Source organism: Callithrix jacchus, chromosome 7 (genome assembly GCF_049354715.1).
Source record: "Callithrix jacchus isolate 240 chromosome 7, calJac240_pri, whole genome shotgun sequence".
NCBI classification, from domain to species: Eukaryota; Metazoa; Chordata; class Mammalia; order Primates; family Cebidae; genus Callithrix; species Callithrix jacchus.
The window spans coordinates 45816722-45960900 of record NC_133508.1 but is presented as its reverse complement, the minus strand read 5'-3'; the positions used below and the strand labels follow the sequence as shown (position 1 = coordinate 45960900).

The 144179-nt window shown below is 44.1% G+C and overlaps 2 protein-coding genes, 2 long non-coding RNA genes and 2 pseudogenes across 11 annotated transcripts; 4 read left to right on the top strand and 2 right to left on the bottom strand.

Annotated features, from left to right (window-relative positions):
- Positions 1–7887: 7887 nt before the first annotated feature.
- On the top strand, positions 7888–8357 carry LOC103794242 (large ribosomal subunit protein eL32 pseudogene; annotated as a pseudogene).
- A 6016-nt stretch (positions 8358–14373) lies between these two features.
- On the top strand, positions 14374–18226 carry LOC118143211 (uncharacterized). The gene is made up of 2 exons (XR_004727456.3): positions 14374–14500; positions 17922–18226. It is a non-coding gene; the product is annotated as an uncharacterized LOC118143211 (long non-coding RNA).
- Positions 18227–60762: 42536 nt separating this feature from the next.
- Positions 60763–75783, top strand: ERRFI1 (ERBB receptor feedback inhibitor 1). 2 transcript variants are annotated; one of them, XM_002750243.6, is made up of 4 exons: positions 60763–60914; positions 71850–72047; positions 72156–72232; positions 73146–75783. In XM_002750243.6, the coding sequence occupies exons 2-4, from the start codon at positions 71923–71925 to the stop codon at positions 74330–74332; spliced, it is 1389 nt and encodes a 462-aa protein (XP_002750289.3). In that variant the 5' UTR covers positions 60763–60914; positions 71850–71922; the 3' UTR covers positions 74333–75783. The 2 variants fall into 2 exon arrangements, with proteins under 2 accessions (XP_002750289.3, XP_078186420.1); XM_078330294.1 differs by lacking the exons at positions 60763–60914; positions 71850–72047 and having other exon boundaries at positions 72218–72258.
- A 5073-nt stretch (positions 75784–80856) lies between these two features.
- Positions 80857–83156, bottom strand: LOC144576925 (uncharacterized). Its single transcript, XR_013519772.1, has 2 exons — positions 83094–83156; positions 80857–82940 (listed from the first exon to the last, which is right to left on the bottom strand). It is a non-coding gene; the product is annotated as an uncharacterized LOC144576925 (long non-coding RNA).
- A 13862-nt stretch (positions 83157–97018) lies between these two features.
- Positions 97019–118757, bottom strand: PARK7 (Parkinsonism associated deglycase). 7 transcript variants are annotated; one of them, XM_009000364.4, is made up of 7 exons: positions 118687–118757; positions 117561–117704; positions 115319–115420; positions 111385–111444; positions 109860–109929; positions 104344–104430; positions 97019–97410 (listed from the first exon to the last, which is right to left on the bottom strand). In XM_009000364.4, the coding sequence occupies exons 2-7, from the start codon at positions 117648–117650 to the stop codon at positions 97250–97252; spliced, it is 570 nt and encodes a 189-aa protein (XP_008998612.1). In that variant the 5' UTR covers positions 117651–117704; positions 118687–118757; the 3' UTR covers positions 97019–97249. The 7 variants fall into 7 exon arrangements, with proteins under 7 accessions (XP_008998612.1, XP_002750288.1, XP_008998611.1 ...); XM_002750242.7 differs by having other exon boundaries at positions 117561–117666; XM_009000363.4 differs by having other exon boundaries at positions 117561–117666; positions 118180–118721.
- A 13648-nt stretch (positions 118758–132405) lies between these two features.
- LOC100412851 (eukaryotic translation elongation factor 1 beta 2 pseudogene) lies at positions 132406–133164 on the top strand (annotated as a pseudogene).
- The last annotated feature ends 11015 nt before the right edge of the window (positions 133165–144179 follow it).

Genomic DNA, 144179 nt, shown 5'->3' with positions numbered 1-144179 from the left:
GAAATAAGCACGTATGTACATGACCTTTATTCTCCACCAAAGCTGCACGAGTGCTCACTTCCATGCTGACATGGACAGCCGTGGAAATAAGGCCAAATAGGACCAGATATCTGGCCAAGTTCACGGAGATTATGGCTTCGAGTGGCTGAGGCGTTGAGAAACCCCAGCTACCATTTATCAGTTACACACCTGAAGAGTTCAAGGTACCCAACTGGCAGGAGAGACCGGCTGGTCTCCGCCACGCTGGTGGTTAGAGTCTATGATGATCTGCCAGATTGAGATTGCATCTCCCAACTTCCTGTCCCATCCTCCACTTCCAGCCTCATGCTGGCCCAGCCCTTGAGGGAAGCTACCCTCTTCCTTCCCTTTGATAATTCCTGATATTTATACTGCTCTTTATGACTTTTCAGGGTTCATACTGCTCAAACCATGTTCATTCACTTCCTTTGAATGACATCTTCACCTGCCTCTCCTGATACTCTCCCATCCCTCCTGGCTCCTCACCTCTAATCTGCACTATCTCAAGAGCCTCCTCGTTTCTGGTCTCTTTTTGCCCTTTGGTTTTTCCTAGACATCCTTGCCAGATGGTTTGCCCCAAAATGCCCATTGCCCAGACATCTTCGGTACTCTTCCACCACCTGCAGACCAGACCCCACAACCTGACATTCGAATCTGCCCAAATCTACGTCGTCAGAATTCTCTCCTGCTCCGGTCCACCTGATGGCGCCTGTGGGATGCACCCATATTGCGTTCAGGGAGGCTCTTGCCCCATGACGTCTCCTCAGTCTCCTCTGTGCTACATGAGTGACCCGGCCTCCAAAGTCCAGTACAGGTGGAGCCTCTCTGTGAGGCCTCCCCATCTGCCTCCCGGCTTCTTTATCCCCTCAATGTGAACGCGCAGTTGCCTCCTGCTGAGATGCCAGCTCCTCCGCAAAGCATCTCTGATCCTCCAAGCCAGAAGGGACCCCCGCCCACTGACCTCTGCCACTTTTATGAGTGCTCATGACACATATCACAAACTGCCTGATTGTATACCTATTTCCCTGTTAGATTATAAACTCACTGGCGATAGGAGCTGTCTTACTCATCTTTATATACCTTGCAGCGCCCAACACAGTGTATTATCAAAAACTATCTGTTGGATGAATAAACAAAGCACTTAAAGCAACAGACTTTTTTTTTTTTTTTTTTGGAGACGGAGCCTTGCTCTGCCGTTCAGGCTGGAGAGCAGTGGCACGATCATAGTTCACTGCAGCCTCGATCTTCCAGGTTCAAGCAGTCCTCCTGCCTCAGCCTCCTGAGTAGCTAGGACTAGAGGTGCATGCCACCATGCCCAGTTAACTTTGTTTTCTTCCTGAAAAAAAAATTATTGTAGAGACGGGGTCTTGCCATATTGCTCAGGCTGGTCTCAAATTCCTGGCCTCAAGCAATTCTCCCACGGCCTCTGAAAGTGCTAGTATTATAGGCATGAGCCAACTCTCCTGCCTCGCAATAGACAGCTTAACCCCAATTGATAGATGACCTTGAGTGCTCTCTCCTTAGTCAATAACACACTGTCATCCTAGTCTGATCAGTCTGTGTCTTGCAAAAGATCCACCATGGTGCACCTCATTATTCATCCAAAGTTGTGACACCTCAGTTTTGTTTGACAAATTAGTGTGTAATAAGGAAAATAAACGTCACATATTTTAGTACACCTCTGATTACACATGGCAGACGTGTCAGAGGTCAGCCTCGCCGGCCTTTTGAACAGGCTGCTCAAAAATATGAAGTTTTCTTGTCAGCTGCAGCCACTGAGGATGAACAGGGTGGAAAGGTGACACGTGCAGTCACACCAGATTCCGGGGCTGGTGAGTGATTTATGTTACACACACTCCCTTTTGTCCTCACCCTCGAATATACCCATCCTTTTACAAATAGCATTACGAAATCCCTGTTCACATCCATCAAAATGTCCTGAAATTAAATGTCATCCTCCTCACCACTCATCTCTTTCCAACTCCACACCAGCATCTCCTCCCAGTCGCCCACAGTTTTCCTGTCCATGAAGCTTTTTTGGTGCTGAAATGCCATGTGTTTCTTTCAGTAGCGATGCTGGTGTTGTCACCACCACAGTTGTCTGTCATGCCTATTTCAAAGACACTCTGAGTACTTTATGGCCATATGGTCATTACCATGTTATTAATTGACATAATAATTCCATAATGTAATTAAACATATTCTCCACTGAGGAAACTAAAGCTCAGAAAGATTAAGCAACCAGCCCCAGGATATTACAAGGTCAACATCAGAACCAAGACTGGAAATAAGGTCTTTTTTTTAAGACAAGGTCTCACTCTGTCACCCAGGCTGGATTGCAGTGGTTCCATCTCGGCTCACTACAACCTCCGCCTCCTGGGTTCAAGTGATTCTCCGCCTCCCAAGTAGCTGGGAACACAGGCACGTCCCACCACGCCTGGCTAATTTTTGTATTTTTAGTAAAGACAGGGTTTCACCATGTTGGCCAGGCTGGTCTTGAACTCTTGGTCTCAAGTGATTTCCCCCCTCAATCTCCCAAAGTGCTGGGATTACAGGTGTGAGCCATCAAGCCCAGCCGGAAATAAGGTCTTCTAATTCAGTACTAGATTTGGAAGGCCACGCTCTTATCTTTCTCTGTGGCATGCTCTGAAAGTTGCAACAAGAAACCACAAACAGTGCACTAGAAAAAAATATGCTATCTTCCAAAAATAACAGACATGTAATCCCCAGCCACTCTGTTCTCTGAGCAATTGCCATGCGTCCCTGTTTTTCCTTGCGTAGGGAGAACTGACCTGTCTCTCAACATTGGGAATGGCCTCTGCCTTCTCCAGAGGAACTTGTTGCTACAGCCTCCAGTCCATGAGAGCCTCTCAACTGCTCTCTCTGCTTTAGGTGCCAAGACATAAATCAGAATATGTCATCTCTCTTTTTTTTTTGAGATGGAGTTTCGCTTTTGTCTCATAGGCTGGAGTGCAATCAGGTAATCTCAGCTCATGGCAATCTCCGCCTCCCAGGTTCAAGCAATTATCCTGCCTCAGCCTCCCAAGTACCTTGGGATTACAGGCACCTACCACCATGCCTGGCTAATTTTTGTATTTTTAGTAGAGACAAAGAGTTTCGCCATGTTGGCCAGGCTGGTCTGAAACTCCTGACCTGAGGTGATCCACTACCTCGGCCTCCCAAACTGCTGGGATTACAGGCGTGAGTCACTGCACCCGGCCTGATTATGTCGTTTATTAGCACAAAACCCTCCAATGAAGCCAGGCGTGGTGGCTCATGCTTGTAATCCCAGCACTGTGGGAGACCAAAGCAGGTGGATCCCTTGAGACCAGCCCAGGCAACATGGCCAAACCCCATCTCTGCAAAAAAATACCAAAAAAAAAAAAAAAATTAGCCAAGCTTGGTGGAGAATACCTGTAATCTGAGATACTTGGGAGGCTGAGATGGGAGGATCACCTGAGCCCAGGAGGTCAAGGCTGCAGTGAGTGGTGATCGTGCCACTGCACTCCAGCCCAGGTGATAGAGTGAGACCTGGTCTCAGACAACAAAAATCCTCTGATGGCTTCCCCTGTCACTCAAAGCAAAAGCCAAAGTCATTACAGTGCACTTTGCCCTGATGTGGCCCCTGTCCCTCTCTGTTCTGATCCCCTCCAGCGCTCCTGGTGTTCACCACATCCCAGCTGTGCATTTGTGCTTGCAGGCACACTTGGCCACAGGGCCTTAGCGCATGCTCTTCCTTTTGCCTGGAATGTTCTTCCCCAGAGGTCCACATTACTCACAGATAATTGAGATCATTATTCATATATCACCTCAGTGACACCTTCCTGGATTACCCCATTTATTATTTCTTTTCTTTTCCTTTTCTTTTCTTTTTCTTTCTTTCTTTTTCTTTTTTTTTTTTTTTTTTTTTTTAAGACAGTCTCTCTCTGTCACCCAGGCTGGAAAACAATGGCATGATCTCAGCTCACGGCCATCTCTGTCTCCCAGATTCAAGTGGTTCTCCTGCCTCAGCCTCCTGAGTAGCTGGGATTACAGGAATGGGCCACCATACCCGGCAATTTTTGTATTTTTAGTGGAGATGGGGTTTCACCATGATAACCAGGGTGGTCTCGAACTCCTGGCCTCAAGTGATCTGCCTGCCTCAGCCTCCCAAAGTGCTGGGATTATAGGCATGAGCCACTGTGCCCGGCCCCCCTTTACTATTTTAATCTCCCCGCTGCCTCTACCCCAGCTTGTTCAAGATCCTGTTTTTACCTAATTTTTTCCCCCAGTCCTTGACATTCCCAACATATTTCACTAATTTGTCTTGTTTGCTATCCCCACCCAGCACAGCAGGCCAGTGACCACGGAGGAAGAGAAACACACATCTTTGGGGCAGAGGAAGGGAGTACTGTATACGATAGTGACTAATGCTATCATAAACTGTGCTCCATTGCTTTTTCTACTACTGCTAAGAGCCATTACAAAGTCACTTGTGGTTTGAATTACTTTAAAATTCAGAATACTATTAATTTCCGGTGAATAATTCCAAGAAACATGGTACTTGGGGAAGAATTAAGATGTTTTCAGAACAGCACAAAAGGCTGCCTGATGTGGATCTGGAGGGAAAGACCACACTGCTGAAGTCATTTTCCTGTTGAGTAAACCACAGCAGGCAGGTCAGTGGATATTTTGAGATTTACTGTACTCTGATTCATTCAAAATGAGATTCCACATAATAATATGTTTCTTTAAAGTGTTCTGGAAGAAAGTCCTTTCCATTTCAGTTCGTGTTTCTTATTTTTTTAAAAGCATTTATCATTTCCAAGTTTAGAAGTTACTGGATTATACCAAAAAGTTTTCTTACAGGTTACTCAACGAGATTAAAAAGAGAGGGAGAGAGAGAGACTTAAAATGGACAAACACGTTCAACTGGATTCAGCATTCATCAAATACCAGAATATTCTGCCACCCTTTGCCTTGTTTTGTGCACATGTAAGAGGTCAAGGAAGCAGTCACCTTATACAGAGCCTGGCTGTGTGAGCCCCACTCTCCCCCATGAAGTCAAAGTGGGCCCAGAGACAGCCCTGCAGAGTCACGGGGCAGAACTCAGGTGCCAGGAGACTTGGCCCCAAATTGACTGGCATTGTTCACCGACACTGGCTTTCACTGGTGGAAGCGCTTCAGATTCATGTTAGGCTCCATTTTGTTCTCGTTCATTCCCTGCTTCTACTTACACTGTTCCCAAGTAAGTACTAACCCCAAGCCCACAGGACAACTGCAAAAGCATGGTACAGTTTCACTATCAGAAATACCAGCCTCAATGTCCCTGCACTTCATGCAAGATTCGGGATTTCACAGAAGGTGGCATCCTCACGCACGAAAACAGCCACGAAACGGGCGCTGTCCTCCGCATGCCTGGGTTCCCAGATGCCAGCCAGAGTAACAGGCATCTAAGAAATTGTTCAAGAAATGGTTACTGAATGAGAGCTTTAGTTAAACTCATTTCTTAGCGTTCAGTATTGTAAAGGACGTTCTGTCTATCTGCATAGAAAGAGTCTAATAGTGTTTAGCACTGAGCTCTTTTGAAAGAGAAGCTTGCTCTATCTATCATTTATCGATCATCTATCGATTGATTATCTATCTATATATCTATTTGCAAAAGGCAATATGAGCTCCCACCTGTAATCCTAGCACTTTGTGAGGCCAAGATGGGAGGACCACTTGAGCCCAGGAGTTCAAGCCCTGCCTGGACAACACGGTGAAACCCTGTTTCTACAGAAACAAACACGAACAAAAGGTAATACTTTGAAAACTGAATTATTTTAACTAATTCAAAATATATGTAGCATGGTCACAGGAACACCAGAATAACCTGAAGCATCAGGTGGAAAAAGAACTAACTGTACATCAATGGAAACACTTTGCTTTTCAAGCCTGCATTTCAAAAATTAACAGCAAACTGTGATATATTCAGGCGTTCATCTGAATATAAATAAATAATTGAATCAATAAATGAGGAAAAAAAGACACCTTCCTTAGTAGAATTCCAGCTAATAAATGTAGAGAGAATGAGGGACACAGAAAATTGCCATGAGACAACCACAGAAATAAAGGCAACATCTTCCAATAGGGCCGGGCGCGGTGGCTCAAGCCTGTAATCCCAGCACTTTAGGAGGCCCAGGCGGGTGGATCACGAGGTCAAGAGATCGGGACCATCCTGGTCAACATGGTGAAACCCCGTCTCTACTAAAAATACAAAAAAAAAATTAGCTGGGCATGGTGGCGCACGTCTGTAATCCCAGCTACTCGGGAGGCTGAGGCAGGAGAATTGCCTGAACCCAGGATGTTGCCGTGAGCCGAGACTGTGCCATTGCACTCCAGCCTGGGTAACAAGAGCGAAACTCCATCTCAAAAAAAAAAAAAAAAAACATCTCCCAATAGATGCTAAAATTAGCAAGTAAAAGTTTAAGGATTTTTTTTTAAAAGGGTATCTCCTTTAAAATATTTATTATTCACAAAGTGAAAAATTGTACATTGGGCCAGGTGTGGTGGCTGATGCCTATAAGCCCAACACTTTGGGAAGGCAAGGCGGGTGGATCACCTGAGGTGAGGAGTTCGAGACCACCCTGGCCAACATGGTGAAACCCCGTCTCTACTAAAAGTACAAAAATTAGCCAAGCCTGATGGTGGGTACCTGTAATCCCAGCCACTTGGCAAACTGAGGCAGGAGAATCACTTGAACCTGGGATGGATGTTAAAGTGAGTTGAAACCGTAACATTGCACTCCTGCCTGGGCAACAAAAGCAAAAATCCATCTAAAAAAAAATGTTAATTGATAGTGGAGAAACCTGGCAGAGAACCCCTCCACTGAGTGATCAAAGCCAGCATCACTGTAATTAGACAGAGCGACATTACTGTGAGAAGATCGTAACATCACTTCTGATATTCTCGTGAAATATGTATAACCTCAATCTCATTATGAGGAATCTTCAGATAAACCCAAATCGAGGGATGTTCAACAAAAGCGGCGGCCAGCACACTTCAAAAGTGTTAATGCTATGGGTGAGAAAGGCTGAGAATGATCGATCGCAGGTCAGAGTAGACTAAGGTGGTGCAATGGCTGAGTGCAGTGTGGGCTCCTGGGTGGAATCCTGCACCAGGAAAGGATTCCAGCATGAAAGTGGATGAGATTCCAGGAGGATCTGTACATGAGGGATAGTGTTGTAGTAATGTGAGTTTTCTGTCTTTCATCATCATATTTTGGTTTTGCGAGATGCTATGTGAGGGGAAACTGAGTGAAGGGTATTTGGAAACTCTGTGTTATTTTGCAACTTTTCTAAAAATCTAAAATTATTTTAAAGTAAAGAGTTTTCCAGTCTGGGCACTATGGTGAAACCGTGTCTCTACAAAATATACAAAAATTAGCCAGGCATGGTGTGTGCCTGTAGTCCCAGGCACCTGGGAGGCTGAGACAGGAGGATTGCCTGAGGCTGGGAGGTGTTCTGGCTGCAGTGAGCTCTAATCGTGCCACTGTGCTCCAGCCTAGGCAACACAGCAAGACCCTGTCTTAAAAATAAATAAATCATAATAAATTAAATGAAGAGTTTTTAGAAAGAAGATAATTAATGGATGGATAGAATGATTACATGATAAATAAATGTATTAAAATTCTAATTGTAGAATTTCAATTGTGGACCTTTGGTTGTTGGCTGATACAATTCTTTCCACTCCTCTGTATACTTGAAATGTGAAAAAAAATGTTGAAAACATCCAACTGATACACTAAGTTTAACTTTGATTCTGATAGTAATTTATTTATTTCCAATTGAACATAAAGAACTTCTCTCTTCCTCGGCTCTGCCTATGGAGGTGGCGGCCAGCTCCTCCCCAGCATCATGGCTGCTCTCAGACCCCCTGTGAAGCTCAAGTTCGTCAAAAAGAGAATCGAGAAGTTCATTGGGCATCAGTCTGACCGATATGTCAAAATTAAGCATAACTGGCAGAAACCCAGAAGTATTGACAACAGGGTTCGTAGAAGGTTCAAGGGCCAGATCTTGATGCCCAACATCGGTTATGGGAGCAATAAAAAAACAAAGCACGTGCTGCCCAGTGGCTTCCGGAAGTTCCTGGTCCGCAACGTGAAGGAGCTGGTAGTGCTGCTGATGTGCAACAAACATTAGTGTGCTGAGATCACTCATGATGTTTCCTCTGAGAACCGTGAAGCCATCATGGAAAGAGCTGCCCAGCTGGCTGTCAGTGTCACCAACGCCAGTGTCAGGCTGCACAGTGAAGAAAATGAGTAGACAGCTCATGTGCACATTCTGTGTTTAAATAAAACTGTAAAAACTGCCATCTGGCAAAAAAAAAAAAAAAAAAAAAAAGAACTAGTGCAATCAGTGATTTGCAGGACTGAAGAGGAATAGAGTGATCTTTGCTGATCTGCATGACACAGGGAAGGATATCATATTCTGCAGTTAGGAACTAAAAGAGTCAAATCCAAACAACAGAGCTTCAAGGAAACAATTGCAAGAGACAAGCACATAGAACCTTACAAGTAAACATGGAGTTCTTAAAAAGGATGGTCACCCCTATTTTAAGGTTCCTGAATACTCATGACACTGATGGAATGCTCCTGATGTCCCTTAGTAGAGACAGTGACCCTATTAAGAAGCTTATGTGACTTCTCCCAATCAATGCTTGTTCCCCTAAGTACTGATCAACCTTATCAGGCTACTGATTAGAAGAGGGAGGAGGTGCTGGAGTCAGCCAAGCCCGGGCTGGTGTAAGTTGGTGCAGTTGCCTTATTTAATATTATTTCATTGCTAAATAAACTGATCTCATGAATCAGCCCCACTGTAAAATGATGTAACAAGCCATAAATCTGTACTGGTAACCTTTGGTGTTCTGTATGAATGTTCACACTGTAACCCACATATTTATCATTGAGTGCGGGAAACCATGGGGTTGTAATGAAATACACACATGTTCCTTGGAGACTGAGAATCAGGGGATGAGGAAGGAAAAAACATGATCTCTATGCTCAAAAGATTCTCAGATCAGGAAACGTCCTATGAGATAATTCAGAAAGCTTCTGGTTCCCAGTACAGAACAGGAAACGCCAAAGGTCCGACTCTGCCCTGAGAGGATATACATTTAGGGGAAATTCCAAAACCTGGTCCTCCTGGGAACTCAGAAAGGAATCAGACCCAGAAGGTGGAGGCTTCATCGGCTGCTAAACTTATCTGGTTCTCCGAGCAAGTTGTGAGTGCTTGAACACTTGATTGTAATACAGAAATCAGTTTCAGTGCTGGAGGAGAACTAAAAAAATACTTTCACAGTGATGCATGTTCTTCTTTTAACTTGTAGAGTACAACGCTTCGATATCTTGGTCTAGTCCTGACAAACCACATGTGTCGAGATGGAGATCTGGTTCATACTCACAGTGGTTTCGAGGACTGTGCTAGGACATTTCTCTGTCATCCTTTGCAAATATGCCTGAAAATTCTGTATGCGCTTTATTTCATATGTGAAAAGAATGCTTAGGGTTTCAAATGGAATCTTCGGAAGTGTATAATTCTAAATAATAATAATTTTTTAAAAACAATATAGCTGATATTCACTGAACACTTATAATGTGCAAGTCCCGTAGCTGAGACATATTAACTCACTGAATAATACTAGCTTCTTCCCAGAGCTCACTGCCCCTTAACAGGACGTGGAGCAGACCTGCCGTTTATTGTCAATCCTAAGAGATAGGGCAATGACTGCTGAGCATAACTTTTCAGCCTCCTCCATGGCTTTTATTTATTTATTTATTTATTTTAATAAACACTGAAGGTTTGTCAAGGGTTGAACTGAAAACTATTCCAGCTGCATTTACCTCAAAACTGCCAAACAGGGCCATGGCTCCAGCCAGGTCCATACTATTCCTTTTTTTTTTTTTTTTTTTTTTTTTTTTGAGTCTTACTCTGTTGCCCAGGCTGGAGTGCAGTGGCGTGATCTCAGCTCAGTGCAAACTCTGTCTCCCAGGTTCAAGCAATTCTTCTGCCTCAGCCTCCCAAAGTGCTGAGATTACGGGCGTGAGCCACCTCGCCCGCCTCGTATTATTCCTTTATAGTTCAGCGTGACATGCTTAAGTCACTCTCCTCCCTCCCATCTTCAAAGAATAGGCATCTCAGACAAGTAATTTTGTGACAAAACTGTACTCATGCAGCCTGGAAAAGAATATGAGCCATCAGAAGCATATGAAGCCAGAGGTTCTGCAATAAGAATCTGCTGTGTTTAAAGCAAGTTTCAGAGAAAACTCCATCTAACCGATATTCCATTGTGATGTTTTAAGGAGGGGAGAGGAAGATAAACATTAATACCTTTGGGTAATTCTTGAAAAGGTCAATTCAACTCTAATTCTTTTTCTGAATTAGGAAATAAATAAGCATGCTTAGTATAATCAATCTGACATACCATTCCTCACTCTTTGTTGCTAAAGTTTTTTTTAAAAGTGTACATTTTTCAATTTTTATCTCTTTTAAATTTTGAGACAGGGTCTTGCTCTGATGCCCAGGCTGGAGTGTAGTAGCACGATCATAGCTCACTGCAGCCTCAGCTTCCTGGGCTCAAGTGATCCTCCCACCTCAGCCTCCCGAGTAGCTGGTAATACACACAACCAAATTTTTGTACTTTTGCCCAGCAAATTTTTGTACTTTTTGTAGAGACAGGGTCTTGCCATGTTGGCCAAGTGGACTCAAGCTCAAGCAGTCCACCCGCCTTGGCCCCCCAAAATGCTGGGGTGACAGGTGTGAGCCACTGCGCCCAGCCTACTGTACATTTTAGAAAACTGGTATGTTTTATAGGTGTTCCTATGGCTGGGCTACATTGTGAGTATAAAATACAAATTAAGATGCCATTTGAAATACAGACCTGTGTAGATGCCTCGTTTATGAAGAAATTCTCCAGTTTTCCTAAGTCATGAAGCCAGTCGCTGGGGAGATCTATGCAACCAGCCCTGATCCCAACAGGAGGGCGAACTGCTTCACGAATCCAGGAGAAAGATGGTTCCACGATGCTCATGCTGCCTGCTTTGACATTTGGAAATTCAAAACTCCCTGACTCTCGTTTCCGACTATCAAATTGAAATGTGGACCTTGCCAGGTACTGTGAGGGTTATGCAATGTCTGTGCATATGCACAAAAAACTTACATACAATATATACACAAAAACGTTTCATTCTAAGCCGGGCACAGTGGCTCACGCCTGTAATTCCAGCACTTTGGGGAGGCCAATGTGGGCAGATCACCTGAGGTCGGGAGTTCGAGACCAGCCTGGCCAACATGGTGAAACCCCGTCTCTACTAAAAATACAAAATTATCCAGGTGTGGTGGCGTGTACTTGTAATCCCAGCTACTTGGGAGGCTGAGGCAGGAGAATCGCTTGTACTTGGGAGGCGGAGTTTGCGGTGAGCTGAGATTGCACCATTGCACTCCAGCCTGGGCAACAAGAGCTAAATTCCATCTCAAAAAAGAAAAAAAAAGTTTCATCCTCTCCCATGTTCTAAACAACTCTATGGCCCTTTGTTAACATCTCCCAGCTTCTTGCTCTTCCTTCAGAGCCTGGTGCCGCTACGTTACTTAGGGGATCACGGCCTCACTCTAGGAACATATCTGAGCCCCCTTTTGTGGATCCACACTTCAAATCTCAAATTCCCTTCTTCCCACATATAAATATACCTACATAGTCACCGGCCCTTTCTTCTCACCTCAGAGGGTCAGCGTTTCTGATTCCAGGATATATATATATTCCTCACTAGCTCTGACTTCTTTGAGTTCTCTCTCTCCATTGCTCTCTCTCTCTCTGCCTCCGAGTGAGCTCAAGTGTTCTGCACCTGAAGGAAAACCTTTGAGTCTTACCAACCTCTCTAAACTATGCTCCCTCTCTCCTTCCCTCTTACCTTCTGGGGCTAACATTAGCTTCTGCACTGTTCTTGAATCCATCTGCTTCTTTTCACCTTCATTGCCAGGATCCTGGTCCAAGCTATCACTATCACCTGGACTATTCTACTTTATTCCAAAAGGCAAATGTTACAACCTCTAATATTACAGGTTTCCTAATTATTCTTAGACTCAAATCCTTCTGAGAGAGAAGACCCTGCTCGGCCTCCTGCCACTATCCCTTTCACTGGCTCCACATTCACGAGGCTCTGCACCTGCTATCCTGTGACCTGGACTCTTCTGATCTCTGCCCCCAACCCCCACCCTCCTGCCAACCACATCACTCCTATCCACCCCTTAGGGCTGCGCTTGCAGCCTCAGGGAGCCTTGCTTGACGCCCAGATCATGGCATGCTCCTGTGCCACACCATGTTTCTCCCCGTGAAGCACTGACCCGGTTTGTGAGGATGCCATCGCTTCCTTTGTGTCATTATTTGATCAGTGCCCCTCTCTCCCACGAGAACGTAAGATCTATGAGTGCAAAACCGATGTCATCTTTGCCCACATTTATGTCTACAACAAATGACACAGTGTCTGGCCCTTCTTAGGAACTCAGCAAACATTCACTCTGGTCAAATGTTAAGCTCCCAGAAATAAAAAGTCTAGACTAGCTGTCCCTACTCCCTACTTCCCATCCTCTGCTTATCACTAATAACCTTCTAATGGTCAACCCAGTGTGTTCTTTTAATCCCGTCCAACTTAAAGACACCATTACCTTGGCTCCCCTCTTCTTACTCTTTAAATTCTGACCCCCCAGTCTGCCCCAAGTCCTGACCTTGCTTTTATCTTCTCATTCTATGACACCAATATTTTAACCTTTGGAAACCACTAAGAATCTGATCACAAGTCAAGATGCACTCCATCATAGCACGCCAAATGGAAATGCACAGAAAATATTGCTTCTAATTGCTGCTGCTGCTGCTGCTTCTTTTTTTCAGTTTTTTGTTGTTGCTGCTGCTCTGCTGCCTGGGCAATAGTGAGCCAACATTGCATCACTGCACCAGCCTGGGCGCCACAGCAACAACAGCCTGGGCAAAAAACAGGAGGGCAGAGGCGCAATCTCAGCTCACCGCGACCTCCATCTCTCTAGTTCAAGCAATTCTCCTGCCTCAGCCTCCCAAGTAGCTGGGATTACAGGTACACACCACCACGCCCGGCTAAGTTTTGTATTTTTAGTAGAGATGGGGTTTCGCCATATTGGCCAGGCTGGTCTCAAACTCCCAACCTCAGGTGATCCACCCACCTCAGCCTCCCAAAGTGCTGGAATCACAGGCAGGAGCCACTGGGCCCGGCTGCTTCTAATTGCTGGGGGTGATGGAGCCCTGGACACCAGTCACCCAGGCCACAGCAGATTCCAGTGGAGGGCCTCATTGACTTGCACTATCACCTACACTGTTTTTTAAGACAGTCTTGCTCTGTTGCCCAGGCTGGTGCAGTGGTGCGATGTCAGCTTACTGCAGCCTGTGCCTCTCAACTGTCACCCACATTACCCTGCCACCTTTGTTGGCTAAATCTCCATGTCTGTGCTGACTTCTCTTGAGCTCAAGGCCCAATTTCCCACACAGGTTCGCTCTCTCTTCCTAGATGTTTCACAAGCCCTGTCAACAAAGAAACTTACTTATTTCCCCAAACTTGCTGTTTCTACCTGCTGCCTCTAGCTCACGCTGTTGCCCCAAGCTAGGTATCTGTTTTTCAAACCGTCGCCCAAAACTCCATATCTGTTTTTATTAAAGAGGTCATCTTATTCATCCATGACATCTCCATAAAGTCATCAGGATTCTTCCCACAATGGAAAAACTTTATTTGCTCAATCTAATTTTCTCATAGTTTTTCCAAATGCACTCAACATCTTTCCTAAGAACAAACCAATTTCGGAACAAAATAATCAATAACACTGACACACATTGAAGAAAAAAAGGAACAAAGAAATCATACACACAGCCCCCCCTCACCCCACCCCACCCTTCCCACCACCAAGAACGGGCAACATGTGCTAAGGGACCAGTGAAGAGGCTGATGGTGTCCTCAGCATGAAACAGAGAGGGGAAGAAATGCTGTTATTTTCACAAACATTCCAACCCCAGGAAGACCCTCCTCCTGCATCTAGCCACCATAATATCCCATAATATCCCAATTATTCTGCAAAACAGCATCTTGGCTCCAGGCTGGTTGGCCTCCTTTCTGACTCCATATTCTGTCAAACTAACACCCAGCTCTGTTCTAGTCATTCTACCAACCTGCCATTCTTCCCCACTCTATTTTGAGTTTTCAAATTCATCCTCTCAGCCCTATGAGAACAAATGACTCATAGGTGAGGAGTGTGTCAGCACCAACTGCCCCTCTCTATTTAAAAACAGAGCTCAAGCTCTACCTTTTCAACAACGCCTTCCCTGATTCAGTGATGTCAGCAAATGCTTACCAGGCAGTCTCCTGTGTGCCGCATCCTGTGTGGGGCCTGGATGGACTAGAATAGAGACGAGATCAAAAGATGAAAATAACACGTGCTCTGGCATCAAGGTATTTCTAGTCCAGCAGAACAATTTTCTTTTTTAAAATAATAAAATGAGGCTGGGCGCAATAGCTCACGCCTGTAATCTCAGCACTTTGGGAGGCTGAGGCGGGCAGATCACAAGGTCAGGAGATCCAGACCATCCTGGCCAACATGGTGAAACCTCCATCTCTACTAAAACTACAAAAATTAGCTGGGTGTGGTGGCAGGCACCTGTAGTCCCAGCTACTCAAGGGGCTGAGGCAGGAGAATCATTTGAACCCGGGCGGCGGAGGTTGCAGTGAGCTGTCTCACCACTGCACTACAGCCTGGTGACAGAGAGAGACTCCACCTCAAAAAATAAAATAAAATGAAGTAAAACTCTAGGCTGATAAAGACATGGACTAATACAAGCTGAGGCAAAAAGCATTGTGAACTTTCTCTGAAACTGCAGTTTATTTGTACATGTGTGATTTTATGATTCTCCTACAGTATCTGTATCCACAACTGGTTTGGAAACTTTCTGAGGGTGGGACTGTATTTTATCTGTCTCTAGTGAAGCTTTGGGAGTAAGCCTTAGAGCAAAAGAAAGCTACGGCAGAGAGCAGAGGGAGAGAGGCCAGAGGTCATCCACCATGATCCTACCATGGAACCAGTTTTTCTAAAGGCAGTTCCCCTCATCCTTATCACAGAATAGGAGCAAATAATAACGAAGCCTCAAATTAACCACAACTTCTTCTTCAAGGAATGAGCCGTTTACACACCAAACAACACGTAGTAGAATTTTCTACAATGACATATTCAATTGACTTGGTCTCCAAGAATTCTAATTTGATGTTGAGATTAATTACATCTTCCAAGATCTTTGAGTGGTGATTGAGAAATACGGTCTAAGAAAAATGGTCCAGGTGTGGTGGCTCACGCCTGTAATCCTGGCACTTTGGGAGGCAAAGGCGGGCGGATCACGAGGTCAGGCGTTCAAGACCAGCCTGGGCAACATGGGGAAACCCTGTCTCTACTAAAACTACAAAAATTAGCCAGGCACAGTGACATGTGTCCATAGTCCCAGCTACTCGGGAGGCTGAGCCAGGAGAATCACTTGAACCCGGGAGGCAAAGTTTGCAGTGAGCCGGGATTGCACCATTGCACTCCAGCTTGGGCAACAGAGTGAGACTTCGTCTCAAAAAAAAAAAAAAAAAAAAAGAAAGAAAGAAAGAAAGAAAAATGAATAAAAGTATCTATGTCTAAACCCCACATTTACTAACCCAACAAGGTGATGGTAATTTCAGGTCAAGAGCAAGGCGGGCAAGGTGAAGCTCAGAAGACGCAGCTGGGCCGCGGTGCCTAGCCAGCCGTTACAGTAGGTGGTTCACCGACAGCTGTGAGTCACACAGGACCGAAGCGGCAGCTCCTGACCAGTACTGTAGGCGCTAAGATCCGGTATTTGCTCTCAGACCGTGGGAGCAAAGACTAACAAGGAAAATACAGCAGAACAGCTGGGAAACAAATTCCCTTCTGGCCCGCACAAAAAGGGCCCCTGCAAAGTCATTTTCCATCCTGGAGCCAGGGGAGGTCTAGGAAGGATCTGTGCTTTTCTGTCCTTCAAAATCTTTCCTCTAGTCTCACTTATCACTTTCCACCCCCTCCCCCCACCCCCTGCTGAAAATGATACTACTAGGTTTTGACTCTGTTTCATAACACAAAGCTTGACAGAAATATATGACTGGAGAAGCAACCACTTTTAAAATGCCATTTTCACATATTTCTTTTCTTTATCTTTCTTTCTTTTTTTTTTGAGATGGACTCTCAATCTGTCACCCAGGCTGGAGTACAATGGCAGGATCTCGGCTCACTGCAACCTCCACCTCCAAGTTCAAGTGATTCTCCTGCATCAGCCTCTCGAGTAGCTGAGATTACAGATTTGTGCCACCACGCCTGGCTACTTCTTGTATTTTTAGTAGAGACAGGGGTTTCACCATGTTGTCCAGGCTGGTCTCAAACTCCTCACCTTAAGTGATCTGCCCGCCTCGGCCTCCCAAAGTGCTGGGATTACAGACGTGAGCCACTGAACCTGGCCATTTTCATGTATTTCTTGTCCCCTATGAATGCTGCATAGCCAGTAAGTTTGAAATTAAGGCCACAGAATGAGTCAGTGTCAGCTTGTATAGTGGCCATCTTACCTTGTCCTATCAGGACAATATCATAACTTTCATATAATCGTCTATATCCATACAGTCAATATAAAAATTCATCCCTCACCAAACACTACTGGACTGAGAGAGACCTCTATAAGCCAGAGAAAACATACACTAATCCTCAGTCCTGCAAGAAACCAAAACACACCACTCCGAAACACTTCTCTGGCATATTTCAAGTTGATTATTCAGAGAAGCTACAGACTGGAATATCTCTGAAAAGCTATCCTTTGTAAACAGAATACACAGCTGAGGCATCATTTGTCTGGGGTAACACCCAAGGTTCATTGCCTCACACCAAGGAAATCAAGGTCGTAGACACATAAGATGGGAGTTTAAGAGTGAAAGTTTAATAGGGAAAAGAGAAAAGCTCCCTCGTGCAAAGGGGAGGGATTCCGAGTGAATCTCCAGGTTCATGGTGAGATGCATTTGGTTTTATAGATGAGCTTGAGAAAGCAGTGTCTGATTTACACTGGAGCTTGAGAAATCAGTGTCTGATTTACATGGGCACAAAGGATTGGTTGGACCAGGTGAGCTATTCACATAGCATGCAAAGAAGCTAGCCACCCCAACTTAATTTTTTTTTTTTTTTTTTTTTTTTTTTTAGACAGTGTCTTGCTCTGTCACCCAGGCTGGAGTGCAATGGAACAATCTCGGCTCACTGCAACCTCTGCCTCCCAGGTTTAAGCAATTCTTCTGCCTCAGCCTCCCGAGTTGCTGAAATAACAGGCATGCACTGCCCTGCCCAGCTAATTCTGTATTTTCAGTACAGAGGGGGGTTTCACCATGTTGGCCAGGCTGGTCTCGAACTCATGACCTCAGGTGATCCACTCACCACAGCCTCCCAAAGTACTGGGATTACAGGCATGAGCCACCTTGCCTAACCCCTAATCTTTTATTATGCAGGTAGGGTCTCTATCAGGCCAGCACCATGTAGCGTGCTTCTTTACTACACATGTGGTGACAAAGAAAAGGGAAGAGAGTCTCCCTGTTGAACATACCTGGCTTCTGGGTATCCCTTTTCTATTGGCACAGCTGCCGGCATTTACCCATGCAAGCTTCCAGCTTGCTTATCTATGTTTGCAGCTGGATTTTTCAGGCTGCTTTTTGTTAGAAAAGAGATATTTAATAATAAAAAGTGGTATGTGCCTGCTTTTAATTAAAGGAAATTCTGCTGAGGACTCCCTTACCCTAAGTATCTGCCTAAATAATTTCTTCTTAACTCCTGTATCAATCTCTTTGTCTCCTTATCCAGATCCAGGAAAGGTGAACTCACAGAAGGAGAAGACTATGGTTCTAACAGAGGAAATTTTACCATAGCCTACCAGCCATTCTTTCCAGGGACAATGTGTGCAAGACACATCTGCATCACAAGACAGCCTTTGCCCACCGATGACTTTCCTCCTTGCAGCTCCCATGACCTGTCACCACCTCCCGCCTGGAGCTCCAGGCATCCAGTCCTCTCTGCAAGGTATAAAAGCTGCAGTCCTCCTGTCCTTTGAGTATCATATTTGTGTGGCTCCCATGTACATGTGCACAGAATAAATTTGTAAGTCATTGTCCTGTTAACTCATCTATTATAGGTTTATTTCATAGACTCAAATGATCAAATCTTCAAAAATGGGGAAAGGAAATTCCCTTTGCTCCTACACCCCTCTCTTGATTTCAAGAGAGCCATGAATAGCTTCACCAGGGAACCATCAGTTCTCTTGGGAAACCACCCAGGTTCCAGCTACCAGGAACAGAGTAAACCAGCCTTCAGAAGAAGGCATGCCTCAGCTGGATGTGGTGGCTCATGCCTGTAATCCTAGCACTTTGGGAGATCAGGGCAAGTGGATCACCTGAGGTCAAGAGATCAAGACCAGCCTGGCCAACATGGTGAAACCCTGTCTCTACTAAAAATGCAAAAATAAAAATAAAAATTAGCTGGACATGGTGGTACATGCCTGTAATCCCAACTACTCAGGAGGCTGAGGCAGGAGAATTGCTTGAACCTGGGAGGCGGAGATTGCAGTGAGTCGAGATCATGCCACCGCACTCCAGCCTGCCACTGCACTCCAGTCTCTCTTGACACAGATAGACTCTGTGTCAAGAAAAAAAGTAATAGTACATGGACTCAAAAAGCTTACTCATTGGCCAGGCACGGTGGCTCACGCCTGTAATCCAAGCACTGTGGAGGCCAAGGAGGGCGAATCACCTGAGGTTGGGAGTTCAAGACCAGCCTGACCAACATGGTGAAACTACAAAAAATACAGACATTAGCCAGGCATGGTGGTGCGTACCTGTAGTCCCAGCTACTCAGGAGGCTGAGGCAGGAGAATCACTTGAACCCAGGAGGCAGAGGCTGCAGTGAGCCAAGATCCTATGACTACACTCCAGCCTGGCCAACACAGACAGACTCTGTCTCAAAAACAAACAAAAAGTTTCCTGTATAATGAAGCAAGCACCAGACATGGAAAACTTAATTGGTTCTAAAGTGGAAGCTGAGTTGTTGTCTATGGCAGGAAAAATGGAATTCAGTGGACCCTGCTGTGTGGCAGCAGGAAGGGACCAACGTGGAATTCTATACGAAAGGGCAATTTGAATTTCCATTTCTTTGGGGAGATATGTGGGATTTCCTTACTACATATATAAATTGAAGAAAATTCCCTCTCACATGTCACACTACATATTTTTCTTAATTTATAATCCGTCTGCCCCTAATGGAATATAAACTCCACAAGGGCAAGAAGTTGTGGCTGTGGATATGCTGCTGTGTCCCAGCGCCCTGAGCAGAACGTTGCACAAGTAGAGGATGAATGACTGAATGAATGGAGTCATATAGGCTGGATGGCAGGACCTCTCCTACATGAGGTGCCCTGTGCTTGGCAGGTTCTGGAAGTGTCAAGGTGGGCAGGTGACGTGTGCCCCTGCCTTCACAGAGCTTACAGTCTGGTTTAGAGGAGATATTAAAATATAGCAAGAGGCTGGGTATGGCGGCTCATGCCTGTAATCCCAGCACTTTGGGAGGCCAAGGCGGGTGGATCACTTCAGGTCGGGAGTTTGAGACCAGCCTGGCCAACATGGCATAACCCCGTCTCTACTAAAAATCCAAAAATTAGTGAGCATGGTGGTGTGTGTCTGTGGTCCTAGCTACTCAGGTCTACTTTCATAAAAAGCTTTGGAGTTCACAAAGTGATCTTGCCTGCATACAGCATCTCACTGGATTCTCACAGGGATCCTAGGGAAATGGCCAGACGGGGGTGATAATGCTCATTTTACAAGTGAAGGAAACAAGGACTCAGAGAGGTTTAATTGAAACCTCTCTGAGGTTTTTCACACAACTGATCAGGAGAGCCTCACGCCTAGAACCCAGGTTTTCAGACTTGTAGTCCACTGCTCTTTCCATTAAATCACAACTTTGTTGTTTCATTTACATCCCAGGTTTACCAATCGCACTGGAACTGATCTCCTTCCCAATCAGTTCCTTCTACTTTCCCTTTTGTAAGTTGTGAATAGACTGAAGGACTTGAGAAGTCATAACCTGGCTGGTGAGAACACATGCGAATATGGAAACTGAAAATAGTCACAGAATAATACACCCATGAATGAAAGGTAAGTTTGTGCTTAGTAGATAAATTCCTAAAGGAACCAATCAATTTAATTCAAAATAAACCTAAATAGGCTGGGCGTGGTGGCTCACGCCTATAATTCCCAGCACTTTGGGAGGCCGAGGCAGGCAGATCACCTGAGGTCAGGAGTTCAAGACCAGTCTGGCGCAACCTTGTCTCTACTAAAAACACACACAAAAAATTAGGCAGGCATGGTGGTGGGTGCCCGTATTCCCAGCTACTTGGGAGGCTGAGGCGGGACAATTGCTTGAACCCAGAGGATAGAGGTTGCAGTGAGCTGAGATCTCCCCACTGCACTCCAGCCTGGGTAACAAAGCTAGACTCCGTCTCAAAAAATAAATAAAATAAAATAAACCTAAATAAACACACTTGGGATGCTATTAAGTCATTAAGAACTTTGCAATGTGAATTTTGTTTATAACTTTGAAGGAAAGGGAGGGACAAAAAAATGACAGGAATGAACAGTGCAATTTACTCCTTTTTATCTGGCCTAGAACGAAATGTACTTGTAAATACTACGAGTACATGTTGTTTTTCTTTAACCAATTAGTCACAAGTTAAATGAAGCAACTAAAAAAAAAAAAATTGCTGCAGGAAGGAATCTACAGGGTAGGTGCTGTCATTGGAGAAACATAAATAAATACGGAAAGTTGGAAAACAAAATCATGTGAAAGTAAACCTGGCAATGTCAATATCAGTATCACTGTCACTTAAGAAATGTGAAATCTCACAGTAAATAAACGGCTCTGTGTACAAAAATAGATGGACACCCAAAGGTTTGTCGAATCTATCTCCAAGTTTTGAAGCTTATTTCCAATCTGCATGGATTCTCTGTGACACTGGGCCTTCCTAGGGTCGGTTGCCACAGCTTTAATTGTGCCTATTTTAGGGAATTGGGGCAGCTTCTGTCTGGGATTCCCGGGTAAAGTCTGTTCAAGTTACTGCAAGGCCCCTGCTTCACTTTCTTGATACTAGAAAAGTCTACAATTCATTTTGTACAAGTCACATCTGAGAGCGCAGCCAGATGTAAAACATTTTTTCTCTTGAACAAAGGAGCAGCCATCTCCAAAGTCCGGTCCAACCTGAAATACCAGATTTCCTAATGAGAAGTCTGCCCCACGCTTGCCCAGTGCCTTGTTTAACCCCTTCCTTCTCTCGAGTCCTCAGGAGTCTACCTTCAAACACCATCAAGGTTTTTTTAATTTAAAATATATATGTGTGTGTGTGTGTATATATATATATATATATATCCATATATTTTAAATTCAAATAACTTATATGTGTGTACACACACACATTTTTTTCACCTGTATATATATGTTTATATATAAATATATACATAGCTTGAGCCCAGGAGTTTGAGGCTGCAGTGAGCCATGATTGCACCACTGCACTCCAGCCTGAGTGACAGAGAAAAAAAAAAGAAAAAATATATATATATACATCAAAAGACGAAAAATAACAGATGTTGGCCAGGTTGCAGAGATAAGGGAATGTTTGTATACCGTTGGTGTGAATGTAAATTAGTTCAGCCACCATGGAAAGCAGTTTGTGATTTCTCAAAGAACTTAAAACAGAACTACCATTTGATTCAGCAATCCTGCTACTGGGTATATACCCAAAGGAAATTAAATCATACTACAAAAGAGGCACATGCACTTATGTGTTCATTGCAGTACTATTCACAATAGCAAAGATACGGAATCAACTGTTGATACCCATCAACAGTGGACTGGATATAGAAAATGTGGTACATATACACTGTGGAATACTATGCAGTCATAAAAAAGAATGAAGCCCTGTCCTTTGAAGCAACATGGATGCATCTGGAGGCCATTTACTAAGCAAATCAATGAAGGAACAGAAAATCAAAGACTGCATGTTTTTGCTTCTAGGTGGGAGCTAAATATCAAGTACACATGGACATAAAAATGGGAATGATAGACCTGGGACTACTAGAAGGAGGAGGATGGGAGAGGAGCAAGAGTTAAAGAACGACCTCTCCAGTACTATGCACACTACCTTGGTGGTGGGATCATTCACACCAAGCCTCAGCAACACACAATTTATACAGGTAACAAACCTGACCATGTATCCCTTGAACCTAAAATAAAAGTTACATAATAATAATAAGTTTCACTGTCTGGAGTTTAAGGTCTTGTGATTCTTCTTAATCATGCTTGGTACATGTAATTAAAACTTATTAAATATAAACAGTTTTGGCTATTAAAAATCTTGTAATCAGGCCAGGCAGAGTGGCTCACACCTGTAATCCCAGTACTTTGGGAGGCTGAGGAGGGGGAATCCCCTGAGGTTAGGAGTTTGAGGGGATCACCTGAGGTCAGGACCAGCCTGACCAACATGGTAAAACTCCATCTCTACTAAGAATACAAAATTAGTAGGGCGCGGTGGTGGGCCCCTGTAATCCCAGCTACTGGGGAGGCTGAGACAGGAGAATCACTTGAACCCAGGAGGTGGATGTTGCACTAGACGAGATTGTGCCACTGCACTCCAGCCTGGCAACAGAGCAAGACTCCATCTCAAAAAAGAAAAAGAATATAAAATTCCTTTGTTTGAAGTTTTTTGTTTTCCTGAGGAAAAACACTATGGATAACTAGCAATTTGTTACAATTGATTTTACATTACGCAATTATTTGTTTCACAGATGAATATAGCAATTAAATAAAATATTTTTAAATAAAATTTCTCAAAATTGATGCAATTTACATAATGGCTTCTTCATGGGATGAATAAAGTGCTCAGTACTACTAATTGTCACAGCTCACAGCTTTACCTATATTGATTCCCTAAATCTCCAGCCCTATGAAGTGGGCCCTATCATTATCCCCATTTGACAGATGGCATGCTGAAGTACAGACAAGTTAAGTAATTTGCCCACATAACCCAGACAGGAAGTGCCAAAGCCGGAACTGGAATCCAGGCAGTCAGTATTCAGAGCCAGAGGCCTCCACCACTGTGCAACCCTGTTTTTAAAATGCAATAATTGGATACAAATATCATAATTAAAACTCCTTTCAGGCAAGGTGGCTCATGCCATCTTGTAATCCCAGCACTTTGGGAGGCTAAGGGAGGTGGATCACAAGGTCAGGAGTTTGAGACCAGCCTGGCCGACATGGTGAAACCCCATCTCTACTAAAGATGCAAAAAATTAGCCAGGCGTGGTGACACGCACCTGTAATCCCAGCTACTCAGGAGGCTGAGGCAGGAGAATAGCTTGAACCCAGGAGGCAGAGGTTGCAGTGAGTCGAGATTGCACCATTGCACTCTAACCTGGGCAACAGGGCGAGACTCCGTCTCAAAAAAAAAAAAAATTTCATGTAACCTAGATTAATATTTAGAATGCATTGGGATTTTTGGTTTACTAGAAGCAACAGAGGGGCCATGCGTGGTGGCTCATGCCTGTAATTCCAACACTTTGGGAGGCTGAGGCAGGCAGATCACTTGAGGTCATCAGTGCGAGACTAGCCTGACCAATGTGGTGAAACAACATCTCTACTAAAAATACAAAATTAGCTGGATGTAGTGCTGCACATCTGTAATCCCAGCTACTTGGGAGGCTGAGGCACAGGAATCACTTGAGCCTGGAAGGTGGAGGTTGCAATGAGCTGAGATCACACCGGGTGGTGAACAACATTGTAGGCCAAGAGTAAAGTTAACCAAAAAGACAGACCATGGTTTGTCCCTGAGGCTAGAACACCTGCAAATGCAGAAGGAACCATGGGCAAGGATTTAAGAGGCAAGGGCTCTGTGTCTGACCTTGTCTTTATTTTGTGCCTGAGTCTTATGTTGTCTTTTGTTTTATTCTGTGAGAAACAAAGATGAAAGGATTTTAAGTGGCAGCGTGACATGGTCAGGTATTGTTTTCAAAACAGCCATCACCCAGGTGGCGGTGCAAAAAGCGGACTGGAGAATGGAAGGTCTTGGAATCAAGAAGACTGGTTAAAAGTCCAGCTGCAGGCAGGGAAGGGATGGATGAAGAGTCGTTTAGCAGCCAGAACTCAAGGCTTTGATCCCCAGTTATCCAGCCTGGGCAATAAAAGCAGAACTCCGTCTCAAATAAATAAATAAAATATGTTTTTTTAAAATAGCCTCAAAGAACCAGAAAGCAGCATCTGAAAATGGCATCCTAGTCACGGTGCTGACAGCAGTCCAGAGAATCCTGTAGCAAATCTGCCATCCCCAAAGACAGGACACAGATCTCTCCTAAAGCTCCCGGCCGATGAGGCTGAATTAGAGCCATAGAAGAAGGCTTTGTCTCTGTCTTCTCCCAAGAGATGGAAAAAAAAAGCTGGAATTGCAACTTGCTGGATAGCCTAGACCGAGCTGTAACTCCTGCGCCATCCTAAGTATCTAAAGGAAAGGCTTTAATGGAAATAGAAGCCCCTGAAACAATGACAAGGCTGTTTTAGAAAAATGACAGAGAACACATATCCTCTAAATCCAGTAACATTCCCTTTTAGCAATAACTGATGTCACCAAGCAATAATGGGAATAAGCAACAGTACCTAGGCTTCCAAATCAGACAGCCTGCCACCATTTAGCAGCTGTGTGACCTTGGGCCAGGTACCTAACCTCTCTGACACTCTTTCTTCATCTGCAAAATGGTGATAATTATATCTACTTTTAAGAGATGGTACAAAGGTTAAATGAAATATTATATGTAAATGCGCAATGACTAGCACACAATAGCCTCCAATAAACAGTCAGTACCATCATTTGCCTGAAGGTTCTTCCTTGGCTTTGTGGTTCTAACAAATAAAGAAATGTTTTAAGACTTTTTTTCCCCCATTACCACCAAGACAGGCAAAGCTGACTCTGTTTTCTTTCCAACCCTACTTTTTTTTTTTTTTGAGTTAGGCTGGAATGCAGTGGCACCATCATGGCTCACTGCAGCCTTGACTTCCTGGGCTCAAGCAATCCTGGTGCCTCAGCCTCCCAATTAGCTGGGACCACAGGCATCTGCCATCATGCCCCGCCAACTTTTGTCTTTTTTTGTAGAGACAGTTGCCTAGGCTCCCATCTCATCTCTTGATTTGAATCATAGCAAAAACAGAAACAAAAATCCTTGCTTGCCATGGGTCCTGAATACAAACAAAGAGGTGAGACCTCCACAGATGAAGCGATTAGAGTGAGGTTTTAAGAACACATCTCTGAGCAAGGCACAGTGGTACCACACCTGTAATCCCAGCACTTTGGGAGGCTGAGACATGAGGATCAGTTGAGCCCAGGAGTTGGAGAACAACCTGGGCAACATGGTAAGACCCTGTCTCATTAAAAAAATTTTTTAGCGTCTGGGCACGGTGGCTCAAGCCTGTAATCCCAGCACTTTGGGAGGCTGAGTCAGGTGGATCACAAGGTCCGGAGTTCAAGACCAGACTGGCCAATTTGGTGAAACCCCATCTCTACTAAAAATACAAAAATTAGCTGGGCATGGTGGCTTGTGCCTATAATCCCAGCTACCTGGGAGGCTGAGGTAGGAGAACTGCTTGAACTGGGACTGGGAGGCGGAGGTTGCAGCGAGCCAAGATGGCGCCACTGCACTCCAGGCTGGGCTACAGAGCAAGACTCCATGTCAAAAAAAAACCAAAAACATTATTTAATTAGCTAGGCATAGTGGCACTCCCCTGTGGTTCCAGAACTTTAGGAGACTCAGGAGAGAGGATCACTTGAGGACAGGAATTTGAGACCAGCCTGGGCAACATAGCAAGACCCCATCTCTATGAAATAAAAACAGAATAAAATAAATAAATAATAAATAAAAACTGTATGGTCCAGTCTGGGTGCAGTGGCTCACGTCTGTAATCCCAGCACTCTGGGTGGCCCAGGTGGGTGGATCACTGGAGGCCAGGAGTTTGAGACCAGCATAGTCAACATGGTGAAACTCTGTCTCTACTAAAAATACAAAAAAGATTAGTCAGGTGCATGCCTGTAGTCCCAGCTACTCAAGAGGCTGAGGCAGGAGAATCACTCGAACCCAGGGAGGCAGGAGGCGGAGATTGCAGTGAGCCAACATGGCATCAGTGCACTCCAGCTTGGGCCATGGAGTGAGACTCTGTCTCAACAAAAATAAACCTGTATGGGCCAGTCCTAGATTATGTGATGGAGACTGAAATACTACGGTGATTCCCAAATGGAAAATTTTGATAGGGGTTGGAGCAGTGACTCTCAAACTATCTGATAAAGGGTCATTTGTATTGTTTTACTTTGTTTGGTTTGGTTTGATTTTGTTTTGTTCAAAAATCAGTCCTATTGCCCATGACTTTAACACAGCTCAAGCAGCAGGCAACTCATCGGGAGCTCAACAGCATCCAAAGGGGACCATGCCCTGTCGAGACGAATTCCCTGATCTCACACTTGGATGTCGGGGGTAATGCTAGATTGCCACAAAACCTCTATGCTCGTTTACTTTCAATTTCTGTACTCATCTTCTCACAAACCATGACAAGCAGATTCTGAACTAGTTCTAAACCAGTAGGTCGCAAACAGCTCTGTGAGTTTGTCCTGATCCGGAAGTAAAGGGTCGGATTCTGGTTCTTGGAGGAGCATCTGAGAAGGAGCAGTGGAAGATAAAGCCAGGGGCTAGAGGCTGGAAGAAACCCTACCTGTACTTGGGATCATTATTTTTAGCACAGTTCAGTATAAATAAGTAGAATTTGGGGTGGGGTATAAGATATAGCAAGAACCTCTATGTCTCATAAAATGAGGGGAAAATTAACTCAGTGAAGATCCCAAAAACAACAAGAGAACCTACATAAGGGTGTTTCCAAATGACCACCTGATTGGCTTATCAGCAGAAGCTGAGGAGTAGAACCCAGAAGTACATTCTCATGGGAGAACAGTCAACATTTCATGTTTCCACATCCATCTCAGGAATCCTCTTAGTCACTGAAGGAAAGGAGACAGGAGTGAGTCCAAAGTTTTGGTCAAACTCTGCCTGGCATGAACTCAGAGCTCAGGCTCAGGTCACACTTCCTGGGCTCAGATCCTGGCTCTTCCATTTCCTAGCTGTGCAGCCTTAGGCAAGTTGCTTGACCTCTCTTTGCTCCTGTTTCCTCAACCATAAAATGGGCGCTACCCTTCATCAAAGGGTAGCTGTGGGGACTGAAGGAGGTAACACATGTAAGTCCTTTAGAACAGTGCTTATTACATTGGGAGTGTTAGTTATCATTATTAGTTTGAGACAGGCTCTTGCTCTGTCACCCAGGTTGGAGTGCAGTGGCGCAATCATGGCTCACTGCAGCCTAGCTAGACTTCTCAGGCTCAAGTGATCCTCCCAGCTCAGCCTCCCGAGTAGCTGGGACTACAGGCACACACCACCATGCCCAGATAATTGTTTTTCATTTTTTATAGAGACAGGGTCTTGTTATGTTGCCCAGGTTGATCTTTTTTTTTTTTTTTTTTTTTTTTTCTTGAGACAGAGTCTTGCTCTGTCATCTAGGCTGGAGTGCAATGGCACAATCTTGGCTTACTGCAACCTCCACCTCCCAGGTTCAAGCAATTCTCCTGTCTCAGCCTCCCAAACAGCTGGAATTACAGGTGCCCACCACCAGGCCCAGCTACTTTTTTGAACTTTTTGTAGACAGGGTTTCGCCATCTTGGCCAAGCTGGTCTCAAACTCCTGACCTCAGATGATCTACTCACCTCGGCCTCCCTAAGTGCTGGGATTACAGGTGTGAGTCCCAACACCTGGCCCCAGGTTGGTCTTGAATTCCTGGGTTCAAGCGATTCTCCAGCCTTGACTTCCTGAAGTGCTGTTATTACAGGTGTGAGCCACCGCGCCCAGCCAGCTGTTACGAGTTCTACCGCTGCTACTACTACTATTTTTAACAGGCTTTTTTCTTCTTGCAGGTTCATTCCCAAGACCAATTTTAGTATTTAAGAGGTCCTACTCTAATTCGGCAACTCAGCTGATGAATTCCTGTTATTCAGAAGCCCTAAACCTAAACAGAGCTTCTAGGAATTACTCTTTCTTTGGCCTCCTTCTCCAAAAAGTTCGTTGCTACTCACATCCTTCAAAGCCCTGATCAAATCTCACCTCCTCTAATTAATTAGAAATTGCATTCAACAGCATGGAATAGAGACCCATCTACCTGGCTAGGTGCAGGGTCTCACCCTTGTAATCCCAACACTTTGGGAGGTCGAGGTAGGAGGCTGGTCTGAAGCCAGGAGTTTGAGACCAGCCTGAGCAACAAAGCAAGACTCCTGTCTGTACAAAGAAAAAAAGAAAAGAAAAGAAAAGAAACCCATCTACTGTGGCAGGATGGGAAAGGGGCACACTGTCACCTCTTAACAAGAAGTCAGGACGGAAAGACCAGGTCTGGGCCGGGTGTGCTGGCTCACACCTCTAATCTCAGTACTTTGGGAGGCCGAGGTAGGAGGATCGCTTGAGCCCAGGAGTTCAAGATTAACCCAAGCAACATAGTGAGACCCTGTCTCTACAAAAAGAAATTTAAAAATTGGCCAGGCATGGTGGCTTATGCCTGTGGTCCCAGCTAGTCAGAAGGCTGAGGTAGAAGGATTGCTTGAGCCTGGGAAGTCAAGGCTGCAGTGAGCTGTGATTGCACCACTGCACTCCAGCCCGGGTGACACAACAAGACCCTGTCTCAAAAAAAGAAAGAAATATGTATATGCCTTATAAGGTTAACGTTATGAAGACTATGTGAAAAGAAAACCCAGAAGCAATGGGAAAATATGTTGGGTAAGAGCTTGATCCATGTGGTAACAGAAATCCCAGACCCTCAGTGTTCATATGGGATAGACTTGAAGGTCATGAGAATCAAAAAAAATGTCGAGTAGGGGAATCCCAGGAATATGGACTGCCTATTTGGTAATAAGCATGCGAGATGGAGACAGGGTGAGAAGTGGGGACATATTAGGTGGCTGTCTTTTCTTTCCTTCTCCTGGTTCTCTCTTCCCAGTAAAAGAGGGACATGTTTTTATAAAGTGAATTAAACTACTTAGGGAAACTTACCAACCAATACAAGATTATCTGTTTTTTTATTTTTCTTTATTTTTTGAGACAGTGTTTCACTCTTGTCACCCAGACTGGAGTGCAGGGGTGCAATCTCAGCTCACTGCAACCTCCACCTCCTGGGTTCAAGTGATTCTCCTGCCTCAGCCTTCTGAGTGACTGGCATTACAGGAGCCTACCACCACGCCTGGCTAATTTTTATAGTTTTAGCAGAGACAGGGTTTTACCTTGTTGGCCAGGCTGGTCTCAAACTCCTGACCACAGGCGATCCACCCACCCTCTGCCTCCCAAAGTGCTGCGATTACAGGCATGAGCCACCACACCCGGCTAATTTTTATATTTTTAGTAGAGACGGGGTTTCATCATGTTGGTCAGGCTAGTCTCGGACTCCTGGCCTGAGGTGATCCGCCCACCTCGGTCTCCCAAAGTGCTGGGATTACAGGTGTGAGCCACCGCGCCCGGCCAAGAAGTTTATGTTTGTTCAGTTACTTAACAAACATCCGTCGGAGCCTGCTGAGTCCTAGGTGCTGTAATAAATCCTGGGAGTTCACAGTAATCAAACAGACATGGTCTCGACCCACGTGGTCCTTGTATGCCAGTCGGAGTGCAAGGGCAAGTTGATAAAGAAGTAAACAATCTGTCCTCCCGCTTCCCAAGATGCCGAAGAGAAAGGACGGCTACGGGAAGAAGGTGGCTCTGGCCCCTGCTGTCGCAAAGAAGCAGGAAGCCAAGAAAGTGCTGAATCCCCTGTTTTAGAAAAGGCCTAAGAATTTTGGCATTGGACAGGACATCCAGCCCAAAGGGACCTCACCTACTTTCTAAAATGCCCCTGATGTTTCAGGTTGCAGTGGCAGAGAGCAACCCTCTACAGGAGGCTGAAAGTGGGCTGGGAGTGGTGTCTCATGCCTGCAATCCTAGTACTTTGGGAGGCCGAGGCAGGCAGATCACAATGTCAGGAGTTCAAGACTAGCCTGGCCAATATGGCAAAACCCCATCTCTACTAAAAATACCAAAATTAGCCAGGCGTGAACCTAGGAGGCAGAGGTTGCAAGGAGCTGAGATCGCACCACTGCACTCCAGCCTGGGCGACAGAGACTTCATCTCAAAATTAAAAAAAAAAAAAAAAAGAGAGAGGGAGAGGCTGAAGGTGCCTCCTGCGATGAACCAGCTCAACCAGGCCCTGGACCACCAAACAGCGACGCAGCTGCTTAAACTGGCCCACAAGTACAGACCAGAGACAAAGCAAGAGAAGTGGAGGCTGTTGGCTCTAGGCTGAGAAGAAAGCTGCTGGCAAAGGGGACATCCCTACTAAGAGACCACCTGTCCAAGTAGGAGTTAACACCGTCACCACCTTGGTAGAGAATAAAAAGGCTCAGCTGGCAATCACTGCACATGACGTGGATCCCCTCAAGCTGGCTGTCTTCCTGCCTGCCCTGTGTTGTAAAATAGTCCCTTACTGCACTATCAAGGGAAAGGCAGGCCGGGTGTGGTGGCTTACACCTGTAATCCCAGCACTTTGGGACGCTGAGGCAGGCAGATAACCTGAGGTCGGGAGTTTGAGACCAGCCTGGACCAACATGGAGAAACCCCGCCTCTACTAAAAATACAAAATTAGCTGGGTGTGGTGGTGCATGCCTGTGATCCCAGCTACTCGGGAGGCTGAGGCAGGAGAATCACTTGAACCCAGGAGGCGGAGGTTGCAGTGAGCTGAAATCACAGCACTGCACTCCAGCCTGGGCAGCAAGAGTGAAACTCCATCTCAAAAATAAAAAAGGAAAAGGCAAGACTGGGAAGTCCAGTCCACGGGGAGACCTGCACCACTGTCGCCTTCACGTGGGTTAACTTGGAAGACAAAGTCGCTTTGGCTAAGCTGGTGGAAGCTATCAGGACCAATTACAAAGACAGACGCGATGAGATCCATTGTCACTGGGGAGGCAATGTCCTGGGTCCCAAGTCTGCGGCCCGCATTGCCAATCTTAAAAAGGGGAAAGGAACACCAAACAAACAAATGTCAGATCAGGATAAGTATAAGCAGCTGGGAGTTGCCATTTTAGATAGGGTGGTCAGAAGAGGCTTCTTTGAAGAAGGACGTTTTGAGCAGATTGCTGAAGGGCCTAAGTAAGCCATGAGAAACTGGAGGCAAAGAGACTGGCAGATGCTAAGGTCCTCAGGCAGAAAATATCGTGTTGTTGTTGATACAGAGTCCCACTCTGTCACCCCGGCTGGAGTGCAGTGGCCTGACCTCGGCTCACTGCAACCTCTGTCTCCCAGGTTCAAGGGACTCTCCTGCCTCAGCCTGCCAAGTAGCTGAAACAGGTGCACGACACCACGCCTGGCTGATTTTTTTGTACTTTTAGTAGATATGAGGTTTCACCATGTTGGCCAGGCTGGTCTCAAACTCCTGACCTAGTGATCCACCCACCTTGGCTTCCCAAAGTGCTGGGATTACAGGCATGAGCCACTGCGCCTGGCCAGAAAATATCTTTTATGAAAACCACAAGAAGATACTTCAACAAAGCTGTTAAAAATTTCATTATGTATGCAGGTATGGGGGATCTTTTGGGGTGATGGAAATGTTTTCCCACTGGATTGTGATGATATGATATTTGCACAACTTTACAAGTTTATTTAAAAATCATTGAATTGTGGATTTAAAACAAGTGGATCTTATGGTATGTAAATTATACCTCCATAAACCATTTAAAGCACTTTTTTGGGCTGGGTGCTGAGGCTCGTGCGTGTAATCCCAGCATTCCAGGAGGCCGAGGCAGAATAATTGCTTCAGCCCAGGAGTTTAAGACCAGCCTGGGCAACATAGTCAGACCTCATATGTACAAAAAAAAAAATCAGAAATTAGCGAGGTGTGGTGGTGTGTGTCTGTGGTCCCAGCTACTTCAGAGGCTGAGTTGGAAGAATTGATTGAGCCCAGGAGGTCAAGGCTGCGTGAGCCGTGACAGTACAAATGCACTCCAGCCTGGGCGACAGAGCAAGACTCTATCTCAAAAAAATAATAATACAATAAAGGCTGGCACGATGGCTCACACCTGTCATTGTAGCACTTTGGTAGCCCGAGGAGGGTGGATTGTCTGAGCTCAGGAGTTCAAGACCAGCCTGGACAATGCAGTGAAACCCCGTCTCTATTAAAAAACAAAAATTAGCCAGGCATGGCAGCATGCACCTATAGTCCCAGCTACTCAGGAGGCTGAGGCAGGAGAATTGCTTGAATCTAGGAGGTGAAGGTTGCAGTGAGCTGAGATTGTGCCACTGCACTCCAGCCTGGATGACAGAGCGAGACTCTGTCTCCAGTAAATAAATAAATAAATAAAGACTGACATGGTGGCTCATGCCTGTAATCCCAGCACTTTGGGAGGCCATGGCAGGCAGAGCGCTTTAGGTCAGGAGTTTGAGACCAGCCTGGGCAACATGGTGAAACCTGGTCTCTACTAAAAATACAAAAATTAGCCGGGCATGTTGACGAACACCTGTAATCCCAGCTACTCAGGTGGCTGAGGCGGCAGAATCACTTAAACCCGGGAGGCAGAGGTTGCAGTGAGCCAAGATAGCACCACTGCACTCCAGCCTGGGAAAAAGAGTGAGACTCCATCTCAAAAACAATAATAATAATAATTAATTAAATTAAAATGCTTTATTGAAGAACCACACACATAGAAAATCAGGAGCAGCTACAGCAAAATGAAGAAAAAATGCAGTGAGGGTGAAACCACACAATGCCCTGAACCCATGGAAGGCAGTGTAGTTTGTGTTCTGAGGTTCTGGGAAGCTATGGGAGGCTTTTAGCAGGGCAATGGCATGCTCTTGAAAGATCCTCTCTGGCTGCTCTGGGGACAACCAAGAGCAAATTCTTGGCCAGTGTAGAAGCAAGGAAACTATATGGGAGGTTACTAAGTATTCCAAGCAAGTGGGGACAGTGGCTTTAACTAGCTAGGGTCAGTGCCATGGAGTGGTGAAAAGCAGTGAGGCTGGAAGGACATTTGGAAGGTGGGCTGACGGGGCTCCCTGATGGACTAGATCTGGGGTGTGGGCACAAAAAGAGAAATCAAAGTTGACTCCTAGGTGGCATCTCGCCTAAGAAATCGCGTGGGTGGCGCCGCCATTTACTGGAATGGTAAACCCTGAAGGAGAAGGAGGTTTACAGGGCAGAAATGTAAAATTCTGTTTTGACATGCAAAGCTTGAGATGCTGTTAGGGGTTGAACTGCATCCCTCAAAAAGATACACTGAAGCCCGAGCCCTCAGCACAGGGTAACCTTATTTGGAAATAGGGTCTCGCAGATGCAATTTTTAAAGATGAGCTCATTCTGGAGCAGGATGGGCCCTTCGTCCAGTGTGACCAGGACCCTGGGAAGATGGAGACACGGGTTGGGGGAGCAGCTGCCAGTCAAGGAACACCAAGGATTGCCAGCCACAGCCAGAAGCCAGGAAGAGCAGGAAGGATCCCACCCACAGTGCAGCACAGCCCTGGTGACACCTGATCTTGGACTTCAGGCCTCCAGAGCTGTGAAAGAATAAATTTCTGTTGTTTAAAGCCACCCAATTTGTGGTACATTATTATTATTACTATTTTTCAGACCAAGTCTCACTCCTTCTGCCACGCTGGAGTGCAATGGCTCAATCTTGGCTCATTGCAACCTCTACCTCCCGGGTTCAAGTGATTCTTCTGCCTCAGCCTCCCGAGTAGCTGGGACTACAGGCACCTGCCACCATGCCTGGCTAATTTTTGTATTTTTAGTAAAGATGGGGTTTCACCATGTTGGCCAGGCTGGTCTTGAACTCCTGACCTTGTGGTCCACCCACCTCAGCCTCCCAAAGTGCTGGAAATACAGGTGTGAGCCACCATGCCCAGCCTGTGGTGCATTCTTAAAGCATCCCTAAAAAATGAATATAAGAAATGTCATGGTGGCTCACGCCTGTAATCCCAGCAATTTAGAAGGCCAAGGCGGATGGATCACCTGAGCTCAGGAGTTCAAGACCCATCTGGCCAACATGGTGAAACCCCATCTCTACTAAAAATACAAAAATTGCTGGGCATGGTGGGTGTATGCCTGTAATCCCAGCTACTTGGAAGGCTGAGGTGGGAGAATCACTTGAACCAAGAGGCAGAGGTTGCAGTGAGCCGAGATCGCACCACTGGACTCCAGCCTGGGCAACTGAGCAAGATTCGGTCTCCAAAAAAAAAGAAATGTCTAATACAGATACCTATTAGACATCCCAGACCTGGAGCCCAGGGAGTGTTTGGACTCCAATTACACTCTGAAGATGTAAATGTGAAGATAAGTTACATATAACACTATGAAGAAACAGACTAGACCTCACTGTATAGCAGAACCCAATCATCTGCTGTCTACAGGAGCTGTAAAAACACAAACAGATGCCAACCTTTGAAGTAAGATGAAGACCTTCAGTCTAAGCAAGGTATCTGCAAACTGAAGAGGAGCAGAACTGATCGCCGTGGTATGAGATTAAATCAATGCCACAGCAAGGAGTGTTAGCAGATAAAATCGCCATGTAATGATAGAACATTAAATAATAAAAATGTAACACTCAATTCACGATCCAATTAATATAATAACAATATCTTGGCCGGGCACAGTGGCTCACACCTGTAATCTCAGCACTTTGGGAGGCCGATCAGGCGGATCACAAGGTCGGAAGTTCGAGACCAGCCTGACCAAATGGTGAAAGCCTGTCTCTACTAAAAATAACAAAAATTAGCCAGGTGTAGTGGCAGACATCTGTAATTCCAGCTGCTTGGGAGGCTGAAGCAGGAGAATCGCTTGAACCCAGGAGGCAGAGGTTGCAGTGAGCCAAGATCACATCACTGCACTCCAGCCTGGGTGACAGAGCAAGACCCTGTCTAAAAAAAAAAATCTTAAATAGTGGAAATGCAATAAATAGACATATAATATGGTAATTGGTGACCTCAATACTTACCAAAATGATAGACTTAAACATCAAAGAATTTGACAAAGAAAGTAGCTAGCCAGGATGATACAGCAAGTGTGATAGAACTGGCAGGCATAGATTGAGAAAAGTAAAGAATAGGTCCATAGATTTCCTTTTCAAGTGTACATGCCCTCTAATCAAAAGTTAACAGGCTGCTCTGCCTGTGGAGTAGCCATTCCTTTGCTCTCTTAATAAACTTGCTTTCAAAAAAAAGTTAACAAATTCTAGAACAGAATCTGATCATACATGTGGAGCAAGACTACAATAAAAACAAAACATGAACAAAAAGTACCTCGAAGAAGTTAAAACTTACAAACTATTAATATCTAGGATGGGATAAAATTCAGACCAGTGAATTCACAGTGGGAAAGAAAACTATCATACCTCCATTTAGATACTGCTGTCTTGTTTTAATTTTTAATTTTTGTGGGTACATAGTAGGTGTATATATTTATGGGGTATATGAAAAATTTTGGTATGGGCATACAGTGTGTGCAAATCACATCAGAGTAAATGGGGTACCCATCACCTCAAGCGTTTATCCTTTGTGTTGCAAATAACCCAATTATACTCTTTTAGTTATTTCTTTTTTGGCAGGGAAGGGTTGGGAAGGCTGAGGGTGATGGCAGGGTAGGGACTCTTTAGTTGTTTTTAAATGTACAATTAAATTATTATGGATTAGAGTGACCCTGTTGTACTATCGAGTACTACATCTTATTTTTCCTCCCTAATTATTTTTCTGTGTCCATAGATAATGCTGCCTTAAACTTAAAATTATGTCCATTAGGTTCTTGGGTGTGAGAAAAACATGGGTGGGAAATCCATCGTCCCACTGGCGGCGGAGGCTGAGTCCGTCAATTGGTCAGGCTAAGTGTATCCTTGCCAAAACTCAGGCCCCATCATGGTGAGCAGGGCTGGGCTTTTCCATAAGCAGCTGTTGCTCTCTTTACGGGAACTTTATATAAGTTCTTGTTTTCTTTCCTTTCTTTTCTTTTTTTCTAAAGTCCCTTAAGATGCCCATTTTTAGCGAAATCTTATTCCATCTAAAAATTCAGGTCCAAATTTTTATTTCAGGAGCCTTACCAAATTAAAAACTGTGTAAAATCCATTTTTAACAAACGATGGTCCTCGGACTCAAGTGAGTTGAAGTGGGTGTTTGGCAGTGTCAGGGATTTCCTGCCTCCTCTGTTTGATGAAATCTCTAGTTATAATATTGTTATGTCACCAAGATTCATTGCTTGCCAAACTTCATCTTAGACATTTATGTGGGTTTTCCCAAATACCCTTCAGCAACTTAAATCCTAGATGCTATTGCCAGCTACCAGGGAAATTAAATAGGGAATACAGGAAATCTAAAGTGACTAACAGTTAGCAATTGCACAACTTTTTCTCATGGGCATTTTCCATGGCTGGGAAACAAACTCGGGGGGACAGTGGAACACAGAAAATATTCACAGACATCCTGGAGTTCAGTGTCTACAGACATATGGAGAAATTTCTGGTCCTGTTCCTGGAAGGGCTGAATGTTTTAGTCGTAAACTGCTGTGCCTGGGGCTTGTTCAATTATATCTAAGTAGTCATGGTTAAACACAATTGGAATTGTGTTTTAGCAAAGGTCAATGTTGAAAAGTTTTATGGGTATACAATCACCTTTCTCTCATTAAAAATAATGAATTCATAGTCATCTGAAATTAAGAACTATCAAAAGAAACACATTTACGCCTCCCTATTCAAACTGAACACACCACAGACATTTGAGATTGTCTGATACCTTCATGAAAAACGGAAAATCTAGTTCATAAATGCTAATTTGTTGTCCACGCACAGAATGGGAATAAAGTTAAGAGATCATTGACTGGGCACGGTGGCTCATGCCTGTAATCTCAGCACTTTGGGAGGCCAAGGTGTGTGGATCACCTGAGGTCAGGAGTTCGAGACCAGCGGGGCCAACACAGCAAAACTCCATATCTACTAAAAATACAAAAACTAACCAGACGTGGTGGCACGTGCCTGTAGTCCCAGCTACTCAGGAGATTGAAGCAGGAGAATCACTTGAACCCGGCAGGTGGAGGTTGCACTGAGCCAAGATCACACCACTGCACTCCAGCCTGGGCAACAGAGCAAGACTCCATCTCAAACAAACAAACAAACAAATGAACAAAAAACACCAAGGATGGACATCACTCAACAGTGTGACAAACTGCTACAGATGAGAAAGCCTGGGAAGGTTGTCTAATTCTTAGGGAATAAAGAACATGAACCATGTCAGCTATCTGGAACCATGCTCAAGGACATGAAAACAGAACAACTGAAGGTCGGAAAACATGACGTGAAAACAGAATGCAAACCTGTTGGAAATGGACTGAAAAGCCCCATCCCACAAAATGGAAAACAGAACTTTTTGTCCAGGAGCCCTTACATCTGGAATCTCCTCTATTTTCATAATAGGAATCAACGCCCTTACTGAAAACTTCAATTTTATATTAGGCTTATTTACTCTTAAATTTTTCAGTGGGTTGAGTTTAATTATTAATTTCAATATTAGCAGGTAAATGCACTCAACACAGGGAAGTCTTAAAAGTTGACAAGGTGTGTGTGTGTGTGTGTGTGTGTGTGTGTGTGTGTGTGTCTGCAAAAATGATAAAACTTTTTTTGTTTGTTTTTTGTTTGAGACAGTCTGTCTCCCAGGCTGGAGTGCAGTGGCGTGGTCTCGGCTCACTGAAACCTCCACCTCCTGGGTTCAAGCAGTTCTCCTGCTTAGCCTCCTGAGTAGCTGGGACTACATGTGTGCGCCACCACGCCTGGCTAATTTTTGTATTTTTAGTAGAAATGGGGTTTCACCATGTTGGCCAGACTGGTCTCAACTCCTGGCCTCATGTGATCCGCCTGCCTCAGCCTCCCAAAATACTGGTATTACAGGCATGAGCCACCTCACCCCGCCTAAAACTTTTAAAAAGAAAACTTGTTATTTGTGCAAAATATGCTTATCTAAAGTCTATGACTTATATCCTAGACTAAGGAAGCATTTACCTATTTGCCAGAAATTTCACTAGACAAGAAACAGTTTGCTCTATCATCTAATTTCGTGAAGGTTTTTCCTCGTTTTAAACTATTTCTATGTAATCACAAAATAAATAGCATCTGCTTCCTCTGTCCCCATTCATCCTGTAACTAACAAAAAGAAGCGGAAAAAAACTCAGAATCTATAAAATCCTGCTTCTATGAAACATGCTTTGTAGCCACTAACCCCATCTCACAACCTAACAAACCACTGAACTCCATACTAGTCCACCCTCCAGAATACACATTAGAGCCAGATGGAAAATCCACTGGCTAAATTAAAACACACTAATTGGGCATCAGATTTCTTCTGAAAATGATGAGGTATCGTGTGGGTGTCGGATGTATGACTAAGAGGAAATTCATTCTTTCTGTACAAATAAATCATTCAGATTCACTTTACTAAGCTTTCTTATTGGCTCCTGGAAAAGATCAAATGTAGGATGTGGGAAATTTAACTGTTCAAACATTCAAAAGGTTCATTCAGTGAATGGAAACAAGAATCAGTTTTATTGGACAGCAAAATCATTTTTAGAGAAGATGTGTTCCTTTGCAAAACAATTCTAGAAAATCAAGGACTGTATCTGACATATGGACATAGATAGATGTTCTCACCTCTGTATGGATACATGCAAAAAATTTTGCAGTTCAAATAATATGCTGAAAGTTTTAAAGAACAGATCTTAAGACTCTGTTCTCACATTAATTTCTAGTTCACAGCGTCACCAAAAACATACCACATACTTGCATTGTTTTTTGAGATGGGGGTCTCGTTATGTTGCCCTGGTCAGAGCAAAGCTATTCGCAGACACCATCGTGGTGCACTGCAGCCTTGGATTCCCAGGCTCAAGCGATCTTCCTACATCAACCTCCCGAGTAGCTGGGACTACAGGCGTTTGCCACCACGCCCGGCTCTCACACTGTATCAAATTAAACTTACATTTAAGGAATTCCCATTAACATATGTATTTGGGTTCACGAATTGCAATGAATATCACAGTTTTCTGTTGTAGATTTCATGATGATTCAAAGATGACTGGAAGCTTCAAATTTTGTTCAAAATCATTGACCTGAACAGCACTGATTCTTTCTGTAGGCCTTACAAGGCTATGTACTTCTCAGCAAGGCGATCAAGGTCAGCATCAATGGTTAGAAACCATGTGACTGCACTTACATGATGTGATGAAAATGGAATTTTACCGATGTGGTCTTCCTCTCAAAAACCAGTAACTCCAGTCAAATCATGAGACAGATATCAGATAAATTCTGTTAGAGGGACTGTCTAGTCTATTCGGGCTGCTATAACAAAATACCATAAACTGGGCAGCTTATAAACAAAAGAGAAAAATAAAATAAAAATGTTATTTCTCACAGTTATGGAGGCTGAGAAGTCCAAGATCAAGGTGCCGGCTGATTTGGTGTCTAGTAAGGGCCTGTGTCCTGGTTCATAATTGGTGCCATCTTACTGTGTCTTCATATGGAAGAATGAAGGCGGAGAACTCTGGTCCCTTCAGCCCCTTATGAGGGGACTAACCCCTTTTATGAGGGCTCCACCCTCATGGACATAATCGCCTCCCAAAGGCCTCGCCTTCTAATACCATTACACTGGGGATTTAGTTTTCAACATATGAATTTTGGGGGACATTCTACAATATGCCTGGCCAGTCTCCTCAAAACTGTCAAGTTTATAAAAAGCAAGGAAAGTCTGAGACACTGTCGCAGCCAAAAGGAGCCTGGGGAGGCATGGTAACTAAGTCTGTGGTGCCCTGCATGGGATCTTGGCACAGGAAGAGGACGTTAGATTAAAAACAAAGACATTTTGAACAATGGACTTCTGCTAATAAGAATGTATCAATATTGGTTCATTAACTGCAACGAGTGTACCATAGGGCTGGCTGTACACCTGTAATCTCAGCACTTTGGGAGGCTAAGGTGGGCAAACTGCCTGAGCCCAGAAGTTTGAGATCAGCCTGGGCAACATGGTGAAACCCCATCAGGTACGGTGGCACACACCTGTGGTCCCAGCTTCTCAGAAGGCTGAGGTGGGTGGATCAACTGAGCCCAGAAAGTCAGGACTGCAGTGAGTCACGATCACACCACTACCCTCCAGCTCAGGTGATAGAGTGGGACCTTGTCTCAAAAAAAAGAGAAGCATATATACCATAGTAATATAAGCTATTAATAATGTGGGAAACTGGGAGTGAGATATAGGGGGCGCTATACTATCTTCTAAATTTTAGTGTAACTCTAACATTGTTCTAAAAAATAAAGTCGTGCTGAGCGCAGTGGCTCACACCTGTAATCCCAGCACTTTGGGAGGCTGAGGTGAGCAGATCACCTGAGGATGGGAGTCTGAGACCAGCCTGACCAACATGATGGAACTCTGTCTCTACTAAAAATATAAAAATCAGCCAGGCATTGTGGCACACGCCTGTAATCCCAGTTACTCGAGAGGCTGAGGCAGGAGAATCACTTGAACCTGGGAGGTTGAGGTTGTGGTGAGCCAAGATTGTGCCATTACACTCCAGCCTGGATAACAAAAGCAAAACTCTCTCTCTCAAAAAAAAAAAAAAAAAAAAAAAAAAAAAAAAAAAGTCTATTTTAAACATTTGTAATAGCTATTTTTTTCTTTTAACTTTAAAAAATTTTGTAGAGATGGGATCTTGGGGTCTTGCTATGTTGCACAGGCTGGTCTTGAACTCCCAGCCTCAGGTCTTTCTCCTGCCTCAGCCTCCCAAAGTGTTGGGATTACTGACATGAGCCACCACACCCAGTCACAGATATTTTTTAATGCCATAGCATCATGTCTACACTTATTTGTAAATGATCCAAATAAAAATTATATAAAGAGATAGAGAGACAGAAAAGAAAAAGATAAATGCAATAAAATATTAACATTTGAGGACTCTGCAATATGGTTTGGCTGTGTCCCCACCCAAATCTCACCTTGAATTGTAACAATCCCCACATGTCAATGGCAGGGCCAGGGGATGATAATTGAATCATGGGGGTGGTTTCCCCCATACTGTTCTTATGGTAGTGAATAAGTCTCATGAGATCTGACGGTTTTATAAATGGGAGTTCCCCTGCACATGCTCTCTTGCCTGCTGCCATGGAAGATGTGACTTTGCTCCTCCTTTGCCTTCTGCCATGATTGTGATGCCTCCCCAACCATGCGGAACTGTGAGTTAATGTAACTTCTTTCTTTTATGAATTACCCAGTCTTGGGAAACAGACAAATACACCTGGATAAGGTGTATGTGAGAATTCTTTATACTAATCTCACAACTTTCCTGTAAGTCTGATATTATGTCAGCATTTTTAGGTTGCCAGGCACAGTGGCTCATACCTGTAATCCCAAAGCTTTGGAAGGCTGTGGCAGAAAGACTGCTTGAGGCTAGGAATTCAAGGTTGCAGTGAGCTATGATTGCACCACTGCACTCCAGCATGGGTGATAGACTCAGACCTTGTTTCTTTAAAAAAAAAAAAAAAAAAAAAAGGTAAAAATTACAAAAAGAAGAGACGTATACTGAAAGGGGGGAAATATTTATAATATATGTGATAGATAATGAATTCATTCCTCCACATATAAATAATAAGAAAAAATCTCCCAATAGAAAAAAATAAATGGACTAGTATGTCACCAAAGAAGTATAAGGGTCATTCAAGGTGTGTATGTATGTATTTGTATGTATACATAGATATGTGTATATGTATATACACATGTGTGTATATATGTGTGTATATAGATATGTGTACATTCATATACACACTTGTGTATGTGTGTATATACATAGATATGTGTACATGCATATACACATGTGTGTATATAGAGATGCATACATACATATGCACATGTGTATGTGTATTCATAGATATGTGTACATACATATACACGCGTGTGTATATATACATAGATATGTATATAATCAACATCGGTATCAATGGGAGAAATGTGCAATTTTTCAAAACTGTGATGAAATGTTGTCTAGTAAATTGCCCCTTCTAAAATAAAGCAACTGAGCTGGGCACAATGGCTCATGCCTCTAATCCCAGCTACTGGGGAGGCCAAGGTAGGAAGATTGCTTGAGCCCAGGAGTTCAAGACCAGCCTGGACAACATAGCAAGAACCCATCTCTAAAAAAAATTCTTTTTCATTGTAAAGCAGTAAACTAAGAGAAAAATCTGAAACTAACCCAAAAAATATCAAAGTTGTAGAGTGTGTCATTAAATGAGCACTGTGCTGCTGCTAATTCTCCCAGCTAGTCCAATAACCTGGTTGCAATTTGGCAATAGAAAAAGTTTTATTTTTAGTAGAGATGGGGTCTCACTATGCTGCCCAGGCTGGTCTCAGACTCCTAGTCTCAAGCGATCCTCCCACCTGGGCCTCCTAAAGTGCTGGGATTACCGGTGTGAGCCACCACACCTGGCCCTCCAGCATTTTCTTTTACTTAGAACTGATCCTAAGGAAATATGCAGAGCTGTGTAAAATTATTATGTACAAGACAGTTCATTACCAAAAAATTAGCCAGGTGTGGTGGCACATGCCTGTAATCCCAGCTACTCTACTAAAAGTACAAAAAATTAGCCAGGCATGGTGGCGCATGCCTGTGATCCCAGCTACTCGGGAGGCTGAGGCAGGAAAATCACTTGAACCCAGGAGGCAGAGGTTGCAGTGAGACAAGATCGTGCCATTGCACTCCACCCTGGACAACAAGAGAGAAACTCCAGCTGAAAAAAAAAAAAAAGAGAGAGAGAGATAGCTGTGTGGTGGCCCAAAAAAATACTTCCAGCCAAAAATTTAGTTTATTCAAATGATCTGGCTAGAAGCGGCTCTAGGTGTCTAGAGTAAACAGACTCTAGTCCTTGACTTCTCCCAAATAAAGTACCAAAGAATATAAGCTTTGAATCAAAAACCACAAAATGCACGAGGAAACCCTGCTGAGAATAACGTTTATTGAAAGTAAAACTAAGCACAATAAGGCTGGGTGTGGTGGCTCACACTTGTAATCCCAGCACTTTGGGAGGCTGAGGTGGGCGGATCACTTAAGGTCAGGAATTCAAGACCAGCCTAGCCAACATGGTGAAAACCCATCTCTACTAAAAATAAAAAAATTTTAAAAATTAGCCAGGCATGGTGGTGGGCACCTGTAGTCCCAGCTGCTCGGGAGGCTGATGCAGGAGGATCGCTTGAACCCCAGAGGCAGAGGTTACGTTGAGCCGAGATTGCACCACTGCACTCCAGCCTGGATGGCAGAGTGAGATTCGCTCCCAAAAAAATAAATGAATAAACTAAGCAGAATAAACAAACTGCCTAAGTAAATCCACAAAGACTTTAGATATTGTAACTATTAGATAACAAATATAAAACATAATGTTTACTATAATGCGGACACATGAACATACAGAGGGGAATAATAGACACTGGAGACTCCAAAAGGTGAGAGGGTGGGAGGAGAGATGAGGGATTAAAAAATTACCTAATGGTAATTCTCACTATTCACCTATTGGTACACTATTGACTCTTCAGGTGATGGGTACACTAAAAGCCCAGGCATCACCACTACACAATATATCCATATAAGAAAGCTGCCCTTGTACCCCTTAATCTGTAAAAATAAAAAAATTTTGTTTATAGTAATTAAAGAAATTAAAAGAAGTTATCAGATATCAGAGAAGGAAAAAATTGTCAAAAATAATCAAGATGTAATGATTATTTTTAATATTTGATTAGATGTATTTGAAAAAATACAGATAGGTATTTTTAGGTAGTTAGGTAGCAGACATAGCTGAAGAGAGCAATAGCAAATTGGAAGATAGATTTGAAGAAATTATACAAAATGTAGCACAAAAAGAGAAAGAAATAGAAAATGCAAAAGAGTTAAAAGACACAAAGGACAGAGTAAGAAGATCTAATACTTATCTAATCAAAGATATAGCAGGAAAAAAAAGAATGGGGAAGAAACAACATAGACAATAGAAATAATGGCTAACAATTTTCCATAACTGATAAAAAACAACAATCCTCATGAATAAAAATAACTTCCATAGACCCATTGTAAGTAAACTGCAATGTGCCAACAAAGAGAATGGCATTAAACACAGAAAGTAAAGACCTAATGCCTATAAGAAAGGACAATTAGACTGAAAACTTAATTTTTCATCAATAATAACAACATTAGAAGATTATGGGATAATATTTTCAAGTTTCTGAGGAAAAAACTGTCAACTTAGAATTGTATTCACTTGAAACTATCTTTCAAGAATGAGGGCAAAGAAAGACATTTTCAAGCAATCAAAAACTGATAGGTTTTTCAACAAAAATAACATCTCTAAAGGCACTTAAAATATATATATTGTCAAAAACTAGAAAATTAATCCTAAAATAACATTGAAGAGGCAAGGAGTAGTGAACAACAAAGACATATGGTTAAGTCTAAATAAATGTTGACTACATAAACAACCACAATAATATCTAATTAGTGGTACTAAAGAAAGAGAGGTTTAAATTTTGGACAAAAACATGAAAATTGGGAGGTGAAAGAACATGAAAATTAGGAGGCAGTGATGTGAATTAACATGTTCTTAAGTGTTCCTTGTATTTTTCGGCAGAGTAAAGATACTAGCTTTAGAGTTTACTATGTTAAGCATTTTGCAATTTCTAGATAACCACCAAAAAAGAGAAATAGAGGGTATAACTTCCAAATTGGGAGCATGAGATGAGAAAAAAATGTAATGAGTAAAGAAAAACAGCGAAAGGAGAAAAATAACCCTTAAAATCAAGACAAATAGAAAGTACAAAAAAACATGGTAGAAATGAATTGAAATTATCAGTAACTATATCAGTAATCATAATAATTATAAATGAACTACACTCACCAATGGAAAACAAAGAGTTTTTTAATCCAGCTCTGTGATGTTTACAAAACAGACCAAAAACTTAAGGACACTCCAAGAGTAAAAAGAAAATTTTAGAAAAAGATACCCCAAGATACTAACCAAAAGAAAGCCAGTATGACTCTAGAAATATCAAACAGGTCAGGCTTGGTCTCTCACACCTATGATGCCATCACCTTGGGAGGCTGAGGTGGGCACATCACTCAAGACCAGGAGTTTGAGACCAGCCTGGCCAACATGGTAAAACCCTGTATCTACTCAAAATACAAAAATTAGCTGGGCATGGTGGCATGCACCTGTAATCCCAGCTACTTAGATGGCTGAGGCACGAGAATCACTTAAACCCAGGAGGTGGAAGTTGCAGTGAGCTGAGATCATAGCACTGTAATCCAGCCTGAGCTACAGAGTGAGGCTCTGTTTCCAAAAAAAAAGAGAAAGAAAGAAAAGAAAAGAAATATCAAATAAAAGAGACTTTAAAGGAGAAGTTATTACTAGAGATACAGACTTACTACAAATTAACAAAATGTTGGATTTATCAGACAGATTTAACAGTTCTAAAATTCTATGCTCCCAATCATATAGCCTCAAAATACCAAAGTAAAAACGCATCAACAAAACTACTAGGAAAATGGAGGGAGGAAGGATAAAGTAACAACAGAGAGAACAAAAGGAAGTTTCTGTGATGAGCTACCCAGATCCCCATTGAGTAATGAAAGACTTTTTCCTCAAGCTCCTGGGAATGCTGCCAGAAAATGGCCCTAACTGTCAACCCTGTTTGGTGAGTGCCTCAGCTGAAGAAGACTACCTTGTCCAAGCTTACTCTTCCTTCCAAAGGCAAGCCATATCAATGACTGCCCAGTAAGAGTTAGAGGAATAAAGGTTCAGCTCTCTCGCCCAAGTTAGGACACCTCGGAAGGGTCAGTCCTGTTCCATGTAGTTACCTAAGGCCTATGTTGTGCCTGGATCACAACTCAACTTCTCCCTCTGCCCAATTCTTCTTCCTCACCCTCCCTTCCACACTCTAATATATGTCCTCCATGTTCATCTCCATCGCAAAGACTGCTTACCAAGGAAGGCAATCTGTACCAAATATCCAGGGGAGATGCGCTGGGAAGAAATTTAAAATATGGGACTAATGGCAAGGGGGAAAAAAATGGGACTACAGGTCAGGAGAGAAAATGGGACTACAATTAGATTTTGGTGAATTTACGTGGAGGTCGTAAAAATAAAAGCTCAGGAATAGAATGAGATGGCTAAACTAAGGGATAAGTAAAGACAGCCTCAAAGATGCCAAGATCTAATCATACAAGGAAGAGAAGAATAAATGACTGAGCAGGACTGAGAAGAGGCATCCAAAGGTGTGACATGTAGTGTTATTGAGGTTAAAGAACAGAAAACTTTAAGAAATCTGTAAGTGAACAGTGTCAAATGCTGTAGATAAGAAAATGGCCGTTGTGGACACTCGATGTATGCCGACAACAGCCATTTCCCTTTTTTTCCTAGTCCATTCTTCAGTTGTACTCTGGGAAGCTATCACCTCCTCTTCTTTTGGTCTTCCTCTACTCTTGAGCCTCAGATGGATCTGATTCTCCCTCATGGTTCCTAATGAGGTCCCACGCTCAGGCTTGGCCAGTTGGAACACTGCATTCCCCTGGCCTTCAGTTTTGATTTGTGAGAATCAGGCCCAGGGTTTTTGTTCAAACTATTAAATATGTTCTTTTTAAAATCTTTAATTAGATGATCCCAGAGTTCGCTGGCAGCCATCACACCACCAAGGAACCTCAAAATGATGTCAACACAAAAGTGGCTAAAGCTGAAAGCTAGAGAAAGTCCTGCCCTGGATGACATCATCTGAACCTGTGAAAAAGCGACGTGTGCAGCCACATCCCTAGGCTTTTCTGGTCCGGATCCACTGAATCCCTTGTTTTATTTATCCAATTTCAGTTGGGTTTCCTGTCACTAACAAAAAAAAAAAATCCTGATAACATGAGGATATTCCATACTCAATTTTGTATTGCCCTGGCCTTCAGTTTTGTTTTAAGTTTTATTTTAGGTTCAGGTTTGTGTTATAGGTAAACTCATGTCACAGAAATTTGTTGTACAGATTATTTTGCCACCCAGGTACTACGTGTTTGACTTTTGTCCCTATGTGTGGTATTTAAAAGTAAACTAACTGCCTAGGTTGGAATCCAGTTCCTGGCTGTGTAACCTTGACCCCGTGACCTAACCTCACCTTGTAAACTGGACACTGGACACCATAACAGGATGTACCTCTCAGGGTTGTTGGGAAAGTTAAGTTAATATATGTCAAGCCTCAGAACAGCACCCAGTTCTTAGTAAATGCTACCAAAATGTTAGCTACTATTAGGTATTATTCCCAATTACAAAATCTTCATAAGCATATTACTCCTAATTATAAAATCCTCATTTTTTCTTTGCCCAGTCTTTTACTACCAGGCCAGTTTCTCATTCTTGTGAATAACACCATATTGAACCTCTTTGGGTATAAAGCTTTCTGTATTGTGATTACTTCCTTAGTTTTTGTTTGTTTTTTGCTTTTTTTGAGATGGAGTGTCACTCTGTCGCCCAGGCTGCAGTGCCCTGGCAGGGTCTGTGCTCATTGCAAACTACACTTCCCGGGTTCAAGTGATTCTCATGCCTCAGCCTCCTGAGTAGCTGGGATTACAGGTGCAAGCCATCACGCCTGGCTAATTTTTATATTTTTAGTAGAGATGGGGTTTCACCATGTTGGCCAGGTTGGTTCCAAACTCCTAACCTCAAGTGATCTGCCCGCCTCTGTCTCTCAAAGTGCTGGGATTACAGGTGCGAGCCACCGCACCAGGCCTTTTTCCTTAGTTTAGAGTGCTGGTAAAAATATTGGTCCAAAGAGTCTATTTGTTTCTCAAAAAAATGTTAAGGAGGTAGAATCTACAGCCTTGGTCTGATGAGGCTTCTTTTGCATTTTTATATCAATTAGGCTGTTTGTATCCACCTGAATCTTCCATCCTCTGATTTCAGCTTATGGCCAAGATGGTCAGCAATGATGCTATGTACCATAAGAGATGCAAAAGAAATAATTATCTTTACTAGGGTCATATACGCTAATGAGACAGGGCAACTCCATATAAAGTATTAAAGAAAACTTCAAATAGAAGCAAAGTTCAAATGACTGGAAATTTTTCTGAATTTTACTTTGAAAAAGTAGAAACTATTAGAAATATATGTAGTAAGATGCTCAGTATATGTTTGTTGAATGAATGTAATGGTTACCATCGACCCCAGGATGCTATGCACTCATAGGAAGTAGATTTTATTCTAAGTCAGTGAAAACTCAGTTTTTGTTACATTTTTTTCCCAAACAGTTTTTTTGAATCACAGCTCCCTAGAGTTAATGACTTAATTACACCTATTTTACAAGAGAAACTCAACAACACAGGAATGGCCATGTGTCTTAATTACACACACATGCCTCTTTTAGAAAAAAAAAAAAAATGTGGCTGGGCGTGGTGGCTCATGTCTGTAATCCCAGCACTTTGAGAGGCCAAAGCGGGTGGATCACTTGAGGTCAGGAGTTGGAGACCAGCCTGGCCAATGTGGTGAAACGCTGTCTTCACTAAAAATATAAACATTAGCCGGTTGTGGTGGTGGGCGCTTATAGTCCCAGCTACTTGGGAGGCAGAGGCACGAGAATTGCTTGAACCCAGGCAGCAGAGGTTGCAATGAGTTGAGATTGCCATCTCACTTCATCCTTCCTGGGAAACAGAGAAAGACAGACTCTGTCTCAAAAAAAAAAAAAAAATCTGATACCTTTAAGATATCAGGCATTGGCAGGGTATAGTGGCTCACGCCTATAATCCCAACACTTTGGGAGACAGAGACGGGTGGGTCATCTGAGGTCAGGAGTTCGAGACCAGCCTGCCAACATGGCAAAACCCCGTCTGCACTAAAAATACAAAAATTAGGTGGGCATGGTGGCATGAGCCTGTAATCCCAGCTGCTAGGGAGGCTGAGGCAGGAGAATCGCTTGGACCTGGGAGGCAGAGGTTGCAGTGAGCTGAGATCTACTGCACTCCAGCCTGGGCAACAGAGCAAGGCTCCATCTCAAAATAAATAAATAAATAAAGATATCAGGCATTTATAGTCATTATTTTAAAAAGTATAATCTGGAAATAAGATGACTTTAATGGCATAGTCTTTGACGGACTGAGGAAGAGGTCAGCAACAACTTAAAAGAAATTATGGTTCCAGATGCATTGGCAAATTTAATTCAAGGATCAGTCAGTATTCATCTGACCTTCATAAATGATTTGAAATTCATATCCTCTCTTATAAAAGGAGTATTAAACCCAAAGCCCTGAGTTCTAGTGGTGTCTGCTTAGATATCTGTTGCTTTCGCAACGTTGCTGACTGCAAGAGACAGATCACAGATAGGAACCTGTATTTCCCAAAATGAGACTGCCAGCCAGACATCATTTCTGTTACCCTCAGTGACTGAAGACCAAGGAGCTCAGCCTGTGTGAGTTGCCCTTCGTCCCTAGAATCCAGGTCACTAACCGCAGGAATCTCTGAGCAAGCTTTCTTGAGTATTGTGAGACCAGGTTGCCCATCTCTACCCACATTTTACACTGGACTGCTGAAATGAGTCATTTTGGAAATCTTACAGGGAAATTTACAGTGCCTCACATCTCTCTTGTCCTTAGGTCTTCACCTAAGTTATCGGCCCCACTGTTGATCACCATCTCCCATACTCTAATGTCCAACTCCCTCCACCTCCTCAGTAAACTACTGCACCATCATTCACCCAGTTATGCAAGCCAGAAAGCTGGAATCATCATTTATTTTCCTTTTCCTTCACTTCTCATGTGCAAACTGCCATTAAGTCCTGTCCATTCTAGATCCAAAATTTATTTATTTATTTATTTTTGAGACAAAGTCTCGCTCTGTCGCCCGGGCTGAAGTGGAGTGGCACAATCTTGGCTCGCTGCAACCTCTACCTCCTGGGTTCGAGTGATTCTTCTGTCTCAGCCTCCTGAGTAGCAGGGACTACAGATGTGTGCCACCACACCAGGCTAATTTTTGTATTTTTAGTAGAGACAGGGTTTCACCATGTTGTCCAGGCTGATCTCGAACTCCTGTCCTCAAGTGATCTGCCTGCCTCGGCCTCTGAAAGTGCTGGAATTACAGGTGTGAGCCACCGAGCCTGGCCTAAATCCAAAATATAAACCTAGAATCCATCTTTGTGGGATCATTTTGCTCTGCTCCATTCCGAGAACCACAACTCTCCCTCAAGCCATCAGTTCTCACTTAGACACAGGCAAGAGCTTCCTACCTGCTTCCAGACTGGCCTCCTCCAAGCTTCTCCAACACACCAAGCTCTCTCCTATTTTCTTGCCTTTATTCATGCTGTTTCTGTACCCAAAGTGTACTTTCCCAGGCTTTTCACCTGGACAGCTCCTTCTCACACCTCAGGTCTCAACATATATGTCATCTCCCCCAGGGTGTCTTCCCTGTCCACTCAGTCAAAAAACCTCATCTCCGCCACCACCCCATCGCCCTCCGTCTCAGGACTTTCTGATAGCACACTGCTTTTTGAATAACTTACTGTATTAGTCATGGTTCTCTAGAGGGACAGAACTCATGGAATAGATCTATATACAAAGGGAGTTTATTAAGTACTAATTCATACCATCACAGGGTCCCACAATAGCCCGCCTGCAGGCTGAGGAGCAAGAAGAGCCAGTCCCAGTTCCAAAACTGAAGAACTTGGAGTCTGATGTTTGAGGGCAGGAAGTACCCAGCATGGGAGAAAGATGTAGGTTGGGAGGCTAGGCCTGTCTCTCTTTTCACTTTGTTTTTTTTATTTTAGGCTGAAGTATTGGTCTTGTCCCCCAGATAGGAGTGTAATGACGCAATCTCAGCTCACTGCAACCTCCGCCTCTTGGGTTCAAGCAATTCTCCTGCCTCAGCCTCCCAAGCAGCTGGGATTACAGGCCCCTACAACCACTCCAGGATAATTTTTGTATTTTTAGTAGAGACAGGGTTTCACCATATTGGCCAGGCTGGTCTCCAACTCCTGACCTCAGGTGATCCGCCTGCCTAAAGTGCTGAGATTACAGGTGTGAGCCACCTCACCCAGCCTCTTTTCACATTTTTCTGCCTGTTTATATTCTTGCCACGCTGGCAGCTGATTAGATGGTGCCCACCCAGATGAAGGGTGGGTCTGCCTTTCCCAGCCACTGACTCAAACGTTAATCTCCTTTGGCAACACCCTCACAGACACCCAGGATCAATACTCTGTATCCTTCAATCCAATCGAGTTGACACTGTCAAGCATCATACTTACATATTCGCTAATTATGTATCATCTTTCTTCCCCATTCGACTGTAAATTTCGCAAAAGCAAGAATTATATCCATTTTGTGCGCCAATGCACACTCAGTGAGTGGAAGGACAGTGCTTGGCATGCAGTGGGCAGCCATAAATATTGGCTGAATAAACAAATGAGTGCTTTGAGATCCCTCTTAACAAAGACTTTTGTCTTAGGTAGGACAAGTTTTTCTAGTGGGCACTCGGGACTTACCATGTGCCACAAATGCAACAAATCCCTACATTCACCAGCTCTTCGCTGAACAGTCCCTCCACCTGCTTGCTTGTAACTCTGTGAGGACCCAGCTTCCCCAGCAGTCTCTCCAGTTGAAACGGTGCCTTCTCTCTTTCAGATGCAAGAAGGCAAACTCACCCCAGAACCTCATTAAAACAAACAGCCGAACAGGGCCCACGAGCTTCTTAAAGAAAACAATTTAGTGTTGACAGTCATAGGAATGGAGAACAGGAGATGAACTTCATACATTAATTTTACAGCCTAATTCAGCTGAGCATGGTGGCGCACACCTGTAATCCCAGCACTTTGGGAGGCTAAGGCGGAAGGATCCCTTGCACCCAGGAGCTTGAGACAAGCCTGGGAAACATGGCAAGACCCCATCTCTACAAAAACAAAAGAAATTTAAACCGTAGTCAGACAAAGTGGCACATACCTGTGGTCCCAGCTACTCTGAAGGCTGAGGCAGGAGGATCACTAGAGCCCAGGAGGTCACGACTGCAGTGAGCACTGTTCTTACCTCTGCATTCCAGCCTGGGATGGGACTCTGGGTCAAAAAATAAAAATATTTTTTAAATAATAAAAATTAAACATAATTCACAGCTTTATTGTTCTGTTACATGGCTAAAAAAACATTTTCCTACTCAATATTAAAAAAAAAACACACACACAATAAAAAGCAAAGTGCAGGCCTGGCGCGGTGGCTCAAACCTGTAATCCCAGCATTTTGGGAGGCCGAGGCGGGCAGATCATGAGGTCAGGAGATGGAGACCATCCTGGCTAACATGGTGAAACCCCATCTCTACTAAAAATACAAAAAATTAGCTGGGCTTGGTGGTTTGTGCCTGTACTCTCAGCTACTCAGGAGGCTGAGGCAGGAGAATCGCTTGAACCCGGGAGGCAGAGGCTGCAGTGAGCCGAGATCATGCCACTGCACTCCAGCTTGGGCGACAGCCAGACTACATCTCAAAAAAAAAAAGCAAAGTGCAAATATGAGTAGTAAGCTCAACTGACACTGATACCTTATTTTTTATTTTATTTTTTGAGACATAGCCTTATTCTGTAGCCCACGCTGGAATCCAATGACCTGATCTCAGCTCTTTGCAGCCTCAGCCTCCTGAGCTCAAGCAATCCTCTCACCTCAGCCTCCTGAGTATCTGGGGCTACAGGCACATGCTACCATGCCCAATTCATTTTTGTATTTTTTGTAGAGAGGGGGTTTCAACATGTTGCCCAGGCTGGTCTTGAACTCCTGGGCTCAAACAACCTTCCTGTCCTGATCTCTCAAAATGTTGGGATTGCCCGCATGAGTCACAGCGCACAGCCTTGACACTGACACTTTAATAACTATACCCAGTTTGTTTTCCTCTACTGGCCCGGTAAATTTGTTTCTTTATGATTATACCCAAATTTGTATAGCTTGGTACACAAATGTTTTACTCTCCTTAAATTGTTCGATAGTTTGTGTTGTTTTATTCTTTCCAACTTCATTTATTTACTTGTTTTAAAATAAGAAAGCAGTTTTTGTACCTAACATTCTGTGAAAGGCAATGCCTCTCCAAAAATCTGTTTATATTTCTCTCTACTTCCCCTTCCCTGTTTCCTGTCTGCTTCATAATTACTGCTGGGGGCCAGGTGCGGTGATCACACCTGTAATCCCAGTACTTTGGGAGATGGAGGTGGGCAGATCACTTAAAGTCAGGAGTTCAAGACCAGCCTGACCAACATGGTGAAACTCTGTCTCTACTAAAAATACAAAAATTAGCTGGGCACGATTATGGGTGCCTATAATTCCAGCTACTCAGGAAGCTGAGGCAGGAGAATCGCTTGAACCCAAGAGGCGGAGGCTGCAGTGAGCCAAGATCTTACCACTGCATTCCAACCTGGGCAAAAGAGCAAAACTCCATCTAAAAATAAATAAATACATACGTTTTAAATGTAAAATAAGGGCCGGGCGCAGTGGCTCAAGCCTGTAATCCCAGCACTTTGGGAGGCTGAGGCGGGTAGATCACAAGGTCAAGAGATTGAGACCATCCTGGTCAACACAGTGAAACCCCGTCTCTACTAAAAATACAAAAAATTAGCTGGGCATGGTGGCGCATGCCTGTAATCCCAGCTACTCGGGAGGCTGAGGCAGGAGAATTGCCTGAACCCAGGAGGCGGAGGTTATGGGGAGCCAAGATCGTGCCATTGCACTCCAGCCTGGGTAACAAGAGCGAAACTGCGTCTCAAAAAAATAAATTAATTAATTAAAATTAAAATTAAAAAAATAAATGTAAAATAAAATAAACATGATTACTGCCAAGGATTGGTGCAAATATTTGTGTCCCTGAGTTAGGAGAATTGATGCCATAGCCGGAAATGATAACTCAGAACTAAGGTAGCCCAGCACTCCCAGACCCAAGTTCTAAACTTGCTGGTCATACAATGCCTCTGGCAACAAAAGGATCTCTCTAAAATGCAAATTCAGGGTTTCACTGTCCACTTGAACCTTGTTAATGACTCCTCTACTTTTATCACAAAGTCCAAACTTCTTAACACTTCTGCAGTCAAGTAAAATCTGGCCTCTACTTAACCTCTCCAGCGTCATTTCTTACCTTCATTTACAGCGAATCTGGCTTTCTCAGACATGTCACATTCTGAACATTTACTTTTTGCCCTCCTAAGAACATTCTTCCCCCTTTGTCCTCCCCCTGCACAGTCTGAATCACCCTTCACTTCTTGCTGTTGGTGTCTATCCTGTGTACCCCCAGAGCACCCACAGGCCCTATCACACCATGACATCACAGCCTCCCATGTTCTTATCTATGCCCCCACTGCACTGAAAGCTAAGGACAGTGATTGGAACTCTTGCGCACTGCTGGATACCTAGCACATAGTAGGAGCGCTCTCTCTCTCTCTCTCTCTATATATATATATCTATATATATATATAGATATAGATATATGTATGTATATCTATATGTATATACATATATATATATATATATATATATTTGAGATGGAGTTTTGCTCTTGTTGCCCAGGCTGGAGTGCAGTGGCGAGATAACAGCTCACTGCAACCTCTGCCTCCTGGGTTCAAGTGATTCTCCTGCCTCAGTCTCCCAAGTAGCTGGGATTACAGGTGCGCACCACCATGCCTGGCTAATTTTGTATTTTTAGTAGAGACAGGGTTTCACCATGTTGGTCAGGCTGGTCTTGAACTCCTGATCTCAGGTGATCCACCCACCTTGGCCTCCCAAAGTGCTGGGATTACAGTTGTGAGTCACCCTGCCCAACTTTAGTAGATATTTATTGATAGATAAGTGAATACATGTGAATGAGCAGTTAGAAATCCCAAGAAGTGTTGGCATTTATTTAGCTTTTACAACATTGCTGTATCAAGTCATTGAGTATACCTGTTGTCCTACATTCCAGAGAAAATTGTAAAGCTGTTCCTATCAAAAGGTTCTGCAGGGACTTTATGTTAAATAGATTTATGTACAGACTGTGTTTTTTAAAGGAAACGTGTCTGTGGATGTTTATGACTATTGGCTTAGAAGCAACTGCTCACAGACTTAGGGTTACTTGTGAGCTTGCCTTCAGGGATGCTAAGAAGATCCACCATGCGCTTCGCGTAGCTCCCCTAAGGACTGCCGGTGCGATCAACTAATACAGAGCCCTTTCTTTGTCTTAAGGATTTCTAGTTTTTTAAGTGCAATACTGCAGAGTCAGGTAAAACATTTTGTCTTATAAATCATTTATGCTCCTGAGATTTAAAGAAACAATCTTCTGGACTAATTAAATCATGTCTGCTAGCAAGCAATTAAGAATTTTTCAATCCTGCAATGATAGATGTTCAAAAATCTCCCAAAGAATATGTAACCACACAATAATGAGAATAACGATAATAAAAACAGGTGGCTCATGCCTGTCATCCCAATACTTTGGGAGGCCGAGGGAGGCAGATCACTTGAGGCCAACAGTTCAAGACCAGCCTGGCCAACACGGTGAAATCCTGTCTCTGTTAAAAATACAAAAATTAGCTGGGTGTGGTAGTGCACACCTGTAGTCCTAGCTCCTCGGGAGGCTGAGGCACAAGAATCACTTGAACCCAGGAGGCGGAGGCTGCAGTGAGCCAAGATCACACCACTGTACTCCAACCTGGACGACACAGCAGGCCTCTGTCTCAAATAATTATAATAACAATATCTAGCATTTATTGAACCCTGATTGTGTCAGACGATGTTATAAGCTCCTTTCCATGTACTACCTCATTATCTGTCAAGGAACCACTCTTATCCCCATATTACAAGGCCTCAAGAGGTTAAGTGACTTGCCCAAAGTGAGACAACTGGTGTTCAAACCGAAACCCTGAGTCCAGCGCGTATGTCTTTCATTCCTATACCACTTTTCCTTTTCTTCTTTATCCAGAACAAAAGAAAGTACCTGCTACCAAGGGATCAACTTGGTAAAAGAATACCAAATTATTTTAGAACTAAGCCAAGGAGTAAGCATCTCAAAGTTTTCTTTTTTTTTAATGTAGCAGTGTTACTTTCCACATATCCTGCATCTGCTTGGATAACCTGCATTTATATAAACACACCTCAAATGTGACAAGTGGCAACGAAGAAGTGAAATCTATTTCTGAAATCTCTCCATGAAGAGTTTGCATTAAGATTTTAAATTAATTAATTAATTAATTTGGCAAGGGACTAGAGCACACCCTACTGGCCAGCTAATAGGAAATACAGAATTTACTTAGGAGAAAATGCTTAAATGTTTAAATAATTTGAAAATAAAGTCAGGTTAGTGTCTAAAAGACATTTTAAAAATTGTCTTGTAAACATCTAGATTATGTATCTAAATTAGTGTATCCATAAGACTTGGCTGGGCACGGTGGCTCACACCTGTAATCCCAGTACTTTGGGAGGGTAAGGTGAGTGCATCACCTAAGGTCAGGAGTTCAAGACCAGCCTGGCCAACATGGTGAAACTCCATCTCTACTAAAAATACAAAAATTAGCCAAGCATGGGGGCAGGCATCTGAAATCCCAGCTACTTGGGAGGCTGAAGCAGGAGAATCACTTGAACCCAGGAGGTAGAGGTTGCAGTGAGCCAAGATCATGCCACTTCACTCCAGCCTGGGTGGCAGAGCAAGACTCCATCTCAAAATAAAATTTTAATTAATTAATTGATGAATTAATTAATGTATCCATAAGACTAAAAAATTTCCAACAGTTATACATTTTAGAGATGGGATAGAATTAGAAACACAATAACCACCAATAGCATCGAATGTTAAGAGAGCATTTAGTATATGAAACGTGGCTCAGTTAAAAATAAACAACTATGCAAACAGCCTGTCTAAAACTCATACTAAGAAAAAGTAGTGAAGCTCTAGCCCTAATACTTAAAATAATAGACTGGGAAATTAAAACCAACCTGCTCAGACTTCTCACAGGCAAAGTATCTTTTTGGGGAAAAACTAGGAAGGGAGAGCAGTATCCCTAATCAAATAATGGAAAACTGGAATGTTGCAAAGAAATATTTTTTCTGGGCTACTTTTCAGTGGCCACTAAGGTTGAAAAGTCCATAGAAATCTCTTTGGTAATGTGATACTCCTGATGGGCTAATTCAGGCTCTTATCAGCATGTGTGTTTTAGAGTCATCCAGGGTGTGTGTGTGTGTGTGTGTGTGTGTGTATGCGTTGCATGAATTTTGGAAACATACATGCACAGAAATATGAATGTTCCCAAAATGCAGTGCAGCACACTAACCAAATACCCTGTAGGAAATGTAATTCCTCTCTTGGTCATATTTTTTTAATTGCACACTTATCTATAAAATAGGTTTTTTAAGTGCATAATATACATTTATATCATGTATAGACAGAAATAAAGGCTCTAGGACCAAGAGGGACATATAAAATGTTTTTAGCTTTAAAATATTTATTATAAAGAAAGTAGAAACACAAAAACATTCATAATCAAGAAGAATAAACACCTACGGGATTAAAATATATCAAAATACAAATATAAATTTCATAAGGCACCTGTCCAGCATGTTATGCTTACACATGACTTGTGGCATTTCTTTGAGGGGAGAGAAAGAAGCAGTGTCTTCAGGAAAACAGTGTCCGTGATTCTAAGATTTCTGAGCCAGAAGCTCACCCTTGTTCTCACTCCAAGGACAGCTTCTTCTTACGGTGAAAGAAGGGCAAGTGAAAGGTGGTGACAATTTGGGTCAATCTGATGCAAATCTAATGTTTTAGATCTTATGTTTAATTTATTTTCTATTACAAACAATCGACTAACATTAATTCCTTGGGAAATGGCCTCAAGATTAAGTGGACTGTGAAAGATATAAAAAACACTGTTTTACTTTAAGTGTCATGCTCCACTGGAGATAATTTAAAACAAATTGTGTTCAGGAAAAAGAGAATATTTCCCCGAATGTCTGGTATAGTGTTCTAATCTATTAAAGGTCAATGAATAATTACTTAATAAACACAATATGCTAGTATTACTTCAAGATGCTTAGCATTTTCCTTTTAAATTTTTCCCAAGATGTTATACATTATTATTGACATATCAATGTTATTATAACACATCATTAATAGACTATTAGATAAAAGATTTGTGGGTGTAAGTCTTCTAATGTCATTCTTCCACGGCTGAGAAAGCCATATTATATGAATGTAACTGTAAGCTAAATTCGGCAAACTAGTGGCTAAACTGGTTTTTCCCAAAAAATGAATAAGTCAAGTTTATCTTGCAAGTTGTTTAAAATAGAAAAATCAGATTAATCATGTATTACTCATGTGTTTTTATGATTTTTGATAATTTACCAAAACATGAGCACATCATACAGCTCACAACTGTATAGTGAGTATCTGAGTATCCTGTTGATCTTCTTTCTCGAAAGAAGGGGTGTGTTTGATGGTTGCTCTGGTGATTATCACTGTTTTATGAATAAGGGAATGTAAAAGCATGCCAATAAGGCCAAAGCACAAATTACAGCTGTATTGTAGTGACTTGAAATAGTGTAGCCAGGGTTCCTTTCAGATGAAACTTGAACCTCTTTAGGTGCCCATTCAGTAAATACTGTTCTGTGAGGTCTGAAAGATGTACTCTGGCAAGTTCTCAGGCTGATCTTTTTTTTAAACACTGGTAACAGCATATGAGTAGGCCACAAACCCTCACCAAAATGGGAAAACTGGGACAGATTTTCTTTGGATCAAAAAACCTAGTTAGTAGGTAAGGAACTCAGCAATCAGTTGTGACTCATTTCCATCATCCTAAAATAATATTGAATTAATAGCAATAAGACAGGTTAACTGAATTGTTGACAAATAGCATAGGCATGAAAATGACCCATCAGCCCCTTGTAAGCCAGGAGGGCCATCGGAAAGGAAGCCAGATTTCTCTCTGCAAAATATTAGTTTTGCAACTTAGAGAGGGCAAAGATACTTCAGATTCTTTTTCTTTTTTCGTGCTTAAGGCCTTGAAATCAAAATCGGCCTTTAAATTAGAAAGTAAGTAAGTAAATAATAGTGGAGAAAAGGCAAATCATTGCATGGAGTGTAGAGTTAATAGTTAACCTGATAATAAGGCCAGAATCTCATTCCATATGTTAAACTACCCCAATTAGGTAGTGCTCAGTGCCTATCATGCATTATTGCTGAAGTGCAAGCAGGCGCTCCAGGAGACAAGAGGTCAGCGGCAGGTCTCCCGCCTCTCGCAACAGAGCACCAGCCAGGGGATTTGTTCTAGTTAAAACTAGAGGGTTTCCGTCTGTTTGCTTTTTTTCTTACTTTAGTTACTCTTGGTTTGTTATCATTTGTATTATTTATTTTACGGTTAAACTATAAGCCTAAGTTGCATCACTGGCGCCCCGAGAAACCTCCTCCCACAGGCCCGCTGGGGCTTTGTCCTTGGGCATCCGAGGCCTCTCCAAAGCCAAAAAGACGTCGGGGCCACCTCAGGTCGCCTGAGTAAACACAAGCCTGGGAAACCGAGGGCCCCCTAGGTCAGCAGTGGGGGAGCTCCTCCTGAAACCCAAACGATCCTGTAGGGCTCAACCTCGATTTTCCAGCGCAGTCAGAGGCGCCCTGGGCTTCCCCCGCGTGGCCTCACCGCCCCACTCTGTCCCCTCCTCCTCCCTTGCTGTCCTAGTCTGTCCCTCGCCATCCCTATCTCACATTGTCCCTCACAGTACCTCACTGTCTACTGTCCCACACCGTCCGTCACTGTCCGACGAAGTCCCTCGCTGTCCCACACCGTCTCTCACAGGTCCCTCACTGTCCCACATTGTCCTTCACTGACCATAAGTCCCTCACAGTTCCTCACCGTCCCACACTGTCCCTCACTATCCACACCATCCCTCACCGCCTCTCACAGGCCCACACCGTCCCTCACCATCCCACACTGTCCTTCACTGCCCCAGACAGTCCCTCACTGTCCCACACAGCCCGTCACTGTCCCTCAGTCCCTCGCCGACCCTCACCGGCTCCCCTTTCCCCCACCGGCTCCCCTTTCCCCCACCAGGGCTTTCTCGGCCCCCACGGCCAGCGGCGGCCCACGGAGAGGAAAAAACACACAATCTTGCCCGGAGCCTGAATTTATGGGAAATCCCACGCGAGGCGCGAGGTGCCCTCAGTTCGGGTGGGAACCGCGGCCGAGGCCCGAGTGCCCGCAGGCTTCTGAGGAAAGCTCGGCATTGTTGGGCTCCCGGGCCTCGGCAGCTGCCGCACGGCTCGGGCAGAGGAGTGGATCTCTGGCCCGGGTCGGCCCAGAGACGCCTCCCCCGGAGACAAAGCCGACTCCCTGCAGCGCCGCGCTACGCCACGGTGGGCCTAGCGCAAACGCCTCGGCCGCGGCATTGCCCCTTTAAGCGGCGCGCGCCCTGATTGGCTGCGGAAGGAGGCGGGGCGGGGCGCGGCGACCTCACGCCCAGCGTAAACACTATATATAGAGGCGGCTGCTGCAGCCGCGGCGACGGCGGCCCAGTGCGAGGCAGAGTGTTAGCGGTATTGCGAGCCAGCGAGAGGCGCCTGCGCGATGTCCGGGCCCCTGAGCCCGCGGCGCTGAGCCAGCCGGGACGGACATGCGCGGGAGGGCGCCGCGGGACAGCCGCCGCTCCTCCGGGGTAAGGGGCCTGGCGCGCTGAGGGGGTGGGGAGGGCCGCGCAGCGCTCCGCTCACTCAGGCCCCCAGCACCGGGCGCCGGGATCGAGGCGGCTCTCCGACGCCAGGGCGGGGGCGTGGAGGGCGCGGGGAGGGTCGCCGCGACGCGGAGTCTTCTCTGGGACGGAGGGAGGGGCCGACCTGGCGCTCGCGGGCTTCTCCCTGAGGTGCGGAGGGCGGGACCCTCCTCGGCGGCGCAGCCCGGGCCTGGGGACGCCGTGAGGTGCTGGCGCCCGCCCTCTTCTCCACGCCGGCAGTGGTCGTCGCGCGGCCCTTCGGCTGGCGGGGGCCATGCACCCGAGCGCGCGGGACACGTCCCCGCAGCACCGGGACCGCCAAGCACGAGGGTCCTCGTCCCGCAGCCTGCGCTCGCGGGCTTGCCCGGCGGGGATGAGCGACTTCGGGGCTGGGGACTCGTTTTTTGGGGTTTTTTTTTTTCTTTGTAAAAATCGGGGTTGCGTTGTCTTGTTCACACCGTGTGCGGGTCAGTCCGGTCCTGAAAGCTGGGGTGGGAGGCCGCTGGCGGCTCGTGATTGCTTGCGGTGGCTGGTACTGGTTCTCTTTGGCGGTCAGCCCCAGTCCCTCTGCCTAATCTCCCAGCGGCGGTGGTGATTCCGAAATCAGTATTTTAAAATTCGTCTGAGCTGTTCTGAACGCTTTCTTCTCTCTTAGAAACCTGATTCTTTGCTTTGAACGTCTTAGGTACCGCTTTGAATGGAATGGGACTGCAGAATTATGTGCTCAAGACGTGAATGCTTACTGGGAATTTCGTGTGTGTATTTATATGTATATCATAGCCCTGTACAAATTAGATGACTCCTTAACCATGAATGGTGCTGTATTGGTGCTTGCTAAGTCTTTATTAGGATTTCATCATTGCATGAAAGAAACCAGTCTCTTACCCGATAAAAATATGAATAGCTTGTTAGTCATAAACTTAAGTCAGTCAGAATGGAGACTGTAGCTTTAAAAGAGATGTGGTGGTGACTTGAGGTACACCTGCAACACAGGTAGGGCAAGACTGGTTTCTAGGCAACTGTCAGGGGTGAAGAAAGGTGAGGTTAAAATGCCCTTTTTTTCCCTTCCAGAACAAATGTTTAGCCTTTTATAAATGTGTAAGAATGTAATGGGTACAAATTTGTTGAGACTTGAACATCCAAGTTCAACGTACCTATTTTTTTAACTGCATTTCTTTGCTTGCCTTTCTGTAATTACAATATACAAGCTTAAGTAAAATTTTTTTTGAACAGAGACCAAAGACAGACTAGGTACCTATATCAGCAGATAACTGAATTTTGCAAAGACCGAAATAAAAGAAGCTGGTTTCTTGCAAACATGCTGGCTGTAATTGGTTACCAATATGTTATCAAGCAAGTTCTTTTCCAGATATTAGCAAGTTTGGAGAAAAATACGGAGGATTTAGCGTGGACTTCAGAGACTATTTTTCATTCCCTTCACTCCAAGCAGAGGTTTATTTTCACCTGCGTGTTCCAGTGGACAGTGGATAAGTGATAGAGGTCTTGGACTAACGATTTTATAACCTGACAGATATATTAGATTGTAAACTCCTTAAGGGTAGGCACTTTGCCTTGGGTAGCTTGTCTTATGCAGCCTTGCATAGCTGATGATGCTGATAAATAATTGCATGAAAGCATGTTTTACCTTTCAAGGCTCAGCAGGAGTGGACCAGTCAATGATAAGGGTTGGAAAGCAAATCCGTTTAATTTTTTTATGGCTGTTATTATGAAATGAATTATTCCTATTTTTGACAGGTAAACTATTGTTTCAATCATTGATTTTTCCTACTTGCAGTTCACAATAAATACTGGTCAGTCTTTGTACAATTTAATTATGCTTGAGTTTTTGTATGAAAGTAACTCTTGATTGCTGTTGCTTCTTAAAAGTTGAGCTAGATAATAGTTCCTTTCTGCTAAAACTAATGGTAGCTTTTCAAAGCAATTTGCCTAAATTACAGGTACAATCTAACATGCTTGAAACTGACCTGATTGTCTGCATACCATCAGATTGCTTTAGAAAGGAGCAGAGGAGGGAGAAGGAGGTGCCAAGGGTAATTCCAGGAATTTGAATGGCATAGGCTCCCTCTACCAGAGAAACAACTCTGCTCTTAATTTAAATAAATTTGAATTGATACTTCATCATCTGGATACATTTAGCATCCTTTGCAGGTGTATGGCTTTATAAAAGCTAATGAATAACTCTCTACATAAATGCAGTCCAGTTGTGGTATTCTGCCGTTGTTCACACAGCATAAACATATACTTTGTAAAGGTAGATGAGGCGAATAAGTTTGAGGGTCCTAAATGTAAGTTATTAGCTTAAGCTGGGCGCGGTGGCTCATGCCTATAATTCCAGCACTTTGGGAGGCTGAGGCGGGTGGATTACGAGGTCAAGAGATCGAGACCATCCTGGTCAACAAGGTGAAACCCCGTCTCTACTAAAAATACAAAAATTAGCTGGGCATGGTGGTGCGCGCCTGTAGTCCCAGCTACTCGAGAGGCTGAGGCAGAATTGCTTGAACCCAGGAGGCGGAGGTTGCGGTGAGCCCAGATCGTGCCATTGCACTCCAGCCTGGGTAACAACAGCGAAACTCCATCTCAAAAAAAAAAAAAAGTTATTAGCTTAACAGAATTCGTTTCAAGGTAGGGAAAAGTTAGTGATTTCAGAAGGTGGTGGGGAGGATTCTGAGATTTGAAGTCTTTGTTGATACTGTAGTCCAACTCCTCACACCATAAAATTGGGCAATATTACAAAAAGACCACTCTTCCAGGACTCAATGAATGTGTCTTTAAAACGTGGGGCTTTTGGCCAGGCTCAGTGGTTCACGCCTGTAATCCCAGCACTTCGGGAGGCCAAGGTGGGCAGATGGCTTGAGCCCAGGAGTATGAGACCAACCTGGGCAACATGGTGAAACCCCATCTCTACAAAAAAACAAAAATTATCTGAACATGGTGGCACATGCCTGTAGTCCCAGCTACTCAGGAGGCTGAGGTGGGTGGATTGCTTGAGCCCGGGAGGAATAGGTTGCAGTGAGCCAAGATCACTGCACTACAGCCTGTGTGACAGAGTGAGACCCTGTTTTAAAAAAAAAAAAGAAAGAAAAAAAAGGGCAGGGCATGGTGGCTCACACCTGTAATCCAACTTTGGGAGGCCAAGGCATTTGGATCAGAAGGTCAGGAGATTGAGACCATCCTGGCCAACATGGTGAAACACCATCTCTACTTAAAATACAAAAATTAGCCAGGTGTGGTTGCCCACACCTGTAATCCCACCTACTCAGGAGGCCGAGGCAGGAGAATAGTTTGAACTAGGGAGACAGAGGTTGCAGTGAGCTGCAATCGTGCCAGTGCACTCCAGCCCAGTGACAGAGGGAGACTCCGTCTCAAAAAAAAAAAGTGGGGCTTTGGCTACAGAAATGGAGCCCTTTTCAGGTTGGAAATAATAGGAAGATAAGGATTAGAAAACATTGTCCAGAAGCTCTCATTTCAGTACCCTAGATGTGAAACTGGACTAATCACAGATTGTTTTTTAAACAACTATTCGCTCAGTAGAATTGTCTTCTGACTCTTATCAGGGATGCCTCTTTTTCAGCCTTTAGATTTCCATTGTAAAAGTCACCTACTCAGGCCTTCCCAAACCACCTGTGCAAATATGTTCTCTTCTACCCCCTCATCCTGTTGCTGTACCCTGCTTGTTTCCTTGGAAGGTATGGCCATCCGAAATTGTTTGCTTGCTTGTTTATTCTCCTCCCTTAATAGATGGAAGGCTTCTTCAGGCAGCAACCGTATCTCTTTTTCACCTCACATGGTATCTAAGCTAGAATAAGCACTTGATAAATATTTGGGAAAAGAATTAATCCTTGCCCTCTAAGAATTTTTTAGCCGAATGAGCACTATGAGTTGAGTTTCTGTTCCTGTCTTTGCTATTGACTCGCAGTTAGGCCTTCAGCATTTAACTTAGCAGCCCTTTGCTTCAGTTTCTCCATTTATAAACAAGAATGTTACAAGGAGAAACGAGGTTGTTACCTAAAATGAAGATACTATAGAGCAGAGAGGTAGTGAAAGTGTGGGGGAAAATGCTGGATTATATGACAGAAGAGCCATGATCGCCTTATTGCTTATAGCAAGATATTTAACCTCACTTTGTTTCCTCATCTGCAAAATGGAGATTATAATCTCTGCCTCTTACAGGGATGTTGTGAGGATCAAGTGAGATAATGTGTAAGAAGGTGCCCTGTAACTTGTAGAGTGCTTTACAAATATAAGGTATTCTATTACTAAATTCCGGATTTTACAATACAGTGTGATTATTATGCCATCATTGAGATCCATGCTGTGAAAGAGTATTAAAAAGAGGTCCGTTGGGTATACATAGTAACCCCTTATTACAAGTAAAAACAGACTTGTGTAGTATCAAATACCGTGTTGTCAAGGGTTCTGTTGTCGTGGGGCTTCAATGTATTGTTAAAGATGGAGGGCCTCAAAATAATTGTTTGAAGTGGTCATAGAATGTCAAATTGATGCCTTAACCCACCCATTTTATAGGATACATAGGCCAGATCTACAATTAATAACTTTTAATAGAAGAATTTAAGGGAACAGGAACTTTCATTAGCTATGAAAAAAACTACTACCAGTAAATCCAAAAAAGAAAGCATCTGTGCTACCCTTAAAAGTTGAGCATTCTACTCAGTAAGATCCTATTTCACCAGTTTAAAAAGCTCTAGGGACTAGAAGAGGCAGTGTGGGGCGTTGGTGAAGGGCCTGGACACTGAAGCCGGGCTGTCTGGTTGAGGTCCCAGCCCCATCGCTCACCAGGTTTGACCTTGAGCAAGTTCTTTAACTCTGCCTCAAGTAGGTGAGAGTAATAATAGTAGCCCACCTTATGGCATTATAGAGAGGATGAAATAAGTTAATAGACATAAAGCACTTAGAACAATGCTTGCCTGGCAGTTGTAGGTCCAGTGAATGTTAGTTATTTTTAATGGTTTTATATTAATTGTAACAATCTAGAGTTACCCATTGGATGACTTAAATGCTTGTTAAATAAATTTGAAGTTTTAAAGACTTGCGTCCCATCATCAGACCATTGTGCTCATTGTCTTTAGACTAGAATTTGTATTTTTCTCCCCTGTGTGAGTATATATAGGTACTGCTTGTGCTATTCTGTAGGAAAAATACAAAGGACAAAAGAACATATATTCCTGCTCCTACTTCTCTGCTGTCACACTAAAATTGTGTAGGAGGCTTAAGTGAGTGAAAAGACTGGATTATGGTAGTTGAGGGAATGGGTTTTTTGTTAGCTTACCATTTCTTAAAATACTTGGCTAGAAAGCATTTTGAATTATTGAATAAATTATGTCATTTATTTTGTATTTGACAATTCGAAGATAAATTATTTGCTCTGTTGCCTCTACTTCACCACCTATAAATGGCCCATTATGTTCTGGACATGTTTAAGAGCCCCCGAGGAATGGAGCGGCAAACACAGACACAAATGTTCATCTTTACCACATTGAAATACATTTTAATGTTTACTGAAGCCATCAAGATTTTCTTGAATTCATGCAGGAGAATTTTAATTACATTAAAATATGATATTATTTTAAAAGTCAACTATGTTTTTAATTTAAAGGCTATTTATGCTTGCCATGGTGGCAAAGTACAACTAAGAAAGTTTTCTTAACTTACCTCCCTCTTTCTCTTCCTACCTCTAAATCATAGGCTATTAAAATGAAATCTGGGCCAGGCGTAGTGGCTCACGCCAGTAATCCCAGCACTTTGGGAGGCCAAGGCAGGCAGATCACCTGAGGTTGGGAGTTCAAGACCAGCCTGACCAATATGGAGAAACCCTGTCTCTACTAAAAATACAAAAAGTAGTCAGGCGCAGTGGCAGGCACCTGTAGTCCCATATACTCGGGAGGCTGAGGCAGGACAATCGCTTGAACCTGGGAGGCTGAGGTGGTGAGCCGAGATCGCGCCATTTTACTCCAGCCTGGGTGGCAAGAGCGAGACTTCATTTGGAGAAGAAAACAAAAAAAGTGGGGGGGGATATTTTTGGGTGGATTTTTTTTTTAGTGTTCTCATAGGTGATTATTTTAGACATTTTTTTTAAGTAAACATAAACATGCAGAGATCGGTATATTTGGGAAAGATCTAAAATCATGGAGTTTGTCATGTTCTTAAATCAGTTTATTTTTATCATTTTTGCCTCTAAATGTAGTTACCTTATTATCCTCCCTGGTTATGGAAGTACTTAATGTAGGTACTTCTTAAATGGAACTGAAAAGACCATTTATCACCCTGAATAAACAGAAATCAGGTTCTAGAACCAGATTGAAAGGAGGAAATTACATCACACTCTTAAATAAGGAAGCACTGGGCAGAACTGGATGAGTTGTATGACAAAAATGTGCCCCTCCTCCTCCCATGGATGGCTTCTGAGATTATTAATGAGATCTGGTGGCAAGGTAAGCATATCTAGGTTACTGCCTTAAGGTAGTGTACGTTCCTTTTTTTTTTAAGCAGTTTCAAAGAGACTATCCTCAAGCTAAAGGCATGTGATTTCACCTTAATGAAGAAAGTGCAGTGTGCTTTTTGGTGTCACTTAGAAAAATGAAAGTGACCTTACATTTAGCAGCAAAAACACAGTCTAGAAGGAACTGTGTTTTAAGAGAAAGTAAAAACACTGTTTTCACAAAGTGCCCCCACCAATTGCTTCATGTCAATAAGCTGTAACAGAAACTAGTTTAGAAAGCTACAGTGTTAACCACTGAAGCTTATAAGTTTTACTCTGTCTACAAACTGTCTACTTTGAATTCTGGAATGAATTTAATAAAAATTCCTTCCTGTTACATATCGCAGGCTTGTTACATTATTATTGGGCAGTTGCCTCACTCCAGCACGCATTAGGTATATCCTTTATAAATCTGCTTTTTCCCGAGCTCTTCACTGACCCACAGTGTATGTGAATCTTTTTTGTGTAATCATTTTTTAAAAATGAGATGGATATTTTCTCAGTATCCATTTAGGAAATAATAGACATGAATGACGCCAAGATCTACAAGGAGAAAGCATAAATCAGACATGAGTTCTGTCCTAGATGATTTGAAGGGTGGAAGGGGAAGTGGGGCCCAGAACAGAGCTGCTGCTCTGGTGTTTCATAAAAGGGAGTGGCATCGTGGAGAAGGTAGGGTAGAGTTGACCTTAAAGGATAAATCGAATTTTAACAGAGATTTGAGGAAAATCGAAAAGAGCTTGAAGATACAGATTAGGTTTATATTGTGGAGGCCTTGAGTGCCAGGCTGAGGAGGTTTTATTTAGGAAACTTCGAAGTTTTTTTAAGCAGCAGCAGATCTTAGTTTGAGCTGTTGTTGAGGGGTATTGACCTGGTACTGGTGTGTAGAATAGGTTGCGTATTTCCAGACGCCAGGAATAATGATGCCTGTGAATGGAAGGCTAAGATTTGAGAAACCAGGTAAAAGTAGTCTGTGGAAGTTGGCAGTTGAATGTACATGGCCTCAGGTTAAAAATGGTGTCTTAAGAAAGAAGTAAGATCGTCTTAGACCCTGAACTGGTTTGGGGAAGGGATGGAGTACGAAGTGAAAGGAGGAGTTTGATTTGTAGAGTTTGAGATGCCAGAGGGCCATCCAAGTGGAAAGATAATCACCAGACAATAGGAAATGCAAAGCTAAAGCTTGAGCCAGGCTGGAGTCATTGATTGAGGAGCTATGAGTTGAAGCTATAGAAGTGGATTAATAAAAGGATAGATAACCTCAAGAAACAAATGATTTTAGGGTTACATTTTTCCCTTGAATTTGAAAAATAATCAAGTTATGTTAACAGAAAAAGATGGTTCGCATCTGAAATTTGGTGTTTCACTGCATTTTAGACCCACTAAAAAGGCTAGTTCATGAAGTTTGGAAAAGTTATGCCTTAGGTTATTTGGGTCCTCGTCTAAACCATGCTGCCTGGATTAACATTCGCTTTCCTGTTTTTGCATTCCATAACATAATGCCATCTTGTACTTTTAGATATTGATTTTCCCACATAGGTACATTTTTGCAATTGTTTTCCTAATTAGTTGCAAGACAGATAAAATGTGAACTGCAGCATTAAATTTCACTTGGGAAGAGTTTGTTTCTTTTTAGCTTGAGGTTGGTAAAATTGATTGATTTTCTCCCCCCCCTTTCATTTGCACTGAATACTGGAAGGTTTTTAGTAAGATAGAAAAAGTTTCAGGTGGTTTCATACCCTCAGTTTACAATCTGAGGAACATGTTTTTAAAAGCTTGCTTCCAAACCTGTAGCACATTGCCCTTGTTGAGTCTACAGTTTAAAGTTATTTTCCAAAAGAAGAGAACATGGCAGTTATATTGCCCCCCTCATCTCCCATGCTAGCAAGTAGGAAGTTCGGACAGTTTCATAACATGGCCCATTCACAATTCCCCATTGAAATTTAGAGGCAGGTCACCTTCTATGAATACACAAAGACACTATTGTGGTCAGAAGTGAGCTGGCTTAGTGAACACAATTCTTTTATACTAAAAAATTTTTTTTCTTAAGAAAGCTAACAAGTAGGTGATAGAAACAATGAATAAAAAATAACTTTTTCTAGAACATATAAATGATTTTAAGTGACCACTGAAATGTAAGCTTAGAATTCCAAGGCAATTTCTGCAGAGGCGATAGTTACACAATCATTCTGTTGAAAGCTAAGATTTAGATGGCATTAGGAGGCTGACACACAGTAATTACTAGTAGTACTTGTTGGCTTGCAGACAGGTGGGGGTTGGGCCTCCAGAATCCCCTGCAGCGTTTTCCTGTAATCTGGATGAGCGATCTTCAAACGTGTGCTTTCAAACTACTTAAATACCATATTCTTCCTATCTTGCCTTTCATTTTTATATTACCACAGATACTTTCCTCATAGTCTTGCCAGTGCTTGTAGAATGCTTAGAAAAAGTTCGAGAAACCACTGGGCTTAGTACACAGAGGGAGAGGCTAGCAATATTTTTAAATCGGTTTTTAAATTTTTTATAGCTTAATGGTAGATAACACGGTTGCTTCATTTCAGTAATCTGAAAACCAGTCCTCAAAAGACCTCCCAATAATTTAGAATTCTTAAATGACAGAATGTTTTCTTTTATCATATATTTGAGAGATTGATTTTAAAGAAAAATAATGCTTGACTATCTGAAATAATATTTTAACTCTTACCATAAAATCTCTGCCTGGTATATCAGAACAACTGACTGTGGAAGGGTAAAATGCAGAGAACCGGGCATTGGATCCATCCTCTGTGTTACTGAAATCTTTCACCTGTAGAACTTGACTATCACTGTGTTCCTTTTTAATGTGAAAATAAACACTTGCAGAGTATTTTTAAAAGGTTTTTAGCTTTAAAAAAAATCCTATGCCTTACACAATGTGTATATTGAGTTGATACTGATTATGATAATTAGATGGTATTATACAATCATTCATTCAACAAACATTCACTTACTGAGCACCTACTAATGTTCCAGGTACTGATTATTAAAAGGTGATTGAGACACAGCCTGTGTCCTGAGCTTACAGTCTAGTAGGAGGTGACAGATTTGTAAATAATAGATTGGAAGTTGCTGAGCAATTTAAAAAAAAAAAAAAAAAAAACCAAGAAACCTGTATACCTCTCACTCCAGCAAATGTGTCATAGTCATGTTCAGTCCCTTGCAGTGCCCAGCACTCAGTAGGTGTGCAGATACTATTTGCACTAATCTTTTACTAATATTTAGTGAGAGAATAAGAACGTGTTATAGTGTATATATGTACATGCCCCAAAAGGGGTCAGTGTTATACAGATGGTTGACAAATAATGTCCTGGTGCCTTAGGAAAAAACCCTAAACTTATCATAAGTAAACTTGGCTATCTGAAGACAGCAGAGGCTTATTAACCCTTACATAACAAATAATAAAAAAGGAGAGTGAAAAAGGGGCCATAGAGACTCTAGACATGTAACATCTGACAAGGGGGGTTGGGGGTCCTAAAGTTGAGGAACTGCTAATTTAAGAAAAATGTACTTAGCCTTTGTTATCCATGCCTTGCAGCTAAGCAGGTAATGTTACTGGGCATTTCACAAAGGAGAATGTAAAGAATGTACCTTTAAGTTTGTCTTTAAAAGGGAGGGAGGAAGCTGTCCCAGGCTTCCACTGAAGCTAGTAATCTTGCAGAACTTGATTTTTACAGGATAATGGAAATTAGTATCTTCATCCATCACTATTTGTTGCTTGAACAAGTAGTAACTGGATAATTTGTTTTCCTTTGGCCAACCCTGAAATACAAAATCCAAATAAATGCTAGACCCTAGGGTAGTCAGGTGCCAATACTGTAGCAACTCTTGCTTAATTCCAGCATTGGATTTTAGTGAATATTAGTTCTGCAGCATAAAATACAGTGGTTTCTTAAATTACTTTTTGAGCTTGGGAAAAATTAGCAGGATTCCCTGGTGCTTCATGCCCGGTGCAGCTGTAGCTTAGAAGACTGGTTTAAGAGGTTAGGGGAGGGTCTGTGTGCATTGGCAAGCAAGTGTGATTTGTTGTGCAACTATCAGGCTCTGCAGTAGGAGGTCTGCTTTTGCTGGCAATAGATTATTTCTCGTTTCACTCAAACATTTCATGTCTTTTGGATTAGCATTTACACAAAAATTATTTTTAGTGTTTACATTTAAGTACCCTCATGAGATGCAAGAATTAGTTAAGTAAGAATTAAGTGAAAGTCCACAGCTAATTTTTTCTATTCAGCATCCCCCCAAATTCTCTCATATTAGCTTTGCTGTAATAGACTGTCCTAATGGAGGCGTTTCTGAATTGTTCTCTTTATTCTCTCTTCTACCTTCCCTAGGGAATGAAAGCTACTGGTTGATTTTAAAATGCCTGGGCCTCACCGGTTTGGAGATGTCCCAGAATAAGGCACAATGTCAACAGCAGGAATTGCTGCTCAGGAGATCAGAGTCCCATTAAAAACTGGATTTCTACATAATGGCCGAGCCATGGGGAATATGAAGAAGACCTGCTGGAGCAGTCGCAGTGAGTTTACAAAGTAAGTAGAGGATGTCATGCTGCTGTAATCTGGATGAATGTGGGATGCTAAAATGAGAGAGGCTATGATTGCTCTTTGTTTGTGACCAAGGTATCTTCCTCCTTTCAGCAACTTTTTAAATATTGATCCCACAACCATGGCCTACGATCTGAACCCTTCTGCTCAGGAGCGCCTAATACCACTTGGTATGTATTCTGAAAATCTGATCAGGGTAAGCATTTGAGAACTGTCTGGATTCAGGTTAGTTTGTCCTCCAGCATTATTTTTTTAAATGAGGAAACCTGAATTATTTCCAACAACAGCCTGACCCCTAGTGGCAACAGATTCAGAAGATAACTGTGTTTTTCTTAAGCTATTGTACTCTGCCTCCAGAGTCCCGGGCTCACTGATTCCTAAGTAGGACTGTTTGTGGACATGTGATCTTCTAAAATCAAGAATCAGTTCTCATTTCAGCTATGATGCATACTTTACTTCATGAAACCTCAGACAAGACCTCCCACCTTTCTTACTAGTATTGAATGCATGTTTGACAGTAATAGATGAAAACAGTATAAATATTCCTCAAAATTTAGAAAATAATCTGCTTAATGTGAATATTATGTTCCTTGTATCTTTATCAAGAGCTGCATGTGACGAACACATTGCAAGCAAGTCCATTCACTCACAAATGATGTGATGTGCTAGCAGTAACAACTTGGTCTTATCTCACTGGTACCCTTTGTGCCTAGGATTGTCACATGTCTGCAGTGGCAAGGCTTGTATCGTATGGTATCATGTAAATTATATGCTGTTCGTCTTCCGCAAATTTTGCACACGTCACAAAACTTGCCTGTGATGTGTGGGTGTGCATTGTGCACATGTCCGAGGGAGATAGAAGAGATAGTTTGTTCTTTGAACCACACCATGTGCGGTAACAATCTTCTAGTCTCTAATTACACTTGTGGTGGTTGCATGGGTGTTTTCAGGGTGACAGGAGTCAGGTGTTTCACTCACAATTGAAGAAGAAAGCTGTGGAAGCATAGGTAGCTGGGGCACTCTCCCCCTCACAGGTGGAGAGAGGATTGTGGATCTTTTCTTAACATCTCTTGTTCATTCTAGGGCACGCTTCCAGATCTGCTCCGATGAATGGCCACTGCTTTGCAGAAAATGGCCCATCTCAAAAGACCAGCTTGCCCCCTCTTCTTATTCCCCCAAGTGAAAACTTGGGACCACATGAAGAGGATCAAGTTGTATGTGGTTTTAAGAAACTCACAGTGAACGGGGTTTGTGCTTCCACTCCTCCACTGACACCCATCAAAAACTCCTCTTCCCTTTTCCCCTGTGCCCCGCTTTGTGAACGGGGTTCTCGGCCTCTTCCACCATTGCCAATCTCCGAATCCCTCTCTCTGGATGACACAGACTGTGAGGTGGAATTCCTAACTAGCTCAGATACAGACTTCCTTTTAGAAGACTCTACACTTTCTGATTTCAAATATGATGTTCCTGGCAGGCGAAGCTTCCGTGGGTGTGGACAAATTAACTATGCATATTTTGATACCCCAGCTGTTTCTGCAGCAGATCTCAGCTACGTGTCTGACCAAAATGGAGGTGTCCCAGATCCAAATCCTCCTCCACCTCAGACCCACCGAAGATTAAGAAGGTCTCATTCGGGACCAGCTGGCTCCTTTAACAAGCCAGCCATAAGGATATCCAGCTGTTGCATACACAGAGCTTCTCCTAACTCCGATGAAGACAAACCTGAGGTTCCCCCCAGAGTTCCCATACCTCCTAGGCCAGTAAAGCCAGATTATAGAAGATGGTCAGCAGAAGTTACTTCGAGCACCTATAGTGATGAAGACAGGCCTCCAAAAGTACCGCCGAGAGAACCTTTGTCACCGAGTAACTCGCGCACACCGAGTCCCAAAAGCCTCCCGTCTTACCTCAATGGGGTCATGCCCCCAACACAGAGCTTTGCCCCTGATCCCAAGTATGTCAGCAGCAAAGCCCTGCAGAGACAGAACAGCGAAGGATCTGCCAATAAGGTTCCTTGCATTCTGCCCATTATTGAGAATGGGAAGAAGGTTAGTTCAACACATTATTACCTACTACCTGAGCGACCACCATACCTGGACAAATATGAAAAATTTTTTAGGGAAGCAGAAGAAACAAATGCAGGTGCCCAAATCCAGCCATTACCTGCTGACTGCGGTATAGCTTCAGCCACAGAGAAGCCGGACTCAAAAACAAAAATGGATACGGGGGGCCACGTGAAGCGTAAACATTTCTCCTATGTGGTTTCTCCTTAGACCTTAGGGTCATGGTTCAGCAGAGGTTACAGAGGAGCAAATGGCTCTCAGTTTTCCATTTTGATTGAAGTTCACAGAAAAATTGCAAAATAAAATAGTTGAACTCTGTCTTAAAATGGAAGGTTTAGAGCAGTTGTGAGATGCTGTTATGCTGAGAAACCCCGATTTTGTTAGCATTGGAAAAATTCAAGTCTATAATTTAAAGATGTGATGGTGGGGAGGGGAGGATGGGAAAGCTTTTTATATATGCATACGTGACATACCTATATATAAACTCGCAGTATAACCATAGACCATAGCTGCAGGTTAACCCATCAGTTACTATCTTAGAGTAATATATATTCAGAATAATAAACCCAAGCTGGAGAAAGGAGTCCTGATAGACTGAAAATTGAGCAAATGGAAGACAATACAGTATTGTTTAGATCAGAATCATTAAAAAAAATTTTGTTTAACAAGTTTGAAGATTTCTGGCTTTTAAGCCTGTTCTATTTTGTTTCATTTATTTTTGCAGGCAGTCTTTTCCATGGAGGGCAGGGTATCCATTCTTTACATGGGTATACCTACCCAGGTGAAAAATCATCCCAAGGCCTTGTACTTCCAGGTTTCATGTTATATCTTGTTGAGGGAGGGAGAGCAGCTTACTTGGCAACCATATTGTCACCTGTACATGTCATACATCTTGAAAAATAAAACGATAATAGAACTAGTGACTAATTTTCCCTTACAGCTCCACCCACTGAAGTGGCTTGTCATAGTGTGGGCCCTATTAGAGACAGTACGTTAGATTCAGATGGAAAAGTACACTAGCTGCCAGTGTTTAGGATGTCAGTTTTATAAAATAATGAAGCAATTAGCTATGCGATTGAGAGTTAATGTTTGGGGATGTGTGTTGTGGTTTTGCTTTTGTTTTTTAGACTGTATTAATAAACAAATACAACACAAGCTGGCCTTGTGTTGCTGGTTCCTATTCAGTATTTCCTGGGGATTGTTTGCTTTTTAAGTAAAACACTTCTGACCAATAGCTCAGTATGTCTGAATTCCAGAGGTCACATCAGCATCTTTCTGCTTTGAAAACTCTCACAGCTGGCTGCTTCACTCAGATGCAGTGAGACATATAGTTTGTGTTCCTATTTTCACATCCTTCAATGTATTTATCTTGAATAGATAAGCACAGAAGAGAAGGTGCTCACTAACAGAGGTACATTACCGCAATGTTCTCTCTAACAGTTAAACAAGCTGTTTACAGTTTCAACTGCTGAATATTATTTGAGCTATTTAAAGCTTATTATATTTTAGTATGAATTAAATGAAGGTTAAAACATGCTTAAGAAAAATGCACTGATTTCTGCATTATGTGTACAGTATTGGACAAAGGATTTTATTCATTTTGTTGCATTATTTTGAATATTGTCTTTTCATTTTAATAAAGTTATAATACTTATTTATGACACCATTAGTAATGTTTCTTGCCTAAACTCTTATAAAGTGTATGAAGCAATTTGACAGCATTATTTTTAAGCACAAGAGAAAATTATTTGAAGTTTAATGATTTCTTGAAACTCTTACTCTAAAATGAAAAATAATTTGTGCCATCTTTTTCACATATGAAAGTATACAGTGGAAGTGAGCTGTTTGTGTTTACCTTTTAACAACTGAAAGAGAACTGGATTCTGGGGTTACTATCAAAACATGACATTGTGGGGTAGGAGTCCACATCAAGGAGAATGTGACAGAAGAAACCAGTTCTGATGTGTAGACTTGGTTTGACTCATGCTGAGTTTTAGGACTAGGTCCTGGTTACTCTGGGCCGTTTGGCAGGTTTGCTTCTTGCTTCTTTGAGGACACCCAAGGAATCTGTGCCTGTCTTGGCCTGTCACAGAGATGGCAAGTCCACAGTGGACAAATGGGAGCCTGGCAGCCTTTGGATGGAGGCAGGGGCTGGAGTGCTATTTGTGAGCTTAGTCCCATGTCACCTAGCCCTGTGCCTGGTTGTCTTTACTGTCCTTTGCAGGCTCCTTTATCCTTTATCCCCTGGGAGAGGGTGGGAGCCCTCACGACCTTCACCAGGCACCTGCACTGTCTTGCTGCTCTCCAGAGTGAAGAGTGAGGGCTCAGGTTATCTCTTTCTAATTCTGTGTGAGGCCGATTATTTAAAATTCCAATGCCTTAATTTTCTCATTGGTAAAGTGGGCGGAGGGGTGGGAATTACTCTGATAACTGCATATAAACCATAGTATCTGGTACATAGGACCCCATACATGAGAACGGTTTGTGTCATCTAAAGGCATTTTATAGATGAAGACGCAGGCTTAGGACATTCAGTCAACAGACATTTGTTAAATCCCAGCCCCAGGCTGTATCCTGTGAAAACACATCCCCTTCCCTTACGGAATTTAAAGCAGATCATATAATTATGATTACATCTAATATTAAGTGCTAAATAAAAAGGTAATGAACGGTGGGAACAATGAGGACAGATAACGGGACCTGTGAGGTGGTAAGTTCTGAAGGGTCAGAATGGAAGCTGAGGGAGGAGTGAGCAGAGAGGTGTGTTACTGGCAGATGATGTGTGAGACCCTGAAGCAGGAAACAGCTGGGCAGCTTTCCAGAAAGTAGCTATCAGAAGTAGAAGGGGCCTGGAAAAGGGTAGTAGGTGCCTCAAAGATCCTAAGCAGGAGAGGAAGGTGATGTGATTTAAGAGGACAGTGGGCCGGGTGCAGAGGCTCATGCCTGTAATACCATCACTTTGGGAGGCTGAGGTGGGTGGATCACCTGAAGTCAGGAGTTCGAAACCAGCCTGGCCAACATGGTGAAACACCGTCTCTACTAAAAATACAAAAAGTAGCTGGGTGCAGTGGTGGATGCCTGTAATCCCAGCTACTCTGGAGGCTGAGGCAGGAGAATTGCTTGCACCCTGGAGGCAGAGGTTGCGGTGAGCCAAGATGGTGCCACTGCAGTCCAGCCTGGGCAACAGAGCCAGACTCCATCTGGAAAAAAAAAAAAAAAAAAAAAAAAGGACAGTAGCTGTTGTGTGGAGGACAGATTAGGGAGAAGCAAAAGGAAACAGGAAGACTTAATGGACAGAGGCTACTATAGTCCTGAACTGAGACAAGACTGCCTTGAGCAGTGGAGATGGAGAAAAACAGTAAAAGGTACCTGGAAGGTAGAAACATAAGTTCCAGACCATGGGGGCACATGTGCACTGCACCCTTCTCAAAGAAAGGCTGAGCGCGAGCATGGGGACTCAGGGCTTCCTGTGCCCTGTCCTGATGCATGGCCTGACCTGGGATGCAGTAAGGCCCCGCTGACTAGATGCCTGAATGCAGCACTTCCAGTACTTCATCTGTTTCTCGATTTGTTTTCGCCTCTTCCCCTCCCCTCCACTACCTTTTCTTGGTCCTATGGTCAAGAATACATTTCACTGGTTCTGTTTGCTTTCCATCTTACCTTTGTATTTTTACTTGTGTTTGCAAGTATATACCTTTTCCCTGATTTTTCCTGGCCAAGCAAATGTGTCTAGCTGCCATGCTAATGCCACACTACCACCAGAACACAACCCCCTAGCACCAGCTGCCTGCCAGTACACAAAGCAAGTTAATTCTAAAGTGTTCTTGTGGCATAGGTCAACCCAGCACTTCCAACACTCTTCTGTTGCTGAGTAAGATGCCAATGGGAAATCCGCTGTGTGGTTAGCTGCCACTTTATGCCCTGTTGAGTTCTCAAAGATGGTTCTGTCACAGAACAAAGTACTGGCCTAAAGTCAGGAAATCCAGGTTCCTGTCTTGACCTCTCACTTTTTTTTTTGTTTTAAAGAAACAAAGTCTTGCTCTTGTTGCCCCAGGCTCCAGGCTAGAGTGCAGTGGTGCCAATCTCTGCTCACTGCAATCTCTGCCTTCCTGGTTCAAGTGATTCTCCTGCCTCAGCCTCCTGAGTAGCTGGCATTACAGGCACCTGCCACCATGCCCAGCTAATTTTTATATTTTTAGTAGAGATGGGATTTCACCATGTTGACCAAGCTGGTTTCGAACTCCTGACCTTAAGTGACCTGCTCGCTTCAGCCTCCCAGAGTGTTGGGATTACAGATGTAAGCCACTGCACCCAGCCTTGACCTCTCACTTTTTTTGACTTTTTATTTATTTATGTATTTTGAGACAGAGTTTCAACTCTTATTGCCCAAGCTGGAGTGCAATGGTGCAATATCGGCTCACAGGAACCTCTGCCTCCTGGGTTCAAGAGATTCTCCTGCCTCAGCCTCCCGAGTACCTGGGATTACAGGCACCTGCCACCGTGCCTGCTAATTTTTTGTATTTTAGTAGAGATGGGGTTTCACCATGTTGGCCAGGCTGGTCTTGAACTCCTGACTTCAGGTGATCCGCCCACCTCGGCCTCCAAAGTGTTGGGATTACAGGCGTGAGCCACCACACCCCAACGATCTCTCACTTTCTATAGGAAGGATTCACTTTGTTTCCCTGAGCCTCATGTTCCTTATCAGTATATGTGAGGCCATGCCAGAACCATCGCAGTACTATGCACACCTACGGGACTATTTAGTAGGTACCATTTAATGGCAGCAAACAGAAGCCAACGATAAGGGGCTCTCTTATAAGTCCATTCAAAATTTGTGTAATAGTAAATTTTGTCAGTTCTTTTTGTTTTTTTGAGGTGGACTCTCGCTTTGTCAACCAGGCTGGAATGCAGTGGCATAATCTCGGCTCACTGCAACCTCTGCTTCCAGGGTTATAGCAATTCTCCTCCCTCAGCCTCCTGAGTAGCTGGGATTAAAGGCACCCACCAACATGCCCGGCTAATTTTTGTATTTTAGTAGAGATGGGGTTTCACCATGTTGGTCAGGCTGGTCTCGAACTCCTGACCTCAGGTGATCCACCCACCTCAGCCACACAAAGTTCTGGGATTACAGGCATGAGCCACCGCGCTGGCCAATTTTGCCAGTTCTTATGCTGCAAAAGTCAAGTATGTGTTACCTATCCTCTTAAATAAATTCCAAAAACACACTAATGAAGTTTAATACTGTTTGTTGCTTATCCCTCTCTAGGTTTCAAGAGATGTCTTAACTACACTGGGAAAGTAAGAACTCTCTTTAAGAGGATATTTCTTGGGAGGGTGCGGTGGCTCACACCTGTAATCCTAGCACATTGGGAGGCCAAGGTGGGTGGATCATTGAGGTCAGGAGTTCGAGACCCGCATGACCAACATGGTGAAACCCCATCTCTACTAAATACAAAAAAATTAGCTGGCGAGTGGTGCATGCTTGTAATCTCAGCTACTTGGGAGGCTGAGGCAGAAGAATCATTTGAACCCGAGAGGTGGAGATTGCAGTGAGCAGAGATTGCACCACTGTACTCCAGCCTGGGCAACAAGAGTGAAACTCTATCTCAAAAAAAAAAAAAAACAATGCTTCTTCACTATTAGGGGCCCTATTAGGAAAAAAAAAAGCCCAAAGAGTCTTCTAGGACAATTCACAGTTGACTAGAGAAAAGAGAACCATATTTATATGTCTACTGGTTCAAGAATCAAAATATATTTTAAGCTAGTTTGTATTTTGGTTCTCAATTTCATTATATAATTAATAGTTTTAGAGTATACTGGAGCTTTTCTCTTGAAAATAAGTAAATCTCCTAGCATGGTTATTTCATATATAGGTTTTTTGTTTTTTTTTTGAGACGGAGTTTCTATCTTGTTACCCAGGCTGGAGTGCAATGGCGTGATCTCGGCTCACCGCAACCTCCGCCTCCCAGGTTCAGGCAATTCTCCTGCCTCAGCTTCCTGAGTAGCTGGGATTACAGGCATGCGCCACCATGTCCAGCTAATTTTTGTATTTTTAGTAGGGACGGGGTTTCACCATGTTGACCAGGATGGTCTCGATCGCTTGATCTCGTGATCCACCCGCCTCGGCCTCCCAAAGTGCTGGGATTACAGGCTTGAGCCACCGCACCTGGCTAACTTTTCATCTTGATGTCATTTTACACTCACAAGAAGTTGTACTCCAGCCTGGGCAACAAGAGCAAAATTCTGTCTTAAAAAAAAAAAAATACACACACACACACACACGTGTCTATGTATTATATGTGTATATATGTATATGTATTATGTGTATATATATGTGTGTGTTGTCATGTAAATAATGCATTATGGCCATTGTCACTGAGAAGATAAATTAAGGCATGTTAACTAATCTGCCAAGGTTTCCTGCAAGGTTAATTTGCATTTTCTCTAATAAAAACACTCCTTTACACTTTAGGAATTCATGAATCATTTTTTCTCTTAAGGGTCTCAAATATCTACAGCCTTGAGGCTCCATATTTTCCAATTGGAAGTGCCTAACAAGCCAGGGGGCATAATGTGAATTTCTGATCCAGTACTAGAGCTTTGAGGTGTTCTTGTCCTTAGGAAAATAAGTTTCCTTCAAACTAAAATACACTCAGGGACTTGTTTTCTTTGGACTAGATCAATTGACAAACAACCTGGCCCTTTTGCTCTCGGCATGTGAATCATACAACTTGTTAAAGAGAATTATTAGATTTTATTTGGAGAAAGGAGGAGAGGAGAGTAGAATTGGGTAGAAGGTTCAATTTGTCCCAACTGAGTTGGCCTCATCCTTCACTCCTTGTTAACTACATGAAATCATATGATCGAACCATGTCTAATGTAATTTGCTGGGAGGATGCAAGTCTTCATGCTTGCTTTTCACTTGAATGTATCAAACTTCACTATGCTTTAACCTCAACCACTAAGAAGCTGTTACTAGAGCGTGTTTAAACAAGCTTACCTCTGCCGTCATGTTATCTGTCCGGAATTCAGAGTGGCAAACCATACTTGGTGTGTATGTTTTTCTGCACCTGAGGAAGTCATTGTGATAGTCACTGTTCCTCAACATCCCCACCACATGGCAGCAGGTGGGATTTTGGTGTGGGGACGGGGCTCGGGAATGGATAGAATAGAATCTGTTCCAAGTACTAGTTTGCACTTGTAGAAAGAGAGCTGTGGGGGCTGGGCATGGTGGCTCATGCCTGTAAGCCCAGCACTTTGGGAGGCTGAGGCAGGCAGATCACTTGAGGTCAGGAGTTTGAGACCCCTGACCAACATAGTAAAATCTCATATACTAAAAATACAAAAATTAGCCAGCCATGGTGGCGTACCTGTAATCCCAGCTACTCGGAGGCTGAGGTAGGAGAATGGTTTGAACCCGGGGAAGCAGAGGTTGCAGTAAGCTGACCACTGCACGCCAGCCTGGGCAACAGACGGAGACTCTGTCTCAAAAAACAGAAGGGCAGGTACAGTGGCTCATGCCTGTAATCCCTACACTTTGGGAGGCCGAGGCGGGTGGATCATGAGGTCAGGAGTTCAAGACCAGCCTGACCAACATGGTGAAACCCTGTCTCTACTAAAAATAAAAAAGTAGCCGGGTGCAGTGGCAGATGCCTGTAATTCCAGCTACTTGGGAGGCTGAGGCAGGAGAATCTCCTGAACCCAGGAGGCAGAGGTTGCAGTGAACCAAGATCACACCACTGTACTCTAGCCTGGGTGACAGAGTAAGACTCCATCAAAAAAAGAAAAGAAGAGGACGGGAGGGTAGGGAAGGCGGGGAAGGGAGGAGGGGAGGGAGGGAAGGAAGGAGGGAAGGAAGGGGGTAGGGAGGGAGGGAGGGGACGGAGGGAGGGAAAATAAAAAGGAAAGGAAAGAGCTGTGATCAGGCTATGAGTTTAGCATGGCTCTCTTTGGCCCATCACTTCCCTGGGAATCCTGAAACCTACCAGGAAGTGCAAGCAAGTAAACCTGTATCAACCTCACTAAAACAGCATCCGGAAAACACATATATTTGTTCTTTTTTTCCCCACTAAAAAAGTTGTCTCACTCAGAGACCAGTCCTGAGGAATGTACTTGTTATCAGTTAACTTGACATTTTGCTCTGTTGAAGGCAGCGCCTTCATTCCTTGGACATAACTCTGGGTCCTCGTCAAACACCCTAGTCATGCTTCATGCATATTTCTTCATTTTACAGTCATGAGGGTTTAGCCTGGTGCCTTCCCCTGGGACTGCATGACTGTTGTACACTCCCTTCTTGTGTAAGTCACAGTTTATCGTGTCTTTCTGGCCAGAGCCCCAAACCTTCCTTGGGCTGAGCCTCAGAGCTGCCTGGGGTGCAGCATGCAGGAAGCGGTGTTTTGTATGTTTTAAATTCCTGGCTGTCCTAATGTTCTTGGATGAACCAGTGTCCTTGTACACAGTGTCTCTACTTAGTAATTGATAAAAGTTTTTGGCTGGGCAGAAGCCAGTTGACAGTTCCTGCAGTTGGATGAGTCACGGGAGCCTCCACTCACCCGCTCCGGGCTGCAGAGGCAACTCCGGGCACCCAGAGAGGCTCAGACGCGTGATAAGACTTGTCTGTGCACCACATTATCCCAGCTCAGGAGCTTCTAATTACACGTCTGGTGTTTGCAGGAGCCCAGGTGGCCTGCGCTTCCATGGGCCGAGAACTGTGAAGATAGCGCGGGCTTGGTTCTCACTGCCAGCGCCGAGGCCAGGGTGGAGGAGGCGCCTCAAAGCCCCAGTGCGTCACTTCAGTACCAGTTATCATCCCCGCATTCTAAAGAAAACAACAGTCTATTGAGTCATGCGCTTCTTTCTTCCTAAAGCGCTGCCACACTTTTATCTTCCCATAGACATTTAGAGCCCTTTTTTAGTTTGTTTTTACATCTCGCTTTTCCATTCACCCTTCTTAGTACAGGCAGAAACCTACCTGGCACTGCGGGAGACGGAGTGCAGGAGAAAGCAGGATGACTCTGGGTCTGAATGGTGGTGTGTTTTCCTCCACACAATGTGGCTTTGTCCTCCAAGGTGTCTCACGTGATGGAATCTGGCTGATCAGACTTGCTTACAGATGTCTGGAACAGCATTAGCCACTTTCAAGCGTCAGGAGCTCGCTGCTTGCCAGGGATGGTGCCAGGCACACTGAAATGTTGTGGGATGGCATTGGGCATTGGGATCAGCCCTAGAACCAGGAGACCTACTTTTGCAGAAAGGACACTCGTTCAGAGCAGAGCAAGGAAGTCACTGTCACCGAGACCAACACTGCTTCTGGCCCAAGCCGTCAGTGGTTGAGGGCTGAAGCTGCACTGTGGGACAGTGAAATGGAGCATCTGTTGATCCTGTCAGGAACATCATCTGTGTGGGAGGCTTTTTTTGAGGACAGCAGCCAGAAATCTTTTGTTTTTGTTTTTGCAGCTACATTTTTCTTCCACGCTTACTTGATGCTGAATCAATTTGACTGTCCTTTTGCCACAAACTTTAACAATAATAGTCATTTGTCATCTGGCAAGATGAGGTTGAGAAGACTCACTGAGAAACTGATTTACCCAACTGAAATGTTCATTTACATTTTTTTTCCTCTAAAACCTACAGTATTCATCTGTGGATGACTTCTACTCCTGATGTTTTCTTAAATTGGATACTTAAATGATTCTATGTATTCAGTAATCACAAAAAGTCAGTCTTATGGATACGGTTTTCTCTAAATAGTTTTGGTACAGACAAAAAGAGGTGTTACCACCCACCTGGCTGGCCTTATAATTCTGTCCTTGCCTAATCCCCACCCAAATGCCCATTTCCATCTGCACAAACTCATTCTTTCTGAATCATAAATGCCACACCCTCAGTTGCACATAAACTCTGCCATATTATGTATACATCGGTGTGTACAGAGACAAGTTGTGGCTTAGAAGCAGGCCATATATAGTTTCTGGAACTGTTTATCATCTCACTTCTCCGTAACTGATTCTAGGTCTGAAAGGTTTTCTTCTAACATTTGATAGCCTGATTTCGAGGATATGTTTTCAACACCTTTTCTGGTTACAAATCCTTATGTTGGCAAGTCTTTCTCCATAAGCATGAACATCAACCAAGACAAGGTACACTGTGTTATTAATCAAAGAGGCACAGAGCAACTATGTGACAGGTCATAGCCAGGAGTGTAATGGAACAGGGGTATGGAGGGCCATGAAGATTCCCACAGCCCTCCTGCTACACATCTGAAAATCTCCTGAAATTAAGGATAAACCCATAGCTGAAAAACAAAAGTGTTTATTGGCATACCATACTGTTTCAGGAATTCATGAAAGATAGAAAGGAGGAGAAATATGACCAAAGGAAAGACCAATGGCTAAAAGATCTATAGGAGGGGCCGGGTGCGGTGGCTCACGCCTGTAATCCCAGCATTTTGGGAGGCCAAGGCTAGTGGATCACTTGAGGCCAGGAGTTCAAGACCACCGTAACCAACATGGTGGAAACCCATCTCTATTAAAAATACAAAAATTAGCCAGGTGTGGTGCAAATCTGTAGTCCCAGCTGCTTGGGAGGCTGACACAGGAAAATTGCTGAACCCATGAGGCAGTGAGCTGAGATCATGCCGCTGCACTCCAGCCTGCCCAGAGAGAGACTGTCTCAGAAAAAAAAAAGATGACTTCTGTGAAGGTAGCTGTGAGTTCTATGAAAGCCCTGCCCTTTATGGAAATAGGGAACAGGAAGGAGCCCTGGGGCAGGAGTCAGGGTGATTATCTGGGGGTTTCTGGAGGATCAGCCAGTTGCCTTCACCCCCTTCCCCACCTCTTTTGTGCTAAACTGTGTCACAGTGAGTGTGTGCCCAAAGGCCAGAGCATTGGTGACAAGAGGCACAGCAAGACCTGGGGTAGCAAGGAATCTGCACTATTTCTAGGTGGACTGGAAAGGCCTTCCTGATGGACAGCCTTCCTCACACTGTCCAGTTTTTCCTCTGCTGTGGTTACCAGAGGCAAGCTCATGTCATTAGAACCTGGTTCAACAGACAGGAGAATAGAAATTTTCAAACATGAGCCTAAAATTTAAATTGCCAAGCATATGAGGAAAAGTTGTATCAAGAAAAGTACAAAACTCAATCAACAAAGACTAATCCCCATGCAAACATTTCACAAAGCAAACAGATGCTAAAACAGTCTTCAGAGATTAGACAGAATATTACATTCATGAAATAAGAACAGGCTGTTAGGCTGGGCATGGTGGCTCACGCCTGTAATCGTAGCACTTTGGGAGGCCGAGGCAGGCAGATCACAAGGTCAGGAGTTCAAGAACAGCCTGGCCAACAATGGTGAAATCTTCTCTACTAAAAATACAAAAATTAGTCAAGCATAGTGGCACACGCCTATAATCCCAGCTACTTGGGAGGCTGAGGCAGGAGAATCGCTTGAACCTGGAAGGTGGAGGGTGCAGTGAGCCGAGATCATGGCACTACACGCCAGCCTGGGCAACAGAGCAAGTCTCTGTCTCAAAAAAAAAAAAAAAAATTATAGTATCCCCCTTTCTTCTTGACCCCCACCTCCAGTCATGAGCCATGCTAAAGATAACCGTCTTTTATTTCCTGTTGACAGGTAAGGGAAGAAAAATAATAAATAAGGATAACCCTCTTCCTTTTTTTTTTTTTTAAGATAGAGTGACAGTCTTAATTTGTCACCCAGGCTGGAGTGCAGTGGCTCTCAGCTCGCTGCAGCCTCTACCTCCTGGGTTCAAGCGATTCTCATACCTCAGCCTTCTGGAGTAGCTGGAATTACAGGCACACCCCTCCACGCCTGGCTAGTTTTTGTATTTTCAGTAGAGATGGGGTTTCACCATATTGGCCAGGCTGATCTTGAACTCCTGACCTCAAGTGATCCACCTACCTCGGCCTCCCAAAGTGCTGGGATTACAGGTGTGAGCTACCATGCCCAGCCAACCTTTCAGACTTCTAATGCTATAAATTAATTTTGCCTGTTTTTAAAAACTTTATTTCTTTTCTTTTTGAGACGGAGTTTTGCTCTTGTTACCCAGGCTGGAGTGCAATGGCACGATCTCGGCTCACCGCAGCCTCCGCCTCCTGGGTTCAGGCAATTCTCCTGCCTCAGCCTCCCGAATAGCTGGGACTACAGGCGCGCACCACCATGCCCAGCTAATTTTTGTATTTTTAGTAGAGACGGGGTTTCACCTTGTTGACCAGGATGGTCTTGATCTCTTGACCTCGTGATCCACCCGCCTCGGCCTCCCAAGTGCTGGGATTACAGGCGTAAGCCACTGTGCCCAGCCTAAAAACTTTATATAAACAGAATCAAAGAGTAGTACTCTTTTGTGTCTGGTTTATTTTGCTTAATATTACATTTGTGATATTTTTGCATGTGGAAACTTTTTTCTTTTTTTGTTTGAGACTGAGTTTTGCTCTGTCTCTCAGGCTGGAGTGCAGTGGCGGGATCTCAGCTCACTACCGCCTCCATCTTCCCCCTGCCCCCATCCCCACCTGTTCGAGTTATGCTCATGCCTTGGCCTCCCAAGTAGCTGGGATTACAGACATGAGCCACCACACACGACTAATTTTTGTATTTTTAATAGAGATGAGGTTTCACTACGGTGGCCAGGATGGTCTTGAACTCCCAACCTCAGGCGATCTGCCCACCTCAGCCTCTCAAAGTGCTGGGATTACAGGTGTGAGCCACTGCGCCCAGCCAGAAACCTTCCATTATATGAATAAACCACAAGATCTTTATCCATTCTTGTATTTGTGGACATTTATATTGTTTCTCTTGTAATTAGTACAAGTGGTGCAGCCATGAACATTCTTGTACACAGTCTTTTGATGATTATGCATACATATTTCTACTGGTTATGTTTAGCTTCTCTTTCATTTTTAGATATTGCCAAAGATTTCCAAAATAATTGTAGCCATTTATATTCCCACCAGCAGCATTGGAGCACTCCAGTTGCTCCCCTCTTCATCAGCACTTGGAATTATTCTGCCTTTCTCATCTTTGCCTTTCTGAAGGGTGTGAGAAGATCCATTCTTTTCAATCACACACAGCCTATTTACAAAAATTGACAAACTGCTAAGGTACAACCAGTTTTAAAGAACTGGTATCATACACACCAGGTTCTCTGACCATGGTGGTTCAGGCCTATAATCCCAGCACTTTTGGGAGGCTGAGGTGGATGGATCACCTGGGGTCAGGAGTTTGAGACCAACCTGGCCAACACAGTGAAAATACAAAAATACAAAACTTAGCTGGGCGTGGTAGTGTGCACCTGTATTCCCAGCTACTCGGGAAGCTGAGGCAGGAGAATCACTTGAACCTGGGAGACAGGGGTTGCAGTGAGCCAAGATCGTGCCACTGCACTCCAGGCTGGGTGACAAAGCAAGACTCTGAGACTCCATCTCAAAAAAAAAATTTCAGAACCGGTAGTCAAATAAATGGTTGTACATGAATGCTCACAGCAGTGATATTCGCAATAGCCAGAAGATGAAAATAACCTAAATGTCTATCGCTGGATAAACGGATAAATAAAATGTGGTACATCCATACAATGGAATATTATTCCAAATGTATGATTCCATTTATATGAAACATCCATTACAGGTAAATTCATAGAGGTAGAAAGTGAACTAGGGCTTGCCAAAGGCTGGGGGAGAGGGGAAGAGAGAGTGAGAAGTGGCTTCTAATGAGTACAGGGTCCACTTTGAGGGGATGAAAATATTTCAGAGCTAGAGAGCAGTGATGATTGCACACAACTTGTGAATGTGCTAAATGCCACTGAATTGTCTGCTTTAACATGGTTAATTTTGTTAGATGAATTTCAGCTCAATTTTTTAAAAACATGAGACCCAGGTGGATTCAGAGGAAAATTCCATGAAATATTCAAAGAATAGTTAATTCTAACTCGTCAGAAACATCTCTATAGAAAAGAAAAAGAGGGCTACTCCCTGATAACAGTTTGGATAGTCATCCCCACCCAAGTCTCATATTGAATATCCCCAGTGTTGGAGGTGGGGCCTGCGGGGAGATGTTTGGGTCACAGGGTGGATCCTTCATGGCTTGGTGCAGTTTTCCCGGTAGTGAGTTCTCCTGAGATGTGGCTGTTGTCAAGTGTGTGTGGCATCTGCCTCCCCACCCGCTGCCTCCTGCTCCTGCTCCCACTTCGCCTTCTACCTTGAGTAAAAGTTCCCTGAGGCCTCCCCAGAAGCCAAGCTCAGGCCAGTGCCATGCTTCCTGTCCAGCTCACAGAACCATGAGCCAAATCCACCTCTTTCTTTCTAAATTACCAATCGCAGGTATTTCTTTATAGCAATACAAGAACAGCCTAACACTCCCCAACTCAAGATAAGACTTTACCGTAACCTTGATTCCAAAATTGTACAAGACAGTACAAGAAAGGACAATTCCAGTTCAACGTTACCCATGAGATGTAGAAATCCTAAATTACATACTTATCAAATAGAACCTAGTAACTTATATATAAAAACATAATGACCACATTGAGTTTATTTCAGGCATGCAAGACTAATTCATTAGAAAATCTACTGATATAATTCACCATGGTCACAGATTAAAGGAGAAAAGCCAGATGATGTCACTAATGAAGGAAAACCATTCAATAAATTTCAGTATCTACTCATGACAAAAACTCTTAGCAAACCAAGAATGGAAAATGTACTTTATTTATTATTATTATTTTTTGAGACAGAATCTAGCTCTGTCACCCAGGCTGCAGGGCATAAGAAAGGTCAGAGAGACTTGAAGGCAATTGAGAATCAACAGATGCAGAATTATCTGCTCTCCCCCTTTCTGCCTAAAAGCAGGTGGTAAATTTTATCACACCAGTGTACAGCCTGGGTGACAGAGCAAGACCCTGTCTCTTAAAAAAGTAAATAAGTAAATAAAAGTATCTGCATTTCTATATACCAGCAACCATCAGAAAACAAATTTTAAAAGGAATTAGCAATGAAGAGAGAGAGAGAGAGAGAGAGAGAGAAGGAATAGAGGGGAATAAAGAAGAGAAAGAAAAAAAAACCTAATAATACCTAACAATAAATCCAAAAGATGTGTAAGTCCTTAATGGGGAAATTACAAAACTTTATTGAAAAACATTAAAGTTGGCTTATGCATGTGTGGGGCTCAGTGGCTCATGCCTATAATCCCAGTACTTTAGGTGGCTGGGGTGAGTGGATCACTTGAGGCCAGGAGTTCGGGACCAGCCTGGCTAACATGATGAAACCCCATCTATACTAAAAATACAAAAAAATTAGCCGGGTGTGGTAACACATGCCTGCAATCCCAGCTACACAGGAGGCTGAGGTGGGAGAATCGCTTGAACTCGGGAGGTGGAGGTTATAGTGAGCTGAGACTGTGACATTGCATTCCAGCCTGGGAGACCAAGTAAGGCTGTTTCCAAAAAAAGAAAAAAATTATACTGGCAACAACAACTCAATTCAAAACTGGGCAAAGTGCACACTTCAGCAGCACATATACTAAAAATGGAACAATAGAGGTTATTAGCATGGCTCCTGAAAAAAAATTTGTTTAAATGGGCAAAGCACTTGAATAGACATTTCTAAGATGTATAAATAGCCAATAAGCAGATGAAACGATGTTCCACATCATTACTCAGCAGGAAAATGCGAATGAAAACCACAATGGGAATTACCGTATCATTCAGCAACTCCACTTCTGCGTGTGTACCCCGAAGAATCGGGAGCAGGCTCTGGAAAAGCTGTGGACACCATGTTAACAGCAGTATTATTCATAATAGCTAAGAGGTGGAAGTAACCCAAGTGTCTCTATGGGGATGAAAGGATAAGCAAAATGTAGAACACACATACACTTGAATTTTATTCAGCCTTAAAAAGGAAGGAAATTATGGGCCAGGGGGCAGTGGCTCACACGTCATCCATGCACTTTTGGAGGCCAAAGAGGGGAGATCACTTGAGGTCAGGAGTTTGAGACCAACAGCCTGACCAACATTGTGAAACCCCATCTCTACAAAAAATACAAAAATTAGGCCGGGCGCAGTGGCTCAAGCCTGTAATCTCAGCACTTTGGGAGGCCGAGGCGGGTGGATCACGAGGTCAAGAGATCAAGACCATCCTGGTCAACATGGTGAAACCCCATCTCTACTAAAAATACAAAAAATTAGCTGGGCATGGTGGCGCGTGCCTGTATTCCCAGCTACTCAGGAGGCTGAGGCAGGAGAATTGCCTGAACCCAGGAGGCAGAGGGTGCGGTGAGCTGAGACCGTGCCATTGCACTCCAGCCTGGGTAACAAGAGTGAAACTGTGTCTCAAAAAAAAAAAAACAAAAAACAAAAATTAGCTGGGTGTGGTGGCTTGTAATCCTAGCTACTCCAGAGGCTGAGGCAGGAGAATCGCTTGAACCTAAAAGGCGGGGGCTGCAGTAAATGGAATCACACCACTGCACTCCAGCCTGGGCAAGAGTGAGACTCTTGTCTCAAAAAAGGAAAAAAAAAAAAAAGAAAGAAAAGAGAGAGAAAGTGGAATGGTGGTTGCCAGGGGTTGGGAGTAGGGGAAGGAAAGTTAGTGTTTAGTGGATTCAGAGTCTCAGTTTTACAAGATGAAAAAGAGTCTGGAAGATGGATGGTGCTGATGGTTGCACAACAGGATGAATGTATCTAATACCACTGAACTGTACTTAAAATGGTTAGGATAGTAAATTTCATGTTTTATGTATTTTACTGCAACAACAACAAAAAATTTTAATGGGGGAAATCCATTAACAGAGGAATGACCAGGAGTTTGAGGCCAGCCTGGACAACACAGTGAGACCCCATCTCTACAAAAAATAAAATAAAATAAATTAGCTGGGTGTGGTAGCATGCACCTGCAGTCCCAGCTGCCTGTAGTTCCAGCTACTGGGGGTGGAGGAGTGGGCAGCTGAGGTAAAAAGGATGGCTTGAGCCCAGGAGATGGAGGTGGAGGCTGCAGTGAGCCTTGATCACACCATTATACTCCAGCCTGGGTGACAGAGCAAGACTCTCTCTCAAAAAAAAAAAAAAAGGTTAGATAAGTTACAGTATGGTTATACTATAACATTCTGTTCAACCATTATGTAAACAAAGTGGACCTGGACATGAGCAGACTTCTAAGACATACTGTTTCAAAAAATTCAACTTGCAAAAAGATGTACCCAATAGGATTCTATTTATTTTTTAAAAATTGAAACAATAATGTACAATCTCTGTGTATGTACAAAACATAACGTGTGTGGATGTGAGTGTGCACAGTTATGCGTTTGTAAATTCCTAGAAAACAGACTCGAAGCAAGTGGGACTTCCGGGAAAGGAAGGGGGACTGGGGAGGGAGAGTGGGACAGAGAACTGTCAAGACTTGCTTTATATATTCCTGTATCACCTGAGTCTCTCCCAGTGAACAAGTATTGATGTATTTGTTGTATAATTACATTTTTTAAGTGCTTTAAGACCCAGGTGGCACTGAGCTAGATGCCTCATGGACTAATGACATGGTATTATCCACCATCGGAGATATTTGACTCTTTCATAAGCGTGCTGAGTGGCTGGTTTCCTGAATAAGGGATGTAGAAGCACAAGCAAGTATTAGAAAAGAGGCTGAGCTCACTCTTGCCTGTGACCTTTGTAAGTTTTATTCTTGCACTGATTTACTGCTGAAGCCCAAATCTGAGGCCTGACTACCCTTTTATTACCATCATCCTTTTACTCACTCCTGGCTGTCAAGTTATCTGTAACAAAGCTTCCTCCCAGTCACCCTACCTGCCTCGGGCTAGTCACTCAGGAATGCAAATAGAGAGAATTCTGCATTTTTTTAACAATGACCACACACCACAGAAGGGCCCCAGGCACCAGGTCTCAGGAAGGGCCAGAGACCACAACAGATAAGGAAGGCTGGAGGGTGGAATCTTCAGGACCAGGTGAATGTGACTGTCACCAGCCATATTCCATCTGGGTCTTACAAAAAAAAAAAAAAAAAAACGCTGGTGGTTCACTCCTGTAATCTAGCACTATGGGAGGCCAAAGTGGGTGAATCACCTGAGGTCAAGAGTTCTCAACCAGCCTGGCCAACATAGTGAAACCCTGTCTCTACTAAAAATACAAAAATTACCCAGGTGTGCTGCCAGGTGCCTGTAATCCCAGCTACTTGGGAGGCTGAGGCAGGAGAATTACTTGAATCCAGGAGGTGGAAGTTGTGGTAAGCTAAGATGGTGCTATTGCAGTCCAGCCTGGGCAACAAGACCAAAACTCCGTCTAAAAAAAAAAAAAAACCTGAGAATGTGATCACATGCAGAATTCAAACAGTGAAGCAAAATAAAACAGCTCTGTAAAGAGTTTCTGAGGCCCAGCAGGTATGCAGCCCTGTGGGGAGATCCCATCTGATCAGCTGGTCCAGGACTTGTTTGGGAACATGCAAGTTGCAGTAAGTGAAAAATATAATGACGATGGTGATAACGATGGTGGCAGTGATGGTGGTGGTGAGGGTGATGGTGGTGAGGGTGATGGTGATAGTGGTGATGGTGATGATGGCGGTGGTGACTGATGGTGGTGGTGATGATGGCGGTGGTGGTAAGGATGATGGTGATAGTGGTGATGGTGATGGTGGTGGTGATGGCAGTGGTGAGGGTGATGGTGGTGATGGTGACGGTGGTGAGGGTGATGGTGGTGGTGAGGGTGATGGTGATAGTGGTGATGGTGATGGTGGTGGTGACTGATGGTGGTGGTGATGATGGCGGTGGTGAGGGTGATGGTGGTGATGCTGCTTGTGATGGTGATGGCAATGGTGGTGAATGCAACATTCACATTCTTCCCAGTGCTAAAGAACTTCCTTAGTGCTCAGTCCCCAGCCTGGATGCCTTGGGACTCAAGCTAGGGTCTAGGGAAAGGACCAGCTCCAGAAGGACCTTATGCTAGCACTGTGAAGAGTGTGTCCTGCCCAGATGTGAAAAGGAACAGCCCCTTCCTCTGCACCTTGCTGACAGACCACACATGTGCATGGGGAAGATGCTGTAGCTAATAAACAGGGAAGAATCAGAGAGCAGCCCAGACCTCCCTAGCGCTCCTTGGATGCCCGGGTTCCTCCTGCTCCTTCCCCTTACTAAGGGCAAAGGCAGGGTGCTTTCTAGAAAAAACAACCAGATGATTCTGCAGGAGAACCTGCTGCAGGAGAATATGGTGTTCTCGTTTCTTAGGAAACCGACACCCTAGAATATGGAGTAACCAGACTCAGTTGATACAGTTAGCTACCCTAAAATTGTACTTTACATTTAATGTTGCCTTTACAGAAATGGACCCGATGGCATAGGCCCAGTAGGCTGCTGACCTCTAGAAAGACTTTCTTCTCGAATGGATGATACCAGTGGCCACTTTCTCGGGTTATTGTTTGGACAGAGTTGGATGATACAGCACATACTGACGGAGGGAAGCTCTCTTAAGACACGGTAAATGAAAAGCAGGGGCAGAATGCAATCCCTCTTGGGATTTTGGATAGAATCTGATCCTTCTGTATAAGGTGTGAAAGAAAACACACCTTCAGCCCCAACCTACGAAGTTAAGCTCCTAGCAGGCCACATGACAGGCAGGGGTCAGTAACCCCGGCCCTTTCCCCACGAAACCAGTTAGCACCTGGAAAGCAAACCTCCTGTTCAGAAGCGCACAGGGCAGGGCCATCACAGCCCTGGAGCAACCCTGTCTTCGGCCTCAGGAATTCAGTTAATGGGTACCTGGTTGCCCCTTGCCCAGTGGGGCAAGCCGAGGCCTTGAGCTAGTTGGAGGCGTGGTTGCTCTTCCTGAAAGGAAGTTGTGTCCCCTTCCTAACTCTCTGGGGTCCTTGGGCAAGCCAGTTGGGCTCTCAAAGCCACTGTTACTGTCTCTAAATGACAGAGGCCCCACCCCCACCCCAATTCAGAAGGAGAGCAATCAAGCCAATTGCCACACACCTGAATACTGACTCCAGGTCACTTTTCAAGTGTAGACAGCACCCCTCCCACTTAAGTTCCCAATTTTTGTTTGCCCCCTCCCTGCTTACTAGAAGTTAGGAAGCAAGTTTGTTCAGCCTGGGAAAGAAGCAGGCAGATAAGAGAGGGTGGAGGCTTTAAAAATGTTATCAACATGCCAAAAGCTAGTCATTCAAGAAGGACCAGAAAAAGCCCAAGGTTTAGACAAAGCTGGTTCCTAGAGCCCCCCACCCCAGACACTGTCAGGGAAAGGGAAAGAAATCTTCACTGCAATGCCAGGACTCTGATAATACTGATTTCTGTTAGAGATGCTCTTTAGAAACCTCCATCTAGAAACACCTTTTCCTGCTGCCCTGAAGGCACAAAAACTCAGTCAATTTCTTTCAATGTCTCCCTTCCTGTAGATGTCTCTAAAATTCCAAGGAGTGTAATTATTCAGAGGTAAGGGATGCTGGCAAAACACCTAGCAAACCTGAGAGTTTACAGATGTTTACTATTAGTAATAAATGGTTTTCAGATCAGCAATTTGGGACTTTCAAATAGCAGCTATCTGCCAGGCACGGTGGCTCACGCCTGTAATCCCAACACTTTGGGAGGCTGAGGTTGGCAGATCATGAGGTCAGGAGTTTAAGACCAGCCTGACTAACATGGTGAAACCCATCTCTACTATAAATACAAAATAGCCTGGCATGGTGGGGCCGGCCTGTAATCCCAGCTACTCAGAAGGCTAAGGCAGGAGAATCGCTTGAACCTAGGTGGCAGAGATTGCAGTTAGCTGAGTTCGTGCCACTGCACTCCGGCCTGGGCAACAGAGCAAAACTCCGTCTGAAAAAAAAAAAATGTATTTTATAGACATCTGAAATTTACCAATCTGAACTCTAAATTCATCCCAGCCCCTGCCCTAAGGATTCCTTCAAAACTCAGGACATTGAATCTCCACATGATCTGTGTTCAAGTCAGAAACAGAGGTTGTGGCTGGGCCTAATGGCTCACACCTGTAATCCCAGCACTTTGGGAGGGTAGGGCAGGTGGATCACTTGAGGCCAGGAGTTCGAGACCAGCCTGGCCAAGATGGGAAAACCCTGTCTCTACCAAAAATACAAAAATTAGCCAGGCATGGCGGTGCACATCTGTAATCCCAGCTACTCGGGAGGCTGAGGCAGGAGAATCACTTGAACTTGGGAGGCAGAGGTTGCAATAAGCTAAGATCACACCACTGCACTCCAGCCTGGGTGACAAGCCTGTTTAAAAAAAAAAAAGAGGGAGTTGTCCCGGATGCCCTTCCTCTAACACGGAGTAGGTGCCCAACGCTGCCACCTGGCTGGCCTCAGCATCCCGCCTGCCTACACGCCTGCTCCGGAAGGAGCAGAGTCAGCCTTTAAACCAGGTAGGTTGGGTCTCTCCAGTGGTTCTGTCTCTATTGAGTCTTGACAGCTTGCTGTGGCCCTAGCTACCTCTCCAACTTCACCTCCTACCGCATTCCCCTAACACATCCCTCACTGCTCCGAAGGTTGTGCTCCATCACAGAGGCCCAGGCCCACTCCTACCTCAGAGCATTTACACTCCCTGCTCCTGCTGCCTGGTGCACTCTGAACAGACACCTACTTCTGTCTTTCACACCCAAATGTCCTCAGATTCCCCAAGATTTCTTTTCAGAGGCCTTCGCTGCCCATCATGCAATTCCCCCATCACTGCCTCCTTACCCTCCTTCATTTACTTCATAGCATGTGGGTATTTTAGTATTTGCTTTCGTCTCTCCCCTGTGCCCATGGCATAAGCTCCCCAAGGACAAAGGCTATGTTTCTCCCCGGTGTATTTCCAGCACCAGGAACAGCGCCTGGCACACAGTAGATACTGAGCACACAGCTGGGGAAGGAATGCAAACCTAAGCACTGCTCTTACTTCCTGCCTCAGACATCACTTCCTCAGAAGCCCCACCCCACCCACCTCCACCATGTAAATTGTCTCTCCCTTAGTATTCTTTATCATCTGTCAAAGCACTTATAAAATAGACAATTACCTGTGTTTGCACTTGTAAAAGTTAACATCTGCCTGGCCTTCTGGACCAGGATCAGCCACCTACACCCTGAGGGCCACCCCCAGGCAAGCCTTTCGCTGGCAGTGAGAAATGGCTGCCAATGCTCCGGGTTGCCAGAGTATCCCCTTGGCCACTCCAGTGGAGTCTTGTGGACTGACTGAGCTCACCTGGGTAACATGGTCAGTGGTAAACAAGGCTCTGATTGGCTGGGTCTGGGTCATGTGCCCACCCAGGAGGAATTGAGTGGTTCACAAGGAATGCTGGGTGCTATTACCTGGGGAAGGGAAAAGAGATGTTGGGCCAACCTTGAAAAGTGTGTATCCAAGGACTCTTTCCATAATGGAAAAAGGAACTAGTGTAAAAAAATTCACCAGTACAGCCAATCTTTTTTTTTTTTTTTTTTGGAGACAGGGTCTTGCTATATCACCCAGGCTGGAGTGCAGAGGTGTGATCACAGCTCACTGCAGCCTTGAGGGCCTGGGCTCAAGCGATCCTCCCACCTCAGGCTCTTGAGTAGCTGGGACTACAGGTGCATGCCACCATACCTGGCTAATTTTTGTATTTTTTTGTAGAGATGGAGTTTTGCTATATTGCCCAGGCTGGTCTTGAACTCCTGGCCTCAAGCAATCCTCCTGGCTGGGCTTCCCAAAGTGCTGTAATTACAGGCATGAGCCACCACAGCTAGCCTTCATTGGTATTTTTTACTAGCACATTAAAAACACCCAGCTAATAAGCAGAGAAAATCACAAGCCTCTTAAAATTCTGCTTGTATGCTTTTCCTCCTTGCTGGACTGTTAAGAGTTGCAAACAAAGGCAATAAGGAATTTCACAAAAGAAATGAGAGACAAAACAAGGAACGATCAGTAGTTTGCTAAATGCCCTGTTTATTCTGCAAACAAGGCTTAGAAATGTATAGACACAATTTGTAGGTTGGAAGATCTCTGTATAGTTATGACTTCAAAACTATACTTCACAAAAGCAGTAATGAGGGCAGCTTAGGAACACATTAACCTACCATTGTTTTGTTCACAGCAAACACAGTGAGAATAGATTCCTAAGGCCTGTTTCTCTAGGTGACTGTCACATTTTGCTGCTCTAGTCTTTAAGAACAAGTGGAGCCTTCACTTGAGCCGCCATTTCCTTGCCGTTCAGGGCTTCAACAATTGCAAGTGCAAACTCAAAGCTGGTCCCAGGCCCACGGCTTGTAAGAATCAGGCCGTCCTTTTCCACCCGATTCTCAGAGTAGGTGTAATGACCTGCAAAGCAGAAACAGAAAAGGTGACATCCTAATGGGCTATGTGACAAGAGAGAGGATTACTTACCAATTCAACTCACTATTATAGCATGTAACTAGCCATTCAAAAACATCTACTCGGCACTCCAAGCTCTTAGAAGCCCTCCACAAAAGTATTTTTAAAACTGTGTAGAGTAGAGGCTGAGAGAAACCAGTCAGAATGAAGTATGTGTAAGTTAAACGCATCTGCTAAACTTTAAGTGTTGGGGGAGTGTCAGTGAATGACAGTTACATCACTATTTTACAACAAAGCTCAAGTGTCAATTCAGAAGTGCTGGGGGATGGGTGACAGGGGTACAGCAACGCTGAAAGCAGAAGCCACCGGGATCAACCTGTGGTGGCACACACACCCTGATGCCTCAACACAACAACAGCACAGCATAATGGAGGCAGATATGCATGTGCATGTGCAGGTAGAAACATTCATTCTCAAAGACTACTTTCCTTCTGTATCCCCACACTGCCATGCCCTCCAGTTGATTATTTCTTGGCAAATATAATATGAAAACTGGGATTCTTAAGCATGAATGCCTTGAGCTCTGCCCTCCATAGCAGGTAGTCACCAGTCTCTCCCACTGTACACAGGGCCTAACCTCCCTCCCCACACCCGTCCCTATCACTCTCCCACCTGGAGTTTCCCTTACTCAATACAACAGGTTCTCTCCTGCTCCAGGAAGAGCTCAAGGGCTGCTCCCTCCACCCAGAGACCAGCTCTTCCCAGTGCCTTGCCCCTTGGGTTTCGGTTTGGGTATCAACAAAAACCCCTCAAAGAGGGTATCTGTGACCACCCCCACCCCCCCAAGTTAGGTTCCTCTGTTGACTCTATCACTGCATCCTTTACTGCCCTCCCAGCATTGGCACAATCTATCACAATCTATAAACATTTCATTTCCTTGTTTAATGTTTACTCTTTAAAGGGCCTGGGCCTTCATCAGTCCGTCTGGCCAAGGATATCCATGGCATAAAGGAGGTTCCCCTGAAGGGTGAGGTCAAGGCCACCAAGCACCATTCTTGACTTGATCTCCTTTCTGTACCTTTCCCTTCCTTAAAAGGGGAAGAATCTGCATGATTATAGCTCTCCCTCCCAGCTGTGCGCCCCTTGAACCCATCCTAGCACCCAAAAGCTAACTCTTCAGAGTGCAAAGTGGGGTATAGCCAGTTCCCCATGGAAAGCCCTTGCCAACTCTCCAGCACCTGGTCACACTGAACTCCATGTCATGGAGCATGGAGCCCTCTTCGGTCTGGCCTTTGCACAGAGACTGGGCTGGGACCAGAAGGGAGAAGGAAAGGAACCTGCTGTCTGGGTGGGAGCTGGTGGTGCCTGCACTAGGCTGGTGACAGTGATCCAGAGGAAATGAAGGTTTGCAATGAAGGACTAGGTGAGGAGGCTTTAAGGATGACTCACAGCTATCTGTCCCAGGTGACTGGGTGATGCTGAACCACTCAGTGACGTGGGACACAGAACAGATTTAGGGAGGGGGAAGTAACAGAGCTCCTCCATGAACTCGTGCTCTATCCTGATGCACCAGCCACACAGGCAGGCGGGTGGCTCTGGCCACCAGAGCTCACCACTGTGCCTGAAAACACCCCGAGGGCACAGCTTCCTCTTCTTCCTTTTTCTGTTCCCAGTGCCAGGCACTGAGGAAGAGCTTAGGAAACATTTGTTCAACGAACACACAGAAAAATTCATCCAAAAACCTCCCTTCAAACAGAAAAAGAGTGCTTCTGCTATATGAATGAGCTTTTGAAACCACGCAATATTCACCTCTTTTCCGAGGAGATTAACAATGACTACAGGAACTTTATGTCTTATATGTCACTAAAAAAACAAGCTACCGGCTGGTCAAAGGCGGTGAGTTATCTCAATTGATCGCTCAGTCAGTTACTCCCAGCTGGTAGAAGGTGGTGAGTTGTCTCAATTGATCGTTCAGTGTACTCCTTGTTCTATTCTTTCTCCCCTTCTCACTACTGTGCTTGACTAATCTAAAAATTTTTTTAAATCAGGTCACTCACCAAAATAAACCAATAGAGTACATCAAAAATTTTCAATTTAACTATTGTAGTGAAAAAAAAGGATCCCTAGTTTGAGAGAAAAAGGTTTTCATAATCTGGCCTCATTTACTGATGGTTAAACCAGGCCAGGACCATTTCAAATGCTAACCTAGAAACCGGCTGGGCTAGGTCTTCCAGAGTGACTGTGAGACGCATGGCTTAGAGTGGGACAACACGAAGCACAACTGTAAATGGTTCACTTGACAGTATCTTTGTAGCTAAAACAGGGCTTGAACTGGCTACATATGCTTAAAGGTTCTATGGTTCTTTTCAGTCTTTTAGCCCAGCAAAGCAAAAGGTTTATGGTTGCCAACTGCTGCCACCTACTGGCAAAGACAGAGCATGCACCCCGCCAGCGCCAGGAAGGTGCAGTGCAAACTTAAGGCTGGAATTGTGACCCTACAGTGAATTCAGATTTTACACCTCCCATTCCAACCAGCAGAGGGCATTGATTTTGTTTGTTTGTTTGTTTTAAACCAGACTCCAAGTCTTAAAGTCTCTTCAAAGAAAAATCAATGGGAGCCTGGGCGTGGTGGCTCACGCTTGTAATCCCAGCTACTTGGGAGTCTGAGGCAGGAGAATCACTTGAATCTGGGAGGCAGAGGGTGCAGTGAGGTGAGATCGCACCACTGCACTCCGGCCTGGGCGACAGAGCGAGACTCCACCTCAAAAAAAAAAAAAAAAAAAAAAAAGGCAAGGGAACACAGGTCAGCTCAGCAAGTATAAGCCTGGGGGCCGAGGCCAGGATGCTGCCTGTTTTGCAAATGCAGCTTCACTGGCACAAAGCCACCCTGCGCGTTTAGTACTGTCGGAAGCTAATGTGGAGCTGCAACAATTTAGTAGCTAGCAGCCAGAAAGCTGAAGTCCTGGAAAGCCTGCAGTATTTACCACCTGCAGGCCTTTGGGGAGCAGTTGGTCGACCCCTGAGCAGGGGAGTTTCTCACTGTGTTTGCTGTGAACAAAACAATGGTAGGTTAATGTGTTCCTAAGCTGCCCTCATTACTGCTTTTGTGAAGTATAGTTTTGAAGTCATAACTACACAGAGATCTTCCAACCTACAAATTGTGTCTATACATTTCTAAGCCTTGTTTGCAGAATAAACAGGGCATTCAGCAATTTGAAACCCCTCTGGTTTCAAATCCCGGGTCTGCCATTTAGTGGCTGTCTGACCTCTCTGAGCCTCACTTTTTGGTAAAATGAGAATGACACCAACCCACCAAACAAACAGTACTAAGCAGCGGTGGTATGCAGTGGCATTACAGAGGCTGGGTGAGGGCAGCCTTTTCACCAGCAATCCTGAAGCAGGTTTATCCTCAGGCAATGGATGAGGAAACAGGCTCAGAGAGACTAAGGAACCTTCCCAATGTGAGTGGGGAAGCTGGGGCCACACCATGATGCCAGGCTCCAGAGACCCTGCTCTTCACTGCTCAGGTGTGGGACCAAGCATGCGGATGCCATAAAACAGTGGACAAATGAGAAAGAAAACCAGACATCAGTTATAACTTACTTATTTTAAAATCTGAGGAATTAAAAGACTATGGGGGCTGGGGCTCGTGGCACACACCTCTAATTCCAGCATTTTGGGAGACCAAGGCAGGAGAATCATTTGAACTCAGGAGTTTAAGTACAGCCTGGGCAACATAGGGAGACCCTGAATCTACAAAAAAAAAAAAAAAACAAAACACTATCCCCTTCAGATGGGATTGCTTATCTCAGGAGAAACTGTCACATTGATCTTTCAAGCTCACGATGCAGAAAAGGGCCTCACCCAGAGCAGACCCTAAGTGGCCACTGCAGCTCTACCTCTCAAAGTGTCCTGAAGGGGTAGACATTTCAAGTATCCATTTCTTACAATAGGGGTTACTGACTAAATCCAATGCCTAGTAACTTAAACGTGGGTGGGAGCCTAGCTACCACAGAGCAGGGGAGGGGCAGGAAGGCAAAACTGGATGCAAGGCAGAGGGCTGGGCTTGAGCTCTGGCCGCAGTCTCCTTGTTTGTGAAGCCAGAATAATATCACCTGCCTTGCTAGGCACTGGAGACCATGAGGCTCCACCAAAATAATGTAGGGGAATGTGTTTTTTGTAAACTCCGAGTGTGTGAGCATCAACAATCTGATATTTTTCTATGACTGACTAACCTCAATGTTTTTGAGGCACTAAAGGAAAACAGATGCAATAGGCATACCTTCAGGTAATGCAGGAACCTGTTCTGCTAAATCTTCCCTCTGAACAGATCACAAAGACAGCCCAGTTCTGCTCTTTCCAACTCTCTAAAATCCCTCTATCAGCTTAAATTCCTATATTTAAAATGCCCAGAAACCAGAGCCTTTTTAAAAAGTACCAATTTTCCTGCAGATAGTTTTAATAAAAACATAGTATCTTCCTAAGCAACTAAAATAAAACCATGAGCAGGGCACAGTGGTTTACCTCTGTAATCCTAGTATTTTGGGAGGCCAAGCCAGAAGGATCACTTGAGGCCAGGAGTTTAAGACCAGCCTGTGCAATATAGTTAAACCCTGTTTCTAAAACAAAATTTAAAAACTAGTCAAGTGTGGTGGCTCCTGCCCATACTTCCAGCACCTGGGAGGCTGAGGTGATACAACTGCCTGATCCCAAGAGGTGGAGGTTACAGTGAACTGAGATCACACCACTGCTCTCCATCCTGGTGACAGAGCGAGCCTCTGTCTCAAATAAATAAATAAACCAACCATGGATTTTCAGAAAAACACTGCTCTCAATCAATATAAGTGTATGAAAAACGTACAACACCAAGAGAGAACCCTGATGTAAACTGCGGACTCTGGATGACGATGTGTCAATGTACGTGCAGATTCTGGTGCAGGATGCTGACAGCAGGGGAGGCTATGCTTGGCTGGGGGTGGGGTGGGGTGAGGAGTGGGTGAAGAAGATGGGAATTTCACTGTGAACCTAAAACTGCTCTAAAAAGGCAAAGTTTAGTAATTAAAAAACATGCAGTATAATGAATTATTGAGAAACATTCAGTTTACCCTGCCCCCATGGCTCCCTTGCGGAAGTTACTTTTAGTTTGTAATTAGTGGTAGGCAGGTAATAGCTGCCTACCTGGTATTCCTGAATTACGTGTATATGTGGAACATCTGTGTATTAATAATCACCTGTCAAAGAGCAAATAAATGCATGGATGAACCTCTCTGCTCAGGGCCTTCAGCCTGGAGAGCCGTCAGCCCCACAGGCTCTCAGGCTGTTGGTCCCCAGGAAAGATCCACTCTGTTGTGCTGTCTGGGTGTCTGCCTCTCAAATACCTTTATCGCCGCCTGGGTGGGGGTCTCCCAACCCAGCGGGTTCTCAGTAATGAAAAGTGCATCACTTTTAAAAGGGAGCTCAGTTACACTCACAACGGCATTCAAGGATGTTCATTATGGCATGACTTACAAGGGCAAAACCACCTCTGTGCCCACCCCCAGGAGAAGGTTACATACAGCATGTCACATTCCAACACTGAACTAGCAGCTGCACTTAACAGGATGAAGCAAATCTAATAAATCTACATGTGCTGTTAAAAGATAACATAAGACATGACACTAAGTTAAAATGCAAGCTGCGGAACAACACATTTAGATCTCATAGTTAAAAAGGATAATGACTATGTGCAGATAAAATTCTACAGTTATACAAGAAACTTTTTTTTTTTTTGAGATAGGGTCTTGCTCTGTCCCCCAGGCCAGAGTGCAGTGGTGAGATCACAGCTCATCACAGCTTTGACCTCCCGGGCTTAAGTGACCATTGCATCTCAGCCTCCCAAGCAGCCGTAACTACCAGTGTGCTTCACCACGCCTGGCTAATGTTTTCTGTATTTTTAGTAGAGATGGAGTTTCACCATGTTGCCCAGACTGGTCTCAAACTCCTGGGCTCAAATGATCCATCTGCCTCAGTCTCCCATAGTATTGGGATTACAGGTGGGAGCCACTGCACCCAGTCTACAAGAAACTTTTAGCAGAAGTTACCTGTGAGAAGTAGAGAGGGGCGGGAAGACAAAGGAGAAACATTTGTTTTTACTTCACATCCCTTCTCTAATATTTCCATTTTTAATCATCAACAGAAGTTACTTTTATAAAAATAAATTAGTAAAAACTAAATGTCTAGCTGATATTTAAAAAGAAACACACCAGCAAGGAAGTATGTCTGCAACTGGTTCTCAGAGCAATGTCCATTTGACTTTGAACTGGGGGTCAAAGGGCATACTCTGAAACTGCTGTGGAGATTGAAAGTTTGCTCTCAGGCAGCTGGCTAAGTATTTAATCAAAATGCTAGTTAACTTATTTCATTAATATTTTCACCTGCAGTGATCCAGAATCCAAATGGCCATTGGTGCTGGCCACACACCCCACCCATTGTACACACAGAGGCTGGCAAACACTGCCCCTCCAGCCCACAGTGAGTGGTGTCTCCCACCACACCCTGGCCCACAGAGAATCTCTATGAATTAGATTCTAGTTGAAAAACAACATTAAATGACAGGTTTTTTCTTTGTACATTAAAATACAGGCATATAGGCTGAGCACGGCGGTTCACGCCTGTAATCCCAGAGCTTTGGGAAGCCGAGGTGGGCAGATCACAAGGTCAGGAGTTTGAGACCAGCCTGACCAACAGGGAGAAACCACACCTCTATTAAAAATACAAAAATTAGCTAAGCATGGTGGCAGGTACCTGTAATCCAAGTTACTCAGGAGGCTGAGGCAGGAGAACTGCTTGAACCCGGGAGGCGGAGGTTGCAGTGAGCTGAGATCACGCCACTGCACTCCAGCCTGGGCAACAGAGTGAGACTATGTCTCAAAAAAAAAAAAAATACAAGTATATACTTACCTCCGTTCATCATTTTGTCTTTAGCAAGCGGATGTGTTGTAACTTTACTTCCAAAACCTATTTCATGAGCCAACAGAGCAGTAGGACCTAAAAACAAAAACGAAAAGATATAAGTGCAGATATAGAAAAACACCATGTTTAAAAAATTGCAACACTGCCTGGCATGGTGGCTCACACCTGTAATCCCAGCACTTGGGGAGACCTAGGAAGAAAAACTGCTTGAGCCCAGGACTTCAAAATCAGCCCGGGCAACACAGACCCCTTCTCAACAGCAAAGTAGACTTAAAAATCAAGAGGCTCTTACCAAACATACTGCTGTGATTCTGAAATAAAACACTTCTTAGTATGAGGGATAAACTGTGTTTATAAAAAACAAATTGCTGAGCACATCTGGCAAAAGCACAGAAACTCCAAATACTTCAAAAACCACTCAAGAAGATTTACCTTGACACCAGCAGAGCATACACAGATAAACAAAATGTGCTCATTTCTCTCCTCTCCCCCACCGCCAGAACAGAGACCAAATGTACCAGCAATCCAAAGGAGGGGGAGGTCACTGAGGGGCGGGCTCAACTTCTTACCTCACTCTCAGCAAAGAAAGATTTAGTTACATGCTAAAGTCAAGTAGTACTCTTGAGTTTCTGGATCTTATTGCTCTTTTATAATTTTATTTTCTACTTGAAAATGGGAAATTAACACTAATTCATCCACCTATCCATCCAAACACAGAAGGTGGTAGGATTAAAATGAAAGCACACTGCCCCTGAAGGCGATACCCTGTGAAGTGCCTGAAGTGTGAGATATAGAGGCGCTAGCATCACTTTATGAAAGCTACTTATGCAAAGAACCACATGGAAGTGTCAGTTAATGAAGTCTTTCAAAATGGGCAGGTCCTAACTGAATATTTTTATTTGAATGTATTCAGTAAAAAAATGGCCAACTTCAGGGAAAGTCACAGCATACTGCGTATGTAATGGTCCTCAAATAAGGATTTTAAAAAAGCTATTTTATTCCTTTAGTTGTTACTTCATCTTAAAGCTTTTTACAAAGTATTTATTCTGCCTTTTTATCTAAGCACACATATAAAAATTCTTCCTAAGGCCTCACATGACACCCAGAAGAATATGTTTCAGAACAGCACCCTGCCCTTGGAAACGCTCAGGGTGCTGTGGGCAGCTAAGATCCCATGGCACAGTCTGTACACTTTTGGTGTCAGCAAACCTGAGAGGTCTTGGTTTTACTGACCTTTCATTTTTCAACAAGACTCCAAGGAAGGAGTTATATAACAAACCCACAGGCTACTCAGACCGTAGCTGTTACAAACAGGAAGATCACACAAATATTACCTAGTTATATAAGCTTTCTGCCTAATAATCAGGTATCAGTTTCAGACCAAGTCCTGATTTTTAGCTCTTAAACCAAAAGCCTCAAATGTTTCTTCTCCACATTACTTTCTGCACACAAGACAGCTGTGTATAGTAGCAAATTTTAAAAATCTGTAAGAATTGAATAATTTCACTCAGTTTTTATTTGAATGAATTCATAAATTGCCTTTAATTTTTATTTGGTAAAAGTTTAAGAAGAAATTCCTACATCATCTTGTATTTTAAAGTAAACTTTAACAGATGATTGTACAGTGAGGATTGGCGAGTGAGAATTTTTAGGTTGCTCCCTTCAAGGTGGTAAAATCACTGCTGCAACGATGTGAATTTACATTACAGTTGAATGCAGGAGTTTACGGATGTCTTTATTGCTCATCATAATAAGCTCATAATTCCTGCTTTCTGGGGCTTCAGAATCCTATTTGGAATATCAGAGAAGAGACGATTCACACTTGTAGGACCTGGGATTCTGATGGATGAAAACACTGCACTATGGTGGATGCGGAGGGTGCAGCTGACCACATCCCCTTCTGCAGCCAACAGCACCACCCTGTGGTGACTTACAAAATGACCACCTCTGCCAACTCCCCAGCTCCTCCAGGTGGCCAAGACCTGGGCATCGTAGCTGAAAATTGTCCACTCCAACTCCACACTTCCTTCCACTCCCCTACTCAAAGTAAATCTTATTTAATTTTCTTCTCAACACAGACTCCCTTCCAACTTGCCTTCCTCATTCACTCAACATTAAGGGCTAGACTAATATTTTTTGCGTTCAAAACGTTTCCAATTCCTAACTGCAACACTTCAGAAGAATAATCTTATTTTTCCGTTTGTCAGTTTAAAAGATCCAAATCTCTACCATCACTCCTCGGTTCCATTCCCATCATCTTCCTCTCAATTAGCTCAGCTCATTATCACACTTTTTCCTATATTTGTGTAGTGCCCAGAACAGTGGTGCAGGATATCCAATAGTATAAACACACTGCTAGTGTTATTTTTTCTATTTTTAATTTTTTTAAAGAGACAGAGTCCTGCTCTGTCACTTGGGCTGACATGCAGTGGTGTGATCATCACAGCTAACTGTAACCTGTCTCCTGAGTAGCTGGGACTACAGGTGTGCACCAATACACTAGGTTGATGTTTAAAAAAATTTTTCTTGTAGGGGTGGAGTCTCACTATGTTGCCCAGGTTGGTCTTAAACTCCTGGGCTCAAGTGATCCTCCCACCTCAGTCTCCCAAAGTGCTAGGATTACAGCTATGAACCACCTCAGTCAGCCTATTTATTTTTAAAGTTGTTTTAAATTATTATAAGGCCCATGCTTCTTAGCATGGCATCTGAGGTAGCCTGAGCACAAAGTGACCCAGATGTGGTTGATCTTTTTTTTTTTTTAAGACAGAGTCTTGCTCTGTCACCCAGGCTGGAGTGTAGTGGCATGATCTCAGCTCACTGCAACCTCCGCCTCCCGGATTCAAGCGATTCTTCTGTCTCAGCCTCCTAAGTAGCTGGAACTACAGGCATGCATCACCACGACCCGCTATTTTTTGTATTTTTATTATCTTATTTATTTTTTTGAGACAGAGTTTCACTCTTGTTGCCCAGGCTGGAGTGCAATGGTGCAAATATAGCTCACTGTATGCTCCACCTCCCAGGTTCAAGCGATTCTCCTGCCTTAGCCTCCTGCATAGCTGGGATTACAGGCATGCGCCACCACGCCCGGCTAATTTTGTATTTTTAGTAGAGACGTGGTTTTACTGTGTTGGTCAGGCTGGTCTCATACTCCCAACCTGAGGTGATCCTCCCACCTCAGCCACCCAAAGTGCTGGGATTACAGTTGTGAGCCACCATGCCTGGCCGCGGCTGATCATTTCACTACTTTTATGGCACAGAACAAACTGACATGCAGTCTTTTCTTTCAGCAGAATCATAATGAAACAAATTCAGCACAAACTCTTACTTTCTTCCTTTGGTCAAAGCATCTAGGACTGAGGTTTGTTCACAGCAGAAGGGCCAAAGAAAACCAAACTCAAGGGATTTGTCACTTTCTCTCCAGAGGGGTGCAGCTGCTTGGGCTGCAGGGACTGCATTGCCCTTTGGCAGAGATAATTTCGGTGGTCACCTCTGTGGTCCTTCCCAGCCTCTAATGCCACAGTTCTTAAACATTTAGGTCTTAGGATCCCTTTACCTTTTACGTGGGTTATATCTATGAACATCTGCCATATTAAAAGTTACTTTTTTTTTGAGACAGTCTTGCTCTGTCACTCAGGCTGGAGTGCAGTGGTGCCATCTCAGCTCACTGCAACCTCTGCCTCCCAGGTTCAATAGATTCTACTGCCTCAGCCCCCTGAGAAGCCGGGATTACAGGTGTGCACCACCATGCCCTTAATTTTTGTATTTTTAGTAGAGACGGGGTCTAACCATGTTGGCATGGCTGGTTTCAAACTCTTGACCTCAAATAATCTGCCTACCTCGGCTTCCCAAAGTGCTGAGATTACAGGCATGCACCACCACGCCCAGCCAATTATTTTTAATGGCAAAAACCGCCAATTACTTTTGCACTAACCCAATAAAACTGGGAATTTTTTTTTTTTGAGATGGAGTCTCACTCTGTCACCCAGTTTGGAGTGCAATGGCACGATCTTGGCTCACCGCAACCTCCACCTCCCGGGTTCAAGCAATTCTCCTGCCTCAGCCTTCCAAGTAGCTGGGATTATAGGTGCGCACCACCACACCAAACTATTTTTTATATTTTTAAGTAGGGATGGGGTTTCATCATCTTGGTTGAGCTGGTCTCAAACACCTGACCTCGTGATCCACCTGCCTCAGCCTCCCAAAGTGCTGGAATTACAGGTGTGAGCCACGGTGCCCAGCTAAACTGGAAAACTATTAAAACATGAGAATAGATGCTCAAATGATGGCATCCTTCTCTGATGTCACTCCTGAAAGAATGAGAAGGAAAAAGGCAAGTAACACTTTGTTTGAAAGACATGGTCTCACTCTGTTACCCAGGCTGGAATGCAATCATAGCTCACTGCAGCCTCTAACTCCTGCCCTCAAGTGATCCTCCCACCTCGGCCTCCTGAGCAGCTGGGACTACAGGCACGCAGCACTGTACCTGGCTAATTTTGTTTGTTTGTTTGTTGAGATGGGGTCTGGCTATGTTGCCAAGGCTGGTCTCAAATTCCTGGCTTTCAAGAGATCCTCCTGCCGTGGCCTCCCAAAGTGCTCAGATTACAGGCATAAGCCACCACAACTAGCCCCTTGTTAGTATCTACTTTGACCTTGCAAGCGCTCCAAAAGAACTCTGAGAACCACTGATCGAATATATCAAGTTCCTGGGACCTCTGGCCTGTAACTTCTTTTAAAAAGCCTACTGTATTAACAAAATAACAACATGTTTTGATGTTGATGTTTACTAAACCATCTTTCATTCATTTGTTTATTCATTCAGTCTTCTGACAAATATTTAATAAAGATCTACAAGAAAGGTGCTGGCAGAAATTACAGCATGGGAAAAAATCAAGATGGGAGAACATCATCTGATATGAAAGCAACAAGAATGGATTTTAAAATGGTTATGAGAAAATAAAATAGTACTGAGGTATTATGATGAGAGGACATCTGTGAAGCACCAAATGTCCTTATTCTAAATTATGTGGCAGATAATATGGTGCCTAAGATCACTAGGTACTGAAAGAATCAGAAGCTCCTGGGAAGCCAGCAGAAAACACCGTGGGGCTTCTGAATCTGCAGAGCAAGCACGGGGCAGAGTTGTTGTGTTGATGTCTGACAGATTCTTGCTGACTGTGTGCTGGCACAAAGACTTTCTGGCACAGAGATTTGCTGTAACAAGCTGTTTACTAAATTCCAGAGGGCCTTGTTTTCCTCCGAGTCAACCAAACACGGAAAACACCAAGTTTCACAGAATGTAGACCAAAGGCAAGGAGAGGCAGAAAACGGAACAATTGTCCTCATTTCTGAAATGACACCAACTTGATGCCACCCAAACTAAATACACCAACACAGATGCCCTGCATGCTTTATGAAGGGGAAGAGCTATTTGGAGTCAAACTATCAAATGAAAGGCTACCCCACCCACCAACAACATTGCAACACAGACTGCCCCTGCGCGTCACCTGCACAGATGGCGGCTATCAGGCCCTTCCGGTTTTCCTGTTCCTTCAGTATCTCCTTCACAGCAGCAGACTGGTGAAAAGAAAACAAAAAATACATCAAGTTATCATTATACCACTACCCAATCACTCACTAGGAAACTTGGGAAGAATCTGATTTTAGCTTAACCCACAAGCTCTCTGACCTATTTTCCAACAATATTTCTAAATCACTGGTACACAAATAATCAAAGTGTATCTATATTGTTAAGCCCAAGTAAGGTATTTCTTCGAAGAGAAACACATTCCCCCACATTTAAAGATCAGAAAAGAAAGCAATTTGACCCCTGCCATTTTGTACTCCAGGGAGAAAGAAATAGAAGAGAGGGAATGTGGGGTTTTGGGTGTTTTCAGATGGCAGAAAGACAGACTCTAGCAGGAAGCAACCTCTTGCATCTGACTCAACCCATTTCTAGCAGCCCCAACTCTGCCTGTGATGTGCCCCTCACCCTGGCCTCCGACTCCTCCCATATGACTTAAAAGGAGGAACAGCAGTCTCTGCTGATGGCATCTGTCATTCCTGCTGGTAGCTCTAGCCCCATGACCTCCCCCACTTCAGACTGGTAGGTAGAGTAGACAATTTGCCCTTCCCAAAACACAAAATCTGATTCTTTTGTTGGTGGAAAAAAATGAAATAATCTTACTTTGGACTATATTCACTGAAATTTGTTCGTAACTGTTCCGCCAATTCAGCTTACTTCCACGGCAACTTTTGTGTGTGTGTGTGTGTGTGTGTGTGTGTGTGGATGAGACAGGTTCTTGCTCTGCTGCCCAGGCTAGAATGCAGTGGTGCAATCCCAGCTCACTGCAGCCTCAAACTTCTGGGCTCAAGCCATCCTCCCACCATAGCCTCCCGAGTACCTGGGACTACAGGTGTGCACCACCATGCCCAGCTAATTAAAAGAATTTTTTTTTGGAGAGATAGGGTCTCAATGTGTTACTCAGGCTCGTCTCAAACTCTGCGCCTCAAGCAATCCTCCTGCCTCAGCCTCTAAAAGCATTGGGTTTACAGGCATGATTCACTGCACCTGACCTCCACAGAAAATATTAAAAATGTTTTTTTGAGACTGGGTGCGGGGGTTCACACCTATAATTCCAGCACTTTGGGAGGCCGAGGTAGGTGGATCACAAGGTCAGGAGTTGAGACCAGCCTGGCCAACATGGTGAAACCCTGTCTCTAATAAAAATACAAAAATTAGTAGGTGCGTGCCTGTAATCCCAGCTACTGTGGAGGCTGAGGCAGGAGAACTGCTTGAACTCAGGAGGCGGAGATTGCAGTGAGCTGAGATCGTGCCACTACACTCCAGCCTGGGTGACAGAGCAAGACTCCGTCTCAAAAAAAAAAGTTTGAGTTAATGCTACAATACCATTTTGTTAATTTTAATTGTTTCTATTTTATTCACAGTCTCCTCCCTGAATTATCTGAATAATAACAAAATCAACAGAATATAAGCAGATGCTATTGAGGTATAATTGAATAGAATTTTACCTCAGATAAATTCTGTGCACCCAGATTACCTCCTGGTAGAACCACCACGTCATATGGTCCCTGTAACAGTTTAAAACATAAAGAAAACGAAAATATTTCATTTCAAATGAGCATTAAAGTGACAGTCCAATAATACCTTCCTATTTTAAATGTGGGAAATATAGGAGATAGACTAAACATCTGCCAATGGAAAAGTTAAATAAATTAACGTGTATCCGTATGATGGAATGTTGTTTCAAACCTGTATACCACTATATTAAAGGATGTCCACACTGTGGAGTAGCTGGGGTAGTATAATCTCCCCCCTGTAAAAGACAGGGATATATGTTTGTGTGTAGATGTATGGGTGGTAGGTGTATAATCATCACAAGCACCCCGACCCCACATATTGTGTATACATGTAGTCACAAAGCAAGACACTCTAGTTGCTAATGGGAGTAGTGTGGGATGGGGCAGAAGGAGAATGAGAATAGGACACTTAACATTTCGACTTTGTCTATGTCCATATTGTTTGAATTATTCTTCAACAAGAATGAAGCATTCTTCTATTTAATATTTTCTATTAAAAAAATTAATAGAAAAACAGGCTGGGCATGTCTGTAATCCCACCACTTTGGTAGGCTGAGGCGGGCAGATTATCTGAGCTCAGGAGAGTTCAAGACCAGCCTGGACAACATGGCAAAACTCTGTCTCTACTAAAAATACAAAAATTAGCCAGACTTGGTGGTGCATGCCTGTTAGACCCAACTACTTAGGGGGGAATGAGGCAGGAGAATCGCTTGAACCTAGGAGGAGGAGGCTGCAGTGAACTGAGGGTGCGCCACTGCACGCTAGCCTAAGTGACAGAGCCAGACTCTATCTCAAAAAAGAAAAAAAAAATTAATACAAAAAACTTTATGAAGTCAAAAAAAATTTTTTTGTGCCTTTTACTTAAAAAGTTACATTTTAACTTTAAAAAATGTAACGGGGGAGAATTTTAGTATCCCCCCTCAAAAAAATTCCTAGAAATCTAATCAATTTCAAACTTCCTGAAATTACAAAATGGAAATTTTGTATTGTACTTTAGGATGTTAAAAAGAGGTTTAAAAAAATCTAGTCATTAAACAAATTACAAAATAAAAATGTATTATGTATTTAGTGCAATCTATACTTTAAAAATTATTTAGAGACAGGGCCTCATTGTCACCAAGGCTAGAGTGCAGTGGTGCAATATAGCTCACTACAGCCTTGAACTCCTGCGCTCAAGCAACTCTCCTACTTTTGCCTCCCCTGTAGCTAGGACTACAGGCATGCATCACCACGGCCAGCTCATTTTTCTATTTTTGTAGAGACAGGGTCTTGCTATGTTGTCAGGCTAGTCTTTGAAACTCCTGGGCTCAAGTAATCCTCCCACCTCAGCCTCCCAAAGTGCTAGGATTTCAGGGGTAAACCACTGTGGCTGGCTCAGAATCACTTTTAAGACCATAAACATCCTACTATTGATGGAAAACCAAGCAAAGCTCAAAACTCAAAAGAAAATATGTAAAGTATAGAATTTGTTTGACTCCTTTTAGAATCTGCACTGAAAAATAAAAGCATGCAAAAGGTAACCACTTCCTCAAAAAACTCAGTAAACAGAACTACCATGTGGTCCAGCAATCCCACTATTGAGCATGTATCCAATGGAAAAGAGATCAGCCTACTGAAGAGACACTGGCACGCCCTTTTCACTGCAGCAATAGTCACACTAGCCAAGATATTAAATCAACCAAGTTCCAACAACAGATGAATGCATAAAGAAAACGTGGCATTTATACACAATGGAATACTATTCAGCCATAAAAAAGGAATGAAATCTTGTCATTTGTGGCTATAAGAATGGAACTAGAGGACATTCTATTAAGTGAAAGAAGCCAGGAACAGCAAATTAAACACTGCATGTTCTCACTCACATGTGAAAGCTAAAAAAAATTGACCACATAGAAGTAAAAAGTAGGACAGAGGATATTAGAGGCTGGGGAGGATAGAAGAAAGTGGGGATAGGGAGAGATTTGTTAAAAGATACAAAATTATAGCTAGATAAGAGGAATAAGTTTCGGTGTTCTATGCCCCTGTAGGATGACTATAGTTAACAATCATATATAGTTTCAAGTAGCAGGAGAATACTGAACATTCCCAACACAAGGAAATGATAAATGTTTGAGATGACGGATGTGCTAATCACTCTGATCTGATCACTATACATATGTATGGAAACATCATGTATCCCATGAATATATACACTTACTATCTATTGATTGAAAATAAAGGTAACCACTGTTTTAAAATACCCAGACACCACATGACAAAAACACAGAGATGAAAAAAAATTATTATTAGTTTTGAGACAGGGTCTCGCTCTGTCACCCAGGCTGAAGTGCAATGGCACACTGAAGTGCAGTAGTTCACTGCAGTCCTCAAATTCCTGCGCTCAAGCAGTTGTCTGGGCTCAAGTCATCCTCTTGCCTCAGCCTCTTGAGTAGCTAGAACTACAGGCATGCATCCCCATGCCTGGCTTTTAAAATGTTGCCCAGGCTGGTCTCAAAACTCCTGGCCTCAAGTGATCTTCCCACTTTGGCCTCCTAAAGTGCTGGGATCACAGGTGAGCCACTGCACTTGGCCTAGAATATTTACTTCTGCTTGTCATTCCTTTTTTTTTTTTTTGAGACGGAATTTCGCTCTTGTTGCCTTGGCTGGAGTGCAGTGGCATGATCTCGGCTCACCACGACCTCCTCCTCCTGGGTTCAAGTGATTATCCTGCCTCAAACTTCAAAGTAGCTGGGATTACAGGCACCTACTACCACGCCCAGCTAATTTTGTATTTTTAGTCGAGACAGGGTTTCTCCATGTTGGTCAGGCTGGTCTCGAACTCCTGACCTCAGGTCATCTGCCCGCCTCAGCCTCCCAAAGTGCTGGGATTACAGGTGTAAGCCACTGCAGCCGGCCTGCTTGTCATTTTTAATTTATTTCAACAAATTATATCTAAATACCAACAGTCTAATTTTCTACAATCCAGTAATGAAAAATCTGAACTTATTAAAAAGGATTAAACTTTTTCCTATGTATCTGAGGACATTTCAGCACACGGAACCACACTCTAGGTTCCTCAGCAGTGCACAACCAGCCATTTGTGAGCCAATTCTACCTCCTTTCTCACCATGACTCTGCTCCCAGAGGGCACAGTCCACACTCCTGTCACCCTGAGCCCACGACAGAGTGTGCAAAAGCACCTGTGGGGGAGCATGTTTTGAGGAAAGGGATGCTAGCTTCGAAAAGTGTCCACCGTCCTTAAAGGCGAGAACCGTAATTCTAAAGATATTGAAAAAGGAACACAACTAAAGTAGAACTCTAAGCGTAGCTTTAGAAAAAAGAATAATGGCCAGGCATGGCACATGCCTGTAGTCCCACCTACTTGGGGGATTGAGGTGGGAGGACTGCCTGAACCTGGGAGGTTGAGGCTGCAGTGAGCTGTGACTGTACCACTGGACTCCAGCCTAGGGGATGGAGCAGGACCCTGACTCTAAAATAGAAACAAACAAACAAACAAACAGGAAATGTGGCAATTGATTTACATCAGGTAAAAATGTGCAATAGGAGGCAAGGACACCTGTATAAGCCGGAAGAATCCTGATGGGAAGACAATGCAGCCATCAAGCTAAGCATCAACCCACCCATCTGGCCACACACCCACCCAGCCACCCACTTAGTACATTCAGTATCAAGCGATTGCCACATTCTATGGATACAGAATAGAAAGACAAAGTCCTCACCCTCTTAATTTGTCAGGGGAAGACATTCAAGCAAAATAATTTTCTAAAATGAGTCTGTGCTGACAATAGTCTTAGATACAGTAAAAAAACATTTCAAGAAACAAAGAAGCCGTATGAAGGAGTAACTCCATGTATGGATTACAAACCTCTTTTTTTGCATCTTCAAGACTGGCATCAGGACAAATCATGACATCACGGCTACACTGTACTGGGTCTTTTCCAGCCAGACCTGCAACGGTGACCTTTATCTACAAGAAATATATTATCATGATATTTAAGAACACTGAAACATAAAGAGTAACACTGTCTTCAAAAAAAAAAAAAAAAATAGGAGGAGATGGGGCCTCACCCTGTCACCTGGGCTAGAGGGCAGTGACATAATCATAGCTCACCGCAGCCTCCAGCTCCTGGGCTCAAATGATCCTCCTGCTTTAGCCTCCCAAGTAGCTGGGGTTACAGACATGAGCCATCACACCTGGCTAGAGTAACATTTACACAGCTGCCCTGTTTGAAAGTAACATGGCAGGAAATATTGCACCAAAACTGTATCAAATTTAAACTAATACGTTGGCTAAATATATTTAATAACTAGGTCTGCCCTGGTTTGCCTGGGATAGAACCACTTTATAGCTGCTGCCCTGTACGCTGTGTGACTGGAACACCCTTTCTCCCACAAATGTTCTGGTTTGGGTGACCAGTTATATGATTATCCTATTAATGACTTATCTTGCAAGTTTACTATTGCCATTTAAACCTCATGGTATTTTTGTAAGACAGAAATGCAAGTCAAAATATTGAAATACTACTTTATCTTTCAAAAAATTTTAATGAGCTGGCACTGGGAAAGTGGGAATTTTCCTACACTGCTGGTGGGACTCCAAACTGGGACACTGGAGAGCAACTTGGCAAAACCTAATCATGCTGACTAGGGGCCATCCTTCGACCTAGTAATTCTACTTTTAGATATATAACGTGGAAAAACTTCCACACATTTGCGCAAGAAAACCTACACAAGAACAATTATTACAGAACTGTAATGCTGTAATTAGAGGAATGGGTAGATTGTGGCATTGAGTGCAACACCAAGCAGCAATTTTAAATGAATAAACTGAATTGACATGTATCTTCATTTGTGAGAACCAGAGGAGTATAGGGTTAACAGACTCTAGGGCCAAACTGCCTGGGTCTGAGTTCTCGCTTTTGTACTTACTATGTGACGTGGGTATTTTAGTGTCTCTGTGCCTCAGTTTCTTCAATCATAAAATGAGGATGGCAATATCTAACTCACAGGCAATACCTAACTCATGTTGTAAGGTTTATAAGCACTTAGAATGATGCCTGGCACAGAGTGAGTTCTACTTCAGTGTTCACTATTGTTAGATATAGAGAGATAATATATAAACACTCAGAATGAGAACCATAGTCAACTGCTACCTTAAAGACATGCATGGATGGATACACAATAGTGCGAGGAGAGCAGTTATCTTTAAGGAAGGAGGAAGGGGCACAGGATTGGAGAAATTTACAAAGAAGGCTTCAAATATATTTATTTGAAGCAATTGCTCTTTAAGAAATGAGGCTGAGGGGCCGGGCATGGTGGCTCACACCTGTAATCCCAGCACTGTGAAAGGCTGAGGCGGGTGGGTCACTTGAGGCCTGGCGTTTGAGACCAACCTGGCCAACATGATGAAACCCCATCTGTACTAAAAATACAAAAATTAGCTGGGCATGGTGGTGGACACCTGTAATCTCAGCTATTCAGGCAGCAGAGGCAGGAGAATCTCTTGAATCTGGGAAGTAGAGGTTGCAATGAGTAGAGATCATGCCACTGCACTGTAGCCTGGACGACAGAATGAGACACCATCTCAAAAAAAAAAGAAAGAAAGAAAGAAACGGGTCTGAGGACAGTGGGGTGGCTCACGTATGTAATCCTAACACTTTGGGAGGCCTGAGGCAGGTGGATAACTTGAGCTCAGGAGTTGGAGAGCAGCCTGAGCAACATGGTGAAACCCTGTCTCTAGAAAACATACAAAAATTAGCCAGGTGTGGCAGCATGCACCTGTAGTCCTAGCTACTTGGGAGGCTGAGGTGGGAAGATGGTTTGAGCTGAGGAGGCAGGGGCTGAAATGAGCCAAGATCATGCCATTGCACTCCAGCCTGGACGACAGAGCTCAAAACAAAAAAGAAATGGGTCTGAAGGAAATATGTCAAGACATTAACAAGTGTTAAATGTTGGCAGTGGATCAACAGGTATTTATTCTTAAGATCTCTGAAATTTTGTGTATAGTTGTAATATTTCACAAAGCACTATGAATATTATTTTATTCGAAATGATTTAAAAATCCAAAAATATGTAACAGGATGGCTAGAAATCTGTGTGGGACTTACCCCAGCTCGCCTCATGACATCTACAGGGATGACGGTCTCCATTTCCTCCGCTCCTTTAGCCAGGATGACCAGAGCTCTTTTGGAAGCCATTTTTATGTTTTAAAGGCTTAAAAAAAAAAGTTTCAAAAAACTTTCAAGGCAACCCTGGAATACCACAACATTTAAAGTTTAGGAACGTTTTCAAGCAGAATTAAGTACTTCCTAGGGAAATGGTTCTGACAGACAACTGAATATAAAAGCAGCAGTTTAGGTTAAGGTTGATTTGCATAGAAGCTTTCATTGTTTTGAGAAGAAAACACAGTGAGGGCGTTCCGAGGTGTAGTGTTGCTTAGAGTTTTCTACCATGTTCTCTTAAATCCAACTTTAATAATATATTGCAAATGGGCTTTTCTAAAATACAAGTACGTGGGTCTCACATTTCACACAATGCGGGCGGACAGTCTTCTCTGAAGTATCAGTTCAGAGAAAAGATTAAACTGAATTTCATGGGCAAAAATTTAAATATGGTCTTTTGCAATTAACCTGTAATTTTTTGGAGGGGATTTTTGTTTTTAGTTCCAATAACCGTACTAAAAAATTGTGTGTGGGGGGGTCAACGGTGTTAAATGTCTGAACACACTTTTTTTATGACTGAGAAAGATGGAAATCCGCCTCACTGATGTTAACCCAACTTCATTCTGCCTCTCCGTGCACAAAGTTCTCACTGCAAACGACAGCAGCTCAACGAGGTTCTCAATTTTTTTTTTTTAGCCTATTTAAGGTTATCTGGAGATTTACCGTCCACGCAAAACAAAACGAGTTTCATAAAAACGGTTTCAACAAGCAGGATTAGCCAGTTCCATGCTGGGCGAGAGGTTAGGCAGAAGATTCTGGACGCTTCAGCGTTGCTACCACGCTGGCGGTCAGTCAAATCCAACGCCAGCGACAGGACCCGACTGGAAGGCCGGAGGCGAGGGCGGCCCAGACCCAGGCCCCGCGCCAGGGCTGACCCAGCGGGACACCGTCCAGCGCCCCCACGCCGCCAAGCGCCACGGCCCAGACACGCGCCGCGCCCCCGCTGGCCCTGATCTGCACCCCGCGCCTCTTCCTGCGGACGCGGCACCCCGGCCCGTCGGGAACCACTCACCCTATACCAGGCCGAAGGTGGACGCGCTCCAGCACGCACGCGCGCCGCCCGGCCTCCCTCAGCCGCACATTGCGCAGACTCGCGCGCCTTGGCGTCACACTGCGTCAGGTCCGGCCGAGCCTACCTCGGACCGAGGCGGGGGTGGTGCCGGGGAGTTTCTAGTTGAACAGGACTGAGTGAGGCGGCTGGCACCCGGATGGAACCCTCTACGAATGGCACAGTCTGGCCTGCCCGGGCGCCCGCAGTGCCTAACCGTCTCCGCGGCCACCGGGGATGAGGAGCGGGTCTCTGGAGCGGCGGAGGCACACGATGTGCCGGCAGAGGGCTTTCTTTGTTCGCGCTGCGTTTACTTCTGTTCCCTCTGCGTTGTTCCTCCTTCCTGGAGGGCCTTCCCGTTTCGCCCGTGGCCTGTTAGGACTCTTGTCCAGGCCTCTCTGGGCCTCTCCCCACGCCTGGTCTCCGGATCTCGGGCGACTCTGCGCATTTATTCACACCCGATGTCTCAGGGGTGTGTGTTTTTTTCCTTAGCATTGTTTTTTCAGCATCGTTTTTCCTTGTGCAGTGGCGCGATCTTGGCCCACTGCAACCTCCACCTCCCGGGTTCCAGAGATTCTTCCTTAGGCTCCCGAGTACCTGGGATTATAGGCGTGCGCCAATACGCCTGGATAGTTTTTGTATTTTTAGTAGAGATGGGGTTTCGTCATATTGGCCAGGCTGGTCTCGAACTCCTGATGACCTCAGGTGATCCACCGGCCTTGGCCTCCCAAAGTGCTGGGATTACAGGCGTGAGACACCGTGCCTGGCTGATACTTGCCTTTCTTTGCCTGGCTTGTTTCACTTAACATAATGACCTCCAGTTCCATCAATGTTGTTGCAAATAGGATTTTATTATTTTTTATGGCTGAATAGTAATCTATAGTGTATATTTACGTTTTCTTTATCCATTCATCCATTGATGAACACTTCTGTTGATTCCATATTTTGGCTGTTGTGAACAGTGCTACAATAAGCATGGGAGTGCAGATATCTCTTTGATGTACTGATGTCCATTCTGTTTTGGTTTGTTTTGTTTTTTAATACTCTCCATCTTGCTCTGTCACCCAGGCTGGAGTGCAGTGGCACCATCAGGGCTCACTGCAACCTCCGCCTGTGGGTTCAAACAATTCTAGTGCCTCAGCCTCCCGAGTAGCTGAGACTACAGGCGTGTGTCACCACACCTGGCTAATTTTTGTATTTTTAGTAGAGACAGGGTTTTACCATGTTGGTTAGCCTGCCTTGAACTCCTCACCTCAAGGGATCTGCCTTCCTCAGCCTCCCAAAGTGCTGGGATTGTAGGCATGAGCTATTGCTCCCAGCCATTCCTTTCTTTTTGATATATACCCAGTAGTGGGAGTGCTGGAACATACGGTAGTTCTGTTTTTCATCTTTTGAGGATTCCATACAGTTTTCCATAGTGGCTGCACTCATTTATATGCTTGCCAAGAGTGTATGAGGTTCCTTCTTTCTCCACATCCATGTCCATGTCGGCATGTTATTCCCTTTTTGATAAAAGGCATTTTAACTGGGGTGAGATGATAACTTACTGTCTTTATTTGCATTTCTCTGATTCGTGATATTGAGCCTCTTTTCATATCTTTGGCCATTTGTATCTCTTCAGAAATGTCTATTCAGATCTTTTGCCCACTTTTTTTTTTTTAAGAGATGGTGGGGGTTTCACCATGTTGGTCAGGTTGGTTTTGAACTCCCGACCTCAGGTGATCTGCCCACCTCAGCCTCCCAAAGTGCTGGGATTACAAGGGTGAGCCACCTCACCCACCTTTCCCACTTTTAAATTGGATTGTTTTCTTGCTATTGAGTTCCTAATAAATTCTAGTCATTAGTCACTCATCAAATGAATAAATTGCAAATAACTTTCTCCCATCCTGTGTGTTGTCTCTTTGCTTGTTTCTTTCTTTTTTTTTTTTGAGACAAGAGTCTCACTCTGTTGCCCAGACTGGAATGCAGTGACACAATCTCGGCTCACTGCAACCTCTGCCTCCTGGGTTCAAGCAGTTCCCTGCCTCCGCCTCCTGAGTAGCTGAGATTACAGGCACACACCACCATGCCCGGCTAATTTCTGTGTTTTTAGTAGATATGGTGTTTCACCATCTTGGCCAGCCTTGTCTTGAATTCCTGACCTCGTGATTCACTCGCCTCAGCCTCCCAAAGTGCTGGCATTAGAGGCCTGAGCCACCGCGCCCGGCCCTGCTTTCTTTCTTTTTCTGTGCATACATTTTTTAGTTTGATGTAATCTCATTTGTCTGTTTTTGCTTTTGTTGCCTGTGCTTTGAGGTCTTTGCCCAGATCAATACCCTGGAACATTTCCCCAGTGTTTTCTTTTTCTTTCTTTCTTTCTTTTTTTTTTTCATCAGGGATATAGGCTTTGAGTTTTTTTTCTTTTCTTTGAGGGGTCCAAATTAAAAGAGGAAAGGGTAATATACTGGGAAGCAGGCGGTTTCACATAAACAAAAGGGGCAAAGAAAAAAATGGGATTAATCTGCATTTTACATAAAATAACATAGACAAATGGGGTAGGAGAACAACCAGATATGCATTTGTGTCTGGTGAGCCAGGGTGACTGCACCTGTAAAGATAAAGCTATCAATTTGCATTGTCATGGTGAAGTTTTTTTTTTTTTTGAGAAGGAAAGAAAGAAAAAGGAGTGAAGGAGAGGAAAAAAGAGGAAGAGAGAACGGGAATGTTGCTTTATTCTAAAAATGGGTATTGAAAACCTCTTTTATGCCAATAATTGTGCTTAATAATGGCCAATCAATATTTCATTTAAACCTATGAGTAGGTGTGATGTGGTACTGACAAGAATGTATATTTTGTGTATTTTTTTTTTTTTTTTTGAGATGGAGTTTCGCTCTTGTTACCCAGGCTGGAGTGCAATGGCGCAATCTCAGCTCATCGCAACCTCCGCCTCCTGGGTTCAGGCAATTCTCCTGCCTCAGCCTCCCGAGTAGCTGGGATTACAGGCATGCGCCACCATGCCCAGCTAATTTTTTTTTTTGTATTTTTAGTAGAGACGGGGTTTCACCATGTTGACCAGGATGGTCTCGATCTCTTGACCTCGTGATCCACCTGCCTCGGCCTCCCAAAGTGCTGGGATTACAGGCTTGAGCCACCGCACCCGGCCCTATTTTGTGTATTTAAAGTGGAGAGTCCCTAGACTCCCACACAATAATAGTGGGAGACTTCAACATCAATATTAGATAGATCAACAAGACAGAAAATTAATAAGGATATCCAGGACTTGAACTCAGATCCGGAACAAGTAAACTTAAACATTTATAGAGCTCTTCACTTTTTTTTGAGACAGAGTGTCACTCAGCCACCCAGGCTGGAGTGTAGTGATGTGATCTTGGCTCACTGCATCCACAGTCTCCTGGGTTCAAGCGATTCTCCCATCTCAGCTACCCAAGTAGCTGGGGCAGATATCCACCGTGATGCCCGGCTAATTGTATTTTAGTAGAGACAGGGATTCACCACATTGGCTAGGCAGGTCTTGAACTCCTGACCTCAGGTGATCCACCCGCCTCGGTCTCCCGAAGTGCTAGGCTTACAGGCATGAGCCACCATGCCTGGGTCCCCAGTGTTTTCTTCTAGTAGTTTATTTATTTTGAGATGGAGTCTCGCTCTGTTGCCCAGAGCTGGAGTGCAATGGTGCCATCTCAGCTTATTGCAACCGCCACCTCCCAGGTTCAAGCAGTTCTCCCGAGTAGATGGGATTATAAGCACTCGCCATCATGCCCAGCTAATTTTTGTGTTTTTTAAAATTATATTATACTTTAAGTTCTGGGGTACATGTGCAGCTCATGCAGGATTATAATGTAGGTAATTTTTGTATTTTTGTAGAGACGGGGTTTCATGGTGTTGCCCAGGCTGGTCCTGAGCTCCTGGCCTCAGGAGATCTGCCTGCCTCTGCCTCCCAAAGTGCTGGGATTACAGGTGTGAGCCTCCACACCAGGCCTCTTCTAGCAGTTTCATAGTTTCAGGTCTTAGATTTAAGTCTTTGATCCATGTGGATTTGATTTTTGTATGTGGTGAGAGATAGGGGTCTAATTTCATTCTTCTGCTTATGGTTTTCCAGTTTTTCCAGCACCATTTATTGAAGATGCTGTCTTTTCCCTCAGATTTTATTTATTTATTTTTACTAGTATATATTTTTTGAGACAGTGTCCCTCTGCTGCCCAGGCTGGAGTGCAGTGGTGTGATCTCAGCTCACTGCATCCTCTGCCTCCCAGCTTCTAGTGATTCTTGTGCCTCAGCCTCCTAAATAGCTAGGACTGCAGGGATGCGCCACCCAAACCCCCCAGGTAATTTTTGTATTTTTAGCAGAGACAGGGTTTCATGACGTTGGCCAGGCTGGTCTCAAACTCCTGGCCTCAAGCTCCCCAAAGTGCTGAGATTACAGGCATGAGTCACCATGCCCCGCCTCAAATTTTATTTTTAAAACAGTTTTTGAATACTGATACTTGATTTTTTAAAAATCAAGATGATAAGGATCACATTGAACACACATATGCCTGTCCCTATCCAGTTCCATGGCCACTGCCTCACGTTATGTTACCAGCTTCTTTTTTTTTTGAGACGGAGTTTCGCTCTTGTTACCCAGGCTGGAGTGCAGTGGCGTGATCTCGGCTCACCACAACCTCTGCCTCCTGGGTTCAGGCAATTCTCCTCCCTCAGCCTCCTGATTAGCTGGGACTACAGGCACACGCCACCATGCCCAGCTAATTTTTTTGTAGAGACGGGGTTTCACCATGTTGACCAGGATGGTCTCAATCTCTTGACCTCGTGATCCACCAGCCTCGGCCTTCCAAAGTGTTGGGATTACAGACGTGAGCCACCGCGCCCCGCCTGATGTCAAACTATTTTAAATACATCAGTGTTGTTGTTGTTGTTGTTTTGAGACAGAGTTTCACTTTGTCGCCCAGGCTGGAGTGCAGTGGTGCAATCTTGGCTCACTGTAACCTCCAGCTCCCAAATTCAAGTAACTTTCGTGCCTCAACCTCCCAAATAGCTGGGATTACAGGCATGCACCACCATGCCCAGCTTATTTTTGTACTTTTAGTCGAGATGGGGTTTCACCATGTTGGCCAGGCTGGTCTCAAACTCCTGACCTCAAATGATCTGCCCACCTCAGCCTCCCACAGTGCTGGGATTACAGGTGTGAGCCACAGAACCCAGCCTAAATACATCAGTGTTTTTAAGGTCCCTATTTAGATATTAAAATCGTGTTTTTCTTCTTTTCCAATTAAAAAATTAATTTATACTTTAAAAGAATTTTTTTTAATAAAAATGGGGTTTCGCCATGTTGGCCAGGCTAGTCTTGAACTCCTGACCTCAGGTAATCCACCCACCTCAGCCTCCCAAAGTGCTGGGATTACAGGTGTGAGCCATAGCACCCAGCCTAAATACATCAGTGTTTTTAAGTTTCCTATTTAGATATTAAAATCATGTTTTTCTTCATTTTTGATTAAAAAAATTTAATTTATACTTTAAAAGAATTTTTTTTTTAAATAAAAATTGGGTTTCGCCATATTGGCCAAGCTGGTCTTGAACTCCTGACCTCAGGTAATCCACCCACCTCAGCCTCCCAAAGTGCTGGGATTACAGGTGTGAGCCACCGCTCCCAGCTTCTTCTTTCTTCTTCTATGTTGTTGTTGAGACAGTCTCGCTCTGTCACCCAGGCTGAAGTGCAGTGGTGCGATCTCAGCTCATTGCAACCTCCATCTCCCAGGTTCAAGAGATTCTCATGCTTCAGCCTCCCAAGTAGCTGGGATTACAGGTAGGTGCCACCCCCAAGTAATTTTTGTATTTTTATTAGAGATGGGATTTCACCATGTTGGTCAGGCTGGTCTTGAACTCCTGATTTCAAGTGATCTCCCCACCTTGGCCTCCCAAAGTGCTCGTATTACAAGCGTGAGCCACCACGCCTTGCCACATTTGTTTTCAAGAAATAAATTTTTTGTTAGTTTACAAAGCACTTTGGCATATTTCATATCATTCTTACAATGGTGGTGAGTGTGTTTTTTATTTTATTTAATTTTAAAAATTGGAGCTGAGCAACGTGGCTCAAGCCAACACTCTGGGAGGCCAGGTGGGAGGACTGCTTGAGCCAAGGAGTTCAGGACTAGCCTGGGCAACATGGCAAGATGCTGTCTCTACAAAAAATTTAAAAAATTAGACGCCTGTGGTCCCAGGTACTTGAGAGGCTGAAGTGGGGTAACTACTTGAGCCCAGGAGGTCAAGATTGCAGTGAGTCGTGATCTTATGCCACTGCACTCCAGCCTGCTCAACAGAAACTGTGTCTCAAAAAAAAAAAGTTGTGACTAGAATCATTTTAAATAAAAATTGGGTTTCGCCATATTGGCCAGGCTGGTCTTGAACTCCTGACCTCAGGTAATCCACCCACCTCAGCCTCCCAAAGTGCTGGGATTACAGGTGTGAGCCACTACGCCTGGTCACCAATGGTAAACTCCTAAAAGGAGTCAACAGTGCTCCTGCTTCTGGTCTGCTACAGCATGAGACAGCCATAACAGTGTAAAAATGACAGATGTTTCAGCAGTGAGAGCAAGAGAGAATGAACTAGAGTTCACAATCCTGAGACATGAGCATCACCATCCCAGACCTGAAGTGGACCACAGTTGGCATTATTTCTTACTAAGTGAATACACTGCACAGTTTTTTAAAAGTCAAGTATTGGCCGGGCATGTGACTCACACCTGTAATCCCAGCACTTTGGGAGGCTGAGGCAGGTGGATCACCTGAGGTTAGGAGTTTGAGACCAGCCTAGCCAACATGGCGAAACCCTGTCTCTACCAAAAAATACAAAAATTAGCTGCGCGCAGTGGCAGGTGCCTGTAATCCCAGCTACTCAGGAGGCTGAGGCAGGAGAATCACTTGAACCAGGAAGGCGGAGGTTGCAGTAAGCTGAGACTGCACCATTGCACATCAGCCTGGGAGACAGAGCAAGATTCTGTCTCAAAAAAGCAAGTATTACTTGTGGCAGATTGGATTAGTTTTCAGAAATAGTCACTACCCTTCTACCTTTATGGGTGGTGTCTACTTCCTGTTCCTTGATTTTGGGTTTGGCCTTGTTTTGGTCCATGGAATGTTAACAGACACCTCAACAAAGCCTTGGAAAGTCTGATCTGATGATTAGGTTGTGCTCTTCTGCTGCTGAATTGTGGTAGGAAGAGCTTTCCTCAGGCAAGTTACTGCTGTTCCCTCAACCTCGGTTTCAGAATGAACATGTGGAACAGAGCGGCCCAGCCAACCTGCACAACTAACAACCTGAAGCAGAGTCACTACAACCTGATGGGGGACTGTAGCAGCCAGGTTTTGCTACAGAGCAGTAGTTCACCCATGCAGCAGCAGCCCTCTGACTCAGTCCTTCCCCTCAGCCCTACCCCCAGAAGCAAATATTTTCAAGTCTTTAATTCTTCTGGTAGTTATCTCAGTATTTTAAAATAGTATGTGAATATTTTCTTATTTATCAGCTTTAGACCTTATATATTGACTTCCTGGCAGGTGTTACCATTTTTCTTCCACGGATGTGAAGACTGAGGTCCAGAACGGTGAAATGACTGTACAAGGTCCTGCAGTCTTGGTCAAATTCAGATATTCTGATGCTAAATTTCACACTCTACCCACCATATACTGTCAGTATTAAAAGTCAGTTACACTCAAGACACTCTATAGTTCATGCATATTTCTCAGAACACATTTATAGGACAAAACCAAGAAATTAAAACCATTTACCAAAAAATATTGCTGTAGTACTGACAACGAAGACACTTCCTAATTCAGTCTCCAATTTCCAGGCAGAACCACCCCTCCTACCCACCACCTCTTTAACTCAGCATTTAACAACTCTGTAAATTGCGGGAGGTACAAATGAAGAAACTGCCGGTTTTAGTTCTTTTTTAGAGATGGGGCCTGGCTATGTTGCCCAGGCTGGTCTCCACCTCCTGGGCTTAAGGGATCCTGCCTCAGCCTCCCAAGTAGCTAGGACTAGTCATCGTTCCAGAAACACAACTCCCCTCAGAATTAACCTGATCTTGGCGACAAAAACAAAAACAAAAAACAAAAAAACTGATGCCAAGTTATTGTTTTTCCATGGATCACTCTTCCATTTGGTATCTCATCTTAAGTAAACACTCTAAAATAAACCATTCCCTATATTTCATCTCGGGAGAGTGCATCATTCTAGCTTTTTGCCTTTTGTTTATTTATTGTGTCTTCCCGGAGTCCTGAGAACGCCGGGAGAACCTTCCTGTTGGCCGTCGCTGAATCCCCAGCATCTATTACAGTGCCTGGCACACAGCAGGTGCTAACCAGATTTCATCCTGTTATTTGACAGCCTTTTTTATTGCTATAAATTAATATTTTACATGTGCAGAACTCTACAGTTTACAATGTGATTTCAACCAATTTCTTATTCCTATTTTAATCTTATTTCTCACGTCAAATTCATCTCACCAGACAACTACAAAATGAATTAGAGGAGGAATTAAACTGTAGTTATTGGGCATAAGGAAGGCCTCTGGGGCACTGAATAAACGTAGTTCAACATCCCATAAAGGCCGGGTTCAGGCACGCTCTGGAGAGGTCCGGCACAAACAGCAAATTTCCCCTCTGGAGCCCCCGAAAGGTTAGGTCGGCAAGACTGGAGAAGCGTAGGCGAGCCCTGACATTTGAGGCGGCACTGGCGCAAGGGGGGAAATTCTGACGCCGACGTCTGTGAGGGGCCCCGGGAACGATATCGCCTCTGCGCCCACCGGTGTGAAATGCCCCCCAGCGTGGGCCAGCAGAGACAACTCCCACGGCGCTCTCCGGAAACTGGGCGGTCGACCTGCATGACGTATGTCCACTTCCGGCGGCCGCAGCACGTGGAACCCAGGATTGGCCGAGCCAGGTCACAGGGGGCGGGACGGTCGCGTGTTCCCAGCGACTCACACGGTCGCGTCGGAGCTTGCCGGGGCCAGACCAGACGCAAAAGCGCCGGGTGCTGCTGGCGAGGCCTGAGATAAACAGCCCCGAAAGGTCACTTCCTTCACAGCGTCGCTTATGGGGTCTCTGCGCCCTGGAGTCGCTGTGCCGCAGCCACCTCGCCGACTTCCGAGGGGTGGATGCGGCCTGCGGGATGTGAGGCGGGAGGTCGAGCCCTTGGCCTCTGCTGCACCCATGTTCATCCTGGTGACCGCAGCCCACAGGCTTGGCTGTTCCCATCCCGGGACCCTTGGTGTCCTGAGGAATCGGATGCAGTTTCTGATGTTATAACCACCTCGTTGGTGGCTCATTGGAAAATCTTCAAAGCTCAGCGTGAAAGCAAGTCTGTGGCTTGCACAGGGTTTTCTGTTTGTTTGTTTATCCTGGGTTGTTTATGGAAAACGCTTATTGTCATGCCTTCCATGGCATCTTATTTCTTTTCCTTTTTTTCTGAGAAGCAGAGACGGGGTCATGCTATGTTGCCGAGGCTGATATCGAACTCCTGGGCTTAAATGATCCTCCCGCCTTGGCCTCCCAAAGTTTTGGGATCACAGGCATGAGCCACCGCCCCCAGCCACCATCTTATTTCTTGAAGTAAGAGTAAGATTCCATTACTTAGGGTTTCAGTTACGAGTTATCAAAAAGCCTTTAAGATAACTTACTTGCGAAATGTGAATAGCAATGCCTGCCCAGAGGTTAGTGAGGATATGGTGAGATCTTGCATAAAACACCAAGCTCAGGCCGGGCGCGGTGGCTCAAGCCTGTAATCCCAGCACTTTGGGAGGCCGAGGCGGGTGGGTCACGAGGTCAAGAGATCGAGACTATCCTGGTCAACATGGTGAAACCTGTCTCTACTAAAAATACAAAAAATTAGCTGGGCATGGTGGCGCATGCCTGTAATCCCAGCTACTCAGGAGGCTGAGGCAGGAGAATTGCCTGAATCCAGGAGGCGGAGGTTGCGGTGAGCTGAGATCGCGCCATTGCACTCCAGCCTGGGTAACAAGAGCGAAACTCGGTCTCAGAAAAAAAAAAACAAGCTCAGAGGACTTGATATGTTGAATCCCTTAATAATTCCTGTAGTAATTCTGTAATTGTTTCCATAACACTTCCAAATTCCAATACCTTGGAAACACAGTGATCAAGGAGTTACACCAGTATTTCTCTCAGTGGGCAAGGCAAAATCCATATCCACCCAGCGGTAGACCCTTGAATCTAGCAAAACTTTCCTAGCCGACTCTGTGCCCCCTATCCTTTACTGTATCCTGGAGATCCCTTCCTTATCTTGAGGCCTACTTACTCTGGAGGTTGTTAGAGCAGTGGCTGCACTCAGGATGAGACCTATATTCTGGTGACCGTTCGTGTGTCTGTAGTTCTGTGAATCTGAATTTGCCAGTGACTCCTAGGTGGGAGATTCACAGTTTGAATCCTGCCACAGTGTGCTTCAACAAATCCCTTCTTCCTTATCGTCCACATTTGTATGTCCTGCTCCCTCACTCAGTTACTGTTCTGGTAACTTTCTGGAACCTCACTTCCTTCGTGCTTTGGCATAAGCATTTCCTTCTGCCGGGAATACCTCTCTTCTATATCAGGCTTTTGTTTTTCTTTTTTCAGTTGGAGTCATGCTCTGTTGCCCAGGCTGGAGTGCAGTGGTGTGATCTCGGCTCACTGCAAACTCCACCTACTGGGTTCAAGCAGATTCTCTGCCTCAGCCTCCCCAGTAACTGGGATTACAGTTGCCTACCACCACGCCTGGTTAATTTTTGTGTTTTTAGTAGAGGCGGGGTTTTGCCATCTTGGCCAGGTTGGTCTTGAACTCCTGGGATCACAGGGCATGATCCACCCTCCGCCTCCCAAAGTGCTGAGATTATAGGCATGCGCCACCACACCAGGCCTTTCAATGGATTACCCATCCTGCAAAACCCAGTTACAGCGCCAGTCCCTCCAGGAAACTTTCTCTGTTACCATAGCACTTTGCCCTCCTATTATAGAATCTGTAGGGCTGTGGGCTCTTATCTTAGTTATTTGTGTAACTTCTTCCTTCCATTTAAGACTGGGAAAACTGTTGGGATGGCACTTTATCTGTATATGCCTCACAAGACAGTAAAACTAATTCCAGAAGTATTTATGGAGCATTTGTCATGTGCTCTCAGGTGTACTCTCAGAGGATGCAGCAGTGAGCAGTGTTCCCTCTCATGGAACTTATGTTCCATGGGGAAAGACAGACAGTAAACAAAAGCACAAATAAATATGCGTGCCAAGTGGTATGGTTTCCTATGAAGGAAAACAAAGGAGGGAGAAGAGATAGAGAATAATTGGTAGGGGAAGTACTTGTTTAGACACTGGTCAAAGAATGCTTTTTCTGAGGAGAAAATCCAAATAAGATGAGGGAGTGGCCGGGCGAGGTAGCTCAAGCCTTTAATCTCAGCACTTTGGGAGGCCAAGGTGGGTGGATCACCTGAGGTCGGGAGTTCGAGACCAGCCTGGCCAATATGGCAAAATCCCATCTCTACTAAAAATATAAAAATTAGCCAGGTGTCATGGCAGGTGTCTGTAATTCCAGCTACTGAGGAGGCTGAGGTGGGAGAATCTCTTGAGCTTGGGAAGTGGAGGTTGTAGTGAGCCATGATGGTGCCACTGCACTCCAGCCTGGGAGACTGAGCAAGACTTCATCTCAAAAACTAAATAAAAATTATAAATTGTTTAAAAAAAACAGGAAATCAAACTAGAGGGCAGTGATAGGGTACAAAGTAGAAGTAAATGGGTTAGAAAGGTAGAAACTTTGCAGATTTGCATTATACATTGGATAAATGCTTATTGAATTAAATGTACTGAATTGATAAGGGACAGTGATTCAGTGATGATAATAATGAAACTTGTAAATTGCTTGAAGTTGAGTGCAACAGGCTCTGTAGGCATATATATGCAGTATTTACAACTTACACCCAGGTACAGTGGAACTTTATTTAGTGTGGTGATACTTAACTGAAGAAAAACGTCTTATTAAAACCAATGGTTTATGCAACAATCTTCCATTATAATGGAAACCCAGAAGAATAGGAGATGGATTTTGTCAAGAACGACTTATGAGTGGAATTATTTGGTAGATAATGCTGGTCACCAATAAAAAGTTCAGAAGGGAAAAAATCTGCCTCCTGCTGTTGCCTTGCTTTTTATTTGTTGAATAAGAACTCTTGAATGTTAATTGATAGTAGTTGAGATGAATTTGTGTATTCCTTAATTTTAATAGTACTGTACTTCCCAAGGGGTAAGGTGAATGGTAGGGACTGGGAGCTAGTGCCCCACAGCCAGAAACTGGCCTTCAGTACAAAGTCATGTTACTTCAGGATAATGTTGCCTTTTGGAGTAATACTGCTTTGATCACAGTTGTCACTTGCAGCACAAAGAATAGTTTTCCCCTTAATGGCATGTGGCAACTCTCTCTCTCCATCTGAATCTTAAAATACAGAGCACTGTTTACTTAATGGTTTTTGATGACGTGCTCTTTCTTATTTTAAGCTAATCTAACTTCCTGCAAAAAGTGACTACTATGAGGCTACCATTTCTGCTCTTCATCACATTTCTCAAAGTTTAAATTGATCGTCATTTTCGTGGTAGTCATTCATGCAGATGAGCTCTAATGTGGTTTCTAACTCAGCTCTGAAACCAGTGGATTGAGTCTCACCCTTGGTTGCTGAGTCAACACATCTTTTTATTGATTCACAGGAATGCACCATTACAGTTAGCTCCCATGTTAGTCATACCTCTTGGCCAGATGTTAAGGTAGGTTTGGAATGAGACAATGTCGGTTCCACCCCTGGCGTCTCCATTCTTTAAATATGGCAGTATGGTGTGGTGGGAGCGTGTGTTCTCGCTCTCTGAGGCCAGCCTGTCTGGAGTTAAGCCCAGCTCTGTCCCATGCTAGCTAAGTGATCTTGAACAAATGAGTTAGCCCTCATGCCTCAGGTTCCCCATCTATAAAACGGGGGAGGGGGAACACAGAACCTGTGTACTTCACAGGGTTACTATGAGGATTAAGCTAGACCACTGGCCTGGAGTAAACCCTCAAATGCTGCCCTTAATCCTCGTGTCAGTAATTCAACTCCCTTGACTTCTGTTTCTTCACATTAGAATAGTAACAGTAATTCTTTTTTTTTTTTTTTTTTTGAGACAGAGTTTCACTCTTGTTACCCAGGCTGGAGTGCAATGGTGCGATCTGGGCTCACCGCAACCTCTGCCTCTTGGGTTTAAGTGATTCTCCTGCCTCAGCCTCCTGAGTAGCTGGGATTACAGGCACGTGCCACGATGCCCAGCTAAGTTTTTTGTATTTTTAGTAGAGATAGGATTTCACCATGTTGGCCAGGCTGGTCTCAAACTCCTGACCTCAGGTGATCTGCTCACCTTGGCCTCCTAAAGTGCTGGGAGGCCTGAGCCACCATGCCCGGCCTGTGCTAAACACTTTAAGTATTTTATTTAGCCTCTTTGGAAGGAAACAAAATCTGTCTTCTCAGGCTAAATAAAACATTTAAAGTGTTTAGCATAATCTGCAATGCAGGAAGCCACCCATAAGTATTAGCTATTATTGTATTAGAAAACACATATCGCTTTTTTTTTTTTTTTTTTTTTTTAGCGCGGGGCGCTGTAAGCGTATGCTCTGTCTTTCTGCTGCTCCCCAGCTCTCTTGATACAGCAGACGTCATGGGTTTCGGAGACCTGAAAAGCCCCGCCGGCCTCCAGGTGCTCAACGACTACCTGGAGGACAAGAGCTACATCGAGGGGTATGTGCCATCACAAGCAGATGTGGCAGTATTTGAAGCAGTGTCCGGCCCACCGCCTGCCGACTTGTGTCATGCCCTACGTTGGTATAATCACATCAAGTCCTATGAAAAGGAAAAGGCCAGCCTGCCAGGAGTGAAGAAAGCTTTGGGCAAGTATGGTCCTGTGGATGTGGAAGACACTACAGGAAGTGGAGCTACAGATAGTAAAGATGATGATGACATTGATCTCTTCGGATCTGATGATGAGGAGGAAAGTGAAGAAGCGAAGAGGCTAAGGGAAGAACGTCTTGCACAATATGAATCAAAGAAAGCCAAAAAACCTGCACTTGTTGCCAAGTCTTCCATCTTACTGGATGTGAAACCTTGGGATGATGAGACAGATATGGCAAAATTAGAAGAGTGTGTCAGAAGCATTCAAGCAGACGGCTTAGTCTGGGGCTCATCTAAACTAGTTCCGGTGGGATATGGAATTAAGAAACTTCAAATACAATGTGTAGTTGAAGATGATAAAGTTGGAACAGATATGCTGGAGGAGCAGATCACTGCTTTTGAGGACTATGTCCAGTCCATGGATGTGGCTGCTTTCAACAAGATCTAAAATCCATCCTGGATCATGGCATTTAAATAAAAGCTTGAAAGATAAAAAAAAAAAAAGAAAAGAAAACACATATCTATCGGTATTCACAATCTGTTTAAATTCAGTGATGAAGGGACCAAAGGAATGGACCACAGAAAGTGATACACCATACACATGTGCCATCTTGGTGAGGATGGTGAGGGACAGAAATAACAGAGTTTTTGCCTTAAGATATGTGACAGCATCTGAAGAAATAATCAAAGTGAAGCTGGCTCTTGGAGTAAGAGCGAGTTCCCAGAGCTAAGACTGTTGAAGTGCATGAGCGATGGTGAAGAGACTTCACACAGGGGTTGTAACCCTATGGTCCACAGATACCCAGCGGTGCACAGACAAAAATCGCGGAGTCTGCGAACTTAGATGTAAAATTCCGTCTTTATTTTCACTAACTTCTAATGGAAATCTAACATCTCCCATTTTGAATACAGTAATTCACAAAGCATAGCTGAAGGAACAGTACTCACGGCTTGGGACCAAAGTTGTCTTCATATCACATTATAGTTCTTGCAGATATCCCAAAATACCATTTAGAATCATGATTAATTTGAAATTATGGCAGATATATGGTAAGTCCATATATTAGTACATCATAAATTTGCTTTTTTTTTTTTTTTTTAAGATGATGTCTCACTCTGTCTCCCAGGCTGGAGTGCAGTGGCATGATCTTGGCTCACTGCAGCCTTCACTTCCTGGGTTCAAACAATTCTTTGTCACAGCCTCCCTAGTAGCAGGGATTACAGGCCCCCGCCATCACACCCAGCTATTTTTTTTTTTATTTTTAGTAGAGACAGTGTTTCACCATCTTGCCCAGGCTGGTCTTGAACTCCTGACCTTGTGATCTACCTGCCTCGGCCTCCCAAAGTGCTGGAATTACGGCATGAGCCACCATGCCTGACCACAAATTGGCTTTAAAAATATTTCAGCAGGTACATTTCAATTCAGTTGATTTCCTTTGTAATCCTTTGTATTATATTTTATGAATTACAAACCCTATTCTGAGAGGGCTCCACAAGCATAGGGCCCACAAGTGAAAAGGGCCCTGGGCACAGGCAGGTTAAGAGTGGTAAGAGCACGGTCTCTGGAGCCCAGCCAAGTTTCTAAACCTTTCTCAGCTTCTTACCAGTGAGGTGACACTGGGCAGGCTACCTGGCTTCTTTGTGCCCTTGTTTACTCACCTGTAACACAGGGACAAAGGCTGTCCTAAGGTATAATTGTGGGAATTTATGTAAACACATAAAACAGTGTTTCACGTAGTAAGCCCTCGGCCAGTGTTAGCCACGATCAGAAAAGCATTTTATGTGAGACCTGAGAAAGGAAAACGACAGCTCAGATTGGGGTCTATGTGCCAGAAGGATTTCCCCAGGGAGAGAGTGAAAATAAAATGTTAGGTCACAAGAGATAGGCAGACCAAAGGACTGGAGGTAACAAATTCATGCATTAATTTATTTGTTTGTTCATTTGATAAAGGTTATTGGCTACCAACACTTTTGGGCCTGGAGCAGGTATAGAAATGAGCCCCACACCATGTCTGAATATTTAATTGTGGCAAATCAAGCGCAAGAATATTCTGCTTCACAGAGAAGTCTTCACAGTAACTAACAAATTATTTTTATGTGACAAAGTTGGCAAAGATGACTGAGTTTAATTAGTATTAGAGATGTGTAGATGTTCTCTGATGACCTGAAAATGTTTAAATGAGTGGTAAATACAGGCATACAGGGCCAGGCATGGTGGCTCATGCCTGTAATCCCAGCACTTTGGGAGGCTGAGGCAGGCAGATCACCTGAAGTCAGGAGTTTGAGACCAGCCTGGCCGGCATGGTGAAATCCTGTCTCTACTAAAAATGAAAAATTAGCTTGGTGTGGGGGCGTGCACCTGTAGTCCAGCTGAGTGGGGAGAATCACTTGAACCTGGGAGGCAGAGATTGCAGTGAGCCGAGATCACACCACCGTACTCCAGCCTGGGTGACAGAGCAAGATTCCATCGCAAAAAAAAAAAAAAAGACACACATAGTTTATAAATTATTGTATTTTTGCCCATCAAATTTATTTTTCTTGCTTTCATTTGTTGCAATAGATAATTTCACATAATTTGTATTTGAATAGTAATGACTTAAAGGATTAAAAAATAAAATATAATTATACTCAACATATACAGCAATTATACTCAATACATACAGCATTTGTGTGTATTTAATGCAAAATGTGAATTAGAGTATGTAAAATTTATTTATTTATTTTTTGGGACAGAGTTTCGCTCTTGTTACCCAGGCTGGAGTGCAATGGCCCGATCTCGGCTCACCGCAATCTCCACCTCCTGGGTTCAGGCAATTCTCCTGCCTCAGCCTCCCGAGTAGCTGGGACTACAGGCATGCACCACCATGCACAGCTAATTTTTGTATTTTTAGTAGAGACAGGGTTTCACTGTGTTGACCAGGATGGTCTCGATCTCTTGAGCTTGTGATCCACCCGCCTCGGCCTCCCAAAGTGTTGGGATTATAGGCATGAGCCACCACGCCCAGCCCTATTTATTTATTTATTTATTTATTTTGAGACGGAGTTTTTGCTCTTGTTGCTCAGGCTGGAGTGCAATGGCGCGATCTCAGCTCACAGCAACCTCAGCCTCCACCTCCTGGGTTCAAGCGATTCTCCTGCCTCAGCCTCCCAAGTAGCTGGGATTATAGGCATGTGCCACCATGCCTGGCTAATTTTTTGTATTTTTAGTAGAGACAGGGTTTCTCCATGTTGAGCAGACTGGTCTCAAACTCCCAACATCAGGTGATCTGCCCATCTCAGTCTCCCAGAGTGCTGGGATTACAGGCATGAGCCACCGTGCCTGGCCCTAAATTTTTCATGTTTGTTTTTTCATTATTTTTTTTTAAAGTTTCAGAATTATTAGAATTAAAAAACAAATTATAATGGATAAATATCAAGTATTTAAAACTTATTTTTCTTAAAGATCTGAGATTTTTAATCTTTTGAAATTTAATTAAATTGTTTTAAATATTTTTATAAAAATTGAAATTGTCATTTGGCTCAATCCTAGAAGATTCTAGTAAATAATTAATACTTCAGTTCTTATTCTATATATTACATATGTGCATAGTCAAGAATAGTATGAATAGTTTAATATTACAAAGGAATCCTCAGACTTGGTGCATAACTGCTGGTGAATTCTATGCTAATATATAAGAACTTCCAAAACTGCCAAGTGACCATTAATAGGATCAAACAAGTGGATAACCAGCCTGAACAACATGAAAAACCCCCTTCCACAACAAAATACAAAAATTAGCTTGGCAAGGTGGCGGGCACCTATAGTCCCAGCTACTTGGGAGTCTGAGGCAGAAGAATCCCTTGAACCCGAGAGGCGGAGGCTGCAGTGAGTCAAGATTGCCCCACTGCACTGCAAGCTGGGTGACAGAGTAAGACTCTGTCTCAAAAAAAAAAAAAAAAAAAGGATCATTGGTACTGCTGGGAAATACCACTGTCTGTGATATTCTTGCATAATAATAGATTATACAAGAATGTTTTGGCCGGGAGCGGTGGCTCATGCCTGTAATCCTAGCACAGTAGGAGGCCAAGGTGGGTGGATCATGACGTCAGGAGATTGAGACCATCCTGGTTAACACTGTGAAACCCCGTGTCTACTAAAAATACAAAAAATTAGCCGGGCAAGGTGACGGGCACCTGTAGTCCCAGCTACTCGGGAGGCTAAGGCAGGAGAATTGCTTAAACGCTGGAGGCAGAGGTTGCAGTGAGCTGAGACTGCATCACTGCCCTCCAGCTTGGGTGACAGAGCGAGACTCCATAACAACAACAACAACAAATCTGTTACACTCTTGGTATCTGAGACAGATTTGACAAATCCACTTGCTTTTTGTCTGCCTGGTACCCCTATGACTCACACCCTTCCTGCCCTCCCTGGAGGCAGCAGCACAGCCCACAACCCTCACAGCATGGAGACACCCTCACGTGGAGTTTCAAGGACATGGATCCAGGAATGTGGGGGAGTCTTCACCTGGGCTTGGCAGTGTGGGTCCACAGAGCAGATGGAGCCGAGTTACACGTCCCTATGCCAGCACCACGCGCCAGACACACAGTCAGACGTGCCTGTGTGTTCCTTGTGTGTGTGTGTGTGTGTGTATGTGTGTGTGTGTGTTTGTGTCCCTGCTCTGGACAGAACATATTTAACAGCGTATTTAGATTGATGAGTAATTTCTAAATATTTGGACACATGGTAAGCAGGCCTCTGTTTGTACTCTTGTCCTGGGGACCGCACAGTGTTGGGGGTGGTCTAAAGTTGGAGACAAATATTGCTGAGCTTTAGCATATGAGTGGATACCACCTGGAGAAAGGGCAGAACAAGAAGGAAAGGCCAGCAAGGTCGACTGCTGACATCCACCTCTCCTTATGATACGTACTTCCTTCTCCTTACTCTGTCTTCTTCCGCCTTGATTTCCTGCTCATTCTCTTCTTTTCCAAGTTTAAAAACAACTTACTCCTTCCCAGGCCTCAGAACTCCTACTGGCATCACAAGCGCCATGTATGCCTAATAGTGACTACTAGTTTGGGTATTTGGGGTAGGGGTGGCGACACTGAATCTTGGAAGAATAGATCTTTTGGGACTATAACAAGTGTAAATAGTGAATATCCCACAGATGAGATTACCTCTAAGGTTCGCCCTGGAAGGACAGAAAAATATTTTATAGGAAGCTTATTTTGAGGGCGTTCTCTTTCTAAATTTCTTCTTTACCTTGTTTAGAGTTCTTGGGCCTTCGTGCTATTTAGCTTCAAAGAATTTAGCTGCTTGAGATATTCAAGATTAGACCGATAATCAAAATGAAACAAAGTCTATTTTTTGGTTTAGAATGAGATGTTTAGAATGCGATGAAACAGATATTATTAAAACTGCTAAAGTGTTGATGCTTTGTCGCGGTCATCTCTGATTTCGTTTGGGAAGGTTTTATGGAATAGATAAAGTTTCGTTGTATTTGAAAGATTACAGGGCTACAGCGGATAAAGCAATATGATACATAGTTTAAAGCAAATGAAAATCATACCGAAAGAATATTACACCTTTGGCTAGCTTAGTTAGTATGTATATCTGATTAACTATATAATTTGTCTTAGCTTACTATGATGATTTTATCACAAAAAATGCATGCAGTAACATGAATTCTTTTTTTTTTTTTTTTTTTTTTGCCCAGGCGGAAGTGCACGGGTGCAAATATGGCTGTCTGCAGCCTCGACCTCACAGGCTCACGCATTCCTCCCATCCCAACCTCCCAAGTAGTTGGAACCATGGGTGGGTGCCACCACACCCAGCTAATTTTTTAATTTTTTGTGGAGACAGGGTCTGGCCATCTTGCCCAGGCTGGTCTTGAACTCTTGAACTCAAGCGATCCTCCTGCCTCAGCCTCCCTAGATGCTGAGATTACAGGTGTGAGACACTGTGCCCGGCCGTGAATTTTTTAAACACCTGAATAAAGTTGAGTATGGCCTTCAGTAGCATAATTCTGAAGTGGCTGATTTTGTTTAACTGTGGGCAGGCAAAACTAATGTTGAGACTCTTTTAGCCCAATAAAGACTTTTATGTTACTGGCATAAAAATCTGAGACAGTGAGCTCATTACTGTGGTGGGAAAATGAATATGTCACTTTCAGAGGAAGTAATGTCTCTGCCCACAGAATGTCCAAAATGTAGATGAGTGAGTAGCATTCAGTTAAATGAAAATATGGTCCAGTTAAATGTCACACTGCAATGTTAAACAGAGTAACACATGTAAACGAGTAGGTACTTGGTTAGATAGTGACTTTCAAAGTGTTAGGAGGGGATCAACAGTCTGATTTTTATGGTGTGACACTCTCACATTCAGCCAATTTCTGCCAAAGTGGGGCGAGGAGGGGGGGTCCCACAGATGTCACAGGTGAGATGACTCTCAGATGACTGCTAGTATTTGGGAACACATTCTGCAGGCAGCTCATGCATTTTTCTCCTTTTCTGTTATGACTTGTCCTGTGGTCACTCTTCTGATGATCAGTGTGGGAGGTAGGGAAGGAACAGTTCAAACCAGCAAGTCTGATCATAGTAATTCCCGCTTTCTTGAGAACTATGTGGCAAGCATTGAACTACTTTGCATGCTCATTGTCTCATTTAATCCTAACTCATGAGGATGACGTATAGTGTTACTGTACCTGTAAGATGTGCTTGGTAAAACGGAGTTAGGGAGGTTAAGAAATTTGCTCAAGGTTACACAACTGAGGCAGGAGAATAGCAAAGGGAATTAAAAGTTGGATAAAGGAGGGCTGGGCACAGTGGCTTACGCCTGTAGTCCCAACACTGTGGGAGGCCGAGGCAGGCGGATCACAAAGTCAGGAGATACAGACCATCCTGCCTAACATGGTGAAACCCCGTCTCTACTAAAAATAAAACTTAAAAAATTTTTAAAAAGTTGGATAAAGGGCAGAACAAGTAAAAGCAGAGAGCAGAAGTAAGGTGAAAGGGCAGGTGAGCAAGAAGCAAGATAAGAGAAGGAAGCTAAGCAGCCAATACCAAAAGGTACAGAAGCGAGCAAAGACACCATGGCCACAGGATCTGGACCAGATCAGTAAGGAGCAGCTCTTCTGGGCTAGGCACACGCATCAGAGAGAAAAGGATCTTTAACATGACCCCGTGTGATGATCTGCTCATTCAAGCTCATGCATATGGACTCATATCATGAATGTACTTAAAACTATGGGATGGAGATGATGCACAAGCGCACAGGGTCAGAATAACTAAGGAACACACCTACCAGTCAAAAAGGCAGACACTGGGCAGGGAGCGGGAGGTTGCAATGAGTCAGGATCATGCCACTGCACTCCAGCCTTGGTGACAGAGTGAAACTCTGTCTCAAAAACCAGCAAACAAACAAAAAGGCAGACACTGGCTAGAGGTTAAGCAACCTTGGGAAGAGAAGAAAAAAACTTACAAAGTAACCCAAAGTACAGCAAACTAATGCTGCTCTCATCTGGAATAGACCGGCTCGCTCTTCCCTCTCCGAGAGTGCAGTACTGTGCTTCATCAACTATTTTTCTTCTTTTTCTTTTTTGAAATGGAGTCTTGCTGTGTCACCCAGGCTGGAGTGCCATCTCTATTGACTGCAACCTCCCCCTCCCAGGTTCAAGTGATTCTCCTGCCTCAGCCTCCAGAGTAGCTGGGATTACTGGCACCCACCACCACACCCAGCGAATTTTTATATTTTCAGTAGAGATGGGGTTTCACCATGTTTCCCAGGCTGGTCTTGAACTCCTGACCTCAAGTTATCCACCTGTCTTGGCGTCCCAAAGTGCTGGGATTACAGGTGTGAGCCACCTGTAATACTCCTCCTGTTCTTAACAAACATCTGCTGCTTTGCTTTGCCCTCTGTGTGTGTCACGTCCAATTCTTTGTTCGGGACACCAAGAGCCTGGAACTGCATGGCACTATCCGGCAACACCACCACAAATGGCAGAGCCTAGATTTGATCCAGTTCAGTCTGAGAGCAAAGAATGAGCTCAACCACTGTGCTGTTCTTTGCCTCTCCTGTTCCATGGTGTGTGTGTGTGTGTGTGTGTGTGTGTGTGTGTATGATAAAATTGGGTAAGTGTAGCAAATCAAAACCACAAAGTTACCACTTTATACCTACTAAGATGACTATAATGTTTTTTAATGGAAAAATTACAGGTATTAGTAAGGATGAGGGGAAATGGAAACCCTCATTGGTGATGGTAGGAATGTAAAATGGTGCAGCTGCTGTGGAGAACAGTCTGGCAACTTCTCAAAAAGTGAAAAATAGAATTACTATATGATGCGACAATTCTACTCCCAGGTATACACCCAAGAGAACTGAAAACCTATGTCTACACAAAAACCTACACAGGAAGGTTCACAGTTCATAGTAGCCCCAAAGCAGAAACAACCCAGATGGCTGTCAGCAGATGAAAGGAAACGAGATCTGTCTACACAGTGGAGTGTAATTCAGCCATGGAAAGGAATGGAGACCGGTACACCCTGCAGGATGCATTCACCCTGAACTTCAGGCTAACCGAAAGAAGCCAGCCATAAAAGACACCCTGCTGTATAATTCCGTGTTTATGAAATGTCCAGAATAGGCAAATTCACAGGGACAGAAAATAGATTAGTGGGTGCCAGGGGCTGAGGGAAGGAGAATGAGAATACCACCAGTGGGCATGGGATTTGTTTTTGGACTGATGAAAAATGTTCTGGAATTAGATAGTGGTAATGGTTGCACGGTGTGGTAAATGTTCTAAAATCCACTGAATTGTACACTTCAACATGGTGAGTTTTGAATGGGTGCGGTGGCTCACATCTGTATTCTCAACACCTTGGGAGGCCGAGGCAGGCGAATCACCTGAGGTCAGGAGTTCTAGACCAGCTTGATCAACATGGTGAAACCCCATCTCTACTAAATACAAAAATTTAGTTAGATATGGTGATGCATGCCTGTAATCTCAGCTACTTGAGAGGCTGAGGCAAGAGAATTGCTTGAACCTGGGAGGCAGAGGTTGCAGTGAGCTGAGATTGTGCCACTGCACTCCAGCCTGGGAGACAGAGCGAGACTCAGTCTCAAAAAAAAAAAGTGAATTTTATGTTATGTGGGCTGTATTTTAAATTTTTTAAAAGGCAACCTGAGGGTCAGATCTGGGAGATCTTTGAATACTGGACTCTAGGGTCCAGGTTTTATTTGTGTGGAACAGGGAGCCCCTGGAAGTTTCTAAAGAGGATATTGACAAGAAAGGGGTCAGGTAAACATGTAAAGTGCTTAACACATGGGAAGTGTTCAGTAAATATCAGTTCCCTTTTCTTCCCTTATGACCCACTACCCAAATTCAAGACCAAGCTTCCATTCCTCCTATGGAAAAATCGTTCTTTTCTGTTTGGATACTAATAGAAAACCCATCTTTTCTTTTCTCTCTTTAAAAATATATTTTTTTAATTTTTTGCCGAGGCTGGAGTGCAGTGGTGTGCTCATGGCTCACTGCAGCCTCTAATTCCTGGGCTCCAGCAATCCTCCTGCCTCACTCAGCCTCCTGAGTAGCTGGGACTGTAGTCAGGAGCCACCAGGCCTAGCTAATTTCTTTTTCTTTTTTGAGACAGAGTCTCCCTCTGTTGCCCAGGCTGGAGTGCAGTGGTGTGATCCCCACTCACTGCAACCTCCGCCTCCCTGGTTCAAGCGATTCTCCTGCCTCAGCCTCCCGAGTAGCTGGAACTACATGTGACTGCCACCATGCCTAGCTAATTTTAGTATTTGTAGTAGAGACTGGGTTTTAGTATGTTGGCCAGGCTGGTCTCGAACTCCTGACCTTAGCTGATCCACCACCCGCCTCCCCGCCCTCCCAAAGTGCTGGGATTACAGGCGTGGGCCACCGCGCCTGGCTGTTTTTTATTTGTTTTACGAAGCTACTTTTGATACTTTGGGGTGAGCCCCCCATGAATAAAAATCACTGGGAAGCGGTAGCCCCCTTAACCCCGGGAGTGCCCCGTGGGAGAGAGTCTGCCAGACAGGGGGAAGCTCGGAAGGACCTGCTGCAGACCCAGGGCGAAGGGAGGCCCCGCAGGAGGAAACGCGGGCGCGGCGGAGCTGGCTCTAGGCACACGGGCCGCGGGCAGGAGGGTCAGATACGAAACCACAAGGCTCGTTGGGTTCCTCCTCCTTCCCGTCTGCTTTTTTCTGCTTCTGCAGCCTGATCTCCGAGTCCCTCTACACGCGGGCGGCGGCCGAAAGCCCGCATCTCGGCGCTTTCCCCCTGCCGAGTTGCTCTGCGTTTTCCTGTTCTGACCGGAGAGCTGACGCTGGGTACCAAGGGGATGGCCACGGCCCAAATCACCCTCCATGTCATTCCCCAGCCCACGCCTGCCCCAGCCACACTCCCTCTGGTTTTCCTGAGGTTCTCCAGCCGCTCAATGATGGGCAGGTTCATCTACAGCCTAGAGCATCCTCCTCTCCTCCCTCTCCTTCTCCTCCTCCTCCTCCTCCCCTCGCTCTCCTCCTCCTCCCCCTCCTTCACCTCCTCCTCCTCTCCTTCCTCCTCCTTCTCTTTTATTTACAACCTAGAGCATCCTCCTCTCCTCCCCCTCCTCCTCCTCCTTCTCCTCCTTCTCCTCCCCCTCCATCTCCTCCTTCTCCTCCCCCCTCCTTTATCTACAGCCTAGAGCATCCTCCTCCTCCCCCTCCTCCTCCTCTTTCTCCTCCCCCTCCATCTCCTCCTTATCCTCCCCCCTCCTTTATCTACAGCCTAGAGCATCCTCCTCCTCCCCCTCCTCCTCCTCCTTCTCCTCCCCCTCCATCTCCTCCTTATCCTCCCCACTCCTTTATCTACAGCCTAGAGCATCCTCCTCCTCCTCCTCCCCCTCCCCCTCCTCCTCCCCCTCCCTCTCCTCCTCCCCCTCCCCCTCCTTCTCTTCCTCCACCTCCCTCCCTCCCTCCTCCTCCTCTTCCTCTCCCTTGTCCTCCTCCTCAGGAACCCCTCTTCTTCCTTCTCCTCATTCTTCCTTCTTATTCTTTCCTCCTTATTCTTCCTTCTCCTCTTCCTCCTCTTCTCTTTTTGTTCTGTTTTTCTCCCTCTTCCTCTTCTCTTAATTTTCCTCCTCTTTTTCTCCCTCTTCTTTCTCCTTATCCTCCTCTTCTCCTCTTACTGTTCTTTTCTTTCCTTCCATTTTCTGTCCTCCTCTTCTTTTCCTTTGTTTTTTTTTGAGATGGAGTCTTGTCTGTCACCCAGGCTGGAGTGCAGTAGTGCAATCACGGCTCACTGCAACCTCTACTTCCCAGGTTCAAGCGATCCTGAATAGCTGGGATTACAGGCATCCACCACCATCACCCCCAGCTAATTTTTGTATTTTTAGTAGAGAGGGAGTTTTGCCATGTTGGCCAGGATGGTCTCAAACTTCTGACCTCAGGTGATCCACCCACCTCAGCCTCCTAAGTGTTGGGATTACAGGCATGAGTCACTGTGCCTTTTTTTTCTTTCTCCTTTTTTTTTGAAGAATAATTGAAATCAAGGT

Coding starts and splice junctions, on each gene's coding strand:
- PARK7 (XM_009000364.4), bottom strand. CDS start 117,650: ATGGCTTCCAAAAGAGCTCTGGTCATCCTGGCTAAAGGAGCGGAGGAA. Junction 115,421..117,560: donor ATGTCATGAGGCGAGCTGGG/GTAAGTCCCACA, acceptor TATTTCTTGTAG/ATAAAGGTCACCGTTGCAGG. Junction 97,411..104,343: donor AGACAAAATGATGAACGGAG/GTAAGTATATAC, acceptor TCTGCTTTGCAG/GTCATTACACCTACTCTGAG.
- ERRFI1 (XM_002750243.6), top strand. CDS start 71,923: ATGTCAACAGCAGGAATTGCTGCTCAGGAGATCAGAGTCCCATTAAAA. Junction 72,048..72,155: donor AGTCGCAGTGAGTTTACAAA/GTAAGTAGAGGA, acceptor TCCTCCTTTCAG/CAACTTTTTAAATATTGATC. Junction 72,233..73,145: donor GGAGCGCCTAATACCACTTG/GTATGTATTCTG, acceptor TGTTCATTCTAG/GGCACGCTTCCAGATCTGCT.